The sequence below is a fragment of the Rosa rugosa genome, chromosome 2 (genome assembly GCF_958449725.1).
Source record: "Rosa rugosa chromosome 2, drRosRugo1.1, whole genome shotgun sequence".
Classification (NCBI taxonomy): Eukaryota; Viridiplantae; Streptophyta; class Magnoliopsida; order Rosales; family Rosaceae; genus Rosa; species Rosa rugosa.
Window position 1 is genome coordinate 13,626,100 of NC_084821.1, and position 121,204 is coordinate 13,747,303.

Here is a 121,204-nt window from a genome sequence, read left to right on the forward strand (position 1 = left end):
GTCAGCCAAAAGCCCTTAAATTCAGCCATCGAAACCAAACTACCTATGGGAACCAACCCGCTTGAAAGGAAAACCTACCCGTCCGGCTGCACTCGCCGCACACAGAAGAGGCCGGAGGCCAGCGTCGGCGTGGGGGCGTTGTCGGACTCAGACGAATGTTTGAGGGAAAACTAGGTTTTTCTCTGCATTTTTTGGATCGTTTTTCTTTGGTGGAATGATTTCTTATTATTTTATATATATATATATATATATATATATATATATATATATATATATATATATATTTCTTTAGTTCAAAGAAATTTCATTAATGAAGGGCCATGATGGCACATACAAACGGTCCTTAAAGACAGCCGGTACTATTTACTGTTACAATTTATGCTCAATTATTCAAAGAGCCTATATGACTATGTAAAGCCGTTCCACATAAAGTAAAATAGCTTGAATTCTCCTTCGCCAATGCACTATAATTGTGGTACTCCAGAAAATCTATTTACTTAGTGTAAAATCAACCCAATAATATACAAGCTCGAAACACCTATGTTAAACATAAGCGTAGTTATCCGGATTAATCCTCTAGTATCCCAAATACAAAACCCTAGAGAACTAGATGCCATCAGTTGGGTCCACACTTAGGTCATAATCCTCATATCATTCCCAATTGTTTTGGACAACCAAAACACTCCAAGTATGCCAAGATATTTTGGTACCTAGCCTGATTTGGGCACCTGTTCTGTTTTGGGCTTCCAATTAGAATTGGGTCGGGCCACCAGTTTGATTTGGCCGCCCCACCATGAATGGGCAACCCCTCACTGGTGACTATCATGATTGCTGCCGTCACCCTACTCGTCGCTGCACTTCCTCCACGAGGTGCAGAGCCTCTTGCCGTCTCATCATTCGACTAGAATTCAAAAACCCTCGCCTTGCTTTGATCACTTAAAACATGGTTATGCCACGAGCACAATCCAGTCGCCACACTCAGCCACGAAGCAGTATCTGTCCCAAACTAGAACCGCAAGTCTTGCATTACTCATTGATTTTCAAGGGCTTTTAGGCACCCCCTATGCGGTCGAACCCAACCCACTTCCTTATGCGATAGCCTCCTCGAAGTATCGGCGGCTGCAAAACCACCATCCATTCCGACATCAATGCTGTGAGACGCAATGGATTGCAGGTTATGAATGTGGTCACCGCGTATCTCTATGGGGATCTAGATACAGAATATACATGAAGGTTCCTGGTGAACTTCATTCACCCAAGTCAAGTGGCTCTAGACCACGGAGCGCTTTTGCAATGAGGTTGAAACGCTCACTAAGTGACCACTTGATTGGGAAAGGATATGTAAATGCCCACGTGTTTTCTATGACAAGTTCCGGATTCTATCGCGGTTTATATTGGTGACATGATCTTCATTGGAAGTCCTTAAAGAGTTAAGGGAAACCGCTGAACACTTGAAGTCCGAGTTTGAGATGAAGGATCTTGGGAGAACACGATTATGTCTCGATTTGAAACTTGAGCACCGTGTTGATGGATGCTTAGGGATTTTGACAAGGTCAAGCCTTCAAGCACGCCCATGATTGTCCGTAGTCTTTTTCGTCCGAAGTATGATGACGAATATGTGTGAGAGGCAAAGGTGCCCTACTTAAGTACAATAGGCGTATTATTGTACTTAGCTCAATGCACAAGACCGGACATCTAATTTGCAGTGAACTTGTTAGCTATACATAGTTCTATGCTAATGCGACGCCATTGGATTAGTGATATGGGCTTGTTCTATCCCTACAGAGAGATGATGGATTCAGACCCATCGCATATCAGGGATGCCATTAACGTTAGCATGTGTTCCCTATCCCCATCCCAAAATGACATTAGTGTTTTGGAATGTTTTACTGATGCTGGATATTTTTTTGACCCACACAAATGTCATTCCCAAACTGGTTATGTGTTCACTATGAGTAAGACCGCGATATATTGGAGGTCTATAAAGTAGACCCTAGTCGCTATATCTTCGAACCATGTAGAGATTATTGCTCTTCACGAAGTATTTCATGAATGTATATGGATTGGATCCATAATTACGCATGTTAGAAGCAATTGTGGTTTGAAGTCTACCATAGATGAGCCTACGAGCATTTATGAGGATAATGCCACTTGCACTAAACAGGTGTAGCAAGGCTACATCAAAGACGACAATACCAAGCATAATCAGCAACAACAGATTCTCCTCAAGATCAAAGTGAACTAGGTTCAATCTGAGGACAGTGTGGCAGACTTTCTCACTAAGTCATTACCTAAATTCCACTTTTGAGAAACATGTTGGTAGCATCGTTTGCGGAAGTTATCCGAACTCCCATTACTGTCGTCATTAGGGGGGAGATGTCTACATGTATGGTCTCGAAATGTGAAGGGTGTGTTGTACTCTTTTTCTCCTTCAACCGAGGTTATTTTTGTCCCACTGGATTTTTGTTACTTGGCAAGGTTTTTGACGAGGCAACAAGAGGAGAACCATGTTTGGGCCACACAAAGGGGATTGTTTAATGACACCTAGTTTGTGTGTCTGGCCTAAACTCTGATTACTTGTCTGAGTTGTAATAGGGTTAGTTTTACCGATATCTACGGAGATATTCCAATCATTGTATGATTCAGTTACCTTGTAGGACTTTGATTCTTTGCTTGTAATCCTCTATATAAAGAAGCCCATATTATCAATAAAAACAAAATTCATTCTCCTAATTCTCTCTGCTGTTCTCTCTACATCCCTTTTCCTAAAATAGTGTACATATTATTTATTTTTCCAAAGCCCAACTGGAAGCCCAGTCAAATTAGTAACAGATAAACATGGCCTAAGTGGCCCGCAAATTCTTTCTGTCTGTTTTGATCGTTCAAATTAAAATTTGGATATATTTTCTTACTATAAGTAAGAATGGAGAACTCTTACAACTCTGTAGACAAGTGCGCCATGTCTTGTTAGTTAGCTGTTCTAATTAATACCATGGAAGTTACAGGTTTGAATATCACTACCATCAAGGATGAGCGGAGTGAAGATAAAAAAGCATTCAAAGAATAAATTGGAAAAAGAAAATTTAAGAAGAAAAAAAAAAGACCAGTTCATTGTCTCATGCTTCCACGTAGCGAGTTCCTAGAGGCTTTGCCAGTTGGAAGTTGGGGGACGTTTTATATGAGAATTGCCAGCTTCTTCTTTCTCTCATTGAGTCTTTCATATTGACTCATCCTTAGGTTTGCTGGCTAACACCTTGATTAGTAAGACCAGCTTCCAGTTACTTGTCGGACTCTGCCGTACTCACTCAAAAATGGCCAAACGTTTCCTCGTTATAGTTAAAAGCCTTTGACCAAGCTAGGGAGCTAGAAATTTTAGGATATGAAGCTGTCAAATGGCATTATTATATGTAATACAACGTACTTTGGGTCTTGGCTGCAGCAATCAGGTCGGCCAAGAATAATCTAGTATTAAATAAACGTTGAATTGGAATGTTGAAATCAATCAAACATTAATCGAACTGGTATCCTGGTTATCATGTTCAGATTTTGCCATGAAATGCTTACTAGTGTCATTTTATTGTACATTTAAGTGTTGATACTATTAATTAGTTAACAAATAGATAAGCATCGATCGATGGATCTACATTTCCCGATTTGTATTAACTCATTGAGGTTCATGGTGGAGGGAGACTCTATCTATATATTTTCTATATGTCTCTCTCAATGTTTAGAATGAAGATTTATGTGTGAAGCGAAAATATTAACCTGATATATATTGTTGACATATTTTTTAGCTAATAGCTTAATTCAGTAAATTTGATATGATTATTTGATCGTGTTATTACACTTATCGGATTATAATTTCCTTGATTTAAGCATAACTCTCAAAGCTCAATGCCTGACCTTGAGCTATCTCATGCAAAGAGCAATTTCGATTAGTAGTTGAACTTCGTGCTTGATGAACAAGAAAGAAACAGACTTAAGTCATCACATCAAACTAAAATAGTTTATATATATCTACAGAGAAATAACAGTTGTTATCATTTCATCCCAAAAGGAAAGTGTAAAGAAAAGAGAGAGTATTTCTTCAATTAAGTACTGATATTTTTTATTAAAAAAAACTATTGAGTATTTAGGTAAAAACGTTGGATTCTGTTGTCTACTAATGTTTTTTAATGTTGGCTTTAGATTCTGTCTAGTGTATCTAAAGCACATATAATTAACTCATCCATGAAACACCAAAAAACCTAAACAAGTTGGGAAATAAATATAAAAGAAAACATACAAAACTATTTTGTTTCTTTAGTTAGTTTCATTTACACGTATCCAAGCATATGTTATCCCACCATAATACACCAAAAAAAAAAAAACAATTTAAATATATTAAGTGAAAATATACTAAACTATATAATTGGTGTAACAAAATTCTAGCTAGTTTAAAATGATTGAGTTTTGGAAATATTTTTGTCCTTTGGTACAAATTAAACTGTATTAGCATGCTTAGCTATCGATCGAACAAATATAAATTGTATGTCTTTCTCGCTATTAAGAAACAATAATAAAGTATATAGCATGCATTGCTGGGTAATTAACAGATCAACAGTATCTAGAAGAGCAGGCCTTCCCTCTCTCTTTCTCTGTTTCTCTCTCTCTCCCTAAATAAATATAATTGTTCACTACCAGCCAGTTGACCTATCTCTCTCTGTACCTCTTTCTCTTTCTCTTTTTCTCTCGGACAAATTGCTTGGTTGGTGATGGAGTCTGGTGATCAACAAACTCCAGAAAATTCAGGTGATCAGCAAGTTACAAGCCAAGTAGCTGCTGCAAAGTCCTATGAGTGTACTTTTTGCAAAAGGGGGTTCTCTAATGCACAAGCTCTAGGAGGGCACATGAATATTCACAGAAAAGATAAAGCAAAGCTCAAGCAAGTCTCCTCATCAACAAATGTTGTTGAAACCAAACAACAACAAAGATTGCCTTTGGAGATCCCAAAGATGCCACCCTCTTACTCTCCAGTACTTCCCAAGATTAATCCCAGCATCACTTCTTTGGAAGCCATTAACATGCCTCATGCTGATCATATCGAAAGAAGTGCTACAACAATAAGGGGATCATCATGGCCGGCTGATTGGTTTCTCAATGCTAAAGAAGGTGATAATCAATTAAACCAAGTCCAACAACTTCCACTGTTTTCTCAAGCACCATCAGATCAAGATCATCAATATCAAGGTGGACAACAACAACAACCAGAAGTTCAAGGGGATCAAAGTGAAAAGGGTTCAGATTTAGACCTTGAGCTTAGACTAGGGCCCGAGCCTCAAGATTCCTCATCAACGTCGGCAAAAGCTACTACGAGAAAGTTCTTTTGATTTTGGATCTACTCTTTCAGCCCTGGTATTGTTTCTCTCTTTTAATACGAACTGATTAATTTCATTTATCATGTTGTAGATCCATTCTTTAACTTTTTGATACAAGTGCACGTGTATAGAATTTTCCATGTGAAGGTTTAATTGTTAGTTCTTTGGATCTTCGTATAAGTTGTAACTTACATCTTCGCCGAATTTTGTTTCTGGGTTTCTAGAATTGAACCTCATACATCCTGACAGAGAACTAATTTGAACATGGTATGGCATGCAATTAATTAGTACAAACTTATATCCTACCCTGTTAATTTATACATTTAACTAAGATGAATTGCTTGCATCTCTAGTGATTTATTGACCCTGTTTATATATCAAAATATAAATTAGCAGAGAAACCCTAGTTCTCCATTTACAGATATTGGATATAGTGTTAAACCCCAGATGCATGTGTGAAACCATGGCTTCGATTTATACACAATTGCATGGTACTTTGATCAACTTGATCAATTTATATACCCTCCACGTGATCTAGGATGAGATTATCAATCATTAATTAATATGCCTTGGCTGATCACTACTCTCTCTCTCTCTCTCTCTCTCTGTAATTGAGCATTAAGAAGCACAAAAGAAGAAAGAGCGATAGAGGATGAAAGCATAGAGTAATTCTCACTTCATTTCACAATTTCAATTCCCATTAGAAGACTTGAGTTAGTAAGCGTAGGATACTAACTAATTAAACTATACACACTCATATGGTCATATATCGGGAATTCTACGGTACCGACATGCTACATGTATGTAATATAGACATTTACATATATGACAACAAATTTGTTTATTGTGGTAAGGAGAGTCCATTTTTGCGTAATCTTAATTCTATAAGAGGTAATTACTCCACCTATGACTTGTAAAAAGTTTATGAACAAATTGTTATCAGTGGGGTTTGGTTCAATTATATGTAAGTAGTTTAAAACGAATGTGGTAACTTTGTTGTCAATGTCGTAAATTTGGTTTCATTAAGTTGTAATTTTTGTTCAATTATATGTAAAATGAGTGTATGATAAACATCCCGGTACCATAGACAACCCGTCATATATCAATGATTTTAACCATTTCATAATACTTTCACTATAGCTTAGTACTTCTTCTTTTTTTCTTTTTCTTTTTGTTTACAGAAAATAATTAACTAACAACAGCAGCAGAACTAGCTTGCAGCCGATCCTCATTGCGTGGGAACAATACCAACGATCAAGTTAGAAGTTTAATTTAACTTTTAATTGATAGAAGTTCATTAATTAATTTATTTATTTTGCATAAAATAGCAAGAGTAAGAGGGGTTATGTATTAATGGAAAGAGCTGATTCGGACTTTGGGTCTCTTCCAGTAAACATAGGAGGGAAAAGGGTTATATTTGCTTGATTTGTTTCTGCAAAATAAGTAGTTTATTCATTGATTGATTGAATTATGTTTTATTGGACTTGGAAAGTGTACTATTTTTTTTGTTCTCAATTAACACCTTGAATTCTGAAGAGGGATATTGAGCTATATATGTTCCACAAACTAGATTTTGCATCAATTACAGCGTGCCTAGTTGAACCTTACTTGTGCAAAATCCTTTTTATTTCTTCATCGAAATGAGTTTAGGGTTTCCGCGTAATAAATCATCTATATTCATTTTCGTGCAGTTTAGGTAATTGTTGCTAAGTTCATATATTTGGGTACAACGTACTTGGAGGTAAACTAGATGTTTCAATTTTATTTGCTTTATTAAAAGGATCAGTGGTGTTCAGTTGATTATCAACTTTCCAAGAAAATTATGCTCAATCACTTTTTGATGTAGATTTAAGGATGGAAGATAAAACAACTCAACATAAAAGTATCTATTTCCACCATTGGGCTTGGATGTAAATCCAATGATGGTTGAGCATAACTTTTTTAGTCAGTTATTGACCAGTGAACATTATTGACCACTGAATGAGAGAGCAATTCAGTATTTCACTCAATTACTTCTCTGCCATTTTTGTTTTTTGTTCAAGTACTACTATTGTGTCTTAGAAGGACTTAACTTTCTGAATTCTTGATGCATGTTACTTAATAGCTCAAGTGATTGAAGTAAAACAATTATTCTTTACTTTCAAAATAAATAAATAAAAAATTATTCTTACATATAGAAGTAGTACTACTTTTGCGTATACGGAAAATGAATCCCAAAGTGTGGAGCTAAGGCGGCTTTTTTATATAGCAGATATCTGGCCATATTGGTCATAAGTAGGTGGAACCAAATATAAATATGTAAAATCAGTTTATATTAAGAACTCAAGGTATTTCTGAATATTGTTGTCTCTACGATTCATGTACAAGAGGTTTTTACATCTCTAGTTATTTTCTTCATAAGGAAGAAATAATATTAGAAATTATCCCATACCCCTTAATATTATTTGATCGACAGCAAGCTTTGGTAAGACTGTCATCCCAACTCTTTTCGTTAATGTCCAAGACTCTAAGCTGACAACAGACGGCAAGAGTCAGAAACTGTGTAGCAATTTGCCATGCCAGCACTAGTATACCAAAATTAAGTACTCTACCTTTGACATTTTCAATCAGAATTTAATTTTGTTTAATTTAGGACCGCATACAAGTGGCAAAGATTTAGAAGAACAGGAAATAAGTAACTAAATAGATTTAGATGATAACAAACAGATAGTTATTTTAACTTCATTCCGTGTCGATCAGAAGTTCAATGCTCATTGTTCTTTAGAAGAGTTTGTAAAGGAAAAAATATATATTTTAAAATTACCACACTGCATGAAAGTCTCTCCTAGCTAATTTGGAACAAGAAGTCAGCTGAATGATAAGTACGTACTACGTAGTACCATTTAACCAACAGGTTGGCCATAAGAAAAATACACAGATGGTTAATAGTAAAAAAACAAAAAAAAGATTCATCTAGGATTTTATATGGATCGGCCTGCTCTAAATTGAGTAAGGTGTAAATTTACCTCAATTTCATAAAATCTAGACTCTCAGTCTAATCTAATGGTCTTGACAATTGACATATCATTTTCCCCACAATTTTTGGTTTTTCATCCAAACCCTAATTAATTTGCCGTTAACTCTAGAAAAAAAAAAAAAAATTGGGGGATTTCTCATCGTCAGTGTTTCTCCTCTGAGACAAGTTCCTTCTTTTTACTTCCTTTTCCATTTCTCTTTACTTCCATGGCTGCGCACTAACCATAGAATGACTTCAGTAAATTTTTTGCAGTCCGATTCTTTCCGGCCTCATCATTAATTGCATCTTCATTAATTAAAATCACCAATCAATTTGAAAATAATAAATTAATGTAATCTAGAGCTAGCTCCTTCTTCTTTTTTTCTGAACAGGAAATCTGGAGTTCCTTAAGTTCTTCAAAACCACATGAATAAATAAACTAATGTTAATTACATAGTTCTTTTCGTGTCGATCTCATCCTATTCTTTGCTTTTAGTCGTGTTTGGTCCTGTAGGCCTATGCCCTTTGGTTAATGACTTCAGTCCTTTATTTGTTTGGAATCTGCTCGCTTCATCTTCTCTATTTAATATTCTAGCTTGAATTATTTGGCCATGGGATCTCTTCATCCTCATGATGAATTTACTTCGTGGGAGTTGAAAATCTGAGATTATGAACACCTGTTTGTTTTACTGTTTTGTAGAGGCAGTTAGTTTGAAATATTATCTCTCACCCTATACTTGGGTCTCAATCTCAACAAAAAACAAAACAAAACAAAACAAAAAAACGTCAAAAAGTCATTCTATGGTTAGTGCACAGCCATGGAAGAAAACAGAAATAGAAAATGAAGTAAAAAGAAGGAACTTGACGCAGAGGAGAAACACTGACGATCAGATTTTCTAGGGTTTAGATGAAAAATAAAAAAATTGGTGGAAAAGTAATGTGTCAATTGTCAATACCATTAGATTAGACAGAGAGTCCAGATTTTATAAAATTAAAGTAAATTCACATCCTCCTCAATCTTCACTTTAGAGGAGCCAGCCGGATCCTGGCCGTCTTGTGAACTGAAGAATCATCTGATGACTCAATGACATGTTGTCTGCATAGGTACGTATAATCACGACTTTTACTTTATCACCTGAATCCATCGTGCAATATCATGACTTTTACATCGGCCATCATCTGATGAGCATATACAGATTCTGAAATCTCTTTCAACGAATCCTGAATCCGGACTATATATATATATATATATAGGATTCTGTTCAAAACTACATCATGCATGCATTTACAGTACTGATTGGTTAGCTGCAGTGTTGACTGTGTTGGTTACTGAGGTCAGTAAGATCGATTATACAAGCTAGTCTTAAGCTTGTAATCTCAGACCTTGTACAACACACGTACACTAGTCTCTTTTCATTCTTCCTCTCTATAGCTTTTTCTTGCTTTTAATTTGCCTCCCTGGCCTGTTAGAATTGGATAGCAGACTATACCACCATTCTCTGTCGTTGGTTATCATTTGCACAAGAATTTAGCCCAAAGTCCCAAACGCACTGTCAAACTATTCCCCATTGACCATTGGCATTTCACTTCCAGTCCTTTTTCTAATGCCAAAAAAAAAAAAAAAGGAAGAAGAAGAAGCAAGTTCCAGGGTCCTGATTCCTGGAAATTATGTGTATAAGCCTACATAAAATTAATACCCTGCAGCCCCCACTTGATCGATTTTTCTCCTACAAAATACAGTTAAGAAGTTTGTGTTGGAATGCAGCTTTACGTTAAGAGATCACCGTACTGCCGCGCTGTAGGAAGATCAAGGTGGATGAGGCCAACTCTAACAATGAAGTGCCATATGGATCCGAAGAACTTACTTTCAGTTGTAAGTCATCCATTCTGCTCATGTGTTAAACTCATTTTGGCACCTCATTGGAGCACTATATGAATAGTTTCATTTCAATCTCCAACAATGAAGTGCTATAAAAGGATGCTATTTTCACTATTCTCATTTTTCCTTTCTTATCGTTAATAATAAGTATTATGTTGTAGAGAAACTGAAATTGAGAGAAATTTGCTGTGTCTTCTCATTGATAATAGGGACCTCTTTATATAGAGGATTACAATGCATAGAATCTCAATCATACAAGGAAAGTAATCTTACATTGAATAGGAATCTAGATCCTTCTAATTTAACCCTATTAGCACTAGGTCAAGTAACCTAGAGTTTGGGCTAAACACAAATTAGGTTTTACTTGAACACTCCCCCTTGTGTTGCCCAAACGCGGTGCTTCTCTCGTTGCCTCATTAAAAACCTTGCTGAGTAACAAAAACCCAGTGGAACAAAAATAACCTCGGTCGAAGGGGAAAAAGAGCACAACACACCCTTCACGTTTCGAGACCATACATGTAGACATCTCCCCCTGATGACTACGGTCATGTGAGTTTGGATAACTTCCGCAAATGATGCTACCAACATGTTTCTCGAAAGTGGAATTTAGGCAATGACTTAGTGAGCAAGTCTGCCACACTGTCCTCATATCAAACCTAATTCATTTTGATCTTGAGGAGAGTCTGTTGTTGCTGATTATCCTTGGTGTTGTCGCTTTTGTTGTAGCCTTGCTTCATTTGTGTAGGCTCATTTGTGGTAGACTTCAAACCACAACTTTTCGAACATGCGTAATTATGGATCCAATCCATATACATTCACGAACCACTTCGTGAAGAGCAATGATCTCTGCATTGTTCGAAGATATAGCGACTAGGGTCTATTTCTGTAGGCCTCCAAGATATCACTGTCTTTACCCATGGTGAACAATTAACCAGTTTGGGAATGACCTTTGTATGAGTCAGAGAGATACCCAATATCAGCAAAACCTTCCAAAACACATGTCGTTTTGGGATGGGGATAATGGACGCAGGCCAGTGTTGGCGGCGTTCCTGGTGTGTGATGAGTTTGAATCCATCGTCTCTCTATAGGGATAGAACAAGCCCATATCAATCGTACATCTCAAGTACTGAAGGATATCTTTTACACCAATCTAATGGCGTCGCGTTGGCGCAGAGCTATATCTTAGCTAACAAGTTCATGGTAAATGAGATGTCCGGTCTTGTGCATTAAGCTAGGTACAATAATGCGCCTATTGTACTTAACTAGGGCATTTCTGCCCCTAGCGCATCTTCGTCATCATCCTTCGAACGAAGAGGATCATTTTCAGGATCAAGACTATGGATGATCATGGGGGTGCTTGAAGGTTTGACCTTGTCAAAATGCCTAAGCATCTATCAACACGATGCTCAAGTTCCAAACCGAGACATAATCGTGTTCTCTCATAATCCTTCATCTCAAAATCGGATTTCAAGTGTTCAGCGGTTTCCCTTAACTCTTTAAGGGCTTCTAATGAAGATCATGTCCAACATGAACCGCGATAGAATCCGAAACTTGTTATGGAAACGCTTGGGCATATCCCTTCCCAATCAAGTAGTCACTTTAGTGAGCGTTTCAACCTCTTTGTAAACGCGCTCCGTGGTCTTAGAGCTACTTGACTTGGGTAAATGAAGTTCACCATGAACCTTCATGTATATTCTGTATCTAGATCCCTATACAGATACGTAGTGACCACATTTGTAAGCTGCATGTTCAGTTATTCGGAAACTACCAAACTGACAGGGTAGTGGAGTGCAATAACATCCATTACGAGAGAATATGTCTCATCGTAGTCAATTCCAGGGCGTTTTATGAGAAGCCTTGCGCCATAAGGCGAGATTACCATATCTTTTTCTCACTACACTTTCTAACGAAGACCCATTAGTCAATAAGTTTTATGTCAGGAGGTGTTGGCATCACTGGCTCAAAAACCTTCATCTTCATTAGAGAATCCAACTTAACCTGGATCGCATCTTTCCATTTAGGCCAGATTTCTCTACGTTGGCATTCATTCATCAATGGAGCGTGGTTCGATATCATCTGACTCAACAAACTCATGCGCAACGAAATGCGCAACTACATCATCAATTATGATGGAGTTTATATCCCACGTCTCATGTACACTAGTGTAAGTTTCATAGAGCTCTATATTCTCAGGAATAGGTTCTGACGTTGAGGCGTCCCCCAACGATAACTATCTGGGCTGGGCACGGGCTGGGACGGGCCAGATTTGGGGTAAACCCGATCCCGGGCCAGGAATTATAAATCTAGACTGGCCGGGACGGTAAGGGGCTTTTTGAGATTTGATACCGACAGTACCGAACACGATAGGTTTCGGGCCGGGCTTGGGCCCATTACGGGACTGACCCGGAAAAAAAAAAAAACAAACAAAAAAAAAAAACAAAAGTTGCAAAGTTGCAAACTGCACTTCGGGAGTTCTGGGTTTTGTCCTCCTGCAATCAAAAGCATTCCTTTTCTTTCTTTGTTTTGCCTCAAAACAAAAACACAAATTAATAAAATTCAGTGCAACAGAGAGAGGGAGTTTAAAAAAGATTCAAACCTAAACCCATAAACAAACACAAAACTTTAATCCACCCTGCAAATTCTGCAAATTCTATTTTCCTCATTGAACATGCACAATTTGACAAACCCAGATCTTAAAAAAGATCATCAAGATTGATGGGGACAGATCTGAGCAACGTTTCTTGTGGGTGGTGCGATGATGGTTGTGCTACCTGTGTCGACCGAAGATGGTGAGGTGGTGATGTCTAGAGTGCTGATATAAATTCGAAATAGAGGCTGAATAAAGGATGAGAACAAGAGAGAGGACAGTGAACAGATAGGGAGGGAGAGGAAAAACAGAGAGAGAGAGAGGAGCGTGAACAGAGAGAGAGAGAGAGAGTTTGTTTATGACAAGAGAGAGAGAGTTGCGAAAGTGGGAGGCATGTGTGGTCTGATGGTCCCATACTCCCATAAAAGAAGAAAAGGAAGACAAGATATTGTACACATATATGTATATAATATATAAATAAAATATATATATATATATATATATATATATATATAAATCGGTACGGGCCGGGCCTGTTCGGTATTTAAAACACTAATATCGATCCCGTCCCGTTTTTATTAGGCCGGGCTGAATAGTGATTTTCATATTTTTGATACCATCCCGTCCCGCCTATTTTCGGTACGGATTTGGGACGGGTTCGGTACTTCGGTTTAACCTGCCCAGCCCTAATAACTATAACCTGGAAGATACTCATGAGACGGATTTTGAGTGTCGATTATCAAAGGATTGCAATGTGCCAAAGTATCCTTCGAAACCCACGGGCCTCCCATGCATCCTAGCTGAGGCCATGGCCTGTAACGCCAGAGTGCCTCTCTCTTTGGCGTTGGGGCCATGCCTACCTCCGTGTAGGGTGGCGCTACATCCTCTCGTAGGGACGTCCTTCCTTGCAAGCATGTTTGCAGCATATTTGTGTGATCTCGTCACTTTAGTAGGGATCGAGATGAGACATAATGGGGACAGACCACGACAATTCCTGTCGTTCCTGCTGAACATTTGTGTTCTTATCTCCCCCTAACGATGGGAAGACTGTCTCATCAAAGTGACATCCGCAAATCTAGCGGTAAGGAGATCGCCTAGCAAGGGCATGAAGTGGCGGACAATTGTTGGAGTCTCAAATCCAACGTAGTTGCCCATTCGTCTGTGAGGACCCATCATAGAGCGCTGTGGCGGAGCAATTGGCATATAAATGGCACACTCAAAGATGCGTAAGTACGATACTTGTACCCAGTTACTAGCTGTAACGCAGAGGTAGATTGAGTGGCGGTGGGTTGTAGACGAATTAGCATAGCTGCATGCGATATTGCATCACCCTAAGCAGATATAAGGAGGTTGGTGCGCATTACCAATGTTCGGACTACCATCGTAGTCGTTTCCGCGAGACCATTTGGGTGTGCTCATGGGAATATGATGTCTAACATCAGTCCCAAATGCAATAACCATCGAAAGTCTTCGATGTAAACTCACTAGCATAGTCAAATCCAATTGACTGAATAGGATGATTCGGGGAGTGAGCCTGTTGTCATTTGATGTGTGCTAGGAGTGTTTCATAAGCAGCATTACAAGTGGACAATGGCACAACACGTGACCAGCGTGTTTGCGTGTCAACCAACATCATGAGATATTTAAACGTCCGCAAGTTGGTTGAATCAATCCAGAGAATCCCTACGGATTCTATGTAAGAACATAAAGAGTATTTTCATATCCTTTGCATAGGACGGTCTTAGTCTTAGTTTCCCTAAGGAATGGGCTTTGTAAAACGAGCGAGAGGCTTAAGAAGCAACCAATGAGAATTTTGGTTAGGCCTGAGCGTCTGAAACGTTATTCTGAAGCAAGTTGGTGATTGCAGCATCACCTGGGGCGCCATCACCATGATGGACGCCATCCATGGCGTCATGGATAGGGACTACGCCAGCCCTAGGCTGATGGTGGACGGAGGTGGTGCCCTAGGCAGTAGCGTTGGTCACACTTAGTCTAGGAATCAACTTTTGATTCATGCTTCATTTCGCTCGAGAGAAAAGATGTCCGTGTGAAGTCTTGTGTAGACGGATCATCATATCATGACTAGGATGATCTATCCTGTCGTGACAAAGCCAATATGTGTCTAAATCCAAGAGATCTTCTCTCATAACTTTTATTGGATTAATAGCTCAAATGGTGACATAGAGTCTACTAGAGAGACACATAAACTTCTCTAAGATTCGCCTTTGTTCGCAATCATTAAAGGTATTGCAAAGGAACTCATTTCCGTTCTCTACATGCATTTTTGCATGGAATTCGTTGGCTATTCATAGGGTACGATTTGCCCTAAGAGCGTAGAGAGTTTCTGTAACAGCTGTAATCAAGGTGCCATTTGGCAAGTGGAACTTGGGCTATTCCATGTCCTTGAATTAATACTGATGGCCCAGCCATCGTAGTCACAAAGTCATATGCTCAGAATCAAAATGGAGTCATAATGGAAAGAACTCGAAATTTTATTCATAAGCCAACAGAGTACATCATTGTCTCTTAACCATTAGGAAAATCTAATCCAAATGCTAGCTAATGCAAAACAATGGTAGTCGTCTAACTTCTTTCGGTAATTCCAAAATAAATGTGACTAGGTGAGTAGAGAGATGTCGGTAGAGCAAGGCTCGCTTAAGTACCACTAATCTCATAACCTTCCTAGACATCACACTTACTTTGGGTGAGCCTACTTTGAAGAAAGACTAAACCATTGGCATTTACTACAAAGTATATGGCAATTGCCTATTACATTTCTTGGAAAAATAAAGACTTAAACAGAATTGGCGATCTATTGATCCCAGCCAGATTTGTAGTCTTCAACCCTTCACTCTAGATTATCTTCTTGATCTTCTTGTTCCACATAGTGAGCTTCTCTTGCTTCACAATATGCTTTGTAGGCGGTGACAAGTTCTTCACGAGCTCTACAAATGTGTGCCCAATGATCAGACACTCCACATCGAGAACATACATCTCTTTGCTCGAACTCCATTGATTGAGGCGCTTTGAAAGCGTCATTTAGATGGCTCTTAGTGTTGGTGGCGCCACCAACATGGCCAGAGGCGTTGCCTCCCTCTCTCTTTCCACGTTTACCTCTTCGGTTCCGTGTTCGCCTATTTTGGCGGTTACCTTCCCAAGTAGAGTGATTATATGGACCAGAATGTCCAGAAGTATCCCTAAGATTAGGGTTTCGCTCTTGGCGCCCTCTCTTAGAGGTGCGACTATAATTGGATTCCGGAATATGCTCTGTTTCCACGGATCTCGAATTATAGTTCTTCACAAGGATATTGTCATGCTTTTCAGCGACATTCATAGCTCCAATGAGCTCATGAAACCTTGTGATCCGTCTTGCATTAACATCGATTCGATAGTTCTTAGCAATCATCAATGCAGAGACGGGGAAGGTAGAGAGAGTTTTCTCAATCAACATCACATCTGTGATCCCTTTACCACAGAATTCCATTAAGGATTTAATGTGAAGTCCTTCTGAGTTATAGTCAAGAACTAACTTGAAATCACAGAAGCAGAGGCTATGCCATCTCACTTCTAGGTCAGGAAGCAAGGAGTCACGGACGTTGCCAAATCTTTCTTCGAGTGAGACCCACAGCCTTCTGGGGTCTTCTTCATTCATACACTCGTACTGGAGCGAATCATCCATATGACGATTCATTAGGATGATGGCTTTCGCCTTATTTGCCTCTAAGGCTGCTCTATTTGCTTCCAAAGCTTGAGCTTGCTCAACAGTTAGCACGTCCTGGCTAGGCTCGAGAATCATATCCAGGATTCCATCAGCCTTGAGATGTTGGCGGATATCATGAACTCACTTGTGATATCCAGAGCCAGTTGTTCCCAATGGAGCAAAGTCCAATTTGTTCAGGTTACTCATCCTGAAAGAGAACAAGAAATTAGGGTTAGTTTCGGAGCGAAATAGGCTACCACGAAAACATATGAAATTTCTGAGCGTAATCGCTTCCAAGAAATTAGGAATTTCATAGCGTAGTTGCTTCCAAGAAATTCCAAGGTTCTAAAAATCGGCGCCTAGCTCCGCCTAGGCGCAGCAACACCGTTCCGATTCTCCCCTAATCGAGCGAGCTGGGCGCTGGGAATAAAGTCGGCCTCCTAGGCGGCCTAGGCGGGGCTGGGCGGCTCTGGGCGTTGGGCGCTGGGCGTTGGATGACTAGGCGCTTCCTTTTTTTTTTTTTTTTTTTTCTTTTAATCCTTGTCAAAACTCAACAATGAAGATTCATTCTCTCAACTAAAAACCCAATCCTCTGACTTGATCAAAGCAACGAAGATCGATGGGTTGTGCTTTGGAAGAGTAGACTTTCGCTTTTGGCTTCGCTGTTGACGGGATCGGGGAAAGAGAACTTTAGGAGACGAGGAGGAGGAGGGCGAGAGGAACGTCATTAGGAGCGTTGCAGCAGAATTGAAGAACGTTGATGGGGCTATACGTGGATGAATTTTCAGATCAGTGGCAAAGCTCATTTGGAAGATCGGACCGGGGAGGAGGGGGAAAAGAGAGAGAGAGAGCACCGCAACACATATTTCCTTACTTTTCTAGATTAGCTGATATGTCCCAGCTGCCCAGCAAATATAAAGTCATTATCTTTTCAAAAACAACATTATAAAATCATTATATTGTTTAAAGAAATTATATAAAAGTAGTTGGTGTTCAAATTGGTGAGTCATGCACGTGGATATCTATTAATCTCAACACATGTTTATCATTAATTCCTTGGATACTAATTTATTTATACAATTATATGTTATAAAAGTAAAAGTAAATTAAAAAATAAAAAAACCGCCTAGTCCCCGCCTAAGCCTCTGGGCGCTAGGCTCCGGGCTACCGCCCGACTAGCGCCTAGCGTTTTTTAGAACCTTGAGAAATTCGATTCCAAGAGATATTGGATTAGATCGAAACAATGACGTAAGTGGTCGATCATAAATTCTCTACAAACTCTAAGTTTGGAGATCTCAACAAGCTCTAAGCTTGGAGTGAGCACGAACCCCCACAGTTCGGCTTAATTTGGTCTCCCCTATAATGAAGAAAAGGGGGTAGAAGAAGGGAGGTTGCAAGTCCCCGAAAAAGAAGAGAAATTGAATTAAAAAACTCTAAAAAAACGGGAACGTTTAGTAAAAAATACCTTGAAATAGGTCGTCGGAAAATTTGGCAGGAAAAAGACTCCGAAAAAAGTGCCCAGAAATGGCCGGAAAAGTCGCCGGAAAAGTGGCCGGCGGTCGTTGACTGGCGTTGACCTGTTGACCGGCATTGACCAGGGGCTGACCGAGCTGACGTGGCAGTGGTCCAGTGCTGACGTGGCGGATGCTGACGTGACAGAGGGTCCTAGGGCTGACGTCAGCGGCTTCTGGGCTTGGGTCAGTGGGCTTCTGGGCCTTCTTTCTTCTTTTGGGCTGGGCCTTCCTTTCTTCTCTCTTTCTTCTTCTTTTCTTCTTTTCTTCTTCTGCCCGATGATTCAGTCGGCCGGTTCAGTGAGTTTTAGACCGGTTTTCAGTGTTTTTCTTTCGGTTCTTGAAACTTCAGATCAAGAGGCTTCTGCTATCAAAATTTGGTGGGAATTGGATGTCCGGAAGATGGTGAACAGGTGGCATATGTGATGCGGGTTGTATGGAGCTTCCGGTGGCCGGTTCGGTAGATTTTCGGCTGGTTCTTGGGGTGGCGCAGCCGGTTCTAGACTCTTGGGATCGAGTTCTTCAAGGTGTGAGGTGAAGGCAGAAAAGGATTCAACGTTTTGTATTCGGATTCAAGGTTTTTAGCTTCTTGAATCAGGGTTTGGCTATTTGTTTCAGGGTTAGGGCTTCGTGCTGATAACGTGTTGTAGAGAAACTGAAATTGAGAGAAATTCGCTGTGTCTTCTCATTGATAATAGGGACCTCTTTATATAGAAGATTACAATGCATAGAATCTCAATCATACAAGGAAAGTAATCTTACATTGAATAGGAATCTAGATCCTTCTAATTTAACCCTATTACCATTAGGTCAAGTAACCTAGAGTTTGGGCTAAACACAAATTAGGTTTTACTTGAACATATTAATCATTTTTATTTTTATTATTATTTGATAAACTTTAGAAGAGATAGAAGATGTTTTTTTTTTTAGGGGAAAGGAAAATATATTCCTGTGATCGAAAAGATCATACGACCGTACAAGGTCATTCGAGGAGATCCGAAGATCATCCATTACATTCACTGCTCCACTGACCGTAGTCAGGCACACTTCCCAAAGGAAGATGCGAAACTAAAATTCTAAAAAAGGAAAATGCGAAACACTAAAATCCAAAAGGAAAATGCAAAAAACAACTAACAACTAAATTTATTCCTACACAACCCTAATTCTCCGCATCTGCCTTGACTGGCTTAGGGCCTAAGACCTCTTGGTGTACCCTTCCACCAGACCCTGCAGTGAATAGCTTCAAAATAGGATTGTGTTGAGTCCAGCCCCAAACGGGCTCGCCAGGGCCCAACAGTGAAACTAGCCCAAGTCAGAGAGAGGAGGGAAAGTGGGCTTGACCCAACAGGCCCAACCCACTCCCACTGCCCTCATCCCTACACCCAGACCAGTTCTCGTCGGAACCCTAGCAAGACCGCCAGAGGTGTTGCCGCCCCTGGTTCAGTCCGGCGACCTCCTTAGATACGGACCCACGACAGCCATCCCGTCCGCCCAAAGCTTGCCTATGTCGACGCTACAACCGCCCGATCCACTCACGATCCAATCATCTCCTTCGGTTACCCAATCAGCCGGCGTCAAGCCTCACCGCTCAATCAGCAGAAAATTAGAGACCTCCGCCGCCCTGTGACTCGAAGCCCAAATCCACAACCAGCACCGCAAATCCAGACCCGACTCGCCTTGCCTTTAAACCCGACACCGGAAGAACCCCTGCCGCTACACACGCCCGACGGACACCAGACGAGATCGACACCGGAAGACGTCCTCTGGCAGGCAGTGAACGAAACCGACACCGCCGCACTGCTACACGAAACCCTAGGTTTCAGTATTCAAAATCTGCTCACTTGACCTCGAGATAGAAGATGTTTGGTGTGAAGAATTAGGAAAAATTGAGTTTAATTCTTCAAAACTTACTCTTCGCACGAGTATACATTTTTCTATAATTTGAGTTAATAAGGCTTGGTTTAATGTATGCCGTTCAATTTTGATTTCAATAAAATCTCAGCCGTCAGATTTCAAATATAACTCTAGGAGACCCAGCCACTTTCTGTGGGGCTGACGGTTTCATTTTGAGATTGCTCTTGGATTTGGAACAAATTGGCACCAAGATTAGCACTGGTTCTCAAATTTATGAGACCAACTCCCCCTCAAATTAGAGAGTGCAGGTGCTATTTTGGTCTCAAAATAATACCAGTCCCACCTTTGTTGAGATGAAAACGACTCCAGCCAAAAAGAGGAGTCATTTCTACACTTGTGATACAAAACCGAATGTGTCGTTTAAAAATAATGAATTCTGCATCAAATGGCGGGGTGTTTGTTTGAACTTGTCCATAAATATTTCAGCATGTATAGTAGAAGTAGGACTAGAACAAATGTTCCCATCGGAATGCAACATAAAATTGTGGGTTCCAAAGTGTATATGTTTCGGCTTTTCATCTCAAACCACCGTGCTGGCAACCCGATCCTCTCTTCATATGTTGAGGCTGCGGAATATTATCATTTTAGTGGTGATAGTGATGATACTGATCAAAAAAATATCCAAAGATGTCCTCGGCTTTCGTCATGCCCCATCGTCTGAATGATCATGAGATTGGGGGTAAGAAAAGACTACGGACATATTTTACCACATTGTGCTTGATGATATGATGTGCATTTTTCCTAGGAAGATATTTAAGGTGTAATAATCAGAGAGGTTAAATGAAATTTACTCTTTTAACTTTTTCTGAAATTAATATTACTTGCATGTCATCGCTTGATTACTTACGTAGGTGTCGACTGCCATGCTTGATTCTCATCATGATATGAAAAAATAATTGTACAATAAATCATAATTGAAATGTTTAAATTCTATGCTGATTTCCAAATTTGCAGTAAGCAGTCCAAATGCTCAATTTCCTTATCCACTGAGAAAAGACTTGAACCAGTGCATAAAATTATTACTTGGTAGAACTCATAAAACCATCTTTTAATAACAACAAAAAACACAAATAATACTTTGATAGTCATTCTTCAATCATCATCAACATACACAGTCTCTTGTGTGAACAAGCCACCAAATACCTTCCTCACTTCAGTCTTCGCCTCTGTTTGTTTGGATTTAGGCTTTGCCTCCTCCTTTGGTTTCGGAGTTGCAACTTTCTTAGCAACTGCTTTCAGCGGAGGCAGTGTCTTAGCCTTGGCCTGTCCCCTTACAGTAGCAATCTGAACTTTTGGTGTCTCCATGGATTTTGAAACTGTGTCTGCTAGTTGTGAGCTAAACTTATCCCAAGACAGCCCTGAGCCAAAGTCTTTTGCTTTGCTTACGAGGCCATCAAATGAGGCCCCTGCAGCCTCAGCCTTTACTTGAGCTTCTTCTGCTAAACTTGAGGCTTGAACTTCTTGTTCGGATAGCTTCTTTACTTCTTCTTCAAGTAACTTTGCTGCCTCGGCTGCTTTGCGAGCTCTCTCAGCAGCTATTATTGCCTCTTCTTCTGCCTTTGCCTTTGCAATCGCTTCTGCATAAGCTTTCCTTCTTCCATCCTCAGGGATTGTACTAAAGGCAAATAAAATATGCACAAAAGTTAAGATAATTAATTTCAATCAAACTAAACAGCTAGCTAACAAGGATAAAGAAACAATTCTATATATAGATTCATAACTTTGGTTGTACCTGAAAAGTTGATCTACAGGCCTCAAGGGCGCTGATGGATCAGTATATACCTCCACAACCTGGAGTCACAAATAAACATCCAATTCGTAGTTAAGCCAACCGCAAAAACAAGATATTGGAAACCGGAAAATACATGAAGCTTTCGACTTCCCACGAAAAAGGAAAAATACCCAATACACTAGGGCGGTCAAATTGTTGATCACATCTTTGGCCAAGGCGAAACCCCCCGGATTTCATATCGGTTATAAATTGTCAAATCCGATCATAAAATGTAGTAGAAAGCGGTCCATTTTTTATAGGCAAAAACTTTGAACTTAGCAGGAGCAAGAACGATGTACCTTATTTTCTGCCACAGAAGTGTTTGAGAAAACATCTGCCACCAAGGAAGCAATCTGAGACTTGGCTACCTAATAGTGTAATGTTGATTATCATCAGCAAACACTGAAACTTCAATGACCAAAAATAGGAAAGTAAAATGAAGAGAATGAAAGCATTACATATTACTGCATACATTACATTACTTTGTAGTCGTTAGCACCTCCGTTTCCTTCAGCTGACACAACAACATTATACGAGCTCTCGGGCGAAAAATCATCCGTCAAACTTGTCTTTATGAAAGTGTAGCTAACGTCTGTTTGAATGACTTTTTGCAACAATTCAGTGATGCTCAACGGCTGAGATCCCGAGAAGATGTTGCTAAAGAATGAAGATATGCCATCTATTACATTGTAAGTCGATGCACCTGCTATGTTCCCATCATAGACGATGGCCACATGACCGACACCGGCGAGCTGAGCAGCTTGGATTACTTGTAAGGCGTCTGATGGTGTGACTTCAGTCGTTGGACCATTCTCGAAGGGGCCAATTGTGACAACAACTTTGCTGGCATTTCCGATGGCTTTGGCGATAGTTTCAGCATCTTCGAAGGTAGACCCGACAGCATTGAGGCGTTTTGATTCCTCATTTGATAGGATCTACAGTGTTGAGGGAAATTGGAGTTGAAGTATAAGGCTTTGTGCTGCAAAACGATCATGTAATAGGATGTACCCGTTTTGGATAATTTTTCTATGACAGTGTACTTAAAAAATCAATCCTACTAGTTGCATGAGGTTACATAATACAGTAAATCATCAAAATTTCCCAAAGAAAAAAACCTCTTAATAAGTGAACAAATTGTGGGGAATGTTATATCGCTATTTTTACTAGGTGAAAGAGTGGGAATGGTTGTAATACAGTCGATAAGTATGATGCAAAGAGTTTGAATAATAACTTGGTCCAATTAGATAAATTGGGGTAATTTCCTTATTTCTTCATGTTTCATATGATTTTCATTTTCTTCTATGCACAAAGTAGGCTAATCCCACCATCAATATTCGTTACCAGATTCACATTGTTCATTAGTTTGGTTTGAGAAGCTAACCTTGTATTTAGAAGCAACACGAGCCAATTCTTGGGCATCACCCAGTTCAGGCACACCAGCCCTCACACTAAAACCTTCACGCAGAAGGGTCTGTGCTATTCGAACCCCAGCCTGCCCTGTTGCACCAGCAACAAACACAGTCCCAGGGTCCTTGCTTCTGAAGGTCCCAAATGAAAGAGAAGGCCTACTCGCAACGGGGATCAAAGACTTGACATCGGGTAATTTCCCGAAATTAAACCTGAATGGACTTGAATTGGAGTCATCGGCTTCGCCTTCGTCGGAGGACGATGAACCAACATCCCCTGATGACTTGCCAAGCCGAAATGTAGAGAAGGGTCCAGCCTTCTTGGCAAAGACGGTGAACCTTCGGGGGTTCCTGAGAGTGGTTGTTGCTCTTGAATTGGGTGAGGAAGTTAAAACGAATGAATTGGAAGTGAGAGTTGCAGCCATTGAAACTGCCCGCTCAGAATCTCTCTCCCTTCACAACTCAGTTTTTGTGCATATTCATGAATCGTGACTGCTGTACTTCTCGACTGGGTGAGTGGCATTCTGGATGGGAAGGTATGGGAGCAGGCAAATGAAATGGTGCCACGTGGCACACTCTATCTACTGCGGATAAATTGGACACCAGAGAAATTTAATGGGGGCGTTGAACCACCAGAAAATGACGTACGAAGATATTTGAGCATTACCAAAATCTATATGTTCAACAAAATTTTATCCACTCATGCAACCACATAAATAATCCGATAGGCATGGCCCATATTGGCTCCTGTCGATAATATTGCCAAGCTAACTGAAGCCCGCACCATACCACGGTTTGAAATTTCTAAACATGGACACAGTAAATAGTAAAAACGAGTAAAATCCACTCTTCATTTTATAATCCACACTTTTATTTTTCTTTTTTTAGTTTATTAACATCACATGTTTTACAATCCACGTTACAAACAAACAAAATTTAAGATACTAAAAAAAAAAAAAAAACATAATGTGCATTATAAAATGAAGAGAGTGAATTTCACTGTATTTAGTACGGGGTGCATACAAAACCTCACTAGACATATAGCAATATCAGAAAACTTGTAAACAAAGCACAAAAAATTGCGGACAACCATAGTAATGCAAGTACATGGATCCCGGGAGAATTTATAAACAAGGCAAAATGAAAGCTAGTCTTCACTTTCATCTCTCATGGAAAGTAAAGGTCCCCAGGCTGAATGGCGGATACAAATGAACCAGATTATCAGCAAGCCTTGAAAGGCATGTCCGCGTAAGATTCAGGAAACTCTTTTAACAATTCCAAACAAAAAGAGGGGGCGAAACCGGCCCATACCAAGCAATTTCATGCTGATAGTAACTAAAAATGTATCACTAATGTTATTCCTATTGAAACCAATTGTGAGAACCTGCTATTACAACAGAACTCGAGTTTGTCACTGAGAAGTTTCCAAAGATAGCCACAACATAACCAGGACGGAAATATAGAAGAAGGAGAATTTGAAGTTAATACAAGAGATTGCACATCACAACATGTGGAAGTAAGCTTTGCTAGAGCAAACCCATCTAATGAAGGAAAAACAGGTGAGGATAGGAGTAATTTATGATGCCAAAATTTTTTTTTGAATTAGGAGTGACATAAGATACAAAATCTAGAGTCTAAACACACCAAATATAGCAGGCAAAATAAAGAATAGATCAACCCTCACTTCTCAAGAAATAGATCGATCCTCGAGTCAACAAAACGGGAAGCTGATGCCTATCTAAATTCAATTTCTCTGCCCATCTCTTCATTGAGAAATTGATCAAGGAACCAGCATCAAAGTCAGCAAGCCTAACTTGCATACTTTAGCCATGTCAAACAGATTATGATCATGTTTCACATCTTTAACAAAACTCTCAGAGAATCATTTGCTACATGCAAATGCCTAAGCATATGCAGAAACATCCAGCCAACATTCAGAGGAAGAATTACTATCACTAGCAGCCTAAACTTACTAACCTTAAAGTCGAGGCATATAGAGCACAAAAGTTTTTATCTAAAACCAGGTGATAACTCCTCAAATTGGATGTAATTTTCAAGTACGGAAAATGAAAAGAAATACATTGCAAGGTTATTCATGCAAGGTACACCATCTACATCTAAACAGTAGATTGAAATCAAAATATTCATCAATACTGCAAGAGGATGAAGTAAATAAGGTTATAAATGATCCAACCAACAAACTCTCTCTATCAAAGTTGAATGCTTCACAAAAGATGTGGAGCCCGGTAAGAAAGCAAGCTCCATCGTCACACGGCATTAATATTTCATATACATACATGATATACTATCCATGTTAACCTTACAGCTGATATCAACATCAGGACCAGAAAAATCCATGAACCAATCACCATGGAGAATTTTAGAAAATTAAGTCCCAGGAAGAACTCTCAAGCTGCCAACCTTAAAATTTAAACAAAAATAAAGTAAGAAAGCAGCAACAAAATACAGATTGAGAGAGACAGAAAGACATGGAGAGAAAGACAGAGACAGAGACATAGACAGAGACATGGGGAAAGGATCCACCTAGGACACTGAGTTGTTCCGCTAAAAGAGCCTGTAAAAGCATAGAAGACTTTACCTGAATCAATGGTCAAAATGCGAATCTGCATATGATCTGCTCAAGTAGTTGACATAAATTTCATCTATCAATTAACCAGAAAGCTAAATTTAGTTAATCCGCATCAATGAAACACACAAGACCTTTAGGTTCTTTTTGGCGTAAGAAACAAAGAATATGAGCCATTCATAAAGAACGTCTACCTAATCAATTTAAACTAAAGCCCAATTCAGAAATCCCAATCAGACAACATACATATTGATATATATAAAGGCAAATTAAGAGCTTCACACCCATGTGATCAATGAAACAACAAATCAAATTCACAGATTATTACCAGAAAATCTAGGAGCAAGGTCTGCTTAAAGTTGAACTCAAGAGAATAGCTCAGGAAATCCTCATTTATCCACTTAAGCTGCCAGCAGTAAACACAGACTACATCAAACAGTAACCAAAACATAGAAACACTATTCATAGAAAATATATTCCTAACAAATCTGAAATGTTACTACTTGATAAGATTAAAAAGATTAAATGACATCAGCATATTTAAACAAAGTAACAAATTTATTGACTGATGCCCTTTTTTGCTTTGAGTGATTCGAGAGCCTTCTTGCGCAATTCAATCTCAAGTTTCTTCTGAACAGCCTCTTCTTCATTGTCACTTGAATGAAACCCCCTTCCGGTGACATGTTCACCATCTGAACCAGAAGCATCACTGGAGTTCTTCAATTTCTGCTTCTCTGCACGACGTTCTTCCCTTCTGCGACGTCGCTCCTCACGTCTTCGGCGCTTCTTCTCCTTCCGCAACCTCTTTTCCTCTTTCCTCCTCCTTTTAGCCTCCTTTCTGTCCTCAATTGCAGAATCATAACTGTAATCATCATCTGAAGTCACTTCTTGCCTCTCTAATCTCTTATTCTTTCTCTTTTCCTTGTCTTCGCTTCTGCCTTTGTCACTGTCCTCAGAACCAGAATCCAAACCGCCACTCTGATTACTATGATCAATCATTTCAACAGATGAGCGTAAAGATCCAGGTTTACGATGTTCGCTGTCCTTGGTATTCTTTAAATGAGAGCGGTTCTTATCATCAGCTTTTTTACCTTCACCAGGATTTGATGCCCGTTGTGTCTCACCTGGCTGAGAGTCTTTATAGAGAATTGGAACATTTGACCCCCTCCCAGAGGATTTTCCACTGTCAGAAATGTTATAATATCAGACCCTCAAACTGTATCATGCAAATAATCATAATTCATAAATGTGATAATAAATCGTGTCACAGGCTATGTTTACCTCTTCATTTCCTGCTCTTTGTTTCTGCTTTCAGTATTATCCAAATAGCTTTTAGATTCAGTAAACCTTTGACCAGATGCTACTCTTTCAGGAGAGTACTCTTCCTTATTAGGAATCTTAGCAGGAGAAATTATCTGCTTACTGATCCGTGATGTGTCTCTTGATCTTCTCTCTAAGGACTTGGGTCTGTGACCCGCATCCTCCCTACAACAAAACATCCAGATTACTTGGGAACACTTTTAAAAGTATCAAATAAATTCAAACAAAATTTCAAATGATGAAACTAGTATAATTTATTCCCTACTCTTCTTCACTTTCTTTGGGACTGTCACGACGAAGTTTTTGTTCTCTTGGTTTCCTTGAAGGACTTGAGCTACCATAACGAGCAATTTGCCCCCTTGGTCGTTTCACAGGACTTTCATATGGACTGGACAATCTTTTAGAGGCAAAAATAAATAAATAAATAAATAAATAGTAAGCATAGACTAAAATAACAAAATCATCAGAAGACTAGCAAATAATATTATATGAAAGAGTAATGCAGCAAAGATGAATACCTCCTCTTTTCCCTCACACTCCTTGCACCTGGTGGAGATTCTGACATTGGAGGAGACTTCTCTGGTGATGGCGACAAAGCTGCAACTCTTTTGCGGTAATCATTTCCATTCTTCGATTCCCTCTGCAGTGACCCCTCAGAACCAGAAGATTGTTGTGGCGCTGGAGACAGGTTCTCAATGGACCTGTAAATGATTATTTATATTAGGAATTATAATATTGTCCAAAAGTCTTACTTAAAAAAAACAAATAAAACAATCTAGATAAGTTGCTGAGAACTAAATGACACCACAACAGGGACGCTGCACGGAGAGCTTGTCATATAACATGTCACTTACACAATCTCCTTTTTTCAAGCAGCCAAAAACATGAAAAACCTGCTGGAGAAGAAAAATAAAGAAAAGTCTAACAGCTAATACAAAATCAAGTGAAAAAATAAACCTTGTTCTTTCTTGGTGGGATTGCAGGGGAGATCTCTGCTGCTTTGTTGTTCTCCTGATTGGTGAAGGGGAATCACGCCGAATAGGAGATGAAGAACTTCGATCAGAAGGCGAAGGAGACCTACGTCGAAGAGGTGGGGACCTTCTGCCACCACGAACTGGTGACCTCCGTTGCACTGGAGATGCATACCTGTTCCGTGGAGATCTTCGATATGATGATCGAACAGGAGAGGGTGATCTGCGACGTGCAGGTGAGGGGGACCTGCGACGCCGTACAAGAGGTGACATCCGTCGCCGCAGAGGGGAAGGTGATCTGCGACGCCGGATAGGTGATGGTGATCTGCGATTACGAATAGGTGAGGGTAATCTGCGGCGGCGGGGAGGCGAGGGTGATCTTCGGCGCCGATAGGGTGATCTACGGCCTCGAAAAGGTGAAGGTGATCTGCGGCTTCGGAAAGGAGGAGGTGACCTGCGACGTCCAGGAGATCGTGACCTACGATGATAGGGAGAACGAGCTCGACGCACTATAGGAGAGCGCGATCTGCGTGGTGATTTTGATCTTGATCCTCGCCTGGAATAAGGTGATCTTCCTCTTGGGGAGAGTGATCCCTCAGGTGAACGCCTCCTAGGCGTAATCGGTCGTCTTTGTGGAGAGCGATAACCCCTTCCCCTTTCAGAAGAAATGGACCGTCCTCGTGCTTTTGGTGAAATGGATACACTTCTTGACCTGTCTCGTTCACCAAACCTGTATAATTATAGTGAGACAACAATTTAGGATCCGAACTCAAATGATTGGTGTATAGAAAAGAAACTCATTATAAATGCATCTTGTTAAGTCTTTACTTAACAAACCGACTCCTTTTCCAAAAGAACATTTATGATAATAAAATAAAATAAACTGAATAAAAAAATCAAAAGTGTAATTTTTCATCTAACGAGTAACAAAGCATGCTCAGCATTACTTCAGGTACCACTAAAATATGACTACCCAGAAGCTGGACCTAAAATAGAAAATGAAACCGAGCAGTATATTTAAGATTTAAGGCACCAAAGGGTTCGAGATAGTACCGAGGGGACAAAGATGAATCTGAATCTGCTGAATCTGGAGATCTAGAAACACTGCAGAAGGTTAAACATAAAACATTTAGGGAAAAAATATCACCTCTAAAATAATAAAAGAAAAGGCTATAGAACTTTCACACCTTCTGGTGTACAAATTTAAAATATGACCTTCTGGTGTACAAATTTAAAATATACTTGTGGGTACACTATCTCAATATGAATGACATCCCACACATACCGACAGAGTGTTAACACAGATAGACAGTCATAGACTGCAGACTTGCAGTAATACTACTGAATTGTAAAACAAATTCCAATGGCTTACTTGTTACTTGGCTTCACACCATTCCTCTTGCCATTCCCTCTTTCATCATCAGGATGATCACTTGAAGCCCTTGGTGACACACGATTTGAGTTTGGCTCCAAAGCAGCATTGCTTGATTTCTTATCAGCCCCTCCTTCCTACAGTAGTTTGAGGAAAAGGCATGAACCCAAATAATTGCAGAAGCTAGCTGAATGCATGAAAACACAAACGGAAGTTAAAACCAAAAACCCTGGTCTAGAGAATGCAACTCCAGCATGAATAAAATGCTATTACCATCTTCTTCAATCTCTCTAGTTCAAGCGTCTCCTTATCTTTCTTTCTCTGAGTTTCAATTGCATCTGCCTCCTCCTGGAAATCCATTGCACAACTTCTTTAATAAAGCTGTATTATCTCAACAGACTAGGACCACAATGCAACAATAAATACTGACCTTCTTTTTTCGTGCTTCCTCTTGTTTGGCATCCAAGAACTGTTGAGGGACACCACTGGCATTGTTTTGCGCACTGAGAAGAAGCGTCCAAAGCTCTCTCATAAACTTCACCGTATTTTTCTCCATAAATCCAGTCAGTGAAATTTGAATCTCCTTTCCATTCACTTCCTGCAAATTGAAAAAACCATGTACCATTCATAAAAATTTAACAACACGAATTCATGGCCCCTCATACCAAGAAATCTTAACAATATATCATCAAAAATAAGCTTTAGTTTGGCCGACAACTGAGTGACGTTTGGATAAGTCACTAACACATGTATAGAACGAGCAGATCAAATTTGCCCACTCAAAACAAAACAGAAATATTTGTAAGAAGAAGTCATGAACAAAAAACGATTCAGATTATGCATCACACTACCTTCACATCCAAAAGACCATAAATGAAGTTGATAAGAACTTCATCTTCGAACCCGAGAAGCTCAGTTACCCTATTAGCAATCCATGGACGGAGCACATCCATATTCACCTTCCTCATGTCCACCTAAAACACATAATTCATACACAATTAATCACACTAACCGCGCATACCCGATTCTGTCAGTTAACCAATACCCCAATTCTCACCCATTAATTAACATATAAGGGGACAAAAATGTAAACTAAATTGGAGAACAAATAGGGATCGAAAACAAACCAAATGTTCCAATTCAGGTGCAAATTTTTGCGATTTCAGCAGCTTGGCTTGCTTATTAGAAAACCTCGTGTCCTGATCAGCCGAAGTACCCTGATGAACACAATTCAGAAGAAAACATCACCTAATCAGATACTAAACCAAACGAAATTAAGAATTTCGGAGAAGATCTGAGTAACAACAGATATTAAATCCAATCCAAAAACAAGGAATCAAAAGCAATTCAGAATTATCAAACAAACTAACCCTAAAAAACCCGCCCGACATGATCTAGGATTTGCGATGGAAGCTGAGATTGATTTCGGCGATCAATAAGAAGAAGAAGGTTTGAGACGATTGAGAGAAACACCGAGGCGTGTAGTTTTGAGTTTCAGAGCATGTATGAGGGCATTGGGTTACCGTGAAGCTTTGGAAAGACTCAAAAGAGGGGGTCGAATCTGAAATTGTGGCTCAAATCCAGACCTGATTAGTACGAGTATCCAGTACCCTCTCACAAAGCCTGCGACTCTGAAACTGTGCGTGCCTACTTTATTGCTATTCGGCTAGCCCCTGCCCTAATTGTGAGACGGGAATTACGACTTTACCCGTGACCTGTAATTTACTCGAAATATCTGTTTTTTTTTTTTTTTTCGAAATAACTAAATATCTGTCTTTTAAACGTATAGATATTTTTTTTTATTTTCTTTGAAGAAAAGAAAAAAAAATGGAGGATGGTATTCTTTTTTAAAAACAAAAACTTTTAGTCCACCTCACCTTTACATAAATTAGTAAGAATCAAATCCATGACTTTTACAGTGTTAAAATTATAACTTACCAACAGATCACAGTTCACAGGCAAAATGGAAAATAGTCCGTAAACAAACGAAATAAGAAATTTTATAAATAATTTTTTTTCTTAATGAAAGAGATAATATATTAATGGTATTAGATGTGATAACTTAATATAGCGTAAGATAAATAGACATTACAAGCACACATGAATTGAAGTTTATTCAAAGCTTAGTATTGATTGTGTCAATAACTATTGTAAAGTCATGTGGTGTCTTCTTAAAATACTATCAGAGATATTAAGCACTTAGCAAGACTATTTGAAGTAATTTTCTTGTTCTTTATTCCCGAACTCCAGCAGCTTCTCTATAATTTCTACATTATAGGGAAGCAAAAGTCAAAGCATTAGCATTTTTCTCTTCTCCAACTCTAACAGATTCCTAATTGTACAGTAATCTATAGAATCTCCATAATTCTTCCTTAAATTTTAGAGATTTGCTGTAAATTTAGGGAATTTGGTTTTCTCTTTCCTCATTATCTCTAAAATAAAGATAATTATAGGGAATCTATTAGAGCGAAAAATGCTCATTTTTCTCTAAAATAAGGAAAAATCAAAATATGGGGAAGCTATTAGAGTTACTCTACCAATTTTAGTGCAGACACTATTGCTTTCTTGGGTCATAATCTTCAAGCCTCCAGAGTTTGCCAACATGGCCTATCTCAATCGACTTCTTCGGTGTATAATTTTGATAGTTTGATGTTGCTATCAAGACTTTATGTTGTAATCTCTCTTTCTTTCTTTTTTTTTTTTGATCAGAGTAATCTCTCTTTCTTGATATAAAAAAAATAATAAAATAAAATAAAATCTTGAACTCACAATATGATGATTTTGTCATCGATCCAGCTTTCCACATAATATAAACTAAAATAGCATCTCCTTTCGATTTAGGTTCAAATCGACAATTTGACTATTCAAGTCAGGCATACTATAAAGACAAACTTGAAAGGTAGAAGTACAAATCTCTATGGCCACATTTGGTTCGCGAAAAATAAGCATCAGGAAAGGAAACTTGTTCATTTCCTGCGTTTGGAATGCAAAAGGAAAGGAAATTATTTCTTGAAGGAAGAGAAAATAAAGAGGAAAGTGGTTCCTTCCAAACCCCAAATGAATCACTTTCCCTCATTCTTTCCTTGCATTTATTACTCACAACATATTATTTTATTACATTATTTACAAACTTTTTAACAACTTTCCTGATAATTTTCCTTACGTTACCAAACATCGGAATGGAAAATTGTTGGGAAATCTCATTTCCATCCCCATGAGAAAGATAAATGAATTACTTTCCTTTCCGTGAACCAAACGAGGCCTATACTCTAATATGAATGGTTTGATTCATAACAGGGCATATCAAGGGGAATCAATGGATTGAGCTAAAGCCTATAGGGACACCCTTACTCAAATTAAACCATGTGGATATCGTAATACCACACTCAAACTAAGATTTACAAGGTAGTCTTCTTTGTTGCTGTAAGTGATGATACTTTTCTTTCAAGAGATATCTTAGGTTTCAACTTAAAGAAGTTTTTGACTGGAAGACCCCTCTTCTTCATATATGAGAATTCAGTCGAGATTGATATGGCTTCAAGGTACCTGCTACGATTTTAAGGGTTTGACATACATTATATAGATGGTTCAATATACATTATAGATGTGATTATTGCCATTCCAACCTCCCATTTTCGCTAAGGGAATGTTGGGTGATAGACATACCTTTTTGCAAGTTAAGGATGGTTGATGATCAGTTGAACAATGGGAGACCAAAATACATGTTATAATGTGTATGCGCGAGGCTCACGGTCACCCACTGAAACAAAAGAGGGGTCCAACCCTCCAAGAGGTATACATATGCATGTATCAAGCTTGAGGAGCATGCTTAAAAGTTAAAACTCATAATTGGGTCTCAAAAGAACCCCACATTAAAGCAAATGTAAATTTGGTGTGTGATACTAGGAGGCATATCCCTCTGCCTCGTGCCTTAGGCATTGACCAATCTTGCATATCCCGTTAAATTCCAACTTAAGAAAAACTGAATTAGAGAGAATTACATGTTATATAATGGGAGGGGTCAATCTACATCCAAGATGAGGTGAACACGAATGATATCTCATTTAAGGCGGTGCCAATCAATGTTGACGTAGCACTCAAAGGACGAACCATTCATTGTGATGTCCTTAGTTCAGTAAAGTTTGGGGCAGCCCATTGATCTAAACCCCATAGCAAGAAGATTAGAGGTCCAACATTTATCACCAATGCACTGTAATCCACTACGCTTCGGCATTATCGAAATCCATATCGAATTGTATTTCTCTCTAATGAATTTCAATACATTATTATTGTTATTTTTCATATTTTTTTTTCAATCTTATTGTTAATTTACGTAATTTTTAAGATAAAATATCAAAACCAACTTGCAACAAAAATAAAAAACCACACTATTTTTTTTGGACGAAAAAAAAAAACCACAATTTAATGGAAGAAAATAAGGCTCATTCAGCTAGCCCCCACTGTCCAAACAATCATGGAAGAACAAAAATCTACGCCTAGTACAAAATCCAGATATATAAATTTATAATCCGTCAGAATCGTGCAGATTTCGCCACGTGGCCCCACCCAAAAAGAAATATAAATATACTTTTTACCCACCGCCCAACCCACTCATATAATCGGATGCAAACCTATTTATATTCCACTCTTTATTCTGCACTTCTCGTCCGCCCTTCTCTCTCTCTCTCTCTCTCTGCGCTCCTATCCTCCGCCCTTCTCTTTCTCTCTCTCTCTCTTCTCTCACTCTCACACACCCCCCCACACCCAAACCCTAACTCTAATCGATTGGCTGGGCTCGATTTTACCTCTCAATTTTCCGGTCAAATCTCCGATTCGGTTACCTTGTTCTTGACGAGGGAATCTGGAGGCGGACGGGGGCTGAGGATCGGAGAATGGCGACGACGAGCGCTGTCTACATCAGTGTCATCGAGGACGTCATCAACAAGGTCAAAGAAGAGTTCGTCAATGGCGCCGGAGAAGAAGTTCTCAAGGAGCTTCAAGGAGTAATTTCAATTTCCCTTATCTTCATTTTTCTCATCATTTCTGTCTTGATTGTTCGAGTTTTTGGTATCGGAATCGGAAATTCTGTAGGTTAATTAATTGTGTCTGTAGATTTGGGGTTATATGACGGACTGGTTATTAGAGGCTCGATCTGGTTAATTTCTAGGGTTTTGGATTTTAAGGGGATTAATTGCTTTTATTGCAACGCTGTAAGTATGGTTTAGTTGATGTTTGTTCAAATTTTGGGGTAAATCTCAGACTTGGGAGGCGAAGATGATGCAAGCTGGTGTTGTAAATGCTCCGATTGAGAGGTCTGCGGCTGCAAAGCCCACACCTGGTGTTACTCCAGTTCATGATCTCAACGTACCGTATGAGGGGACTGAGGAGTATGAAACTCCTACTGCTGATTTACTCTTCCCTCCAGTGAGTTCTTTTTCGTGTGATTTTCTGTATTTGCGATGAAAATCTCTGCTTGGTTTGTCACATCATGTTGATGTTGTGGGTGCTTTGGAATGTCAGACCCCGTTACAAACTCCAATGCCGCAAACTCCTATTCCAACTCCCATCCCACAAACTCCAAGTCAAACACCAGGAACTGCAGAGAATTATAATATTCCTACTGGAGCTAGTGACGATTCTGGTGGCGGCAACGCAGGTGGAAATACAGAGTTGAAACCAGGAAGACCTAGCCCATACATGGTAAACACTTCATTATGCGTGTTTAAGTTGTATGCATGGGATGAAATAAAAATCCGTAGAATAAGCCACTCCACTGATATTGGGTGGAATGATAATAAATATGTCATTGAGAATGGATTACTGTTAATCATCAAGACTCAAGAAATTATCTACGGAGTATCTTTGGTATGAAAACTTTTAAGAATAAAATCTCACTATATAATGTACAGTTGGAATATCTGCCATGTTCTGCATAGTAGAATTCAAATTTCAATGACATGTGCCAGGGAGTGAGAGTAGCACAGACTGGATTCATCCTAGATTGTACGAGTTTATGAAACATACTTGTTCAATTCATGCAATATTAATTTGCGTAAAATTTCAAGTTCTTAAAAATTGCTGCAAAATTCCCTAAAATAGGCCTATATGATTTTTACACGTATATTTTCGTAATATGAATGCTGATGTTTCCCCAAATATGAATACTGATATTTCTGTAAATATGACTACCAATTTGAATGATATTCCATGGATATCAATAATTTTATTAGTGGTATATAAATGCAAAGGTGAAGAGGACATTGCGTATATAGTTACCATAAAAGTAGATTTAAATTTAGTTCTTTGGGTTGTTTGATAAGTATAAGAAAACCCAACTATTCTTTGTTTTGCCTGCAGCAACCTCCTTCTCCTTGGATGACTCAGCGGCCCCCACTTGATGTTAATATTGGTAAGTTGAATACTATTTAGGATATAGTTTTTTCCCTCCTTGGTTGGGTATTGATTCACAATTTATTTGTGTAGCTTACGTGGAAGGGCGGGATGAGGTGGACAGAGGAACCTCTCATCAACCCCCGACACAGGTAATGCTGTTAATAACTACTACATTGAAATTGCGGAAAGAAAAACTGGGTATGAAGAAAAACTTATGATTAAACATCTTCTGAATGGATTTGGTTTGTATACCTTCTTTTTTATTGCTTCTTTTACTTCATCCTTGTCAAGGACACGCAATCTGTTTTATGATGATATAATTTTGTTACTAGTATAGCTAACTAATGATATTATGTTGGAGAAATTTCAGGACTTTTTCACAATGTCTGCTGGAAAGCGAAAACGTGAAGAAATCCCCCCACAATATCAAGCTGGTGGGTTTATACCCCAGCAAGATGGAGCCGGAGATGCTATACCTGAGCTTTTTGAGATTGAGGTTTGTTCCTTTTGTTCTTTTTTATGGCCCAAGTGCCATACTTCATCAAGTTTTAAGTGGAAAGATGAAAGGTGGAAAGATCAGAGATATACTTGTGGGAATGTGCTGAAAGATGGATAGATTTAAAGTCAGTGTGTCCTTTAAGGCATATTTGTTAAGCAGTTAGGGAAGGAATGTTCCTTCAGTGCAATACATCTTAACTGATCTGGAGCTCTGTACAGAGTGTTTTGTTTGCTTCATTTGGTTTGGTCCAAAGAGTCTTGTACTGATTGTATCTTGTTTTCTTCTCTCCATAACATTCTTAGAGTGAAGTATTGTTTCTGCTCATATAGGCCTTCTTTTTTTGGCATCTTTTGGCTGTTGCCATATGCCAACAGTCATTGGTGGTGGACCAGTTGTTTTCTCCGATGTTAAGTATATGTGTGTTTTGTTTGTACTAATTCATTGGAAGTGGGGCAGTTCTTTCTATAACCTACTTAGGATGTACTAGGAGTTTATAGTTTCTGTTCATGTTGGCCTTTGTTTATTGGTATCTTTGTAGAAAGCTCTCCATTAATTGGAAGCGGACCAGTTGTTTTCTTTGATGTTAACTTTCTGTATTTTTTTGCTTCTTCTCTAGTTCAAGCAGTAAGCTTGCTGATCTCTTCTAGACCAGCATGAGTCCTTGATATGCCACATTATCTTTATTGATTTCAGACAAATCTCTGAATCACATTATGTTACTGATCTTTCAGATTTGTGGAGGGAGCACTTCTATTGGTGGTGGTGGACGTGCGTATGGTAAGATGTCTGCTTGTGCACCCAAGATTCCTCAACTCGATGGGCCCATCCCTGATCCCTATGAAGAGCTTTCTACTCCCAATGTAAAGACAGTTCTTAAAATTCTGCATGTAGCACATAATTATGCTTCTTTTTATTGTGTGTCAGCAATAATGCCTGGACTTGATGATGTCTGACACATACACATGTATATTGGTATTTACTTTGGGTAAATGAGGTTCAGAGTGGTATCAAATTTGTTAGGTTAAGCAGCTTGTTCAGATATTGAATTCTGACCGGTTAAAGCTTTTAGTTTTTGAACAATTATCTTGATGATCTAACTTCTTTGAAGTATGAACTCCGGATCTTTAAAGAACATACTTATCCTGCTTGGAATCTAAAGACTGAGTGTTCCTGTCTCTCCTTTTCTCTCTCCCTAAAGTGAAAATATTTGTTGACCCACTAAATGATGCTTATACAGATATACAATTATCAAGGAGTTTTCAATGAAGACTACAACATTGCCAACACACCAGCTCCCAATGGTAATTGTGAATCATTGTGATACAGTTTTGAACATCATGATTATGTTAGAATATTTTCTACAAGGATAACTTTTGTTTGTTAAAATTTGTCTCTGCTTCTTCTCATATGATTTATTTATACTCCAGATGTACCAGTCAGCACTCCAGCTCCTGTTGTTCAGAATGATGTTGGAGATGATGATGAGGACGATGAGCCCCCATTGAATGAAAATGACGATGATGATCTGGATGATGTGGACCAAGGAGAGGAATTGAACACACAGCATTTGGTATTGGCTCAGTTTGACAAGGTCTCTTTCTCTCCCCCCCCCCCCCCAATTGATATTTTCCTTTTCTGATGTATAATGGAAAATACTTAAATTTCTTTACATGTATCTGGTTTGTATTCTCAAATCAGATCACATCTGGTGTGCTGCTGCAATATGTTTATTCTTCTCATGTTTTTGGTTTGATAGGTGACACGCACCAAGAGCAGGTGGAAGTGCACACTGAAGGATGGCATTATGCACATAAACAACAAGGATGTCCTTTTTAATAAGGTGAAGTGTTCGCTTTAAAGAATTGATGTTCTTGCATGCTTTTTGCTCCTTTTCTAACGCTCATGAGTTCACTTTTAAATACTCATTGCAGGCGACCGGAGAATTCGACTTCTGATTAGTTGGAGAAATGTCTATTCTGGCAATCAGCGGCTGTTGCATTAGCAGAGCAAGTCCACAGTTACCATTGGCCCATTGGTGTTTTGTAATTTTTCTTTATGAACTTAATTATGAAAGCTATGAGGGGAAGAGAAACATTCTAGATATCTTTTTAAGATTGGGACCGATGATGTTGGCCTTTGTACATAAAGGATGAATTTTTTTTCGGCCTTTACAATGGGAGGGCTACTGAGGCGCGTTTCTGAAGTTTAAATATTCTGCAATGGAATGTGATTCCATTGACTTTGTATACTTGGATTTATTGGTTTAATTTAAGAATTGCATTGTTTAGTAACTAGGCATTCTAGATAATGATAGTTTGTATCGGTGATGTAGCTGTGGTTTATGGAGTTTCCAAACCTACTGAAACCATATATTCTGAAATGTCGTGGTTAGTTTAATAAATTTCTATATATATTTACTGATTTCTGAAATGTTCAGATTTATTAGATAGTCCATGGACGTGCACATTTGAAGTTTTGGACCAAGACATACTTTTCATCTTATAAATGTTTAGATAACAGTTGAGGTGAAGCAGATTAGGTACTATGAAGTCTGGTATGTGTAATGAAACTAAAATTAGAGTGATTAGCTCTCCCTTTTATGCTTCAATACTTGAATTACCTTATATTGTAGTTATCTGGAGTGGTCTTTAGATTCAAAAAAGTTCACCGATACACGATATATATTGAAGACAGGCCTTCATACATTTGCCAATTTAAGGTCGTAGCATCAAAAAACAAGCACAAACAAAAATCGATCAACACAGATCATTACAGACCGAAGCTAGTATATGTATCAGAAAGTCAGAAACCTTAGAGAAGCATTGATGCTTGATGTGTACGTATTCTGTACTATACAATGAAGTAGGCCTCTCTACATCAAAAATGAAACCGGCCTATTCATAAACTCAAAACGGAAGTCCGACGCTTAAACCTCACTCTGCGTGGTTTGTGATCATGCATTGAGATTGAAAGACAGTAAGCAACGACGAGGAATCAGCGAAAGCAGACACAGCCGGATGCTGCCATCCAGCTCCACTCTGAAAGGGTGATTCTGGTGCAGTATTCCTTCTTCTACTCATGCCTTGGTCACAATCTTTCTCCATTTTCTCTGCCATTGACTCCGGGGATCGAATGACTACTGGAGAAAGTAATGGGATTGCACTGGGAGTATCCGAAAAAGGGTTTGCTGGGGCAGTGCTTGTAATTTGATCAAGATGAAGAGATGCCGGCGCTCGCTCTTGTAGCCTACTTGAGAGCCTCCCTTCTTTCGCTTTGATGTTGCATGCATTGTGAACCTCCATTGTTAAATAAACTTGGTATGATTTCAATGGAAATGGCTCTTCAAAATTTTGTTCAGTTTTCGATCCCTCACTTGGCTTGCTTGTAGAGGTTTTGAAAGGGTATATATGCAAGTTAACCAAAAGGGTATACATAGAAATGGTGCTAATTATTATGACTAATTATTTTTTGGCTCTAAAATTAAGGGGTTGGTTATAGAGGTGAATGGTCAGAAAACGCAAAAGTTACTTAAATGGGACTACGACAGTTTGAATAAACGGTCATTTGCTCTGTTCCAGCTATCAGTTTGTTTCAGATGTTGCCTTGTACCCCTACTTAATTAGTGGAGGAAATTAACCACGAAGAGATGATCTCATGGAGATAAGGATGAGAATAGGCCGTGCCAAGATTATGTTTAGTACTACAAACTCATATCATCCATCCCCTTATTATATATATATATTTTTTCTAAATTACTTATATTATTTAATATTTTATTTGTCACATATATCGCCATTCAAAATTATTTTATTTGACACATGTTTCACGATTTAAAATTTTTAAGACCTTTACTTGATAAAATAAATTTTTTTTTAGTGTATATTTTACCCAACTCTTTTGCTAACTAATACGTTATGTCATGTCACCGTTCTTTTATAAAAAATATTGACATATTGTGAGTCAAGATGTGTGTTTGGCAGTACGTGGCTTACTTGAAACAGAAGCAATCTGGCCGGAGTCCAACTATACTCATCTTTGCCTAATTCCAAAGATAAAAGATCCAAAGGAGGCTGCCCATTTTCGACCAATTGCACTATGCAATGTCATATGTCGAATTGGCTCCAAAGTGGTAGCTAATAGACTCAAGAGGTGCTTGTCTGATATTATCTCTCCCCTGCAAAGTGCTTATGTTCCGGGAAGGCTAATCTCGGATAACACTCTAGTGGCTACAGAGGTGGCACATTTTATGCATCAATTAAAACAGCAAGAAACAAGTTTCTTTTCTTTGAAACTTGACATTAGTAAAGCCTATGATCGTCTTGAATGGAATTTCTTGCAGACTATTCTATCCAAGTTGGGCTTCTCTCCAGAGTGGATTCAGATGGTTATGAGGTGTGTCACTTCTGTCAGGTACTCTATTCTTATTCAGGGTAATCCATCTCCGCAAAATTACTCCTACTAGGGGTATTAGGCAAGGAGATCCCTTGTCACCCTATTTATTTATCCTATGTGTTGAAGGATTGTCAGCATTGATAAGCAAAGCTGTGACAGAAAATGTTGTTATCGGTTTGAAAATTGCTCCTCAAGCTCCAACTCTACACCATTTACTCTTTGCAGACGATAGCTTTCTTTTTGGAACTGCAAATGCTGAAGAGTGTTATCAGTATATGCATATTCTGGATGTGTATGAGCAAGCTTCTGGGCAAAAAGTTAACTTCCAAAAAAGCAGTGTTGTTTTTAGTAACAATGTACCACAAGAACAAAGGCAATTGGCTGCTATTCTTGAAGTTAAGGGTGTCAAGGAACATGATCGATATTTGGGGCTGCCCTTGAGAGTGGGTAGATCAAAAACTGAAATATTTGCTTATATCAAAGAGAAGCTCTCAAAGAAACTCATCAGTTGGAAGTCAAAAATTCTCAGTAGTGCGGGCAAGGAAATTCTCATTAAGACAGTGGCACAAACCATGCCCCTATACGCTATGAATTGTTACCTTTTACCCAAAGGTTTATGTGATGATATTCTCCAGCTTTGTGCTTCTTTCTTTTGGGGTGACACGGAGGAAAAGAAAAAGATGTTAACCATATAGCATGATTACCACAGCTCATTAGTCCTCTTTTGTGTGTTTTCTGTTAATTAGGGTTAATTAGGATTAGTCACGTGTGTTTCTACTAATTAAGTTTCTGTTAGTAATTAGCTCAGGATGTGTTATGAGCTGACACGTGCCCTCTATCCCTCTTATCCTTCAGCTACTATATAAACCCTGTAACGATCTCAACAACTCAATTCTGCACAATATAGTTAGAGAGTTTTCTCTCTTTTCTCTCTATTTTGCTTCATCTTCAAGCTTAGCTTTTCAACTTTCATGGTATCAAAAGCTCAGGCTGCGACCTTGGAGCATCAAATCTCACTACTCTATGCTCGAATTGAGCTTGTTCTTGTTTCAGATAAGTTCGTTCTTTGATTCTGAAGATTTTCTAGTCCAAATTTTTGATGAAGTTTATGTGATCCTGCTGCAACTCATACTTGTTCTTGATTCGAAGCTTTGGTTTTTCATACTGAGCATGTTGATATATGCAATCTTGATAACAGTTGATAGATTCGTTCAAATCCACAATTTTCCTTGAGATTGAAACCCTAACTTTGCAATTTAAGCTGTAATTTTGCTAATACACTTGCCTACACTTAGATCCATACATTGAAACCTTAGCGTGTACAACCTACTGCCATGACTACATCTACTCTTCCAAATCAGATTCATACCACTCAATCAACCACAGTTTTCCTACCAAACATTCTTCTTGATGAAACAAACTATCCTACCTGGTTGTTTCGGATGGAGTCATTTCTCAGGGGCCAAAATCTGTTTGGCTTTGTTGATGACACAAATCCATGTCCACCTCAGTTTATTCGTGCCTCTGATGGGAGTTCAAGCACCATTTCTGTTGAGTTTATCTCTTGGAAGACACAGGATCAAAGCATTGTGAATATGATTTGTCAAACCCTGAGTCCAGTAGCTATGACATGTGCTGTTGGTAGTAAATCAGCTCAGGACTTATGGACTAGACTCAAGCTGAAATTTGCTGATGCAAACAAGCAGAATATTTTACAGCTCAAGTCAAATCTTCAGAATGTAAAGAAAGGATCTGATGACATTGAAACCTACCTTGACAAAATTAAGACTGCAAAGGATGCACTAGAAACTGTAGGAGTTGCTATAGATGATGATGATATTGTTGTTACAGTGCTTAATGGTCTACCATCTGAATTTGCTGCAATTAAGACTGTGATTAGAGCTCAATTCACCAGCTGTTCCTTGAGTCAACTGAAAACATTGCTTAAAGCAGCAGAGATGGATATTGGAAATGAAGCTCAGGGTATTCAGGGCATACTCACTGCAATGCTTGCCAAGATCAATACTCCAACTCAAGCTTCCCCTACTCAGTCTTCGTGCACTACATCCTCTCCTCCATCTGTACCAGTTACTACTCAAGTTCAGTCACAAATGCAGACCTCCTCATATGCATCATCCTCACAGCCACAAATGCAGTCTCCTTCATATGCAGCTTCTACTATTCCACCTGGCTTCTCTACACCAAGCCTGCCTGCTTATCCCATCTCAGCTCAAACACCCTACATGCCTATACCTGCCATGCCTTATGGCTTCACACCATTTCCAACATATCCTGTGTTCAATCCACCTACTGGTGTTGCTGGCTTTTATGCTGGCAGAGGCATTGGGAGACCTAATAATAATGTTGGCAGAGGATACAACAATTTTGCTGGTGGCAGAGGCACTCCAATGAATGGCAATGCTGGTGGTTTTAGACCTACTGGAAATGCAGGCAACAATCTCACTTGTCAATGGTGCAACAAGGTTGGTCATGGGGCCAAAACCTGCAGATCTCTCCCTAATGCTCAGAGTGCTAACAACTTAAACACTCAAGGTGGATGTCAATACTGTGGAAGGCATGGACATACAGCAGACAGATGCTACTTCATTATTGGATTCCCTGGTCAACAAAGTGAACCTGAAGAAGCAACTGCAATGCTTGCTGCCACCAATCTTGCTCCTCAATACTGGCTTGCTGATACTGGAGCCACTAATCATATGACTCACAATCCTCAAGTGCTTAACAATGTGATTCCTTATCCTACAACTGATGGAGTGCAGATTGGTAATGGTAACCAACTTGCCATTACTCATATTGGCAATGCCATGTTGGGGATACTTAAACTAGACAATATCTTGCTTATTCCTGATCTTGCTGCACATTTGCTTTCCATTTATCAACTGTGCAAACAAAATAACTGCAGTGTGTGGTTTGATGAATTTATGTGTGTGATTCAGGACAAGGTACAGGGCAAAATTTTGTACCAGGGGCTGAGTAAGCAAGGCCTATACCCCATACCATTTGATCTACCCATATTCAATAAAGCTTCTGCAACAACAAGTAGAAATAATAAAGATTCTGTGCAAGCATCTACAACTCCTCAGCAATCTGCATTTCTTGGACAACAAGTGAAGCATAGTCTTTGGCATCAAAGACTTGGTCATCCTGCAAATGAAATTGTCAAACTCATGTTGCAGAAATGCAAGATAGAACACCCTGTAGATTGTATGAAGACAGTGTGTGAGCCATGTCTGCTAGGAAAATTTCATAAGCTACCCTTTTCTGCCTTTCAAACTAGGTGTGCTTCACCCTTTGAACTTGTACACTCTGATGTTTGGGGTCCTTCTCCACATCTCTCCATAGATGGTTATAGGTACTTTGTCCTATTCATTGATGATTGTACAAGGTTTACTTGGATGTTCCCAATGAAAAATAAAAATGAAGTTCTTGGTTACTTCAAATCAGTGTGTGCTATTATCTCTACTCAATTCTCTTCTGCTGTCAAAATTCTTAGAAGTGATGGAGGTGGTGAATACATTAACAACATGTTTAGAGATTTTCTCAGCTCCAAGGGAATCATTCATCAATGTTCATGTCCCTACACTCCTGAACAAAATGGGGTTTCAGAAAGGAAAAATAGACATATTCGAGAGACTGCTGTGACTTTACTGCAGAATGCTTCACTTCCTAACCAATTTTGGTTTCATGCTTGTGCTACTGCTACTTACTTGATCAACAGGATGCCTACTGCAGCACTCTCTATGAAATCACCCTTTGAGATGCTATATCATGTTGTACCAAATGTTGACATGCTTAGAGTTTTTGGGTGCACTTGTTATCCACTCTTGACCTCTCCAATCAGAACAAGCAAACTGCAACCTAAAACTATCAGATGTGTGTTCCTTGGATTTGCTGCAGGCTATATTTGCTACAGTCCAACTAGTAAGAGGTACATTATTTCCAGGCATGTATTCTTTGAAGAAACAACTTTCCCTTATGCAGTTTGCAAGGTCATGCCTCCTCCAGCTACATCAGTTCCATCCAAAAAGGATTCATCTTTGCTCACTCAGACCTCCTCTCAGGTTACACCTTTCTTCACCCTTACTCAGTCACACACTCAACCATCATTGAATGGACCTGCATCTGATAGTGCACCTATACAGTCTGTCTCTACATCAACACTTCAGTCATCTGATCAGGGTTCTCCTACTTCATCTAATAATGCTGTATCTGCTGCTCCTGCTATCACATCTTCAAATATTGAATCATTTGATAAAACACATGAGTATACAGAACATGCAGCTGTGATAAATGAATGCAATTTTATGGATAATGATCCTCATATAGTTGTTCCTGTCTCAACTTCTGCCACATCACAAAATCTTTTTGATTCTCAAGTTGATACAACTGTTCAATTTACTGAAACTGATGGCATGCTATCCATTTTTGCTCAACCTGGAAATGGCTCTATCTCTGTTGTTCTTCAAAGTGAAAATACTCATACTCCTTCCAGTCAGGTATCAGAAGCTAATGTTCTTCATCCAGTTGAAGGTGTTGCTGCATCTCACCAAAATGATCATCACATGTTAACTAGAGCCAAACGAGGAATTCAGAAAAAGAAGTGTTTTGTTTCCTTGCTCTCACATCTCAGCCTTGATCCTAAGGCCACTGAGCCACCCAACTACAAAGCTGCCCTTCAAATACCTGAATGGAAGGCTGCAATGGATGAGGAGTACAATGCCTTGATGCAACAGCACACATGGACTCTTGTACCATTACCAGCTAACAAAAACCTTGTCTCCTGCAAATGGCTCTTTAAGGTCAAGCGCCATGCTGATGGCACCATTGCACGACATAAAGCAAGATTAGTGGCTCGTGGTTTTAGTCAAGAATATGGTGTTGACTTTAATGAAACCTTCTCCCCAGTAGTAAGACATACCACTGTGCGCTTGATTCTGTGTCTTACTGCCTACCACAATTGGTCTCTTCATCAAATGGATGTTAAAAATGCCTTTCTACATGGTCTATTGAATGAGGAAGTATATATGACACAGCCAGGAGGTTTTGTTAGCTCTGTCACACCTCACTTTGTCTGCAAACTTAACAAGTCTCTCTATGGATTAAAACAGGCCCCCAGAGCATGGAATGAACGATTCACTAGTTTTCTACCCAAGATTGGCTTTGTCTCATCATATGCAGATCCAAGCTTGTTCATTAAACAATGTCAAGATAATAATGTGTTCTTGCTACTGTATGTGGATGATATAATCATCACAGGATCCTGTGCATCACTTATTAACTCTGTGAAGGTTGCTCTTCACAATGAGTTTGATATGAAGGATTTAGGCAAACTACACTTCTTCTTAGGACTTGAAATTCAGTATCTGCCTGATGGTCTCTTTGTTTCCCAGCTCAAATATGCCAAGGATCTCATTCATAAATCTGGCCTGGATGATTGTCATATTCATACTACCCCCTGCAAGTCTGGCCTCAAGCTTCTTCGAGACACTGGTGTTCCTTTACAGTCTCATGATGTTACTCAATTTAGAAGTATGGTTGGATGTCTTCAGTACCTGACGTTTACTCGACCTGACATCTCCTATGCTGTCAATTCAGTGTGCCAATTCTTGCACAACCCTACAGATTTACATCTGTATGCAGCTAGAAGGATATTAAAGTATGTCAAATGTGCTCATCCTGCCCCCAACAATCACTCTCTTTCTGCCCTTACTCTTCAGGCCTACTGTGATGCTGATTGGGCAGGTGATCCTAATGATAGAAAGTCTACTACTGGCTTTGTTCTCTTGTTACATGGATCTCCTATCTCCTGGTGTAGCAAGAAACAAACAGCTGTTTCTCGCTCTTCCACTGAGGCTGAATATAGGAGCATGGCTGATACTACATTAGAGATTATGTGGTTACTGCTTTTGCTTCATGATTTACATGTTTCCCTTACTGCAGTCCCAATCCTACACTGTGATAATATATCTGCCCTTGCCCTTGCCACTAATCCTGTGTATCACTCCAAGTTAAAACACATTGAGGTAGACGTGCATTTCACCAGAAATCAGGTCAAGGCTGGATCTCTCACGCTTCAATTTGTTACATCCAAGGACCAACTTGCAGATTTGTTCACCAAGGGCCTTTGCTCACCACAGCACACATATCTCTGTGACAGCTTGATGTTGCTTACCTCTCATCAAGCTGAGGAGGGGTGTTAACCATATAGCATGATTACCACAGCTCATTAGTCCTCTTTTGTGTGTTTTCTGTTAATTAGGGTTAATTAGGATTAGTCACGTGTGTTTCTACTAATTAAGTTTCTGTTAGTAATTAGCTCAGGATGTGTTATGAGCTGACACGTGCCCTCTATCCCTCTTATCCTTCAGCTACTATATAAACCCTGTAACGATCTCAACAACTCAATTCTGCACAATATAGTTAGAGAGTTTTCTCTCTTTTCTCTCTATTTTGCTTCATCTTCAAGCATAGCTTTTCAGCTTTCAAAAGATACATTGGAGGAGTTGGGAAAAGCTTTGTCTCACTAAACATGAAGGAGGAATGGGCTTCAAAAACATCTATGCATATAACCTTGCAATGCTAGCTAAGCAGGGGTGGAGACTCGTCTCCAATCCACAGTCACTTATTGCTCAAGTGTACAAGGCTAGATATCACCCCTACTGTTCCTTTTGGGAGGCCGAGCTTGGTGAAGCACCTAGCTTCTCTTGGAGAAGTATACTGCAAGGAAGGCCGGTGCTTAAAGCTGGAGTGCAATGCCGTGTGGGCGATGGAGCACAAGTGCACATTTGGAACGATAAATGGATTCCGGGATGCCAGCAATTTCAGGTCCAAAGACCACCAGGTTGTGAACTTGAGTTTGTTAATGAACTCCTTGACAATGACAGCAGAACGTGGAAAGTAGATCTTATTAATCAAATTTTTGTGCCAGCTGTTGCACAAAGTATTTTGTGTATACCGCTTAGTGGCCGACGAATGGAGGATATACTATTTTGGAGCCTAGAGAAAAGAGGATTCTACTCGGTAAAGACTGCATACTGGATTGCCAGAGCCTCGGTGCTTGGCAATGCCCTTGCATCCACTTCTAATGGAGATCCCTTTCAGGGTTTGTGGAAGAAGTTGTGGAAGGCACAGGTTCCAGGTAAAGTAAAAATTTGTCTATGGAGGGCATGTAATGATTTATTGCCCACTCGAATCAGGTTGACAACTAAGGGTTTTCAAGGAGAGACTACTTGTCCACTTTGTCCTCACAGATTTGAAGACATTACTCATATTCTCTGTCACTGTCCTACTGCTTCATCTATTCTTGCAATGCCCCCCTTTCAATTTGGGAGGTAGCTTGCTACCTCAGTTGCAATTCAAAGATTGGATGATAGATCATGCTTCACAATTTAAGCAGGAGCTGTTTGATCACCTTTTAATGGTTCTATGGGCCCTGTGGAGAAATCGGAACAATATATATGGTCTGGAATGGTACCTATCAATCGGCACATGCAGGATATCTTTTTTAGTGCAACAGCTTGGCTCGATGAGTTCAGACACGCACAACAAGTGTCTAAACCTGTAGGGAACAAATCCAGACAGAGCTGGCAACCGGATCAAGATGGAAGATCGAAGTTGAATGTGGATGGTAGTTATCTTCCAAACCAAGTAACTGGTGGACTTGGAGGTGTTCTCCGAGACGACCTGGGCAGATTTCGAGCTGCATTTGCAACTCCAGTGAATAATGTTAACACTGCCAAACACACTGAGCTGATGGCCATTAAAGATTCGGTCTATGCAGGTTGATAATGTGGTGCTTGAGACGGATTGCTTGGAGGCTACCTATGATATTTCCAATGCTACTCATAATGTAACTGTGCTAGGTGGCTTAATTGATGATATCAAAGCTATCTTGCAGTCATTTCGAAGGGTAACAATTAGTCATACTCCAAGAACCTGTAATGGAGTGGCACATAGGCTTGCTTGTATTGCATTTGAGGCTAGGGAAAGTTGTTTCTGGTATACCAGACCTCCAAACTGCATTGCAGATGTGCTGCAGTATGATTGTAACCATTCTGGCTAGTGCCTCTCAATAAAGTCATTTCCTTGATTCAAAAAAAAAAAAAAAAAACTAATAAGTTATGTCCATTTTCACATGTAATTATTAATTTTTCTTTTTTTTAGCCTCATTGAGTTTATTATCCGTTTATCACTACGTGTGACCCTCGTATTCACCATGCCCGGATGAGATATGAATAATTCTTTACTTTATTGGATAGTTGGATGCTTGGAACAACTCCCATTCTAAACAAATTACAAACGCACACGCATTGTTCAGAGGAACAGATGGATCAGAGATTGAAGAAGAAGCCAAGTGCTAAAAATCAATCATCAACGTCTAAAGTCAAACAAAATATCTCACTCACTCACAGAGTCACAGAGAGAGAGAGAGAGACAGTGAAGCGGGAAATATCAACGACTAATTAACAACCTTGTGGCAGATCAGTTCCCAAAAATGGCTTTCTCAACTCGGCCACTGATCAACCACACACTATACTCACCACCACTTCATCAACCCAAGAAGCAGAAACCTGTAATCCCACTTCTCTCTAATGCCCACTCTACCCCTCCTCCCCTTCGTTCTTCTGCTTGTTTCAGGGCCAAGTTTGGCACTTTCACAAACCCATCATCAAAACTCGGATTCAGTGTCAAGGCACACAAAACTGACCAGAACCCATTTCAGATTCTGCTTTTTTTTCTATCTGGGTTTTGAGTAATGGAATTCATTTTGCATTTGGTTTGTGTAGGTTGGGGCTCAGAATGACTATTCTTCAGGGGATGAGGCTCAGTCTCTTATTCCTGAGGCAACTCTACAAGAGGATTATTCTTGGGTTTCTGTGATTATTCCGTACGTTTCTACCCAGTTTAGTTGTTTATATGAGTTTTTCTCATGTTTTGAGTAATTGGGTGTTCTTTAAACCTCAATTCTAGAATGGGGGTAACAGTTTGTGAGCCAATGTAATGGAGGACATGAATTGGATCGTACTGGGGGTAAAGTTTCATGCTTTAGTTTTGGTACTGAAGCAAATAGAGTAATGTTTGAAGGATAGCAAACTATGCCTTGTGAGTGAATGTTTGTTTAAACTAAAGAAAGAAGCAGCTTTTTAGATGAACTAACATACTGCATTGTGCTTATGTTTATGCTTGAAAAGCTCTCTACTTTTTGGTACTTGTGATAAGGGTAACATGTTGGAAACCAATGTAATGGAGGATCTGAATTGGACCTTAATGGGGGTGAAGTGTCATGCTTTAGTTTTGGTACTGAAGCAAGTTGAGTGCTTTTCGAAGAGTAGCAAACTATGCCATGTAGTTTAATATAAAATTAAAGAACGAAGCAGCTTTTAGATGAATGTACAGACTGCAATCTGCTGAAATTTGTGCTTGAATAGTTCTCTATTTTCTGGTACTTGTAATTGTGTTAATAACCAACTTCTTGGAATTCTAGTTTTGTGTTTCCGGCATTGGGTGGTCTGTTATTTGGGTACGACATTGGTGCCACTTCTGGTGCTACCATCTCATTAACGGTATACCTTCATTTTTAGTGGTTTGCTTTTGTGGTTTTGATGATTAAGTGTGACCAAGGTGTTTCTATGTTGATATGTCACAGTCCGCTGAGCTTAGTGGCACAACTTGGTTTAATCTGACAGCTGTTCAGCTTGGTCTTGTGGTATGGGTTATTGGATCTTAGTTAACTTGCTTATGTTATTTGAAATTCTTCTGCTCTTGTCTGCCAACAAACCAAAAGGACATCAGTAATCATAAAGTACATTGTTTTGATGCAGGTTAGTGGTTCCCTCTATGGAGCTCTTTTTGGTTCTCTCCTTGTCTACCCAATTGCTGATTTCCTTGGTATGTGCTTTGCTTTGCCCATTTACTTTACTCTGAGGTTTTCGAGCTTCATGATATATCTTTTCTATTTCAAAACTATTAAATGGACTATAAAGGAAGGAGGAGAGAACTCATCACAGCAGCTGCACTTTATCTCCTTGGGGGACTGATCACCGGATGTGCTCCGGGACTTGGTGTTCTCTTAGTAGGGCGTCTTTTATATGGCATTGGTATTGGAATGGTAAGCTTCTTTTCAGTTTTATGTGGCTACTAACAAAGCAAATGGAGAAAACCTTTAACGATTTGTTTTGACAGGCCATGCATGGGGCTCCACTCTATATTGCTGAAACATGTCCATCTCAAATTCGTGGAACTCTAGTGTCATTGAACGAGCTCTTCATAGTTTTGGGGATCCTGGTATTGTTCAAATAACCATTTTTTTTCATTTTGATGTTTAATTTTATTCACTTTCTAGACTAAAGTGAGATGTTCTGTATGCAGTTGGGTTATTTAGTAGGAAGCTTTCAGATTGATGCAGTTGGGGGGTGGCGTTACATGTATGGAATAAGTGCTCCCATGGCTTTATTTATGGGAATAGGCATGTGGATTCTCCCACCCTCTCCTCGCTGGTTGCTTCTCAGGGCAGCTCAAGGTAAAGGGTCTGTGAAAGAATACAAAGAAAGAGCCGTTCTTGCCTTGAGCAAGCTGAGAGGCCGGCCTCCTGGTGACAAAGTGTCTGAAAAGAAAATAGAAGAGACATTTGTTCCTTTGAAGTCAGCCTATGCAGATCAGGAATCAGAGGGGAGTTTGAAGGAGGTCTTTCAAGGCCCTAGTTTGAAGGCCTTCATAATTGCTGGGGGTTTGGTCCTTTTTCAACAAGTAATTTTTCCTCATCTCTGCAATGAAATGAATTTATCAGTTTCTTGTTTTTTATTTTTATTTATTTACAAAAATATGTATCGGAGAGAATATAAAGAATTAGTAAGCAAATCTGCTACCTGATTTGACAGATAACAGGGCAACCAAGTGTCCTATATTATGCAGGTCCAATTCTTCAGGTATCAAATCATCAAATCATTGTAACTTTTTCTGGGTGTGTAAAGTTTGCTTTCTTTCATGTCAGTTTGCCTTAACTATGTGATACTCTTTGTCATCTTGTTAATCAAGAGCGCAGGATTCTCCGGTGCCGCTGATGCTGCCAAAGTATCGGTTATAATTGGGTTGTTCAAGGTGCATATGATATTCATTTCATAGATAATTTTGATTTACGAGGGAATGCTGTAGGAAGCTCCACTTTCGGGTCTGACTATTGTCGGTTTCTGACTGTTTCTGCAGTTCGTGATGACAGGGATAGCTGTCCTGAAAGTTGATGATCTAGGAAGAAGACCTTTGCTGATAGGAGGAGTCAGTGGACTTGTATGCTTCCTAGCTATTCAATATTTTAGTTCATCATTTTTTTGTTCATTTGACTACTCCGTGACGTGTTAGCTGGTAATGATGATGATGCAAGGTTTATTTCTTCTTTCTTCTCTTTACCTCAGGCTCTTTCCTTGTTTCTCCTCTCTGCTTACTACAAATTTCTTGGAGGGTTCCCACTTGTTGCTGTAGCTTCTCTTCTTCTCTATGTTGGTTGCTACCAGGTATTTTTTTTCTTTGGCTCTTCGTATTTGTTAGTCAATCTTCTTATAATGTTTTATTTAAATGGAATAGTCTACTAGCACCACAACTTTGTTTTTGTCGTACGGAAAAGTCACACCTGTAAACCAGAATCTTAAAACTTGACATAAACTGCCCGCCCCCCCCCCCCCCCGCCTGCACCACAGCTCTCTTTCCAACTTCCCCGAAAAGAATGGATGTAGTTTGCTATCTTAACTGTTATATTTTTTGCCTTTGATATTAAGACAGAGATTTTGACACTATTGAATATTTGTGCTCAAATGCCTTTTCAGATATCTTTTGGTCCTATAAGTTGGCTTATGATGTCGGAAATATTCCCGCTTCAGACAAGAGGAAAAGGGATTAGTCTTGCAGTTCTTACTAACTTCGGTTCAAATGCTCTTGTGACATTTGCATTCTCACCATTGAAGGTATATACTGTCATCTATTAGCATAATTAGTTTCACACTTCATGATTGAGCTTTCAGAGGACTGGTACAGAAGTGGTGCACTAAGATTTGATAATTCTGCAGGAGGCACTTGGAGCAGACAACCTTTTCCTCCTTTTTGGGGCTATCGCCTTGATATCTCTTCTGTTCGTTGTACTAATTGTCCCAGAAACCAAAGGTTTGAGTTTGGAAGAAATAGAATCCAAAATCTTGAAATAGCTGCTAACCCATGTCCAGAGCCTATCATTGTAAGTTTTCCCACTTGACATGTATTCACAAATCTGTAACCGTGTTTGTTACTAATATTATATTCACAGAATCATGTAAAATTTGTTCCACAACTATGTAAATCACTATATGATACAATTTCACGACACTTCAGTGACATTTCATTCTAAAGAGTAATTAGTTTACTCGAAGCAAAATTAGCTGCACACTAAACACTTGAACTTGAATCGGGTTATCAGTAAAGCTGTGCTCAACTAATCGTGATATGGACATGAAACTTTTCAGGTGTTTTCTTCAACTTATGAACTGAAACTTGTAATTCATTTGGTGTTTTAGTGAATGACAGTATAATCTTGCAACGTTTGGTCACTTGGTGGTGACCAAAGAGGGACTAGGAAATTCATGGTCACTCACAAATGAATCGCAAGCCAGCACCAGAGAATAACAACTAGAAGAAAAAAAAAACGGAAATCCGTGAAGTAAAGACTTCTAAGTAGACCTGTAAATGGAGCGGATTTTGATCCAGATCCGTGGTTATTTAACGAGTTTAGATTGAAAAATTAGATCCGTTAATATTTTCCTCTTCTGATGTATAATGGAAAATACTTAAATTTCTTTACATGTATCTGGTTTGTTTTCTCAAATCAGATCACATCTGGTGTACTGCTGCAATATGTTTATTCTTCTCATGTTTTTGGTTTGATAGGTGACACGGTGGCCTCCTGCCCCTAAGTCCCCATTGCGTGCTTGGTTGCCTTCTGCTTCCAACACTTGGTTGCCACGCACCAAGAGCAGGTGGAAGTGCACACTGAAGGATGGCATTATGCACATAAACAACAAGGATGTCCTTTTTAATAAGGTGAAGTGTTCGCTTTAAAGAATTGATGTTCTTGCATGCTTTTTGCTCCTTTTCTAACGCTCATGAGTTCACTTTTAAATACTCATTGCAGGCGACCGGAGAATTCGACTTCTGATTAGTTGGAGAAATGTCTATTCTGGCAATCAGCGGCTGTTGCATTAGCAGAGCAAGTCCACAGTTACCATTGGCCCATTGGTGTTTTGTAATTTTTCTTTATGAACTTAATTATGAAAGCTATGAGGGGAAGAGAAACATTCTAGATATCTTTTTAAGATTGGGACCGATGATGTTGGCCTTTGTACATAAAGGATGAATTTTTTTTCGGCCTTTACAATGGGAGGGCTACTGAGGCGCGTTTCTGAAGTTTAAATATTCTGCAATGGAATGTGATTCCATTGACTTTGTATACTTGGATTTATTGGTTTAATTTAAGAATTGCATTGTTTAGTAACTAGGCATTCTAGATAATGATAGTTTGTATCGGTGATGTAGCTGTGGTTTATGGAGTTTCCAAACCTACTGAAACCATATATTCTGAAATGTCGTGGTTAGTTTAATAAATTTCTATATATATTTACTGATTTCTGAAATGTTCAGATTTATTAGATAGTCCATGGACGTGCACATTTGAAGTTTTGGACCAAGACATACTTTTCATCTTATAAATGTTTAGATAACAGTTGAGGTGAAGCAGATTAGGTACTATGAAGTCTGGTATGTGTAATGAAACTAAAATTAGAGTGATTAGCTCTCCCTTTTATGCTTCAATACTTGAATTACCTTATATTGTAGTTATCTGGAGTGGTCTTTAGATTCAAAAAAGTTCACCGATACACGATATATATTGAAGACAGGCCTTCATACATTTGCCAATTTAAGGTCGTAGCATCAAAAAACAAGCACAAACAAAAATCGATCAACACAGATCATTACAGACCGAAGCTAGTATATGTATCAGAAAGTCAGAAACCTTAGAGAAGCATTGATGCTTGATGTGTACGTATTCTGTACTATACAATGAAGTAGGCCTTTCTCTACATCAAAAATGAAACCGGCCTATTCATAAACTCAAAACGGAAGTCCGACGCTTAAACCTCACTCTGCGTGGTTTGTGATCATGCATTGAGATTGAAAGACAGTAAGCAACGACGAGGGATCCGCGAAAGCAGACACAGCCGGATGCTGCCATCCAGCTCCACTCTGAAAGGGTGATTCTGGTGCAGTATTCCTTCTTCTACTCATGCCTTGGTCACAACCTTTCTCCATTTTCTCTGCCATTGACTCCGGGGATCGAATGACTACTAGAGAAAGTAATGGGATTGCACTGGGAGTATCCGAAAAAGGGTTTGCTGGGCTAGTGCTTGTAATTTGATCAAGATGAAGAGATGCCGGCGCTCGCTCTTGTAGCCTACTTGAGAGCCTCCCTTCTTTCTCTTTGATGTTGCATGCATTGTGAACCTCCATTGTTAAATAAACTTGGTATGATTTCAATGGAAATGGCTCTTCAAAATTTTGTTCAGTTTTCGATCCCTCACTTGGCTTGCTTGTGGAGGTTTGGAAAGGGTATATATGCAAGTTAACCAAAAGGGTTTGGAAAGGGTATATATGCAAGTTAACCAAAAGGGTATGCATAGAAATGGTGCTAATTATTATGACTTGTTTTAGGGAAACGATATTTGAGAGAGAATTGCTGTGTGTTCTCATTGATAATAGGGGCCTCTTTATATAGAGGATTACAATGCATAGAATCTGAATCGTACGTATAAGGAAAGATAATCATACAATGAATGGATATCTCTAAGATATTCTCCGAGAATATCTCTAATTAAAACCCTATTACCACTAGGTCAAGTAACCTAGAGTTTGGGCTAGACACAATTCAGATTTACTTAAACACTCCCCCTTGTGTCACCCAAACGCGGTGCTTCTCTCGTTGCCTCGTTAAAAAAACCTTGCCGAGTAACAAAAACCCAGTGGGACAAAAATAACCTCGGTCGAAGGGGAAAAAGAGCACAACACACCCTTCACGTTTCGAGACCATACGTGTAGACATCTCCCCCTGATGTTTGCATCTCCCCCTGATGACTACGGTCATGGGAGTTCGGATAACTTCCGCAAACGATGCTACCAACACGTTTCTCGAAAGTAGAATTTAGGCAATGACTTAGTGAGCAAGCCTGTCACACTGTCCTCAGATTAAACCTAGTTCACTTTGATCTTGAGGAGGGTCTGTTGTTGCTGATTATCCTTGGTGTTGTCGCTTTTGATATAGTCTTGCTTCATTTGTTCAAAATAAGCAGCATTATCCTAAATGCTCGTAGGCTCATCTGTGGTAGACTTCAAACCACAATTGTTCGAACATGCGTAATTATGGATCCAATCCATATTCATTTACGAATCACTTCGTGAAGAGCAATGATCTCTGCATTGTTCGAAGGTATAGCGACTAGGGTCTGTTCTGTAGACCTCCAAGATATCACGGTCTTTACCCATGGTGAACACTTAACCATTTTGGGAATGACCTTTGTGTGGGTTAGAGAGATACCCAGTATCAGCAAAACCTTCCAAAACACATGTCGTTTTGGGATGGGGATAGCGGACGCAAGCCAGTGTTGGCGGCGTTCCAGGTGTGTGATGGGTCTGAATCCATCGTCTCTCTGTAGGGATAGAACAAGCCCATATCAATCATACATCTCAAGTATCGAAAGATATCTTTTACACTAATCCAATGGCGTCGCGTTGGCGCAAAGCTATATCTAGCTAATAAGTTCATGACAAATGAGATGTCCGGTCTTGTGCATTGAGCTAAGTACAATAATGCGCCTATTGTACTCAAGTAAGGCACTTCTGCCCCTAGCACATCTTCGTCATCATCCTTCAGACAAAGAGGATCATTTTCAGGATCAAGACTACGGACGATCATGAGGGTGCTTGAAGGTTTGACCTTGTCAAAATGCCTAAGCATCTATCAACATGATGCTCAAGTTTCAAACTGAGACATAATCGTGTTCTCCCAAAATCCTTCATCTCAAACTCGGACTTCAAGTGTTCAGCGGTTTCCCTTAACTCTTTAAGAGTTTCCAATGAAGATCATGTCCAATATGAACCGCGATAGAATCTGAAACTTGTTATGGAAACGCGCTTATTGTAAACGCGCTTATTGTAAACGCACTTAGCATATCCCTTCCCAATCAAGTAGTCATCTTAGTGAGCGTTTCAACCTTATTGTAAACGCGCTCCGTGGTCTAGAGCCACTTGACTTGGGTAAATGAAGTTCATCATGAACCTTCATATATATTCCGTATCTAGATCCCTATAGAGATACGTAGTGACCACATTCGGAAGCTGCATGTTCAGTTATTCGGAAACTACCAAACTGACAGGGTAGTGGAGTGCAATGACATCCATTACGAGAGAATATGACTCATTGTAGTCGATTCTAGGGCGTTTTGTGAGAAGCCTTGCGCCATAAGGTGAGATTACTATCTCTTTTTCTCATCAAGCTTTCTAACGAAGACCCATTAGTCAACAGGTTTTATGTTAGGAGGTGTTGGCATCACTGGCTCAAAAAACCTTCCTCTTCGTTAGAGAATCCAACTTAACCTGGATCGCATCTTTCCATTTAGGCCAAATTTCTCTACGTTGGCATTAATTCATCAACGGACCGTGGTTCGATATCATCAGACTCAACAAACTCATGTGCAACAAAAAACACGATTACATCATCAACTATGATGGAGTTTCTATCCCACGTCTCATGTACACTAGTGTAATTTTCAAAGAGCTTTATATTCTCAGGAATAGGTTCTGACGTTGAGGCGTCCCCCAATGATAACCATAACCCAGAAGATTCTCATGAGACGGATTTTGAGTCTTGATGATCAAAGAATTGGAATGTGCCAAAGTATCATTCAAACTCACAGGCCTCCCACGCATACTAGCTGGGGCCATGGTCTGTAACGCTAGAGTGCCACTTTCTTTGGCGTTGGTGCCATGCCTACCTCCGTGTAGGGTGGCGCTACGTCCTCTCGTAGGGATGTCCTTCCTTGCAAGCATATTTGCAGCAGATGTGTGATCTCGTCACTTTAATAGTGATCGAGATGAGACATAGTGGGGACAGACCACGACAATTCCTGTCGTTCTTGTTGAACATCCGTGTTCTTATCTCCCCCTAACGACGGGAAGACTGTCTCATCAAAGTGACAATCAGCAAATCTAGTGGTAAGGAGATCGCCTAGCAAGGACATTAAGTGGCGGATGATTGTTGGAGTCTCAAATCCAACGTAGTTGCCCATTGGTTTATAAGAACCCATCATAGAGCATTGTGGCGGCACAATTGGCACATAAATGGATCACTCAAATGTGCGTAAGTACGATACTTGTACCCAGTCACTAGCTATAACGCAGAGGGGGATTGAGTGGCAATGAGTGGTAGACGAATTAGCATCGCTGCATGTGATATTGCATCACCCCAAGCGGATATAAGAAGATTGGTGCTCATTACCAATGTCCTGACTACCATCATAGTCATTTCCGCGAGACCATTTGGGTGTGTACATGGGAATATGATGTCCAACATCAGTCCCAATGCAATAACCATCGAAAGTCTTCGATGTGAACTCTCTAGCATTGTCAAGTCCAATTTGACGGAATAGGATGATCCGGGGAGTGAGCCTGTTGTCATATGATATGTGCTAGAAGTGTAGCATAAGCAGCATTACAAGTGGACAATGGCACAACACGTGACCAACGTGTTTGCGTGTCAACCAACATCAAGAAATATTTAAACGTCCGCAAGTTGGTTGAATCAGTCCACAGAATCCCTACGGATTCTATGTAAGAACAGAATGAGTATTGTCATATCCTTTGCATAGGACGGTCTCAGTCCTAATTTTCCTAAGGAACAGGCTTTGTAAAACGAGCGAGAGGCCTTAGAAGCAACCAATGAGGATTTTGGTTAGGCCTGAGCGTCTGAAACGCTATTGGAAGCAAAGTTGGTGATTGCAACATCACTTGGGGCGTCATCACCATGATGTACGCTATCCATGGCATCATGGATAAGGACTATGCCAGCCCTAGGCTGGTGGTGGTGGGTGGCTGCACCAGAGGCAGCGGTGGCGGTCACACTTAGTCCAGGAATCAACTTTTGATTCATGCCTAGTTTCGCTCGAAAGAAAGGATGTCCATGTGAAGTCTTTAGTAGACGGATCATCATATCATGACTAGGATGACCTATCCTATCGTGACAAAGCCAATATGTGTCTAAATCCAAGAGATCTTCTCTCATGATGTTATTGGATTTAATAGCTCGAATAATGGCATAGAGTCCACTAGAGAAACACATAAATTTCTCTAAGATGCGCCTTTGTTCGCAATCGTTAGAGGTATTGCAAAGGAACTCATTTACGTTCTCTATATGCATTTTCGCATGGAATCCGTTGGCTATTCATAGAGTTTGATTTGCCCTAAGAGCTTAGAGAGTTTCTGTGACAGTAATCAAGGTGCCATTTGGCAAGTGGAACTTGGGCTATTTCATGTCCTTCAATTAATACCGATGGCCCAACCATCGTATTCACAAAGTAATATGCACTAAATCAAAATGGAGTCATAATGAAAAGAACTCGAAATTTTATTCATAAGCCAACGGAGTTACATCATTGTCTCTTTGACCAAAGAAAATCTAATCCAAAAAGCTAGCTAATGCAAAACAATGGTAGTCGTCTAACTTCTTTCGGTAATTCCAAAATAAATGTGACCAGGTGAGTAAAGAGATGTCGGTGGAGCAAGGCTCGCTTAAGTTCCACTAATCTTAGAACCTTCCTAGACATCACACTTACTTTAGATGAGCCTACTTTGAAGAAAGACTAAACCATTGGCATCTACTACAAAAATATATGGCAATTGCCTATTACATCTCTTGGAAAATAAAAAGACTTAATCAAAATCGCCAGTCTCTGGATCTTGGCCTTTGAACTCTTTAACCCTTAGAGTGAGATCGTCATCTTGATCTTCTTGCTCCATGTAATTTGCTTCCCTTGCTTCATGATACGTCTTGTACGCGTTAGCAACGTTCTGGGGTGCATTACAAGCTTTAGCCCAATGTCCGCACGCTCCACACCGTAGACAAGCATCATCATGGTCAGGTTCCCTTGATCGAGGCGTGCCTAGAGCGCGTTGGGGACGACTATGCTCCTTGGTGGCGCCACCACCATAGCCGGAGGCTCTGCCTCTCTCTCTCTCTTCACACGTTGACCTCTACGGTTCCGTGCACGCCTATCTTGGCGATTTCCTTCCTCTTTAGGGCGAGAATATGGACCAAAACGTCCAGAATAATTCCTTTCCTTAGGGTTTCGCTCCTGGCGCCCTCCCTTAGGGGCGTGACTATAATTAGACTCTGGAATTGGCTTTTCTCCCACAGATCTAGAGTTATAGTTCTTCACAAGTATGTTGTCTTGCTTTTCAGCCACGTTCATGGCTCCAATAAGCTCATGAAATCTTGTGATGCGTCCAACATTGACATTAATTCGATAGTTCTTGGTTATCATCAATGCAGAGATGGGGAAGGTAGAAAGAGTTTTCTCGATCAACATCGTATCAATGATTTTCTGCCCACAGAATTCCATCAAAGACTTGATACGAAGTGCTTCTGAATTGTAGTCAAGTACAGACTTGAAATCACATAAGCGGAGGCTATGTCATCTCACTTCTAAATCAGGAAGCAGGGAGTCACGAATGTTGCCAAAACGCTGCTCGAGTTCTACCCATAGTTTTTTGGGGTCTTCCTCATTGAGGTATTCATTCTGGAGCGCGTCATTCATGTGCCTTGTCATGAGAATTATGGCTTTAGCTTCATTGACCTATCTCGTAGCTCTATTTGCTTCAAAAGCGGCAGCTTGTTGAGGAGTAAGCACGTTCTGACTTGGCTCTTGGATAGTACTCAAGATCCCATCAACCTTAAGATGCTGGCGCACATCACAGACCCACTTGTGGTATCCTGTGCCTGTTGGCTCTAGTGGAGCGAAGCTCAACTTGTTCAGGTTACTCATTCTGAAAAACAACAAGAAAATAGGGTTAGTTTAGGAGCGAAAAAAGGCTACCACGAAAATTATAAAATTTCTGAGCGTAGTCGCTTCCAAGAAATTAGGAATTTCCGAGCGTAGTCGCTTCCAAGAAATTTGATTCCAAGAGGGGTTGGATTAGATCAAAACAATGAAGTTTATGGTCGATCGTTTTATCTCAACAAACTCTAAGTTTGGAGGACTCTACAAGCTCCAAGCTTGGAGTGAGCACGAACCCCCACAGTTTGGCTTAATTTGGTCTCCCCTATGATGAAGAAAGGGGGGTAGAAGAAGGGAGGTTGCAAGTCCCAAATAAAAGAAGAGAAATTGAATTAAAAAAACTCTAAAAAAAACAAAAACTTTTAGAAAAAAATACCTCGAAATAGGTCGCCGGAAAAAGTGGTCGGAAAAAGTCGCCGGCGGTCGTTGATTGCTGACCGGTGTTGACCAGTGAGCTGACGTGGCAGTGGGGTCCAGTGCTGATGTGGTAGTGGGTCCGTGCTGACATGGCAGTGGGTCGGGATTTGACTTTTTCTGGGCTTGACTTCTTCTGGGCTTTTCCTTCTTCTTTCGCTTTGATGTTGCATGCATTGTGAACCTCCATTGTTAAATATACTTAGTATGATTTCAATGGAAATGGCTCTTCAAAATTTTGTTCAGTTTTCGATCTTGCTTGTAGAGGTTTTGAAAGGGTATATATGCAAGTTAACCAAACGGGTATACATAGAAATGGTGCTAATTATTATGACTAATTATTTTTTGGCTCTAAAATTAAGGGGTTGGTTATAGAGGTGAATGGTCAGAAAATGCAAAAGTTACTTAAAGGGGACTACGACAATTTGAATAAGGGTTTTGATCCAAAGCACCAAAATGAGACAAAATTATCCCACTTATCCCGTAACAAATTTTTGCTCCCACCTACACAATTTAAAGGCAAGTGACAATTTTACCCTTTCCTCTCTCTCTCTCCCTCTCTCTCTCTCTCCGACGATTCTTTTTCTTTTCTATCTTACCAGTTTATCAGCAACGAGCTGGCCTAGTCTAAGATTGAAATTGAGATCCGCCTCGCCGGAGTCGAACTCAGGCCTGTGCGTCCGCCTTACCGGAGGACGGATCTGGGAATCAACGAGATGAAGCTCCAACCTTTGGCCCGGGATCGGAGTCAGAACCTACTACCCGCAAGTCACCGGCATCTCAGCCCCCATCATCGTGTCCTCATTGCCTGACTCTGTGTCGACGTCGTTGTTGGTGGCAGAGGTGGGGGAGGGATTCGAGATTATTGCTCAGTCCAAAGGAAAAGGAGGACCCAGAATGAAAAAGATAAAAGAGAGGAATAGAACTAGTTTTTCTGGCCGGAACGAAATGACAAGTAGTGGTCTGTTTGTATTAAAGCAGATGCTGGTTTTGACTCAGAGACCAAATGAAGAGACCAAGCATTCATGAGCTAGTACGTATCAGTGATTAAATTGGTATGCATGCATGAGCCATGCACATGGCGTATGTGATGTAAGAATTTACTTAGCTCACATTTTGTGAAGGCCTTTGGAACTGATTTAACCTTCTTCTTTTTTTTCAAATGTGATTTAACTACTTTTAAATGGGGGCAGAATGAAAGAAAAAAGAAGGGAAAAAAAAGAAAAACGAAGGTCTATTGGGGTAATAAAGGTCTCTATTGGGGGGCAATAGGCAATAGACGTTTTGAATTGATGTAATCTCCTTGTTATTTTTTCTGTAATCAATATTTTATTTGTCTAAATTTAGGGAGATTAGTTCCCATTCTGGCGACTGAAGTCCTATTGGGGGCAATAGACGTCTATTGGGGAGCAATAGAGGTCTATTGCCCCTCTATTGGGGGGCAATAGATGTCTATTGGGGGCAATAAACCTTTCCGGTGAGGTTTTCAGAAAAGTCCGGTGGGCGGCGGCCGGTGATAGGGCTCCGGCGAAGTCTCCTATGGTTTCTCTCTCTTCCATTTTTGATACGCCCAAAATAGACTCTCAACTTAACCCTGCAAAATATAGTCGTCAGTATAGAATAAGTAGGGATCGTTCTAGCCGGGGATTGAGGGTAACTTTATAATTCACACAAAAGAAAACAAAACTAAACTAACTAAAGCACAAAACAAATAACAAAACTAAGAAAAAGAAAAGCGTCAAAGAGGAAAAAGAAAAGATGGCAGGACAAGATGGGGATAGAAGGGTGCGTTGCAATCCTAAGTTAAACAAATTTGGGGTTTTTAAGTTTCAACGAAAATAAAAGGAAAATAAGAAAGCAAAAACAATTTTAGAGTTTGAAAAACAATATGGAGAAGACGTTAGAGACTCGGAAATCCACCACCAATTACTTTCGAACAATGTTAAGTTAACCTAGTTTCAATTACTAAGGTGTGAAACAGAAACCAACCAAGAAACAAGTCGGAGCAGATCATGTCCCTTATTAATGTTTCCCTAATTACTTAGTCTACGTGAACGCACAATAGCTAAGCCTATCAAATATGCAATCAAGGTATAGAACGCTATCCTATCAACAACACATATAGTGTCAACATATTTGAAGCATTAAGATCTCATGGAAATGATTGATTATAGAGTTGTAGTCTAGTGTGGAACGCCTACCTAGCATGCTCTTCTAGTTGTTTTGTAATAACCTAGTTTTTTTTAATCAAAGCAAATTTTGGTGGCAGACACTTTTGATCAAAGTTGGGTGTGTTCCGTGATTTAAGGGTAGTGGTCAATCACATAATTAGAAGACCGGTGCTTTATTATCTTACATGATTATGCATAATTGGAAGAACCATACAAACAAGCTAGCAGACAAATTCTCTCTCTCTCTCTCTCTCTCTCTCTCTCTCTCTCTCTCTCTCTCTCTCTCTCTCTCTCTCTCTCTCTCTCTCTCTCTCTCTCTCTCTCTCGTCTGAAACCATCCAAGAAACAGAGCAATTATTCTCCAAGCTTGTTCTCGCTCCACAGGCCATCGATCGACCCCAGACCACGTTCCATAGCTTCACCTCGATCTTGCTCAGCTGCAGGTGGCAGCCTTGCGCCGCATAACGGTCGGAAACGGCGGTGGAAGCCCGGTTAGTTTTAAGCCCGTTTTAGTTCCAAGCTTGATAACTCGTGTTTCCGGTCACCGATCCTTGCCAAACTTCATCCTCGTGCTCGCCTCAACTTACTGAAGCTCCCAGAAGCAGCCTTACACAGAGGCGCGGCCCGTAGCAGCGGCTGCAAGTCAACCCCGATCTAGATCGAACGGAACTTTCTATCCGGATATCTCGAGCTGTAGAGCTTCGTTTTGAGTGATTATTGAACTGGGGAGATCGCCTTGAGTTGCTGAACAAATATCCAGAAGGAATCGAAGCGAGTAGTGGAAGTTTTTACGTCGAACTCAAGCTCGCCGGATTCTGGGAATTTTTCGGCCACCGTGACTATTCTAGTAATTTTTCAACCTCTTCCCGTTATTTTCTGATCTTGAGCTAGTTATGAGAATCGATCAGAATGTTAAGATAAAGAAGTGCAGCCCAGCCCCGACACCATTGGCGGTGGTCGGCGGTGGCTCTGCCACTAACTCCGGCGGCACTTTCCGGCCACCTCCGGGGGTCAAAAATATGGTTTCTGTACATTTTTAGATTCTACATTTCAATAAGATCTTGTAGATATATTATACGCAATTTTTGGATATCATATGATTAAGTTATGAATATTTACGTTTCAATCGATTTCGATCGTTCGATTCATGATCTGTGAAGATTGGACCGTCCGATGGACTAGTAGTTTTGATATGATGATAGTATGACTGTCCCGATGACTTTGTGTGGTCACGGGCAAAGATCCGACCGTTGGATTTTCATATAATTGTAAAACAGTGATTCGAGAGGTGATTCGTGAGAATCCGTCCGTCGGATTTTCATATAATTTTGTTAGGATGTTTCCAAGGGAGATCCGTGAGGATCTGATCATTGGATCATCGTTTAAATTCGATCCAACCGTTGGATCGTCTTTATTTTAGAATCCGACCGTTGGATTGTCATTTGAGGTTATTTCGTGTTTAGTTTGCTAAATAAAGATGGTACTTGATTAGGTACTTTACGGTGGGACTTTGTTGAGAGGAGTGAGGACGTGACTGCCATGTCTTGGGAGGAATTCGAGAGCCGCTTCAAGGAAAAGTACTTTCCTAGGTCTGTTGTGGAACACTTGGAGAAAGAGTTTCTAGGGTTGACTCATGGGAATATGACCGTTCGGGATTACGAGGCAGAGTTCTCTCGGATGTATCGCTTCGTACGACCATGGGATGCCGAAAGGTTGGCTATGCACTTTCTGCGAGGGCTGAATGAGAACCTTCGGGTTACAGTAGCATCGTTTGAGTTGGCGACTGTGGCACAAATGGCGGCAAAGGAAATGGTACTAGAAGAGGCGAACCCACCTCCTCTGAATGACCAGACAGCTGTGAGAGACTTTCGGGACAGAGGGAAGGCTATAACAGGGAGCAATGGTTTGACGAGGCATCAGGGTGGGCCCTGGAAGAGGCAACGAACCCGCTTTCACCAACAAGCTCCAACTAAGGCACCCTATCATCACCAGGCTCCGGCTAGGGCAGTCTATCATCACTAGGCTCCAGCCAGGGCAGCACCAGCCACGCCAGTGGTATGTTATAACTGTGGAGAGGCAGGCCATATCTCCAAAGGATGCACTAAACCGAAGAGTAGGGCATGCTACAAATGTGGGTTGGAAGGGCACTTAGCTAGAGAGTGTACCCAACCTCAGAATAGGGTGCAGGGAAACCAGCAGAGGCAACTCCCACCTGCACCTGCGAGAGTCTTCGCCATTGGCCAGAGAGGCACCGGGGTGGAAGGTACTCTATCTGTTTATAATTATCTAGCTAGAGTATTGTTTGATACAGGAGCCTCCCACTCCTTCATATCTAGTTCTGTGGTAGATGTTTTGGGTTTGACTGCTACACCACTTACTAGATCTTTGTGTGTTACATCGCCTCTTGGCATCTCTCTTGAGCTTGGTGTGTTTTGTGATTATTGCCCTATTGGGATTTGTGATAGAGAGTTTACTGCATCTTTGATTGTGCTTCCGGATCACACATATGATGTGATTTTGGGTATGGATTGGTTGAGCCCGAACCATGCATTGATTGATTGCTTTAGGATGATTGTGTCCTTCCTTATTCCTGGACAACCAGTGTTTCATTACCTTTGTCTGAGGTCCGACATCGTCGTGAGGGCAGAGATTTTGGCTCATATTGAGTCAGGGAGTACTATTTCTGAGATTACAGGGATTCCTGTAGTTTCAGAGTATGCTGATGTGTTTAAGGAGATACCAGGGTTGCCTCCAAAAAGGGTAATGGACTTCTCCATTGATGTGATACCAAGTACTGCCCCTGTATCGAAAGCACCCTATTGGATGGCTCCAGCTGAACTTCAGGAGTTGAAGGTTCAGATTGATGGATTACTGGCTCAAGGGTTCATACAGGCTAGTGTATCTCCTTGGGGTGCACCAGTGTTGTTTGTGAAGAAGAAGGATAATTCACTTCGATTATGTGTGGATTATCGGCAACTGAACAAGGTGACCATCAAGAACAGGTACCCTTTACCTAGGATTGATGACTTGTTCGATCAGCTTAGAGAGGCTACTGTGTTCTCAAAGATTGATTTGAGATCTGGATATCACCAGTTAAGGGTGAAGGATGAGGATATTCCAAAGACGGCGTTCAGGACCAGGTATGGACATTTTGAGTTCCTTGTCATGCCTTTTGGTCTAACTAATGCACCAGCAGCATTCATGGACTTGATGAACCGCATATTCAGTCCTTACTTGGATCAATTTGTTGTAGTGTTCGTGGACGACATCTTGATTTATTCAAGGTCGTCTGATGAGCATGAGGAGCATTTGTGGATTGTACTACAGACGCTGAGAGAGAAGAAATTATTTGCCAAGTTTGAGAAGTGCGACTTTTGGTAGAAGGAAGTCAAGTTCCTTGGTCATGTAGTTTCGAAGGATGGAGTTTCGGTGGATCCTTCGAAGGTTGAAGCGGTGATGAGTTGGAGTCGCCCTACCACTGTTACAGAAATCCGTAGCTTCCTTGGATTGGCTGGGTATTACAGGCGTTTCATTGAGGGGTTTTCTGGTATTGCTTCAGCTTTGACCAAATTGACAAGGAAGGACACTCAATTTTTATGGACGGATGAGTGTGAGAAGGCTTTCAACGAGCTGAAGACCAGGTTGACTACAGCACCAGTGTTGACTATTCCTACTAGCAGTGGTGGTTTAGTTATCTACAGTGATGCATCTCATCAGGGTTTGGGGTGTGTGTTGATGTAGAATGGTGGTGTTGTTGCTTATGGCTCTAGACAACTGAAGGTTCATGAGCTGAATTACCCCACTCATGATCTAGAGCTAGCTGCAATGGTGTTTGCATTGAAGATTTGGAGACACTATCTGTATGGTGAGAAGTTCGAACTCTTTTCTGATCATAAGAGTCTGAAATATCTATTCTCCCAAAAGGAGTTGAACATGAGGCAGAGGAGATGGATGGAGCTCATCAAAGACTATGATTTCACTTTGGAGTATCATCCTGGAAAGGCCAACGTAATGGCAGATGCTTTGAGTAGGAAGCCCCGAGTAATCATGGCATTACTCATGGTGCAGGAGTGGCTCATGTTGGAAGCTGCATCTGAGTTTGATCTTATGCCCGCAGGAGTTGGACATGAAATGTTTCTCGGAAGTATCACCTTACAGTCCACCTTGAATTCTAGGATCATTCAGGGTCAGACACTTGATGAGTTTGCTCAGGCGAAGATTGTTGAGATGAATGTTGATCCGAATGTGGAGGGCCCTTCTGAGTGGGCTATTGGGACAGATGGAGGGTTGAGATTTCGTGGAAGATTGTATGTCCCAAGTGTTGATAACCTCAAGGAGGAGATCATGGGGGAAGCACATAGATCTAGATACACTGTACATCCAGGGGGTACCAAAATGTATATGGATCTACGAAGACAGTTTTGGTGGTATGGAATGAAGAGAGATGTGGCAGAACATGTGTCGAAGTGTCTTACATGTCAGCAAGTGAAGGCTGAGCATCAGAGGCCCGCGGGGATGCTGAAACCCTTATCGATTCCTGTTTGGAAATGGGAAGATATCTCCATGGCCTTTGTGACTGGATTGCCTAGGTCTAAGCAAGGTTATGACTCGATTTGGGTGATTGTGGACTGATTGACGAAGTCTGCACACTTTCTTCCTGTGGCTAAAACTTACTCAGGTGATACATTGTGCAAGTTGTACCTGAATGAGATAGTGAAGCTTCATGGTGTGCCGGTCACGATTGTTTCTGATCGAGATGCTCGTTTCACTTCAGAATTTTGGCGTAGATTCCATAAGGCATTTGGCACATCTTTAGCTATGAGCACCGCATTTCATCCACAGACAGATGGGCAGACTGAGAGAGTGAATCAGGTAATGGAGGATATGCTTAGAGCTTGTATTCTGGACTTTAAGGGAAGTTGGGCGGATCATCTGCCATTGGTAGAGTTTGCCTATAATAACAGTTATCACGCCAGCATCGACATGGCCCCATATGAGGCTCTTTATGGTAGGCCATGTAGGACTCCTATCTGTTGGGCAGAAGTAGGAGAGAAGGGACTCTTGGGTCTTGCACTTGTTCAGGAGACTACTGGGAAGATCACTATTATTCGGGATAGGATCCGAACAGCACATAGTAGACAGAAGAGTTATGCAGACTTGAAGAGAAGACCAGTTGAGTTTGATGTGGGTGACCATGTGTTCTTGAAAGTCTCACCTATGAAAGGTGTAGTGAGATTTGGCAAGAAGGGAAAACTCGCACCAAGGTATGTTGGACCCTTTGAGATTCTGGAAAGGGTTGGGAACTTGGCATATCGTCTTGCTTTACCTATTAGCATGTCTGGTGTACACAATGTTTTTCATGTGTCTATGCTCAGGAAGTATGTCCGAGATGAGTCCCATGTGATTGATCATGGTACGATCGAGGTAAACACGGATGTAACCTTTGTGGTTGAACCTGTTCGTATCTTGGATAGGTCTACGAAGAAGCTTTGTAGGAAGGAGGTTGATCTTGTGAAGGTGCTGTGGAGTCATCATGACGAGGGTGATGCATCATGGGAGTTAGAGTCTGACATAAGAGTGAAGTATCCTCAGCACTTTGGGGAGTTGAGTGCTTGAATTTCGGGACGAAATTCCTTTAAGGGGGGTAGATTGTAATAACCTAGTTTTTTTTAATCAAAGCAAATTTTGGTGGCAGACACTTTTGATCAAAGTTGGGTGTGTTCCATGATTTAAGGGTAGTGGTCAATCACATAATTAGAAGACCGGTGCTTTATTATCTTACATGATTATGCATAATTGGAAGAACCATACAAACAAGCTAGCAGACAAATTCTCTCTCTCTCTCTCTCTCTCTCTCTCTCTCTCTCTCTCTCTCTCTCTCTCTCTCTCTCTCTCTCTCTCTCTCTCTCTCTCTCGTCCGAAACCATCCAAGAAACAGAGCAATTATTCTCCAAGCTTGTTCTCGCTCCACAGGCGATTGATCGACCCCAGACCACGTTCCACAGCTTCACCTCGATCTTGCTCAGCTGCAGGTGGCAGCCTTGCGCCGCATAATGGTTGGAAACGGCGGCGGAAGCCCGGTTAGTTTTAAGCCCGTTTTATTTCTAAGCTTGATAACTCGTGTTTCCGGCCACCGATCCTTGCCAAACTTCATCCTCTTGCTCGCCTCAACTTACTGAAGCTCCCAGAAGCAGCCTTACACGGAGGCGCGGCCCGTAGCAGCGGCTGCAAGTCAACCCCGATCTAGATCGAACAGAACTTTCGATCCGGATATCTCGAGCTGTAGAGCTTCGTTTTGAGTGATTATTGAACTGGGGAGATCGCCTTGAGTTGCTGAACAAATATCCAGAAGGGATCGAAGCGAGTAGTGGAAGTTTTTACGTCGAACTCAAGCTCGCCGTATTTTGGGAATTTTCCAGCCACCGTGACTATTCTGGTAATTTTTCGACCTCTTCCCGTTATTTTCTGATCTTGAGCTAGTTATGAGAATCGATCAGCATGTTAAGGTAAAGAAGTGCAGCCCGGCCCCGACACCATTGGCGGTGGTCAGCGGCGGCTCTGCCACTAACTCCGGCGGCACTTTCCGGCCACCTCCGGGGGTCAAAAATATGGTTTCTATACATTTTTAGATTCTACATTTCAATAAGATCTTGTCGATATATTATACGCAATTTTTGGATATCGTATGATTAAGTCATGAATTTTTACGTTTCAATCGATTTCGATCGTTCGATTCATGATCTGTGAAGATTGGACCGTCCGATGGACTTGTAGTTTTGATATGATGATAGTATGACTGTCCCGATGACTTTGTGTGGTCACGGGCGAAGATCCGACCGTTGGATTTTCATATAATTGTAAAACAGTGATTCGGGAGGTGATTTGTGAGAATCCGTCCGTCGGATTTTCATATAATTTTGTTAGGATGTTTCCAGGGAGATCCGTGAGGATCTGACCGTTGGATCATCGTTTAAATTCGATCCAACCGTTGGATCGTCTTTATTTTAGAATCCGACCGTTGGATCGTCATTTGAGGTTATTTCGTGTTTAGTTTGCTAAATAAAGACGGTACTTTACGGTTGGATTTGAAGAGCGATTGGATTATTGTGATTTTGCCTTTTTAGAAGACGCAATTGGATAAGAGGTGAGTAAATCTCACATGGTTCATGTTACGAACCAAATGTTATTAATTTCCTTATTTATATTGGTTGGTGTGACAGTAAATGAGTTCATTGATGATAATGATGATTTATGATCTTGAGTAATTACATTATGTCATGTTATTGTTGTTTTATTGTGAGAAAACATAAGTGAGTTGGAGTGTAACATTTGAGTCAGATAGGACAACTTTTAAATGTTTTGATCTACGGATCTTGTCACAAGTGGTGACTGAGGCAAGGTTTTCGTAAGCGTGAACCTTGGTCAAGGTGACACATTACGATTCAGTTAGAGCTCTAGTCTGTCTGCCATAATATGACATGAAAGCAGCAAGTTGAATTACTCGTGATCATGAATACAGTATGACATGAAAGCAACGAGTTGAATTACTCGTGATCATGAATACACTTTTTGAAAATTGACGTATGACATGAAAGCAGCGAGTTGAATTACTCGTGATCATGAATACATATTTGTTATATAAGATGGGTCGAGTGGTGAGTGTTGAGATTGTTGGTTGTTTACTTGAGTTAAAGGAATTGTGATTTAATAAATCAATTGTTCATTCTTGTTTACTCATACGGGCTTTCAGAAAGCTTACCGGGTTTTGTGTTGTTGCAATCCCGGTACACTATTCAAACGGTGTAGCGGATAATCCTGCAGGTCAGGATAATCGTGACGGAGGTCAAGCTGGTTAAGAGTTGCAGCATTTACTTTATTTCCTTCTATTGTGAGGTTTGTTATGCTCATTTAGAGCTTTACAATTTTATGTTGTAAGAGTGAGATGTATTAATGAACTCGAGGATTTCGAGATTTTATATTCGAGTGGCGAGTGGTGTGTTTGTTCTGAGAAAAAAATTCAGAACGTTATTTTGTAATTGTTATTATTCATGTTTCGGATTTGAATTGTTTAATTCAAAATTCGGGGCGTGACATGTTTAAAACATCAGCTTTTGTCCAAAGCCTTGCATACTTGTGGATTAGAAAACAAGACGATTAGGTGAATTATTTTCTAAACCTAGCTCCAATTACATGCATATATCCTAAGTGTCGACCCAAAGAACATAAACACATAAAAGTTTTCAATCAAGCAGAAATAAACAACCAATTCACACCAAAGATCAAGAAACTAGATTTAAACAAACATATGTTCTACATAATTGGGGCTTCAAACCTCGCCCCTAACAACAAGAATGTTAGTTACACATTATTTTGAAAACCAAAATAAAACAAATAGAGAAAAAGAAGAAAAAGATGATGGCAGATGAATAAGAAAGAGAGATAGAAGAGAATGTGAAAGGCGTGGTTGTCCTCTGCAGCGTGTGCAGAAGCTCAATATATATAGGAGCTAGAAGTGCAGCCCTAGTTTCCTTCTTCAACAATGCATTGAAAACCTTCCCTAGTTGCTTGAGGATTCCTTTAATTGGTGCTCAATTAAATGATTTTCCAGGCTTGGTAATCTTGTCATAATCTTGAGGAATCATTCTAGGACTTTCCTTAGTATTTACAGCATCAATAACCTCCCAAAAATGTCCAAGAAATCCGTCCAAAGATGAGTCTCGGCCAAAATACCCTGTTTTGACTAGGATTCAATTTCTGTCTCTGAAGCTTCCTTCTTGGACAAGGAACGACTTTTTCTTGACAAGTTTCTGGATGGTTCTTGACTCCCACGTGTTTTATGAAATCATATCTTCTAGAATGATCAACAATATTCTGGAAAAAATCCAAGAAAGTCGCCGGAAAAGATCTCCCAAAAAGCTTCGTGAAAAGCTGACAATTTCTGCCTTATTGGGAAGCCTGCTTTGACTTTGATTTTCTGCTGCCTCGTTGATGGTTCTGACCAGTTCTTTGGCTCTTGTTAAAGTATAACATCATGGATTGAAGGATCACTGGCCCTTTGTGCAAAGTTACAGCTGGAATGATGCAAGAATTTCTCCTCAAAACCGTTCCCAGAAAGCTGATTCTGAAACTGCAGTTTTCTGCTTTGCAGCAACTGTTTTGCACAACGATTTCCGTGGACTTCCCTTGTAATTTCTGGATAAAAGGTTGATCAAAATTAGTCCTCTGCATCAGTACTTCATGTTCCATGGCTTCTTTGCTCCCTTTAAGCTCTTATTTCTCTTGAACTGCTTCACGAACTACCTAAAAAGAAAATAGAGTTAAAACTGACTTTTTAAAGGAAATAACTAAGAAAAGTGTAAAGGATTTCATGCTATATTTGTCGCATTTATGCTCCTATCAAATTCCCCCACACTTAGCTTTTGCTAGTCCTTTAGCAAAATCAAAACCAAGAAAATAAAACAAGGACTCAAAACAAACTATGGCTTCAACATTGTTGTCTTAGAAATCTCTTACTTTCATAGCATCAAGATTAGCACGCAACCAAGAGTCAATCATGAGTAATTCGAGAGTTAATTAAAACATATATTCCACATATAAACATGTAAGACACGGGAGTTACAATGGTGATGAGTGGAGTTCAGCATGTATCCAACAAGTATGATTCAACCTCACAGGATTCACCACTCTTTCTTCTCTCAGATCAAGGTTAATGCTTAAAAGCTTTTTCACTCAAATATATGTGAGAGATGATAATATTTTCGACAAACAAAAAGCTCACATATATAAACAAAGAAAAAGCAATGTCGAAATTTATATTTTTTTTCTTTTTCTTTTTCGATCTCATGAAGGATACCAACTACTTGCCGAACAGACCGAACCATATGCTCAACTCTTGTAGCCAATCTCCACAGATCAAAGGCTGCCCATCTTAAGGATCAAAGAGGTCTTAATTCAAGGTTGTAATGGGGCCAAGGTTTAGGGGTTTAAAGAATCGAAAGGGTAAGGAAAAATCACAAAGTGTTCTAAAAACCTAGCGGAGCCTTCATTGAAGTATTGAGACGTCTTGTTTTAGCTACCAATGCATCTTGCAACATTGAGCTTCTTGTGTGTCTTTATTGAGGGCCGGATGTCATTGTGTTGGACCCTTGCTTCATTCTAACACTCCTTCGAACACTTGTGAAATAGGACAAAGACCAAATTCATCGTACTTAGGCCTTCACTTCAAAACAAAACTCCTTATCCACAATGGAGGGACTAAAATCCATAAATACTTTCATTTTTTTGTTTTCATTGCCGTACACTTTTTTTTTCATTCTCTTTTTTTCTGTTTTTTTTTTTTTCCGGCATACATATTTTTTTCTTTCTTTCATGGACAAGTCTTTCCCCCACACTTATTCTTTCTCCTCATCTTCATCATCCTTGACGCCACCTTGATCTTGTATGTCTCAAAGTTAAAACTCCACTAAATCTTTAGAACAAGGGTAGGGATATAACTATACTAAGGTTCAAGGGTTAGGATTTTGAGAGTGATGAAAGAAAAAGGTTTAAATGTAGGCTCAAAGGGGTTAAACTAGGGGTTTGTACATCTTGTGTACACAAATGAGGACACAGGCTGTTTTGGCTATGGTGGTAGTTCCTAGGTGCCTTTATCCTTTCCAAAATCAGGGACATGTATTGATAAAAGTTTCGACCAGTGCAAGAGCAAGTTCTAGTAATCTCTAGAGTCCGTTAAACTTAATTTGTGGCAAACAGTCAATCAAAGAGAAAGATAATGAGATCACTAAGCATTGCCAAGAAAAATAAGAGTATAATTTTCAATGAACACTCACAAAGAATGGCAAATAGAGTCAAATTCTCACAAGGGTTATTATGAATCAAAACTCATCATCAACATGCTCATAATTCTGTATCAAGGTCAACGAAAACCATATCTACTACACAATCATATGCTTTATATACATTGTATTTAACCAAAGAATTCTTTTAACATCATCTCAATATTTTGATCCTCTTTTATCTATAATTTCAGAGATTAAGTTCATCCTAGACAGTTGAAAGCAACCTAAGACTCGAAAAACAAAACAAAACAAAAACTGAAAACAAGAACTAAAAACGCTAAAAACAAAAAATAACTAACAATTTTTTTTTTTTTTTCACATAAGACTCAAATTCCCTTACCCCACACTTGAATTACACATTGCCCTCAATGTCTGGCAAATTAAATCAAACAATGCATAATAGAAGCGTAAAGAAGGGAAATCAAAAAGAAGAAAGGTGAGAAGGTTGATAGAAAATCTCCCCCTTGTAGACCTCTCAATGCTCGCGACCTTTGGAGATGACACAAAGACCCCAACCTCAAGACCATAAGGTCTTGACTTCCAGACATAAGCTCCATGCTATATGGACTCCAAAAGAAGTGATGATGGGTTGAAAAGGAGAGAATGAACGAAAAGTACACTTTCTAACTTCACAATGTTGCGTCATGAGGCCAACTTCTAGCCCTCATAACTTCTGGAGGGACTGCCTGCTGGATGAGCGGCTTCTGGGAGCTGAAAGTGGGTGTTATAAGCTGTCCGTGCATATGTGGCACGTCTCCTAACTCCATAAAGATTGAAAATGGCAGCGCTGCAAAGTTAGAGGAAAAACAGAAATTTGTACAGAAAGGCGGAGAAAAGGACCTTTACCCATTCAAACCTCAATTCCGACGGGTTACAGTGCTCCAATGGAGATGATGCTCTAGATCACTTTTGAAGTAGACATCTCAAGCTTTAAGTGCATATAAGGCTTGTCCTTATTAGACCCCCGGAAGTATTCCCTGTTTTGTCTTTTATCTGTCCGAACTACACAGATTCTGTTTTCCTGGGATGACCTTGCTGTACTCAAAGTGGAACTGGGAATGCATATAGACTCCGAATCCAGTTCTGTAAAAATCTACAAAAACTAGACTCAAATATATTTCGATTCATACATGGTACGTCTTGTGGTTCCATCTGAGCTAAAAACGACAGTCATCCAAAGTAGACTGACTGTATGGTCGGCACTCTGTTTTTACAGAAGTGACACTTTTCACACTTCTCTACAACCTTATGACCTGCACACAAACTAAAAACATAAAAGGGAAGAGAATATAAAAAGAAGAAAATAAAGAAAGAAACTTTTGGGTTGCCTCCCAAGAAGCGCTTGGTTTATTGTCTTCAGCCTGACATAGCAACTCTTCATCTAGAGTAATCAGGAGGTTTAGGCCGCGGCTCGATCAGATGCTTAAGCCTCTTCAAAGATGTTTCATGATCCCTTGATAGCAACTTGGGTAACTTAGGAGCAACGGAAAGATAGGATTTGATGCTGCTCTTTTTCTTTCTCTTCTTCCATTGTCTCATTCTTTTCTTAAGTTCAACAATCACAGCTAGAATGATCTCCTTATCTGATTTGAGATATTCACTTATCACCATCTCTACATGATCAACAAACTCAACTGTTGCTTGGATGGGGAGAACATGTGTAGAGCTTGAATGAGGCGTTGAAGGATCAGATGGTCTTCCATGTGCTAGAAATAAAGGCCCAAATGTAGGAGCTTTGATGGACTCCTCTTTTAAGCAATCCTCCCTCGTGGTCTCATAACCTTTTGGATCTTCATGTGATACCATGATTATTTCAGGCACTTGGGACATGTTTGCATGAAGCTCATCCTTACTTCCTTCGTTGTAGGGTTCCTCATCATCAAAGGGGTCTTCCATTTCCCACTTTTCAAGCTCGGTCATGTAGTGTACTTCATAATCCTCACAAGTCCCAACATTGAGTTGCTTTATATGACTTCTCAAAATCCATTACTTCATCCTCATCAACTGCTGATTCATGGACTGCCTCATGAGGTTGACACAAAGCCGTAGTTATCGGGAGCTTTCCTAAAGTTGCCATTGGTTTAGAAGGGTGCTCCTGAGATATAAAGGCCTCCCAACGCCTTCGAGTTTCTGCCCAAGCATCATCACCCTCACGAGCTTGCTGAATAGAAGCATTCAAAGCTTGCTGTCCCTGAATCACAACTTGAGTAGCAGCATTTAGTTCCTTAATAATCTCATCATAATTATTAGACATACCTGAGTTTTGAGGATGTGGGGCTTGTGGCCAATAGTCATGGTATGAATATGGAGAAGCTTCGAACTCATTGAAACATCCTTGTTGCATGTTTGGATCATTGTTCCACCCAAAATAAGAAGAGTTATTCCATACCGGATTGTATGGAGGTGAATAGTAATTATTCTAATGCCCTTGGTTGTCTTGAAATCCTCTAAGCATGGTATTTTCATCATAGTATCCTTGATCCAAAAATTGATATTGGATGCTTGGACATGTCTCCATTGAATGACCAACCATGGAGCATATGGAACACACCCCCGTAAGATTGATGCCACATTGAAAAACAAAACAAAAATTGAAGTTAGTAATATATACAAAAAAAATAAAAAAAAAAAAATAAAACCAAACAATGTGAAAAATAAGTATTTTTCAATCGCCGACAATGGCACCAAAAATTGATACGCTAAAAACAAGCTCGCAATTTAACCCTGCAAGATGTAGTCGTTAGCAATATAGAGTAACCAGGGATCGTTCAAGCCGGGGATTGAGGGTAACTTTATAATTCACACAAAAGAAAACTAAACTAAACTAAACTAACACATAAAAAAAAGAATAACAAAAATCTGAACTAAACTAAAGAAAACTTCAAACACTAGAAAAGAAGAAAGAAAGATGGAGGGTCAGAGAGGGGATAGAAGAGGGCACTGCAATCCTAAAAACGAAACTGATTTGGGGTTTTTTGGTTTTTAACGAAAAATAAACAGAAAACAAAGAAAGCAATTCGAGATTTTTGGGGTTTGAAAATATATGGATGAAGCTGTTAGGAACTCGGAAATCCACCACCAAAATATGCTTGAGACAAATTTATCATCCTCCTTCAATTACTAAGTCGTGAAAAATGTTTCAATCAAGAACAAACCATGAACGCATGCATAAGTTCTTACTACTTCCCTAGAATACTTAAGCAAGATGAACGCACCATTACTAAGCCTTTAGAATAAACAATCAAGGTATAGAACGCTATCCTATCAACAATTTATTCTAAGCATTAATCACGTGTGGAAGTTGGATTGAAACAAGTATGCAAAACTAGTGTGGAACGCCTACCTAGCATGCAATCCTTTTTATTTGGTTTCACCTATTGTCCTATAGGTTTTACTACCATTGAAACAAGCATTATTAACCGTTTAGGAGATTAAAATACCTATTTCTAGCCCCACTCACATGATCATAATATTTTATGTGCGCATTCATAAAACATAAATATGCAAGAGTTATCTGTAAACCAAAACCAAATAAACAATTTCACAACAAAGCAATCACAAAACTAGGAATCAAAATATTGTCAAAAACATATCGTAGGGGCTTCAAACCTCACCCCTACCAAAAGTAGATTAGCCACACATTGTCTTAAAATTCACAATTACAAACATATGAGTTTGAATTACAAGAAAGTAAAAACCGTAAAGGAGAGAAGATGAGAGCCACGAATACACTTTTAGGCAGCCTTGGACGCAAGAACTCCTTCAAGATGAAGAACACGGCAAAGCTTGATGAAGGTGGATGATGGTGTGCACGGTTTTTGCTCTTGGAGGACTTGGAAATTTCAAGACTTTGTGTGCTAGGGTTTAGGGCAGAAGATGGCGCTGTAGGGTGGTAGTTTGCAACGTGTTCTGCTGCTCTATATATATATGTGGAGCACCCCCAAGTTTCCTTTTCCAATTCTGCTTTGAAAACCTCCCCTAGTTGCTTGAGGATTACTCTAATTAGTGCACAATTAAATGATTTTCAAGCCTTAGTAATCTTCCCAAAATCCTGTGGAATTGTTCTAGGACTTTCCTTCATATTTGCAGCAGCAATAACCTTCCAAAAATGCACCCAAAATCCGTCCAAATAAGATTCCTGCCAAACTGTCCTGTTTCGACTAGGATTCAATTTCTCTCTCTGAAGCTTACTTCTTGGGCAAGGAACGACTTCGTCTTGACACAATTCTGGATGGTTATTGACTCTCACATGTTGTATGACATCATATCTTCTAGAATGATCAACAACCTTCTGGAAAAACTCCAAGAAAATGGCCGGAAAATAACTCCCAAAAAGCTTCGTTAAAAGCTGACAGTTTTTGCCTTATCTGGAAGCCTACTTTGACTTTGATTTTCTGCTGCCTCGTTGATGGTTCTGACCAGTTCTTTGGCACTTGTTAAAGTATAACATCATGTCTTGAAGTATCGCTGGCCCTTTGTGCAAAGTTACAGCTGGAATGATGCAAGAATTTCTCCTCAAAACCGTTCCCAGAAAGCTGATTCTGAAACTGCAGTTTTCTGCTTTGCAGCAACTGTTTTGCACAACGATTTCCGTGGACTTCCCTTGTAATTTCTGGATAAAAGGTTGATCAAAATTAGTCCTCTGCATCAGTACTTCATGTTCCATGGCTTCGTTGCTCCCTTTAAGCTCGTATTTCTCTTGAACTGCTTCACAAACTACCTAAAAAGAAAATAGAGTTAAAACTGACTTTTTAAAGGAAATAATTAAGAAAAGTGTAAAGGATTTCACGCTATATTTGTCGCATTTATGCTCCTATCAATTTTTTTTTCTCTCTCTCTCTCTAAGTAACAAAGGTGAGGGTAAAATGGTATTAAAAAAATAAAAACAAAAAAAAAAATCTTAATGGGATATTAGGGAAAACCTCCTTAGAGTGTTTTGGGTAAGAGAGAATTAAAAAAACATAATGGGGTAAATGGGAAAAAAATATCTAGAAATTGGGTAAATGGACAAAAACCCTTTGAATAAACGGTCATTAATTTGCTATGTTCCAGCTATCAGTTTGTTTCAGATGTTGCCTTGTTATATATATCATCCATCCCCTTATTTTATATATATATATAAATTTTTTTTCTAAATTACTTATGTTATTTGACATTTTATTTGTCACATATCTCGCGATTCAAAATCATTTTATTTGACACATATTTCACGATTTAAAATTTTTAATACCTTTACTCGATAAAATTGATTTTTTTTTTGGTGTATATTTTACCCAACTCTTTTGCTAACGAATAAGTTATTGTTCAAGTGTATCTCTATTTTGTGTCTGGCCCAAACTCTAGGTTACTTGACCTAGTGGTAATAGGGTTTAATTAGAAGAATCTAGAGATTCCTATTCAATGTATGATTATCTTTCCTTGTATGATTCAGACTCTATGCATTGTAATAAAGAGGCCCCTATTATCAATGAGAACACACAACGATTTTCTCTCAATTTCTGATTCCCTAAAACACGTTATCAGCACGAAGCACTAACCCTGAAAACCCTAATTTCGTAACCCTCAAAATCCTGCAACCACCGCCTCACATATCGAAGCCCTACTCCCAAGGAGCCCAGAACCGACGGTGGAACCACCGGAACCGGCCAGAATCCACCTGAACCGGCCATCGGAAAAACTGAACCGGCCCTTGCCTATTGTGCCTGCCCTGAGCCAACCCCCTACAAATGCTGCCGAGCTCCTGCCGAGTCCTGCGCACCCTTGTGCCTGCATCTGCCGAGATCTACAGACAACCCCTGCCGAGTCCTGCCGAGAACCCCGCACAGGCCCCTGCCAACACTTGCCGAGATGTGTGCTTGCCTCAGCCGACACCTGCCGAGTCCCTGCGCAGCCCCTGCCGAGAGCCTGTCGACCCCTGCCGAGCACCTGCAGAGCACTTGCCGACAGCCCCTGCATAGCCTCCGCACACCTTAGCAGCAGCTCCGCACAGCCCCTGCAGCAGTTCCGCACAACCCTCGCAACTGCCTTGCATCGGCTTGCCTAGCTCCGGCCACCACCGACTGCCACCAATTTCCGGCCACTTTTCCGGCGACCTCCGACGACCTTTTTCCGGCCATCTTCATCAACTTTTCCAGTCAAGATTTCCGGCTACTTTTCAAGGTAAATTTTTCTATAAGTTCCCGTTTTTGAAGTTTTTCATTCTTTTCTTCTTTTCTCGGGGACTTGCAACCTCCCTTCTTCTACCCCCCTTTCTTCTTCATAGGGGAGACCAAAAGCCGAACTGTGGGGGTTCGTGCTCACTCCAAGCTTGGAGCTTGTAGAGTCCTCCAAACTTAGAGTCTGTTGAGAAGAAAACGATCGACCACATACATCGTTGTTTCGATCTAATCCAAAACCCCTCTTGGAATTGGATTTTCTTGGAAGCGACTACGCTTAGAAAATCCCTAATTTCTTGGAAGTGACTACGCTAAGAAATTTTATAGTTTTTCGTGGTAGCCTTTTTGCTCCGAAACTAACCCTAATCTTGTGTTGTTTTTCAGGATGAGTAACCTGAACAAGTTGAACTTTGTTCCACTGGAGACAACTGGAGCAGGATACCATATATGGGTCCGAGATGTGCGCCAACATCTTAAGGCTGATGGACTTCTGGAAACCATCCAAGAGCCTAGTTTGAACGTGCTCTCCATTGAGCAAGCTACTGCTTTTGAAGCAAATCAAGCTAAAGTCGTAATTCTCATGACAAGGCACATGAATGACGCGCTCCAAAGTGAAGACCTCAATGAGGAAGGCCCAAGAAAACTATGGGTGGAACTTGAGCAGGGATTTGGCAACGTTCGTGACTCCCTGCTTCCTAATTTAGAAGTGAGATGGCATAGCCTCCGCTTTTATGATTTCAAGTATGTGCTTGATTATAACTCGAAAGCCCTTCATATCAAGTTTTTGATGGAGTTCTGTGGCAAAACCATAACTAATACGATGTTGATCGAGAAGACTCTCTCTACCTTCCCCGTCTTTTCCCTGATGATTTCAAAGAATTATCGGATTGATGTGAATGCAGGACGTATCACAAGGTTTCATGAGCTCGTTGGTGCCATGAACGTGGCTGAGAAGCACGACAATATCCTTGTGAAGAACTATAATGCTAAACCCGTAGGAACCAAGTCTATTCCGGAGTCTAACTATAGTCGCGCCCCCCAAGGGAGGACACAAGGAGCGAAACCCTGAGAGTAGGGACAATTCTGGACATTCTGGTCCATATTCTCGCCCTAAAGAGGAAGGAAACCGCCAAGAGAGGCGTGCACGGAACCGTGGAGGTCAACGTGTGAAGAGAGAGAGAGGCGGAGCCTCTGGCCATGGTGGTGACGCCACCAAGAGCAATGGTCGTCCAAATCGCGCCCCAAAGGCGCCTCTATTAAGGGAGCCTGACCATAATGATGTTTGTCTTTGATGTGGAGCAACTGGACATTGGGCCAAAGCATGTAGAGTTTCCCATAATGTTGCAGACGCATACAAGGCGTATCGTGAAGCAAGGGAGGCGCACTACATGGAGCAAGAAGATCAAGAGGATGACGTTGCTCTTAGGGTGAACGACTTCAAGGGCCAAGAAACTGGCGATTTTGATTAAGTCCTTTTATTTCCAAGAGATGTAGGCAATTGCCATATTATTTTTGTAGTAGATGCCAATGGTATTAGTCTTCCTTCAAAGTAGGCGTACTCAATATAAGTGTGATGTCTAGGAAGATTTTGAGATTAGTGGTACTTAAGTGAGCCTCGCTCCACTGACATCTCTCTACTCACCTGGTCACATTTGCATTGGAATTACCGAACGAAGTTAGACGACTACCATTGTTTTGCATTAGCTAGTTTATTGGATTAGATTTTCTTTGGTGAAAGAAACAATGATGTAATTCCGTTTGGCTTATTAATAAAAGTTGAGTTCTTTTCTTTATGACTCCCTTTTAATTACGAGCTTTTCTTTTAGGAATGGATTCTGGAGAACTACAATGTCTTACGGATAGTGCGACTACGCATACCATTCTACGCCATAGGCAATTATTCTTAGAGATGTTGCCTACATATTCATCTGTGACTACTATGGCTAGGCCATCAGGTTTAGTTCAAGGACATGGAATGGCCCAATTCCTATTGCCAAATGGCACCTTGATTAAAGTCGCAAAAGCTCTCTACGCTCCTAAGGCAAATCGAACCTTATTGAGCTTTAAAGATATAAGAGCCAACGGATTCCATGCGGAAATGTATACTGAGAATGGAAAAGAGTTCCTTTGCATTACCTCTAATGATTGCGGACGGAAGCGCATCTTAGAGAAGCTTATGTTTCAGTCTAATGGACTTTATGTCACTACAATTCGACCAATTGAATCCAATAATGTCATAAGAGAAGATCTCTTGGATTCTGACACATACTGGCTTTGGCATGACCGACTAGGACATCCTGGTCGTGATATGATACTCCGTATACTAAAGACTTCACATGGACATCCATTCTTCAGAGTGAGAAGAAACAAGAATCGAAAATTGATTCCCGGACTTAGTAAGACAGCAGCCATTGCAGCATCTGGCGCTGCCTGCGGCTGTCATGGGACGCCATAAGGCCACCCAAGTCCCTTGTGACAACGCCATAAATGGCGTTGCCCATGGCCATGACGCCATGGATGTCCCTCCCCATGGTCATGATGCCATGGATGCTTCTCCCCATGGCCAAGACTCCGTGGATGCCACTTTCCATGGTTCCAACGCCATGATGGGTGATGTAGTCACATATTTTGCTTCTAATAGTACTACAGACGCTCAGGCCCAACCAAAATCCTCATTGGTTACTTCTAAGGCCCCTCGCTCATTTTGTAAAGACTGTTCCTTCGGGAAATTAGGACCGAGACTGTCCTACGCAAAGGATCCCAAAATACTCATTCTGTTCTTACAGAGAATCCAAGGGGATATCTGTGGACCAATTCAACCATCATGCGGACCTTTTAAATACTTTATGGTATTGGTTGATGTGACGACACGCTGGTCACATGTCGCGCTGTTGTCCACTCGAAATGCTGCTTATGCTAAACTCCTCGCCCAGATTATCAGTCTACGGGCTCACTACCCTGACCATCCTATTAAGTCAATTCGACTTGATAATGCTGGGGAGTTTACATCGAAAGCATTTGATGACTATTGCATATCACTGGGGATTGATGTAGAGCATCCAATTCCCCATGTTTATACCCAAAATGGTTTCGTGGAAGCCGCTATCAAACGACTACAGATGATAGCACGGACATTGGTTATGCTCACCAGTCTCCCTGTTTCTGCTTGGGGATATGCAATATTGCACGCAACGACGCTAATTAGTCTACGACCCACTGCAACCCAATCTTACTCTGCGTTACAGCTAGTGACTGGGTACGAGCATGATATCTCGCACTTACGCATTTTTGGGTGTGCCATTTATGTGCCTATTACGCCGCCACAGCGTACTAAGATGGGTCCACAACGACGAATGAGCATTTATGTTGGATATGAATCTCCAACTATCGTCCGCTATCTTGAACCCTTGACAGGCGATCTCTTTACCGCTAGATTTGCGGATTGTCACTTTGATGAGACAGTCTTCCCATCGTTAGGGGGAGATAAGAACACAGATGTTCAACAGGAACGACAGGAATTGTCGTGGTCTGTCCCCACTATGTCTCATCTCGATCCCCGTACCGCACAGTCCAAACTTGAAGTGCGGAGAATAATCGAGCTCCAGAACGTAGCAGACACTCCGCCTGATGCGTTTTTTGATGTTGCCAAAGTGACGAGATCACACATACCTGCTGCAAACGTGCCTGCAAGGATTGATGTCCCGAATACTGAACATAACGCCACTCCTGTGACACCAGGAGATGGCGCCATTGCCCAGAATGGCAATGATGTGGCGTTTATGGCGGCAGGTCCCGCAAGAAAGCACAGTAGACCAGTTGGTTCGAAGGATACTCGCCCTAGAAAGAGAGAGAATGGGGCACAAACAAATCCTTTGATCATCGATACTCAAAATCCGTCCCATGAGAATGTTCGTGATTATGGTTATGTCCAAGAGACATCATTGGGGGACGCCTCAATATCAGAACCTATCCCTGAGAACGTAGAGATCTCTATAAATTACACTAGTGTACATGAGACGTGGGAAATAAGCTCCATCATCATTGATGATGTATTTGCGTATTCAGTGGCGGGTGAGATTATTGAGACCGATGACATCGAACCACGCTCCGTTGATGAATGCCAACGTAGAGCCGATTGGCCAAAATGGAAAGATGCGATCCAGGCAAAACTTGATTCTCTAGCGAAAAGAAAGGTATTTGGCAAAGTTGTACCAATACCGCCCAACACCAAACCAGTTGGTCAAAAATGGGTATTCGTTAGAAAGCGTAATGAGAAAAACGAGATTGTAAGATACAAAGCTCGTCTTGTGGCGCAAGGCTTCTCACAACACCCTGGAATCGGCTATGAGGAGACATATTATCCGGTAATGGACATTATAACGTTCCACTACCTTGTCAGTTTGGTAGTTTCTGAAAAACTGAACATGTAGCTTATGGATGTGGTTACTGCGTATCTATATAGGGATCTAGATACGGAGATATACATGAAGGTTCTAGATGGACTTCAGTTACCCAAATCAAGTGGCTCTAAACCACGGAGCACGTTTGCTATAAGGTTGAAACACTCACTATATGGATTGAAACAATCCGGACGGATGTGGTATAACCGTCTAAGTGACTACTTGATTGGTAAGGGATATGTCAACAATGAACTATGCATATGTGTGTTCATAAAAGGACAAGTTCCGGATTTGCAATAGTAGCGGTTTATGTCGATGACATGAATATAATTGGCACCCTTAAAGAGTTAAGGGAAACCGCTGAACACTTGAAATCCGAGTTTGAGATGAAAGATCTTGGGAAAACACGGTTTTGCCTCGGTTTGGAACTTGAGCACCGTAGAGATGGTATCTTGATTCATCAATCAGCTTATACCTAAAAGATGCTTAGGCGTTTCAACACTTACAAGATTAAGCCTTCAAACACCCCAATGGTCGTTCGTAGTCTTGATCCAAAGAAGGATCCATTCCGTCCAAAAGATGACGACGAAGAAGTGCTAGAGGTAGAAGTGCCCTACCTAAGTGAAATAGGCGCATTATTGTACTTAGCACGATACAGGAGACCGAACATCTCATTCGCTGTGAACTTGCTAGCTAGATATAGCTCTGCGCCAACATGACGCCATTGGACTGGTGTTAAAGATATCTTTCGATACCTAAGTGGTACGATCGTTATGGGCTTGTTCTATCCCTACAGAGAGACGATGGATTTGGACCCATCAAATACCAGGGACGCCATACATAGTGTTTCACGTCCCCTATCCCCATCCCAAAACGATATAAGTGTTTTGGAAGGTTTTGCTCATGCTGGGTACCTCTCTGACCCGCACAAAGGTCGTTCCCAAACATGTTATGTTTTCACCATGGGTAAGACCGCTATATCTTGGAGGTCTACAAAGAAGACCTTAGTCGCTACCTCTTCGAATCATGTAGAGATTATTGCTCTTCACGAAGCAGTTCGTGAATGTATATGGCTTCGATCCATAGTTACCCATATTCGAAGCAATTGTGGTCTGAAGTCTACCACGGATGAGCCAACGAGCATTTATGAGGATAATGTTGCTTGCATTGAACAAATGAAGCAAGGTTACATCAAAGGCGACAACATGCACCAAGCATATATCGCCCAAATTCTTCTACAATCAGCAACAACAAAAGCTCCTCAAGATCAAAGTAAACCAAGTTCGATCTGAAGCTAATGTGGCAGACTTGTTTACTAAGTCATTGCCTAAATCCACGTTCGAGAAACATGTGGCAAGAATTGACTTGCGGAAATTATCTGAACTCCCATAATCGTAGTCATCAAGGGGAGGCACAGACATCAGGGGGAGATGTCTACATGTTCGTCTCGAAGCGTGAAGGGTGTGTTGTGCTCTTTTTCCCCTTCGACCGAGGTTATTTTTGTCCCACAAAGTTTTTGTTACTCGGCAAGGTTTTTAATGAGGCAATGAGAGGAGCACCACATTTGGACGACACAAGGGGGAGTGTTCAACTGTATCTCTATTTTGTGTCTGGCCCAAACTCTAGGTTACTTGACCATAAAGTTTAATTAGAAGAATCTAGAGATTCTTATTCAATGTATGATTATCTTTTCTTGTATGATTCAGACTCTATGCATTGTAATAAAGAGACCCCTATTATCAATGAGAACACACAGCGATTTTATCTCAATTTCTGATTCCCTAAAATAGTTATGTCCATTTTCACATGTAATTATTAATTTTTTTTTTAGCTTCATTGAGTTTATTATCAGTTTATCACTACGTGTGACCCTCGTATTCACTATGCCCGGATGAGATATGAACCATTCTGTACTTTATTGGATAGTTGGATGCTTGGAACAACTCCCATTCTGAACAAATTAGAGTAACTCCAACAGCTTCGCTATAATTTCGGTATCATGGGGAAACAAAAGTCAAAGTTTTAGCCTCTTTTTATTCTCCAACTCCAACAGATTCCCTATTTTACAGCAATCTCTAAAATCTCCATATTTTTCCTTAAAATTTTAGAGATTGCTGTAAATATAGGGAATTTAGTTTTCTCTTTCCTCACTTTACCTAAAATAGAGATAGTTATATAGAATCTGTTAGAGCAAAAGAGCCTCATTTTTTTTCTTAAATTATAGAAAAATCAAAATATGGAGAAGCTGTTGAAGTTGCTCTTACAAACGCACACGCATTGTTCAGATGAACAGATGGATCAGAGATTGAAGAAGAAGCCGAGTGCTAAAAATCATCAAACGTCAAAACTCAAACAAAATATCTCACTCACTCTCACTCACAGAGAGAGAGGGAGAGAGAGAGAGAGACAGTGAAGCGGGAAATATCAACGACCAATTAACAACCTTGTGGCAGATCAGTTCCCAAAAATGGCTTTCTCAACTCGGCCACTGTTCAACCACACACTATACTCACCACCACTTCATCAACCCAAGAAGCAGAAACCTGTAATCCCACTTCTCTCTAATGCCCACTCTACCCCTCCTCCCCTTCGTTCTTCTGCTTGTTTCAGGGCCAAGTTTGGCACTTTCACAAAGCCATCATCAAAACTCGGATTCAGTGTCAAGGCACACAAAACTGACCAGAACCCATTTCAGATTCTGCTTTTTTTTTTTTTTTTCTATCTGGGTTTTGAGTAATGGAATTCATTTTGCATTTGGTTTGTGTAGGTTGGATCTCAGAATGGCTATTCTTCAGGGGATGAGGCTCAGTCTCTTATTCCTGAGGCAACTCCACAAGAGGATTATTCTTGGGTTTCTGTGATTATTCCGTACGTTTCTACCCAGTTTAGTTGTTTATATGAGTTCTTCTCATGTTTTGAGTAATTGGGTGTTCTTTAAACCTCAATTCTAGAATGGGGGTAACAGTTTGTGAGCCAATGTAATGGAGGACATGAATTGGATCGTACTGGGGGTAAAGTTTCATGCTTTAGTTTTGGTACTGAAGCAAATTGAGTAATGTTTGAAGGATAGCAAACTATGCCTTGTGAGTGAATGTTTGTTTAAACTAAAGAAAGAAGCAGCTTTTTAGATGAACTAACATACTGCATTGTGCTTATGTTTATGCTTGAAAAGCTCTCTACTTTTTGGTACTTGTGATGAGGGTAACATGTTGGAAACCAATGTAATGGAGGATCTGAATTGGACCTTAATGGGGCTGAAGTGTCATGCTTTAGTTTTGGTACTGAAGCAAGTTGAGTGCTTTTCGAAGAGTAGCAAACTATGCAATGTAGTTTAATATAAAATTAAAGAAAGAAGCAGCTTTTAGATGAAAGTAGAGACTGCAATCTGCTGAAATTTGTGTTTGAATAGTTCTCTATTTTCTGGTACTTGTAATTGTGTTAATAACCAACTTCTTGGAATTCTAGTTTTGTGTTTCCGGCATTGGGTGGTCTGTTATTTGGGTACGACATTGGTGCCACTTCTGGTGCTACCATCTCATTAACGGTATACCTTCATTTTTAGTGGTTTGCTTTTGTGGTTTTGATGATTAAGTGTGACCAAGGTGTTTCTATGTTGATATGTCACAGTCCGCTGAGCTTAGTGGCACAACTTGGTTTAATCTGACAGCTGTTCAGCTCGGTCTTGTGGTATGAGTTATTGGATCTTAGTTAACTTGCATATGTTATTTGAAATTCTTCTGCTCTTGTCTGCCAACAAACCAAAAGGACATCAGTAATCATAAAGTACATTGTTTTGATGCAGGTTAGTGGTTCCCTCTATGGAGCTCTTTTTGGTTCTCTCCTTGTCTACCCAATTGCTGATTTCCTTGGTATGTGCTTTGCTTTGCCCATTTACTTTACTCTGAGGTTTTCGAGCTTCTTGATATATCTTTTCTAATTCAAAACTATTAAATGGACTATAAAGGAAGGAGGAGAGAACTCATCACAGCAGCTGCACTTTATCTCCTTGGGGGTCTGATCACCGGATGTGCTCCGGGACTTGGTGTTCTCCTAGTAGGGCGTCTTTTATATGGCATTGGTATTGGAATGGTAAGCTTCTTTTCAGTTTTATGTGGCTTCTAACAAAGCAAAAGGAGAAAACCTTTAACGATTTGTTTTGACAGGCCATGCATGGGGCTCCACTCTATATTGCTGAAACATGTCCATCTCAAATTCGTGGAACTCTAGTGTCATTGAAGGAGCTCTTCATAGTTTTGGGGATCCTGGTATTGTTTAAATAACCTTTTTTTTCATGTTGATGTTTAATTTTATTCACTTTCTAGACTAAAGTGAGACATTCTGTATGCAGTTGGGTTATTTAGTAGGAAGCTTTCAGATTGATGCAATTGGGGGGTGGCGTTACATGTATGGAATAAGTGCTCCCATTGCTTTACTTATGGGAATAGGCATGTGGATTCTCCCACCCTCTCCTCGCTGGTTGCTTCTCAGGGCAGCTCAAGGTAAAGGGTCTGTGAAAGAATACAAAGAAAGAGCCGTTCTTGCCTTGAGCAAGTTGAGAGGCCGTCCTCCTGGTGACAAAGTGTCTGAAAAGCAAATAGAAGAGACATTTGTTACTTTGAAGTCAGCCTATGCAGATCAGGAATCAGAGGGGAGTTTGATGGAGGTCTTTCAAGGCCCTAGTTTGAAGGCCTTCATAATTGCTGGGGGTTTGGTCCTTTTTCAACAAGTAATTTTTCCTCATCTCTGCAATGAAATGAATTTATCGCTTTCTTGTTTTTTATTTTTATTTATTTACAAAAATATGTATCGGAGAGAATATAAAGAATTAGTAAGCCAATCTGCTACTTGATTTGACAGATAACAGGGCAACCAAGTGTCCTATATTATGCAGGTCCAATTCTTCAGGTATCAAATCATCAAATCATTGTAACTTTTTCTGGGTGTGTAAAGTTCGTTTTCTTTCATGTCAGTTTGCCTTAACTATGTGATACTCTTTGTCATCTTGTTAATCAAGAGCGCAGGATTCTCCGCTGCCGCTGATGCTACCAAAGTATCGGTTATAATTGGGTTGTTCAAGGTGCATATGATATTCATTTCATAGATAATTTTGATTTACGAGGGAATGCTGTAGGAAGCTCCACTTTCGGGTCTGACTATTCTCTGTTTCTGCAGTTCGTGATGACAGGGATAGCTGTCCTGAAAGTTGATGATCTAGGAAGAAGACCTTTGCTTATAGGAGGAGTCAGTGGACTTGTATGCTTCCTAACTATTCAATATTTTAGTTCATCATTTTTTTGTTCATTCGACTACTCCGTGACGTGTTAGCTGGTAATGATGATGATGCAAGGTTTATTTCTTCTTTCTTCTCTTTACCTCAGGCTCTTTCCTTGTTTCTCCTCTCTGCTTACTACAAATTTCTTGGAGGGTTCCCACTTGTTGCTGTAGCTTCTCTTCTTCTCTATGTTGGTTGCTACCAGGTATTTTTTTTCTTTGGCTCTTGGCATTTGTTAGTCAATCTTCTTATAATGTTTTATTTAAATGGAATAGTCTAATAGCACCACAACTTTGTTTTTGTTGTACGGAAAAGTCACACCTGTAAACCAGAATCTTAAAACTTGACATAAACTCCTCCCCCGCCTGCACCACAGCTCTCTTTCCAACTTACCCGAAAAGAATGGATGGAGTTTGCTATCTGAACTGTCATATTTTTTGGCTTTGATATTAAGACAGAGGTTTTGACATTATTGAATATTTATGCTCAAATGCCTTTTCAGATATCTTTTGGTCCTATAAGTTGGCTTATGGTATCGGAAATATTCCCGCTTCAGACAAGAGGAAAAGGGATTAGTCTTGCAGTTCTTACTAACTTCGGTTCAAATGCTCTTGTGACATTTGCATTCTCACCATTGAAGGTATATACTGTCATCTATTAGCATGATTGAGCTTTTAGAGGACTGGTACAGAAGTGGTGCACTAAGATTTGATAATTCTGCAGGAGGCACTAGGAGCAGACAACCTTTTCCTCCTTTTTGGGGCTATCGCCTTGATATCTCTTCTGTTCGTTGTACTAATTGTCCCAGAAACCAAAGGTTTGAGTTTGGAAGAAATAGAATCCAAAATCTTGAAATAGCTGCTAACCCATGTCCAGAGCCTGTCATTGTAAGTTTTCCCACTTGACATGTATTCACAAATCTGTAACCGTGTTTGTTACTAATACTATATTCACAGAATCATGTAAAATTTGTTCCACAACTATGTAAATCACTATATGATTCAATTTCGCGACACTTCAGTGACATTTCATTCTAGAGTAATTAGTTTACTCGAAGCAAAATTAGCTGCACACTAAACACTTGAACTTGAATCGGTTATCAGTAAAACTGTGCTCAACTAATCGTGATATGGACATGAAACTTTTCAGGTGTTTTCTTCAACTTATGAACTGAAACTTGTAATTCATTTGGTGTTTTAGTGAATGACAGTAATCTTGCAACGTTTGGTCACTTGGTGGTGACCAAAGAGGGACTTCCTAATTCATGGTCTAGGGTTTAGGACAAATGAATCGAAAGCCAGCACCAGAGAATAACAACTAGAAGGAAAAAAAAACAATGGAAATCCATGAAGTCTTTAGTTTATTCCAACAAGTAGACCTACCTGTAAATGGAGTGGATTTTGATCTAGATCCGCTCCGGATCTGTGGTTATTGAACGCGTTTAGATTGAAAAATTTGATCCGTTAATCCGTTAATGATCCGGATCTGTTAATAAACGGGTGTAATGGATCAAACACGGATTTAGGTTGATCCAATCCATTAATTATCCGGTTTGTTTTCATAATAATAAAATATTATTTTTTATTTATATATATATTTTTTTAAATATAAAATATTAAGACTACTTTGGACATTTAGTATTTTAGTTACCTTAGTTTATTGTTCTAGGGAATATTTTAATAATATAGTTCATATTTTGGCGATACTCTTTATGTTGTTTTAATATTTTATTAATGTTTTATGATGTATTATTATAAAAATTTAATATTATTATTTAAAATTATAAAGTATTCGTAATTATAAACGGATCGGATTAGCGGATCGAGTATCCGTTAATCTGGCGGATACGGATTTGAATTGAGCTATCATCAATCCGCTGGGTTAACGGAGCGTATCGGGTTAAATTTTTTTATTATTAATAAACAGATTCTGATTTAGGTCGATCCGCTCCAAATCCGGTCCATTTATAGATCTACTTTCAAGACTCGGATATGACCATAAATTCATAAGCTACTATGTAATCAAGAGAACAACACTCTTCATTAGATTCAATACAGGACACCCAAGTGAAAACTGTGAAACAAACCCTATCCAGACCAAGTCTAACACATTCTGGACCAGAATCTAATAGTCTCTAGATATTTTTCCACACGATAAAAATCAGTTTGGAGACTAAATAGATAATTACAAAAATCTATTCTGTTTTTTTTTTTTTTTGAGAATACAAAAAAAAAAAAAAAAAATCTATTCTGTTCTAAAGCCTTGAAATGATCCTCAATAGTGTTTTTCCAATTTTGTCAAGTGGGGTGCATATCCTACACTGTTCAGAGAAAGCCATGTGTCACTCAGCCAATCTCATTTGTGTGGCTTTCAGGGACTTAATAACCACACCACAGATTTTTCAATCACTCCACGCACCCTTAAAGGCTCTTACTCATCTTAATATCCATCCCACTAACACTCCACCATCTTCAGCTTTATTGCATTACTCACACGCTCTCAGGAAATCAGCACCACTCTGATCCATGGCTTCCACAGTCTCAACTGTTGGAGCTGTTAACAGAACACCCGTACTTTCCCGCCAAATTATCTCTCAACTGTTTCCATTTTGTTTTCTTTTAATCTATAGCAGAATACCCAAAAGTGTTTTTCTATTATTATTTTTATGTGATTCTTAAAGTACAAGAGTTTTGATCGAATAAGTTATATATATATATATATATATATTTTTTTTTTTTTTTCAAGTGGTTTTTGCTCGATCAAAAGAGAAACCAAGTGAAAAGTTTGTGATGTTTTCTATTTGAATTATTGCCTTGTTTGTTGGTCTATATTTAATGCAGTTGAGCTTGAACAGCTCTGGTGCTGGAAGCTCATCAATCCCAAGCTCAGCTTTCTTGGGCAGCAGTTTGAAGAAGGTCAACAACACAAGACTTCCCTACCACAAATCTGTATCTGCAGGTAGCTTGAGAATCACAGCAGAAATCGATGAGGGAAAGCAGTCGAAATCAGACAAGTGGAAAGGCCTTGCTTATGACATTTCTGATGACCAACAAGACATTACAAGAGGAAAGGGAATGGTTGATTCTGTGTTCCAAGCTCCCACTGGGACTGGGACTCACAATGCCATCATGAGCTCATACGATTACGTCAGCACCGGACTTCGCACGTAAGCTAGAAAACATGTAGAATTAATTTGCGTGCTAATTTATTCGTTGATATGTGGATAACATAATCGTGTTGTTACAAGAGAACTGAGACTTTGGTCATGATCGATAAGAGGACTGCTGAATTGTGTGTGTGTTTCAGGTACAACTTGGATAACAACATGGATGGGTTTTACATAGCTCCAGCTTTCATGGACAAGCTTGTGGTTCATATCACCAAGAACTTCATGAGCCTGCCTAACATTAAGGTAAGAGACAATCCTACATACATGAAAATAAATCCCGAGTAGACTTTGGATCCCAACTGATGTGACAGTGTCTCATTTATTTATACCTTAGCCTATTTTGAACTGTTATTTGTTTCTAAGTAAGATATTGTCATTTCATATGCGAAATCTGTTGTTGCCTCTATTATTATTATCATTGACGTAAGTTTTTCCACAAAATACTGTTTGTGATTATCAATTTTTGATAGCTCGGATGATTTATTTATATTTGTATCTTGATTAGGTTCCCCTCATTCTTGGTATATGGGGAGGAAAAGGTCAGGGAAAATCATTCCAGTGTGAGCTTGTGTTTGCCAAGATGGGAATTACGTGAGTTTCGTTTGAATTTGCTGCTATTATTTCTTCATAAGATATGTTTCTTTTGTTTGTATTAATTACATGGTGATTAAATTTCAGCCCCATCATGATGAGTGCTGGAGAATTAGAAAGTGGGAATGCAGGAGAGCCAGCAAAGTTGATCAGACAAAGGTATCGGGAGGCTTCAGACATCATCCGAAAGGGAAAAATGTGTGCCCTCTTCATCAATGATCTCGATGCAGGTGCTGGTAGGATGGGTGGAACCACACAGTACACTGTGAACAACCAGATGGTCAACGCAACCCTCATGAACATTGCTGATAACCCAACAAATGTGCAGCTTCCCGGTATGTACAACAAGGAGGACAATGCTAGAGTACCGGTTATAGTCACTGGTAATGACTTCTCTACACTCTATGCGCCTCTTATCCGTGATGGTCGTATGGAGAAGTTTTACTGGGCTCCCACAAGGGAAGACCGGATTGGTGTTTGCATCGGAATCTTCAAGACTGACAATATTCCTGAGGAGGCTGTTGTTAAGATTGTAGACACATTCCCTGGTCAATCTATTGGTAAGCATAGATTAAATATTGAGACAAGTATGAAGCAAGAAATTAGAAATGCGTTGATTTGTGGAGAGTGTTTGCCATATCATATATATCGATTAACATTCACATGAAAATGAAGATGTGTGTAAATTAGGATCGTCATAACTTGTCATATGCCATTCTTGCAGATTTCTTTGGTGCCCTTCGAGCTCGTGTCTACGATGATGAAGTGAGGAAGTGGATATCCGGTGTTGGAGTAGACGGCATTGGGAAAAAGCTTGTGAACTCAAAAGAAGGTCTCCCAACTTTTGAGCAGCCTAGGATGACACTGGAGAAGCTTCTTGAGTATGGTAACATGCTTGTTCAAGAGCAGGACAATGTCAAGAGAGTTCAACTTGCTGACACTTACTTGAGTCAAGCAGCACTTGGAGATGCTAACCAGGATTCTATTAAAAGAGGAGATTTCTATGGTTAGCACGCTCTATCCTTACAGCCTTCAATGGGTGATTTTAATCAACGCTCTTCTCCTTGATTAATCATTATCAGTACGCATATATATTATCTTAAGTAGAGTAGTGATTTGGATCAAAGTTTGCAATGAATGATTAATCAGTACGTATATAGATGTTATCTTAAGTAGAGTAGTGATTTTGATCAATGTTTTCAATGAACTTATGTGATGCAGGCCAGGCAGCCCAGCAAGTTCATGTACCAGTTCCTGAAGGATGTACTGATCGAACAGCCTCAAACTTTGACCCAACAGCTAGGAGTGACGACGGTAGCTGTGAGTACCAACTCTAAGCTGTATAAACAGATTGATGGGGGTGGGAGATGAAGAAATGAAGATATTGCTTTCTTGGTCCTTTTATTATGGACTGACATTCCTAATTTTGTTGTAATTACCCTCAATTCTCATGGCATTTCGTGCTTTGCTTTCGTTCTCATGAATAAATTAGCTATTGATGTTGCTACCTTTTTCTCATACCAAGCGAGTTGAACCTAAAAATTCACCCTCACTTCACTTCACTTCTATATATCTTATGCATTGTTGTAGAGAATTGGAAAAATTGTATTGTATTCATCTCACCATGAGGTTTATATAGGGTTACATCATGTATACAAAAGACAATACATAATAGCTATACTAATCAATCGCATACATTACGAGTCTGTCAATCGCACATTACAAGTATGTCAATCGCATACATTACGAGTATGTCAATCGCATACATTAAGCAATACCTATTGCATGAATAGTCATTATCATTTACAACACTCCCCCTTGGATTCCATGTCACACTACAAGGAAAAACAAGAAATGTGACGAATGGAATTCCTCACAAAATGTCCAAATTCCTCGCTTAAACTAATGAGCGAGGAAACTCAGGCGTCAGAAATTTTCCTCGCTTATACCCCCTCACGGATTACTATATACGAGGATTTTCGATTTCCTCACAAATTATTAATTGCGAGGAATATGTCTTCCTCGTAAATTAAAAATCGCAAGGAATGATGATTCCTCACAGATTAATAATTGTAAGGAATGACGATTCCTCACAGATTAGTAATTGTAAGGAATGACGATTCCTCACAGATTTATAATTGTGAGGGACAAATATTCCCAGTAAATTAATAAATGTGAGGAACACATTTTCCTCATAGATTAGACATTGCAAGGAATGTGTATTCGTCATAGTTAAAATTATGCTTGTTCATTATAGAGACAAAGGGAAAATTCAAATGACTTATAAAACCTACAAAATTATATTAACTTTAGGCTTGCTAGTCACCAACATATTACTGTTCAGTAATTACAATTCCAAAAGGATTCCAAATAAAACCTAGGACCCATTGTTTAGGACTAAGTAGTTCCTTAACTACATATGAGAAAGATAATTCCAAAATATTTCATGAAACCCAAGGCATTCTAACCCTCCATATATACCAAAATATTTCATGAAACCCAAGCCATACCAAGCTAGTCATTAGAGAAGTCATCAGTTCCTTCAATACCATCAGTTTCTTGAGCAGAGCTATCATCAACATCACAATTAATGTCATCACTCCCATTCAATTTGCTAAATATTGCTCGCAACATAGATTTCAACTTTGCATTCTCAGATTCCAAGCAACTTACAGTGGATGTAAGCTTTTGTAGATTACCTTTCATCTCATTCCACTCAGAATTTATTAGCATTGAAGAAGAAGAAGAAGACGAGATATCCAAGCGAGGGAAAGCACCTAAACCTTGAACCTTGCCACCTTTTCTCCCACACTCCTCAACAATAATTGCAATCTCATCATTCAATGCCACTTCTATTGATTCAATAGGAGTACCTTCTGGTGCCTCTTCAATGAGCTTTGCCTTGACATCTTCCCTCTTCTGCTTCATTTTCTCCTGCAACAAAAAGAATGATATGATTAGACACACATGTACACACAGCCACCCACCCACCCTAGATATTAACAAAGTCAGACTAGATATAATGCACTATACCTGACATACATCACTTTCTAAAATAAAAATCTAGATATAAGATATTGTACATATAATTCAATCAGTGTGGAACTGTGTATACATACGGATACAAATCACAGACTTGAATTCTAAATCTTCTATTTCTATTTTATAAGACTTATATTTGAACTAGGATATTGATTGATAACTTACATGTCTCACTCGTTTAGCCTCACTAACCCACTTATGCTCTGCATCCTGATACATGTTTTCATAATTGTCTATAAATGATACAGGCTTACCACATTCCTGCACTTGAAAAAACATACAGTTCAATATATAAGAGTTTATCGTAATGGAATGTCACACGAGCGACTATTATTTAATTACCTTTGCTGCTTGCAAAGCATGCTGAATAAATGGCATTGCACCACCCCGATGGGTACTTTCCTGTTGATCTCGGTTTTGAGCATTAGTAGCACAGACCTCCTTTATTAATGAAACAATATAAGCATCAAATTTTCATCAGAATTCATTTTTTTCAATAATCGCAGCACAATCTATGAATATGTAATGAAGTATAACAGTACACACCATATATCCCTCATTGCTATAAAGATTATCGCACAACCAATGCCAATGCTCTAGAGGTCTACTATTCCAAAGGTCTGGGTCAGGCAACTTGGCTCGTGCCCGTTCATATGTTCTACTCTCCTTGTAGTGATTATGCAATCTCCATTTAAACTGAGTGTATGCTGTAGCCATTATTCCATCCACATATGCAAGAACTTTTGGATGATGGAGATCAACCTCAAAAAGGGTCTAATATCAAATAAATGAAGCGTTAACAATGCATTATAATCATTCAAAACTGAAACCAATAAACAAACAAACTTTCTACAGTTTGACAGTTTGAAGCTTACCTCCAACTTCTCCCGCAATTTCCTCTTAGTATCAGGCTTTATCTTAGACCACCCTCCATAACATACTGGAGCATAACCTCGAATAGTAATTCCAATTTCAGAAGTGAACTTTTTACTAACTGTCTTATCACTAGGAACCCAATGATCTGGATCCCAAACCACAATCAATTTCTTCCCTCCATTTGCTGACATCAAATCAAGGGTTCCTTTTCCAATTGACTTTCCACGCTTCCGTTTTGTGCACAAAAGTGTAGAATCAGAATCCCCTACAAATAAAATGCATGTTACAATTTTAAAATATGCATAGTTTCATACAAACTCATCTTGAATTTGAAGTTGGTATATTCATGAGAGTTGTAGCATACATCCTAAAGACTACTTCAGCATTGGAATCACCTAAAAATTATTTTTCTAGATTAAGTAATGAATTTTTGAAATCAGGGTTATGCTGCAGCAATTTATTGTAAAACCTAGTGCATTGTACCTGAGTATGTTTTTATTTGTTTTATTAGTCTGATATTAGAAGTCAGTTCTTCATGAAATTTGTAGTATTCATCTTAAAGGTAATTTCAGATTTGCAATCACCTAAAAATGATTTTTCTATATTAAGTTATGAATTTTTAAAGTCACAGTTATGCTGCAGCAATTTCTGTAAAACTTGCTGCACTGTACGTCAATATGTTTTTATTTGTTTTACTGGTCTGATATTTGACTGTAGTGTCTTCTTGAAAGTTGCAGTATACATCTTAAATATAATTTCAGATTTGGAATCACCTAAAAATGATTTTTCTATATTAAGTTATGAATTTTTGAAGTCAAAGTCCTGCTGCAGCAATTTCTGTAAAACCTGTTGCACTATCGTTATGTTTTTATTTGTTTCACCCTATTTCTTTGTTGAAAGATAGCTAGAGCTTCCAGAAACATAAACTAGACATAATAATGTTTCAAACAAAATAAATTACACTATTTTTGAAATTCATATGAAATAGTTATACCATTGCAAAATTCTTAAGTCTAGAAGAAAACTTTATGTTTAAAAAAAGAAGGGTAATGTACCTCCATTCTGAGTTGCTGATTGCTGAGGTGCTATCTCTTGATATGGTGGAGAAGCTTGAGATTGAGAAGCATCAGATGGCTCAGGAGTTATTGCTGCACCATTAACTATGATCAAATTGGTCAGTCATTTACATTAACCAAATAGATTATGGTATGCATCACATTCATCTTCCAGTAGTAAATGTATTGAATTATCAACTTTTTTTATAGTCTATATATACTTTTATAATCCAGAAACAATATTAGATATGAAAGTTCTAATATGAATATGGAAGTTCAACCTGAATTCAAACTTGTGGGGCATTGAGTTGCTCGCTTTTGAGGGGGTGTAGTCACAAATGCATGAGAAGGTGGAGATGGTTGTGGAGCTAGAACACGGTGATGTGCTAGTCTAATAGGTTGAGGAGTTGGTGTTAGTTGAGAAGCCGGTGTAGGCTGAGTTCTTGTCATAGGTTGAGAAGCTGGTGTGGACTGAGGTCTTGCTACTTGTTGAGAAGATGATGTGTTTTGAGGTGCCGCTGTTGGTTGCAGATTTGGTGTGAGTTGAGCTTTAGATGTTAGGTGAGGAGCTGCTATAACTTCTGGAGGTGGAGGGAGTTTGAACTTAAGCTTTCGTATTTTTTTCCCTCTTGTTTGTGGCAATTGTGATTCCATCTGCATATAAAAATTACAAACAAAAAAAATATTACAATTAGGTATCATAGCATTTATCACATATATCATCTAAAAAGCATAACATTTAACAGTAAGGAATAAGTGTAAACATTTAATCAACTAGTTAGAATTCAAATAAACTATAATTCAATTTTCTGCAACTTACCAATAGCGGTGATACTAATAATCACTATCATTCTCACTACTTATATTAACTTCACCTTCACCTGATGATATGCCATCTTCCATAAGAGCATCATCATCAATAAAATTATCATCAATGAAATCATTATCATCGACTACTGTTCTTTCAATACCAGCCCTGCTCAAAGTAATAGTTTCAGGTCCTACATCTTCTCTACATAACGAGTCACTAGTCTCTTCATCATCCACCTGAACTTCGAGATTAATCTCATCAACCTCTTCATCAGACTCTTCATCATTTTCCTCTTCTTCTAATGGTGCTTCATTATCATCCTCTTCTCTCTCAAGGACATCCCAAACATGTCTATACTGAATTTTCTGCACAACTTTCCAAGGATGACCCAACTTTGTGTCATCAAGATAAAAAACTTTATCTGCTTGTGTTGCATACACATAAGGATCATTGGTATACCATCGAGTATTCACATTAACAGACATGAGATGATAGTCCACCTTTCTCTTTCTGTCTAATGTGTTATACCAATGACATTGAAATAGAAACACATTGTAGCCACCTTGAAACTTTAGTTGAACAACACTGGTCAAGCTTCCATAAAAGTTGAAGGGTTCATCACCGTGTGAACCAAGAGTCACAACCCCACTATCTTGTGTGGTGTGAGATCTCTCCATCTGTTTGATCGCCCATCGAACTCCATTCACAGTACAACCAGAATATTGAAGAGTACGTCGATCTGGACCTTGTGCTAATACATACATCTCCTTACTAATCAATCCCGCGTCGTACAATGTTGTGACCCTCCATTTAAACCATTCCGGAAATGGCATCCTCAATCAGAAGTTTGCTAGAGTATTATATTATATACACTTTGAAGCAAATGCATTATCCATGCAGTCTCATATTTTACTAGAGTATAATGACATGTGGGAAACTTCTCTCTAGCTAGTTCTCATTACCTATCTAGCTAATCAATTAATAACCTCATTATCACTCAATTTGAAAGCCTTCTTTCATATTTCTATTCTTGATAATTAACTTATGCTATATTTATTAGGTGCATATTTCACTGGTGGGAAAAGATCACATGAAAGTTCAATGAGTTATAGATAGCAAACAATGGAAGAAATTACAGAAATTGCAGAAAAGTAAAGTCAAGAAAAAATTGAAAAATTTCAGCAGAGTAAAGTAGTTGATGATCAAAATGGATCTCCAAATGCACAAAAAGGAGAAATCATTAAACAACAGAACAAACAAATTGAACAAACACCAATTCAATATACAACAACGGCAAACAAAAACAATTTATACCCAAAAGCAACCCAAACACTAAGGCTGAGAGAAAATTAATAAATGCTAACCACTTGCCCCCCCCAAACTCATAATTCATATGTATGATATATATTTCATCAATTCAATCAACACGTGGCACTATCCATCTTTGGATTCATAAATTGGACCTATTTCAATCTGGTCAATTCAAGACAAATAAAAACCTAAAACCCCCAAATAGTATTGAAAATTAAACCTGAATGAGGAATTATTTTAATCAACAACCTGAAAAACCAACTAAAACACTCAAAACCCACATTCAAATCATAAAACAAAATCAAACTACGAGAAATAGCTAAACCATAATATAGTTAAAGCAACTGAGAATTAAGTTGAGATATATGGAAGAGAAAGATTGAACCATATACCTACGTTGGGTTATATTTGAAAAGATGAAAACGATTGAAATTGGATGATGACGATTGAGGAGGTACAGTGTAGTGGCCTGGGTCAGTTGTCGCAGATAATCGATGGTGGTCGCGGGCAATCGAAGGTGGTCGCTAGTGATAAGAGAAGGGGTTGGCGGTGGAGCGATCAAGATGGTGGGTGGTGATCGAAGAGTGTAGTATGTAAGAGAGAACTGGTGTAGAGAGTTCTATCGTGCAATTTGGGTTCCTTTTTTTTTTTTTTTTTTAAGTTATATAATTTTAGGGTTTTCAGCGAGGAATGCCTATCTTTCCTTGTAAAATATTTTTTAATTGGCGCCATTTTAAGCCGCCAAAGAGTTTGGCATAAAAAACAAAAAGCGCCAAAAATTTTGTGATGAACTTAAAATTAATTGTGAGGAATTTTTGGCGTAAAATTTTGGCGCCAATTCTTACTACATCATAACCAAGGAACAACAAAACTCCTCACTCAAAATGAGAATTTGCGAGGAATGTTTCCTCACACATTCTTAAACAAGCGACGACTATCTATTCCTCGCGAAATCCAACTTTCTGCGAGGAATTGTTAATCGTCGCAGATATTTTCCTCGCTTATGACATGATTTCTTGTAGTGTCAATAGTGTTGCCTCTGCTATGCGCTTCTAAGTTGTCTCGTCAAAAACCTTGCCAAGTAATTAAAACCCTGTGGGAAAAAACAACCTTGGTCGAAAGAGAAAAAGAGCACAACGCGCGTGAATGTGGAGTAGTCGACATCCTTCAACACTCCCCCTTGTGCTGCTCAAACTCGGTGATGACGCTTTGATCGTTGCCTCACTAAAAACCTTGCCAGGTAACAAAAACCCTGTGGGACAAAAATAACCTTGGTCAAAGGGCAAAAGGAGCACAACACGTCCTTCACTCTTCGAGATCGAACATGTAGACATCATACCTCCCCCTGATGTCAAGGTCTCCCCCTGATTTCTACAATTATGGGAGTTCGGATAACTTTATTAATCCGATGCTCTTCACATGTTTCTCGAAGGTGGATTTAGGTAACGACTTGGTAAACAAGTCCGCTACGTTATCCTCTGAACAGATTTGATTCACTTCAATATTTAGAAGTGTTTGTTGTTGCTGATTGTAAAAGAACTTAGGCGATATATGCTTGGTGTTGTCGCCCTTGATGAAACCTAACTTCATTTACTCAATACAAGCTGCATTATCTTCATAAATGCATGTAGGTTCATCTATGGTAGACTTCAAACCACAAGTTCCTCGAATGTGTCTAACTACAGACCTTAGCCATATGCATTCTCGCACGGCTTCATGTAGAGCGATAATCTCTGCATGATTTGAGGAAGTAGCAACAAGGGTCTGCTTTGTAGACCTCCAAGATATCGCAGTGCTTCCCATGATAAAGACATAACCCGTTTGGGAGCGACCTTTGTGAGGGTCAGAGAGATACCATGCATCAGCAAAACCCATCAAGACATCGTTGTCATTTTGATGGAGGGGAGGAGGAGCACGGAAGGTGGCGTTTTGCCTTGTGGAGTCCGATCCCACACTTCTGTTATTTCTTTTCTCTCTGTAGGGATAGAACAAGCCCATATCAATCGTACATCTCAAGTATCGAAAGATTGTCTTTATGCCAATCCAATGGCGCCGTGTTGGCGCAGAACTGTGTCGAGCTAACAAGTTTACTGCAAATGAGATGTCCGGTCTTGTGCATTGAGCTAAGTACAATAATGCGCCTATTGCACTTAGATAGGGCACTTCAGCCTCTAATAAGTCTTCGTCCTCATCCCTTGGACGAAACGGATCTTTTTCAGGCTCAAGACTACGACTGATCATGGGAGTAATCACAGGCTTTGCTTTATCTTCATTAAAGCACCTTAGTAATTTTTGAGTATATGCTGACTGATGAATCATAATCCCATCGTTACGGTGCTCGAGTTCTAGTCCAAGACAAAACCGTGTTTTCCCAAGATCTTTCATCTTAAATTCGGATTTCAAGTACTTAGCAGTTTCCTTTAACTCATCTAGAGTTCCAATTAGGTTCATGTCATCGACATCAACTGCTACAATTGCAAATCCGGAACTTGTCCTTTTTATAAACATGCATGGGCATATTTCATTGTTCTCATATCCCTTCCCAATCAAGTAGTCACTTAGATGGTTATACCACATCCGTCCGGATTGTTTCAATCCATATAGTGAGCGTCTCAATCTTATTGAAAATGCGCTCCGTGGTTTAGAGCCACTTGACTTGGGTAATTGAAGTCCATCTGGAACCTTCATATATATCTCTGAATCTAGATCCTCATAGAGATATGATGTAACCACATCCATAAGCTGCATGTCAAGTTTTTCAGAAACTACCAAACTGACAAGGTAGCGGAACATTATAACGTCCATTACGGAACAATATGTCTCCTCGTAGTCGATTCCAGGGCGTTGTGAGAAACCTTGCGCCACAAGGCGAGCTTTGTATCTAACAACCTCATTTTTCTCATTACGCTTTCTAACAAAGACCCATTTATGGCCAACAGGCTTTATACTTGGGGGTGTCAGCGTTATAGGCCCAAATACCTGTCTCTTTGTTAGTGAATCCAATTCAACCTGGATCGCATCTTTCCATTTAGGCCAGTCTGCTCTTCGTTGACATTCTTCAATGGAGCGAGGTTCGATATCATCGTGTTCTATAATTCCTTGAGCAATAGAATATGCGAACACATCATCAAGGATAATAGAATCTCAATTCAACGTCTCATGTACACTAGTGTAATTCATGGAGATCTCCCTATTCCCTGGAATTGGTTCTAACATTGGAGCGTCCCCCAATGATGTCTCTTGGACATAACCATAATCCGGAATATCTTCATGAGACAGGCTATTTATGTCGATGATTAATAGATCTTTCTGTGCCAAACTCGCTTTCTTTCTTGAGCGAGAATCCATCGAACCTTTGGGCCTCCCACGTTTCCTTGCTGGGAGCCCGGCCTGAGCCACATTACCATCACTATTAGTGGTGGCGGCGCCATGCCCAATACCCCTAGGGGTGGCGCCATGTCCATGATTTTTAGAGACATCAATCCTTGCAGGCACGTTTACAGCAGGTATATGTGATATTGTCACTTTAGCGATATTAGAAAACGCATCAGGCATAGAGTCTACTACATTCTAACAAGAATTCTCCGCACTTCAATTTCGGACTGTGCGGTTCGGGGATCAAGATGAGACAAAGTGGGGACAGACCATGACAATTCCTGTCGTTCTTGTTGAACATTATTGTTCCTATCTCCCCCTAACGACGGGAAGACTGTCTCATCAAAGTGACAATCCGCAAATCTAGCGGTAAATAAATTGCCTGTCAAAGGTTCTAAGTAGCGGATAATGGTTGGAGAGGCATATCCAACATAAATGCCTAATCGTCTTTGAGGAACTATTTTGGTGCGCTGTGGCGGCGCAATTGGCACATAAACTGCACACCCAAATATGCGTAAGTGTGAGACATCAGGCTCATATCCACTAACCATCTGGGACGCAGAAAAGGGTTGAGTGGCACTAGGCCTCAGACGAATGAGCACAGCTGCATGCAATATTGCATAGCCCCAAGCAGAAACAGGGAGATTGGTGCGCATAACCAATGCTCTAGCGACCATTTGAAGTCGTTTAATGGCAGCTTCTGCGAGACCATTTTGGGTGTGAACATAAGGAACAGGGTGTTCAACCTCAATCCCAATGGACATGTAATAGTCATCAAATGTTTTTGATGTAAACTCTCCAGCATTGTCAAGACGAATTGACTTAATGGGATGATCAGGGTGGTGAGCCCTTAATTTAATGATTTGTGCTAGGAGTTTAGCAAATGCAGCATTTCTTGTGGACAATAGCATGACATGTGACCATCGTGTCGATGCATCAACCAACACCATAAAATATCTAAATGGTCCGCAAGTTGGTTGAATAGTCCCACAAATATCACCTTGGATTCTTTGTAAGAATAGAATATTTTCCTTAGTGTCCTTTGCATAGGATGGTCTCGATCCTAATTTTGCTAAAGATCAGGCTTTGCAAAACGAAAGAGGGGCTTTAGAAGCAACCAGGGAAGTATCCGGTTGAGCCACGAAGTCACAATTGACTTTAGAAGTAGAAAAAAGGACCAAGGAGGTATTGGTGGCGTCAATAGCACCTTTGGGCCGCAGAAGGTAGGCGACGCTAGCCCTTCCTTGGACCAAATCTTGGTTCTGACTTCTTTTCATTTTGAAAAATGGATGTCCGTGTGAAGTCTATAATATACGGATCATCATATCACGACCTGGGTGTCCCAAACGGTCATGCCAAAGCCTATATATATGTGTAAGAATCCCATAAGTCACCTCTCATGATATGGTTGGATTCAAAAATTCGAATAGTGGTTGCATACAACCCACTAGAGCGACACATAAGTTTCTCTAATACTCGTTTATGTCCGTAGCCATTAGAGGTGATGCAAAGGAACTCTTGTCCATTCTCACAATGTGTTTCCACATGAAAACTATTAGCTCTTATATCTTTAAAACTCAATAGGGTCCTTCCAGCCCTAGGAGCATATAGAGCTTCGGTGACATTAATACTTGTGCCATTTGGCAACATAAATTGAGCTGGTCCTCGACCATGAATCAATTGTGATGGTCCAGTCATCGTAGTCACAGAATATCGACTAGGCGTCATCCATAGAAATAGTTGCGTATGTCGCAATATAGTATGTGTGGTGCCACTATCAACAAGGCATTCCAACTCTCCAGGAAACATACTAAAAAATAATAAAGTTCGGAATTAAAACATGTCCATGACATCGAATAATAATACGATACTTTATTAATAAAGATAGCCAATGATTACATCAAAGGTCCCAAAAAGTCTAATCCAAAATAAAATCAAACTAAGACACATTGTAGTCACTCTATCCGTTTGGTAACTCCAATCAAATATGACCAGGAAAGTAGAGAGAAATGTTGGTGGAGCGAGGCTCTCTTAAGTACCATTAATCTCAATGACTTTCCTAGACATCATATTTCATTGGGTGCACCACATAAGAAAGAGTTTAATACAATTGTCATTTAATGACTAAGGCATATTGCCATTACAAAAATTCTTGGCAAATAAGAGGACTAATCTAATCAAAGTCTGCGGCATCCTTGTGCACTTCATCGTCAGCTTTGAAGTCCTCTATGGTGAGATGGACGTCTCCACCATTTTCTTCTGCTTCTGCAAGGTACACTTCTTGCTCCCTCAGGTCCCTGTATGCCCTGTATCTTGCAGCTAGTTGCTCGCTTGCCTTGCATTGCTTGAACCAATGCTCACTTGATCCACATCAATGACACACATCATTGTGGTTGCCTCCCTTTAATTGAGGTGCATGTTGTGGGTGTTCCCTATGAGGGTTGGTGCCACCACCACGACCTATGGTGCCACCACCACGGGCCATGGTGCCACCACCACGGGCCATGGCGCCACCACAACAGCCAGGGTTGCCACGACCCCCTCTCCCACGTGTGGCACTGCCACCAAGTGTATCCACACCAAACTTGCGGTTTCCTTCCTGGTTAGGGCGGTTATATGGACCCATACATCCCTCATATCCCTTATTCTTAGGGTTCCGCTCCTTGCGCCCTTTTTTGGGTGCATTATAATTCGCCTCATGAACGCTCTTAGTTCCAATGGGCCTTGAATTATAATTCCTCACAAGTATGTTATCATGTTTCTCAGCTACAAATATGAGATTGATAAGTTGATGAAACCTCGTTGTACTTACATGTGCATTTGCAAGCATAATTAGCTATAATGAGCCACACTCATGGTACCGCCAGCGGTACCGACTCCCTCCAAAGGAGTGACCTACGGAAACACAGCCAGGCGGGCTACCGCCTGAGCCCCAGATTGGCCCCAGATCACCGCTGACGCGCCTCCACGAGCCGCGCCAAGATAGCATCAGAAGCTCCAGACGCTGGGAATTGAAGCACATCAATCCCACATCGAAAACAAAGAGAAGATCAGCTCTCTCCTCACCTATAAAAGGTTCTCTCATCTCTCCTCATTAAATACGCATTTACTACTCATTTATTGTTATGCTGTCTATATGCATTGACTGACTTAGGCATCGGAGAAGAGAAGACCGCCCAACGCGGTCTCCCTCTGACGCCCTGTCTTTCGTTTGACAGCTAGCGGAGATTACCAAGTCCTCAGAGTAGCGGTCCGCCCACCAGACCCGCGTTAAACGAAGGTTCGGCTACCGCCGAACTTTGAGCATTAACACTCGTGATCCATCCAGCATTGACTTCAGTGCGGTATTGCTTTGATACCACAATTGCTGAAACGGGGAAGGTGGAGAGAGTTTTCTCAATTAGCTCTTGCTCTGTGACAGGTTGTCCACAAAACCTCAACATGGACTGTAGGCGAAGAGCTTCTGAATTATATTCAGCAACAGACTTGAAATCAGCAAAGTGCAGATTGTTCCATTGAACCTTCAAGTCAGGGAGGAGGGAATCTTGGACATTGCCAAAACTCTCTTCCAGCGCTACCCATAGCTCTCTTGCATCCTTGATCGACATATACTCCAATCTGAGAGCCTTGTCCATATGGCGTCGCATCAAGATAACTGCTTGAGCATGCTTTGTAGGTGTTCGCACGAACACACGATCCGGGTTAGGTGCCTGGATTATAGGTAATATTCCCTTTGAAGTGAGGTGGTTCTCAACATCGGTTACCCAACTGTGGTAATCCGAGCCTGTTGAGTCAAGCATGGGAAAGTTGAGTCTAGGTTCATTCGACATCCTGAAAATAAGAAGAGAAGATATATTAGTTTCGGAGCTAAACTTCCACAAAAACTAAAATAATAAGATTTCCGAGCTATGCTACCAAGAAAACAATTTCCAAGAATCTCTTTTGGATTAGACCAAACAATAATGTTTTAATATGGTCACAATTTGATGCTTACGGACGCTCTTAGTCCGAGCATTATGAACACTCTTAGTTCATACGAACGCTCTTAGTTCGTTTAATTATGAACACTCTTAGTTCATACGAACACTCTTAGTTCGTTAAGCGTGAATCCCCACAATTCCGCTTTGTTAAATACTCAAAACCATTTGGCAACATATATTCCAATATTTTGCAAAAAATAAAAGGAATTTAAAATACAAGAAAGCAGCAACCTTAATTACAAAACTTACGTGTTGAAATTCGGAGCAAATTCTCTTCTGAACAGCTTTCACTTTGATTGTTGTACCGGTCTCAAAATAACTCTGATAAGGCTCAAATTCGGAGGTCAAATGGAACAGACAGAGACGAACAACTCTGATGAAGAAAGGATTTTGACCTGAGGTTCCGAACTAGATTTTTCGGAGCCTGCAAGCAGACGAACGTGCACAGGAAAGGAGAAGGATGCAGTCGGTGTGCGTTGGTGCTGCAGGGTCAGCAGGGATGCGTGCGCAGGGGCGCGTAGGTGCTGCAGGGGCAGGTGTGCAGGTGAGGCTAGCGTGGGCTAGGAGCTGCGGCAGTGAGGCTCGAAGGTGGCAGTGGCAGGTTTTGAAGAATTTTCTGGTTTGGTTTTTTTTCTTGTGGTTAGGGCTCGTGCTGATACGTGTTGTAGAGAATTGAAAAAATTGTATTGTATTCATCTCACCATGAGGTTTATATAGGGTTACATCATGTATACAAAAGGCAATACATAATAGCTATACTAATCAATCGCATACATTACGAGTCTGTCAATCGCACATTACAAGTATGTCAATCGCATACATTACGAGTATGTCAATCGCATACATTAAGCAATACCTATTGCATGAATAGTCATTATCATTTACAACATGCATGAAATAAAAAAAATAAAATAAAAAGAAGAAGAAGAAGAAGAAGAATTGGTCCTTAACAGTGCTTCTCAGTTCTCCATTCCATGTCTACTGTATTGGTGGCTGACTACAGTATGTGAGGTTTTCAGCGCAACATTAGACTAATGACCTTAATTAATGTGTAAAAAAAAAAAATTTAGTATCAAAGATTGCTCATAGGGATTCAGTTCAAATATTTGATGTACATGTTTAAACTTCCAGAGCTGGAAAAATGGTTTATTGTCCACAATACAAAGCTTACACAAACATTCTAAATGATGTTTGTTAACTACTTATTCATGTATAGAAACTTGTACAAAACTCTAGAGGATTAATTATCAACAGTTGCATTTCACCTTTCAATTAGCCTGAAGTATTCTTCCCTGCTTTTCTTCCTCAACGACTGCAATACATTGAAAAAGGACTATGAGAATGAATCATCACTTCAACAAAAGTTTAAGATACATTGTACCAAAAAAAAAAAAAAACAAAAGTTTAATACAGCTTGATACTCAGTGTCACGTAGAGAATCTATAGCTGAAGTTTAATTGTTAGACTATCAATCTGGACTATGGATCAATAAAATTTTTGATTTCAGATTAACTGACAGTGTAATATGCCAAATATTTAGCAAGTGAGCATTAGTTTTATAAAGGCCACTTTGCACTTTGTATGGTTGAATGAAGGAAAGAACATGGAGTTACCTTCATAAGCATTGGTAGAGATTGGAATGCGTGGTGATGAGGACAAGGCTGATTGTGATGGGGACAAGGCTGACTGCGATGGGGACAAGGCTGACTGTGAAGTAGTAGTTCTGGGGGATTCGTCGTTCCGAAGCAATGAAGTTATAGCCCCTTTCACCTTCTCCACCACACCGGCTTCACCAGGACTTTTCCTCGGACTCATTACATCAGATATCACTTGTGAAAGTGCTCTCTCATCTTCCCCGGGCTCAAACTTTTGAATCAAATACTCCTTTACAGATACACCCTTATCCCATCTTTGTTCGGCAGTAGTCTTTCCAGGAGCTGCTGGGGCTGACGAAGGTTGTGGATCCTCTAGAGCTCCACGAGTCGAAGACTTATGCTCGACTGCTGATGCTGACAAGGCTTGTGGAGCTTCCTGAGATGTAATGCTTTTGGAAGGTGGTGGGGCTGTAACAGTGAGACCATGTATTTTTGTGAGATCTGGGTGTGAAGAAATGAGATTTTCTCTCGTTGTGGTAACTGGTGGTGAAACAGTGAGACTCTCTATCTTCGAGGCAATTGCATGTGTTGCATCTGTAACTGTGGCATAAGCTGGTCCTAACTTCTCTGATGCTGCATTGTAGCCTGTTCCCAACTTTTCTGATGCTGTGTTGTAGCCTGTTCCCAACTTCTCCGATACGGTGGCATAGCCTGTCCCCAACTTCTCCGATACGGTGGCATAGCCTGCTCCCAACTTCTCAGTCACAGTCTCAGTTATTGTCTTCTTAGGACTAGGAGTGTTTGTGGCGCCAGTTTCGGTTACTGTCTTGCTGGGACTGTGAGGCTTGTTAGGCGAAGTATTGTGAGACTTGTTAGGCGAAGTTTCACTCGCTGTCTTGTTAGGACTATGAGGCTTTGTGGCTGTGGTGCCAGTTGCTGTCTCGTTACTACTAAGAGTTCTCGTGAGAACAATTCCTGTAAAAATCTCATTGGGAAGCTTCGTGATCGCGCTTTCGGCTACTATCTGGTTGGAACTAGGAGACTGCAGCTCCTTATTTTGTTCAGAGCTCTGACTAACACTGCTCGACAAAACACGCTTCTCAGAAACCACGGGAGTTGCTAACTTTGCGGTGTCCCTGTATCCTTCTGGTGCCATCTCTGATTTGTACACTGAAAATAACACAAAACTATTAGAAAGGAGAAACAATGGAGAATTCAGGAACAACAAAAGAAACTGATGCATTATACTTCTGAATAAGGGTGAACAAGCATAGGAAAATAATTAATAAAGTTTTGTATATATTGATTATATTACTTGGGGCTCCTAGGTATTCAGCATCTTCTTCTTCCTCTTCATTATCATTCAAGTTTGCACTCCATGAAGGGGTGATGTTATCGGTCTCATGGCTATCATTGTCATGATGTTTCTTCTTGTAGCTGAGTGAGTGCTTCAGTTTCTTAGCTTTCTCTTTCACCTTGGTGAGGACTGATTTCTTGGGATGGTGGTTATGATCTTCTTCTGCATCATGGCTTCCAACTGGAGATGATAAGGATGTTGGTGACGACCTTGAAAATTCAGTTCCTGGGCACAAAAAAAGAGTAAGAAGCACACAATTATCATAAACAACAATTATTTATTTATTTTATCAGGTGTAATGGACAAATGTTCATTCCTTAGGATCGTCTTCTAAGTACGATTCTATTGAGATTATGGCATGGGGATACCTCGAAGATAGTGTTCCATAGTAGGGTTGAGAGCAAGTTTTTTATGATCAGTAGTCATTGTAGTTTCAGAATCACCATGTCTTTGCGGACGTTCGAGTTGAGCCATTGTTCTCTAATTCACAAATGAGAAGGGTTTCTTGGACTGCCTCCGCTGTAGAAATAATTCAGGTCTCTGAATGTCCTCTACTTATTATGGGGTTCTGCCATTTTCTTCCGGGGTTCTTGCCTAGACGACCAACAAGATCCACAAGTCAATTAGCTGGTTTGTTTACGGGCTCCATTTTCACACGTGGCCTGAGAAGTCATTAAGTTTAGCTTGCTGCTACTTGCAACACAAGAATGGTTATTTCCTGGAATAGAAATTGACCAAGTCAGCTTTAACCATCTTCCTTTGCCTTTGCCTTATGCTTGGGAACACTTTGGATTGTAAGAGATGCATGAAACACACAATTGCTTTCCATTATAAATGGATTTTCTTCTTTTAGGATCCTCCTTCTAATACGCACAATTGGAAACCAAAAATAGAAAATGAAAATCCTGAGTCAGATACTGTTTGTGAAAAAAGTAGTTTCACTTCCCTGGTCCTAAGTAACATACCTCTGTGGCTCTCTCTATAAGAGAAGGTTAAAGAAAATACATCTTTTGTTGACTCAAATCCAACTATAACATATATACATGAGCTTCATAATCCTGCAGCATTATCGCACTCCCTCTTGTCAACACACATTTGATAGCAGTATGTAATTGCAGGATCATTTGGGCACAGTCGTTGAAAAACCAAGGGCAAGTTCCTACTCCACTCGACCATAACACTGCCCACCCAGTGATTAAAACCAAAAGGCAACAAAACTTTCGTAATTGGAAGGAACAAAACCGAGTAAGAAATAGAAAAATTGACTCCTTCGCGAATCCTAGATTTGTAATACAAGGTTAGAAACTTAGAGCTGATTAATCACGTTCAAGAATGGAATCTAGGTACAGGGACCAGGACATATACAAGTATATGAAGGACCAAGAATATGTCCACATCTGAATACAAGAGAAATTGTAATCATACGCTTCAATACAAGCCTAAACACTCTTGGAGGCAAAACACTAGTAATCTTACTCTACATAATGCCTTGATATGAAATTAAAGAATATTGTAAGTAATTTTATATTTTGACTTGAGAACCTTCTATCATTCGTCCAAGATTGAAAGGATTAGCTAAATCCTCTATCTCTACTTTTTCTTATCCTATTTTCTTCCCCTCCACCTTATCAAAATGTTTCCCTAAAGAATTGAAAAGCTGCATTTCTGTGCTACAATCCCAATTCCTTTTTCAACTGAGCAAGAGTAGCTTCTATCTCATCAATATTCTCTTCAATACTAGCCCCCATACTGGCTTCCTTTTTACTTGCATTTTCCGTTGTCTCTTTCCCAGAATTTCTGAATGGACCCTTCTCAGGCCCTTCATTGATGTTATCTGATCCAACCTCTGGATCCGTTATGTTGAGTTCTTTCTCGAGAAATTCTACAAATTCTTCTCCAATTTCCTGCAAAGCATAAATACAGAATATAAGTGAGGTTTTCCTGCTAACTTGGCATTTGCAAATATGTATCATAAATCTAAACAAGAAGGAGAAGGATTAACATAGTCATGTTTTCAAGTACAGCAAGAACTTAATAATATCGCACCGACAATTCCTCCCACAGACTCCTTGGCTTTCCTTGTGTAGAAGCACTTTCTTCCCAGTTCTGGAATTCTGCTTGAATATCTTTAAAGAAGTCCCCTGTAGCACCAAAAAGACTTGTCACGCTATAATCTTACTTACGATAAAAAGGATAAATGAAATTGATGCTTGCTGAGACAAGAGGCAATGCAAGCAAACATTAAGGCCTGTCTGATGTCTCACAGAGAGGACATATCTACCTATTGTTATTTGAACATCCCTCACAAAATTACCTGCACAATGAAGGGCTTAATAATAAGAACACACTAAAATTTACCTATATTATAGACTGGTCCAAGGTACAATATCTTGGTCTATCTAGACACGTTACTCCAGAGTCTCTAAAGAAGCCAGTTATTTGGATATCTAGTACAGATTTGAATGGCCATTAGCCCAAAAGATAGTTTAATGACTGATCCAATTATTAACATCTTCCCCCATGCTTATTCATCAAAATAATAAAGATAATTGCCAAGGTTGATACTTGAATAGTAGCATGTCATTTTTCACCGAAACATATTTAGTATTGAACTAGACTGATTCACAACGAAAATAGTTATGTAAAACAGCAGACAGGTTTTCATGTGCACTTAAGTTTACTAATCACTTACCGAATCCATAAAACTCTTCTTCATCTTGAGCCTTCTTACTTTGGCTTCTTTGAGAACCAGAATAGGAATAGTCAGATCCGTAATTAGAGTCATATTTCCCCCGAGATTTTGAATTCAGCAATGTATTATAGGCATGTTTAATCCTCATAAATTTCTCCTGCGCATTTGGCTGTACAGCAGAGAAAAGTTAGGAATGGTGAAACCATTACTAGAAGTTCGAATCACTACATATAGAAGACATGTGCTAAACCACAGAATCAGAAAACCAATTCATATCCACTACACTACCAGGCAATACAAATGCGGAGAATTGGAAATTGATGCCATAAACACAAAACTAGATTGGCGTAATTAGACCATCTGTTCGGGAAATCACATTAAGACACTTACCATCAATACAATCACTAATCAAGCATCCCTAAATGTACATCTTACTATTAGCCAGGTTATAGTCTTATAGCCTCAACAAGGTCACAAGGGTAATCACCCTCAGAATGTAATAGTTTTTCCTAATCAACACTAACATTCTCCTTCCTCCTCCTCAGTTTCTACAACTGGCTAACATTTTGCATGTATTTTATCACCAACACTCCAACAAAGACGAACTACTTTCATTTTTTCCAATAAATTCAGTTACAAAAGAGCTAACTAATTCAATCAAATTGTTTCTATTTTCAGTAAACTAAACAAGAAAACAAAGAACTACCCAGAAAATAAAAATTTGAACTTTAAACTCGAACCTCTTTATTAACATCTGGGTGATACTTGAGCGCAAGTTTCCGATACGCCTTCTTGATCTCCCCATCAGTAGCAGAAGGGGACACCCCCAGAACTTGGTACGGGGACTCTCTGCGACTCGCTCTCGTAACAAAGCGTCGTCGTTTGCTATTGAAATTCGAGCAACTCGAAGAGTGGGAGGAGAACACGAGGAGATTCAGGTTGGTTTTTGAGGGGTATCCCAAAATGGGAGTCGAAGATTTGGGTCTGATTTGCAGGTAAAGAAGAGATCTTGAAGGAGAAGAAGAGAGGTTGAAGAAATAGAGGTGTGGCCGTGGGTGTGGTGGTGTTAGAGGCAGTAGAGCCAGAAATCCATGCATGTTCTCTTGGAACTAGTTTCTGGAGTGGTTAATTACTTTCATGTCCCTTGGAGATTGCTGAGACCATGCTAGCTCTGTATATTGTGATTTGGTTGGTGGCTCTGTGTTTGAGCCTTGGTCTGGGAAATCGATGATGATATGGGTGTGTCCGGTGTCCGTATCTGTTAAGGCCAATGAACGACTAGATTTTATTAGGTGGAAAATAGTTTCTTTTCTGTTTTTCAAATCTCTCAATTTTCTTTTGTTGGATTATTTGGGAATTTTCACAAATTTTCTCTATTTCCTGACTTGAAATATAAATGTAAAAAAAAAAGTTATTTTCGCATGAACTACATATAATGGGTATTTGCAAAGATATTAGGTAGTTTCTTCTATGGGTGCGGCTATTGCCACCCTATCATTTTCTTAGTTCACCCTACAGACACATGAATTATTGAAAGACTATATTACCCAAATGTAAAATGACTAATAAGCACACTAGTTTTTAAAAATCCAAATATGTAAGAAAAAATAAATAGATAAGCAATTAATTAAATATAAAGACTACTTAATTTCTCATTGGATAACATTAATTTTTATCGTCTCCACTCAAATTTGAATTTATTACTTTTTTTGTCTTTTTGTTGTCTCCTCGTAGTTAATTTTAGTTATTCAATTAACAAAACTATTAGTGTTAACTTCATCAAAATCTTTGCAATACCTTTTGTGAACACCGCAAATAAAAAATTTAAAACATCGAAAAAATCAATCTCTTATTCATTGCTCATAGTTGTAAATTTACTAATATTTTTACATGGATTGAAATAGAGAACATTGAAATTGAAAGAAAAAAAAATTAAAAAAAAAGAAGTAAATCAGATTATGATTTTATTAGGAAACTTTAATATATTTTTTATTGATGTAAATTAAATTAGAGATTTTAGTTAAAAATATTTATTTTTTAATTGGATATGTCATATAAGGATATTCTTGGAAAGAGAAACTGGTTAGATAAGTAAATTTAATAATTGAAATTAAAATGTAGGGTGTAATGAGCAATTAGGGTGAACAAAGAAAATGGTAGGGTGGCAATAGCCGCACCCTTCTTCTATTCAGTGTGTTTTTTTTTATTATTATTTTGTTGATTGCATTTACACTACTCCTCATTTACTAGATGAAAAACCCTACAGGGAACGCACCTCACGCGGGCACCCAAATCTCCCATTCAGTTGTTCTTCCTTCCTCATCCGACGACCCTCCTCGTAGGCGCGGGCCTGCGGCCTCGTCGCCGTGCGGCAAGTGCTGCTGGGCGGGGCCTTTTCATTGTTGGTGCCATGGGTCTTTGATGGACAACGACGGGTTCTCTGGGAATAAACTAAATCAGAGTGGAGGATGTCGTGAGGTTAATAGTGCCAATTTTCTCTCGTCTAAGATGGTGGAGATTTGTGGAGAGTGAGGACGGAGGGTTAGAGGATGGTGGGAGGGACTGTGCGTCCTTGGATGGGCATGGGATCTTAGATTTCTTCTCTGTGCACCCTTGGATCTATTTGCAGATCGGAGTGAGGGGCTTTGGTGGAAGTAAGGATGGCATTTGTACCCATTGGGTATTACCCGCTGGGTATTACCCACCCAATTATAATTCGCGGGTAATACCCATCAAATAATTAGCGGGTGTGGGTATTTACCTATGATGCATGGAAACGTCAAATTGCCTCCGTATCCCGTATCGAAACGGGATACGGGTACGAAACGCGTCGGAAACGCGTATCCTGATTTGGATACGGTTTGGATACGTCTATATCCTATTCGGATACGTGAGAATGTAAATAAATCGGATACGTGGGGGTAATCCCGACTTTTTACCCCAAAATAGGGAAAAAAAAAAAACCTCAATTCAGATATAGAGAGAGACCTAATCTCAGATCGAGAGAGAGAAGAAAATCGCAGACCCAATCGCTTCGGAGTTCCTTGATTCTCGTCTGGTCTTCTTCCTCTTCGGAGTTCCTCGATCTGCTGCTCGTCTGGTCTTCTAGCTTCGTCAATCGCAGACCCAGATCGAGAGAGAGAAGAAAAATCGTAGACCCAGTCGCTTCGGAGTTCCTTGATTCTCGTCTCGTCTTCTTCCGCTTCGGAATTCCTCTGCTGCTCGTCTGGTCTTCTAGCTTCGTCTAGTCTTCTGCTTCGTCTATTCGCTGTGGGAGTGTGGAGGTGTGGGTCAATTATGTGTGATAACAGCTGCTGGGTCGGGTATGATTGGAAGAGCATATGTGATATATGTCAATTTACTCAATTATGATTGTGATAATGTATAAAGTATAAACTATTCTTATGGCATGAGTGAATTGTGAATTTGAGAGTGTGTAACTTTGTTTATGTTTCAATTTTTTTTTTCTTCTAATTATATATATATATATATATATATATATATATATATATATATATATATATATATATATTTAATTGACGTTTCCTTCACGTACCCGTTTCCAATTACAATTAAAATTTGCCGTTTCCACGTATCCGGGTACACGTACCCGTATCGGTGCTTCTTAGGTATTTACCCACCCATTTCTAAATGGGTAAAACCCATACCCACCCATTTACCCTTTTTTTTTTGTTTTGTTTTTTTTTTAAATACTTGCTACTATTTTTTTTTATTTCCATAAATTTTTTTTTTTAAATACTCGCCGTAGAGACCTATGGGTACATGTCAATCAAATATTTATTTCCGTAAAACAATTTTCACAACTTGGCGATTAAATGTAAAATAATAAAATTCGGATCGTAAATGAACCACCCTCACGGATCGCCTTTTGAATCGTCTTTTCACAATTATACGATGATCCAACGGTCAGATTCTTACGGATTGCCTTTTGGAATCGTCTTTTCACAATTATTCAATGATCCAACGGTCAGATTTTCACGGATCGCCTTTTGGAATCGTTTTTTCACAATTATACGATGATCCAACGGTCAGATTTTCACGGATCGCCTTTTGGAATCGTCTTTTCAAACTTATACGATGATCCAACGGTGAGATTTTCACGGATCGCCTTTTGGAATCGTCTTTTCACAATTATTCAATGATCCAACGGTCAGATTTTCACGGATCGCCTTTTGGAATCGTTTTTTCACAATTATACGATGATCCAACGGTCAGATCCTCACGGATCGCCCTTAAGATCATCCTCTCAAAATTATATGAAGATCCAACGGTCGGATCCCCACGGATCGCCTTTTGAATCATCTTTTCACAATTTACGATGATCCAACGGTCAGATCCTTACGGATCGCCCTTAGGATCATCCTCTCAAAATTATACGATGATCCAACGGTCGGATCCTGATAGATCGCCTTTTGAACCAACTTTTCACAATTATACGATGATTCAACGGTCAGATTCTCATCCGAGACCACACAAAGTCATCGGAACACCCGTATAGGTTTTCTGTTTTTTTTTTTTTGGAGAATAAGAAAATTATAAAAATGCCCCATATGTTGGTTGAAAAATAATAGTTCTCAATTAAAAAAAAAATTTGGGTGTGGTCTACAATTTTATATGGGTATTTGGGTAAAATTTGGGTACCCACGGGTATACCCATAACCCACCCATTTTTATACGGGTATTTTGTAATTACCCATACCCATACCCATACCCATAAACTATGGGTATTACCCATTAAAAGATACCCAAAAGGAATAATTACCCGCGGGTACCCGTACCCATGGGTTTTAATGCCATCCCTAGGTGGAAGAGATCTGAAGGTGACAGATTAGAGGTCTCTTATGGTTGGTCTGGACCTGAGCATGACCTATTAGTGGGCGGCCAGTTGACGGTGGACGTTGGCAGGTGTGCAAGCAGTGGAGTGGTAGCGGCAGGAACTCAGGCGAAGAGGTGGTGTTGGGCTCCTTACAGCACTCTGCTTGGGCTTGGGCTTGGGCCCTTGACCCATGTTATTTGTTTTTTTTTATTTATTGTTGTTTACTTTTAGTTAGACGTGGCTTTATGCCGGCAATAAGTCCCTCCAATTTTTTGGTAGGGCAACGTGTGCTTTGTCCCGGCCTGCATACTCAGTGTTCCTTGTCTGGCCTAGCGAGGTGGCGAGCCGTTTACTTGATCAAATGGACGCAACCTCCTAGTGATAGGATGAAATTGAGTGTCGCCGGATTTAATTCCGTGCGGCAACATAATAGGAAATCTATGCTATTTGTAATGATATTTCTTCATGATACAATTATCTTTCCGTTATGTCACCGCTTTGTTAAAACAAATAGAGTAGCCAGTCGAGCACTCTTTGCTAATTGGTGCATGCTAAAATACATAGATTTTGTGAAGACTTCTTGTATTATTTCAAGATGTTCTCTTAATGCTTCTTGTAATCTGGGGTTCAGGCTCTATGTCTCCGTATTATGTAGTTTCATTAATCAAGACTTGAGAGCAGCCGCACCAGTATATATATATATATATATATATATATATATATATATATATATATATATATATATATATACGGCCCTTCTTGGCTGTGGATATCCGCACCTAAGCAAAAGGTGCGGATTTCCAGTTTTTCCCCACTTTCCGATCATATTTTCACATCTTAACCGTTCAGTTTTTAGATCCTAATGTATAGATCACTTCTGCAAATTTTAAGCTAATTTGATAATCATTAAGGCATCCAAAACTGCAATTTACAATTATAAACACGAACGGTTCCGGTTCGACAGATTCGGTTCGTTCGTGTAAATTACAGTTTTGGATGCCTTAACGATCATCAAATTGGCTGAAATTTTGTAGAGATGATCTATACATTAGGATCTAAAAACCAAACGGTTAAGATGTGAAAATATGATCGGAAAGTGGGTAAAAATGGGAAATCCATACGTTTTGCTTAGGTGCTGATATCCGCACCTGAGCAAGGTTATATATATATATATATATATATATATATATATATATACACACACACATATATAGTGTAATGGTATTTTAGTATTTCACACCCACTTTGATTAACAAAGTCCATTCTTTTAAATATAGTACGTATAGATGAATAACCAACTTCACGCTTACAAATAAATTCTAAATTAATACCTTAAACATTAACTTAAGACATGGGGTGTGTGTGTTTTGTGGGGTGGTAAGGCTTTGGTCTCATATATAAGAGGTCAGGAGTTCGAGCCCCATCAAGGGTGGGAATGGGGTGGGGTTTTTTTTTTTTTTTTTTTTTTAAAAAAAGAAACTTAAGACATGGTATTATTTATTTAAAATACATCATGATACACAAGAGCGAGTAAAACTCATTTCATATCAAACTTCTTTCAGTTTCACTCTCTAATTATTTATGATCAATAAATGAAAAAAATACAGTTTTAGTCACTTAATTTTCGCTTGATCGACACTTTGATCACTCATATTTATAACATTTCACTTTAGTCACTCAACTTTAACTCTGACTACCACTTTAGTCCGTCGGTGTGTTCCGATAAAAACATCACATGTCATTTTTTTCAAGGTTATTCTCATCTCTTCACCTTTTACCCGCTATTTTCCTCTAACTCTTTACAACTCCCTCCAAAATCTATGGCTTCCCTCTAATTTTCCTGCCTTCCCTTTTTCTTCGACTTGCCATTGCCTCTCTCTTATTAAATTGTTTAAACACATCAAATGTTTTCTCTTTTGCTAGAACCTTCTCGTAGTTGTTTTCATTTCTGGGCTATTGGTTAATAGTCCCATATCATTACCTCTGTTTTGCAGTTCTCCAATTGTAGCAGGAGATCAATTTTAAGGGAAATGGAAAGGTCTCAATTCAATTATATCCTTAAACGTTTAATGTCCTTTATTTGAATCACAAAGCACAGAGGAAGGTACACTCTTGTAAGAGCCAGATCCATGATCGTTAAAAATAGCTTCATCTTCTTCATTGTTAAGAGCAAGATCCATCGTTATTAAAAACAAGAAAAATATAATCTATTCCTTACATTCATACAATTTTTGAAGAGACGTGAGACTTTTTGTTTAAAAATAAGTTGAAATTTTCATAAACAATGAAGAACGATAATAACCCTGAAAAAATGGCATGTGAGGTGTCATGTGACCTTTTTTATCGAAAAAATACACCGGCGGACTAGAGTGATAGTTAGAGTTAAAGTTGAGTGACTTAAGTGAAATTTATAAACATGAGTGACCAAAGTGTCGATCAAGCGAAAGTTAAGTGACTAAAATTATATTTTT

At 39.7% G+C, this 121,204-nt stretch overlaps 9 protein-coding genes across 17 annotated transcripts; 4 read left to right on the plus strand and 5 right to left on the minus strand.

The window, feature by feature from the left end:
* Positions 1-4,619: 4,619 nt before the first annotated feature.
* Positions 4,620-5,394, plus strand: LOC133734164 (protein LATE FLOWERING-like). Its single transcript, XM_062161803.1, has one exon. The coding sequence runs from the start codon at positions 4,755-4,757 to the stop codon at positions 5,367-5,369; it is 615 nt and encodes a 204-aa protein (XP_062017787.1). The 5' UTR covers positions 4,620-4,754; the 3' UTR covers positions 5,370-5,394.
* A 15,556-nt stretch (positions 5,395-20,950) lies between these two features.
* On the minus strand, positions 20,951-23,770 carry LOC133732350 (protein PLASTID TRANSCRIPTIONALLY ACTIVE 16, chloroplastic). The gene is made up of 5 exons (XM_062159888.1): positions 23,096-23,770; positions 22,197-22,649; positions 22,014-22,082; positions 21,676-21,734; positions 20,951-21,558 (listed from the first exon to the last, which is right to left on the minus strand). The coding sequence occupies exons 1-5, from the start codon at positions 23,543-23,545 to the stop codon at positions 21,036-21,038; spliced, it is 1,554 nt and encodes a 517-aa protein (XP_062015872.1). The 5' UTR covers positions 23,546-23,770; the 3' UTR covers positions 20,951-21,035.
* Positions 23,771-25,249: 1,479 nt separating this feature from the next.
* Positions 25,250-30,999, minus strand: LOC133732349 (uncharacterized). Of its 4 annotated transcripts, none has more exons than XM_062159887.1 (14): positions 30,741-30,999; positions 30,498-30,587; positions 30,222-30,344; positions 29,801-29,968; positions 29,644-29,718; positions 29,371-29,507; positions 29,052-29,102; positions 27,985-28,728; positions 27,546-27,728; positions 27,293-27,424; positions 26,989-27,192; positions 26,036-26,890; positions 25,720-25,755; positions 25,250-25,533 (listed from the first exon to the last, which is right to left on the minus strand). In XM_062159887.1, exons 1-12 carry the CDS (start codon positions 30,759-30,761, stop codon positions 26,266-26,268), a joined length of 2,553 nt encoding a protein of 850 aa, XP_062015871.1. In that variant the 5' UTR covers positions 30,762-30,999; the 3' UTR covers positions 25,250-25,533; positions 25,720-25,755; positions 26,036-26,265. The 4 variants fall into 4 exon arrangements, with proteins under 4 accessions (XP_062015871.1, XP_062015870.1, XP_062015869.1 ...); XM_062159886.1 differs by having other exon boundaries at positions 25,250-25,541; XM_062159885.1 differs by having other exon boundaries at positions 25,720-25,783.
* Positions 31,000-34,007: 3,008 nt separating this feature from the next.
* Positions 34,008-38,683, plus strand: LOC133732214 (transcription initiation factor IIA large subunit-like). The gene is made up of 11 exons (XM_062159712.1): positions 34,008-34,373; positions 34,630-34,794; positions 34,891-35,070; positions 35,728-35,779; positions 35,854-35,912; positions 36,134-36,259; positions 36,994-37,122; positions 37,500-37,563; positions 37,690-37,853; positions 38,019-38,102; positions 38,194-38,683. Exons 1-11 carry the CDS (start codon positions 34,263-34,265, stop codon positions 38,215-38,217), a joined length of 1,158 nt encoding a protein of 385 aa, XP_062015696.1. The 5' UTR covers positions 34,008-34,262; the 3' UTR covers positions 38,218-38,683.
* Positions 38,684-49,043: 10,360 nt separating this feature from the next.
* Positions 49,044-91,073, plus strand: LOC133731495 (D-xylose-proton symporter-like 3, chloroplastic). Of its 5 annotated transcripts, XR_009856687.1 has the most exons (16): positions 49,044-49,367; positions 49,462-49,562; positions 50,160-50,238; positions 50,322-50,381; positions 50,497-50,563; positions 50,659-50,783; positions 50,858-50,959; positions 51,044-51,421; positions 51,553-51,600; positions 51,710-51,772; positions 51,878-51,958; positions 52,084-52,182; positions 52,492-52,629; positions 52,732-52,895; positions 53,582-53,734; positions 53,826-54,315. XR_009856687.1 is itself a non-coding variant. In XM_062158865.1 (15 exons), the coding sequence occupies exons 1-14, from the start codon at positions 49,170-49,172 to the stop codon at positions 52,864-52,866; spliced, it is 1,674 nt and encodes a 557-aa protein (XP_062014849.1). In that variant the 5' UTR covers positions 49,044-49,169; the 3' UTR covers positions 52,867-52,895; positions 53,212-53,345. The 5 variants fall into 5 exon arrangements, 4 of the variants coding, with proteins under 4 accessions (XP_062014849.1, XP_062014848.1, XP_062014847.1 ...); XM_062158865.1 differs by lacking the exons at positions 53,582-53,734; positions 53,826-54,315 and adding an exon at positions 53,212-53,345; XM_062158864.1 differs by lacking the exons at positions 53,582-53,734; positions 53,826-54,315 and having other exon boundaries at positions 52,732-53,174.
* Positions 91,074-92,452: 1,379 nt separating this feature from the next.
* On the plus strand, positions 92,453-95,320 carry LOC133732686 (ribulose bisphosphate carboxylase/oxygenase activase, chloroplastic-like). Its single transcript, XM_062160267.1, has 7 exons — positions 92,453-92,612; positions 92,883-93,208; positions 93,349-93,454; positions 93,717-93,802; positions 93,890-94,362; positions 94,527-94,808; positions 95,024-95,320. Exons 1-7 carry the CDS (start codon positions 92,568-92,570, stop codon positions 95,137-95,139), a joined length of 1,434 nt encoding a protein of 477 aa, XP_062016251.1. The 5' UTR covers positions 92,453-92,567; the 3' UTR covers positions 95,140-95,320.
* A 992-nt stretch (positions 95,321-96,312) lies between these two features.
* LOC133728067 (uncharacterized) lies at positions 96,313-97,989 on the minus strand. The gene is made up of 5 exons (XM_062155484.1): positions 97,720-97,989; positions 97,391-97,618; positions 97,187-97,285; positions 97,010-97,105; positions 96,313-96,736 (listed from the first exon to the last, which is right to left on the minus strand). The coding sequence occupies exons 1-5, from the start codon at positions 97,909-97,911 to the stop codon at positions 96,317-96,319; spliced, it is 1,035 nt and encodes a 344-aa protein (XP_062011468.1). The 5' UTR covers positions 97,912-97,989; the 3' UTR covers positions 96,313-96,316.
* Positions 97,990-109,301: 11,312 nt separating this feature from the next.
* On the minus strand, positions 109,302-112,165 carry LOC133732563 (uncharacterized). The gene is made up of 4 exons (XM_062160140.1): positions 111,573-112,165; positions 111,163-111,429; positions 109,866-111,017; positions 109,302-109,564 (listed from the first exon to the last, which is right to left on the minus strand). The coding sequence occupies exons 1-4, from the start codon at positions 111,676-111,678 to the stop codon at positions 109,521-109,523; spliced, it is 1,569 nt and encodes a 522-aa protein (XP_062016124.1). The 5' UTR covers positions 111,679-112,165; the 3' UTR covers positions 109,302-109,520.
* A 290-nt stretch (positions 112,166-112,455) lies between these two features.
* Positions 112,456-115,122, minus strand: LOC133732562 (uncharacterized). Of its 2 annotated transcripts, XM_062160138.1 has the most exons (5): positions 114,637-115,122; positions 113,897-114,065; positions 113,486-113,518; positions 113,251-113,345; positions 112,456-113,108 (listed from the first exon to the last, which is right to left on the minus strand). In XM_062160138.1, the coding sequence occupies exons 1-5, from the start codon at positions 114,991-114,993 to the stop codon at positions 112,875-112,877; spliced, it is 888 nt and encodes a 295-aa protein (XP_062016122.1). In that variant the 5' UTR covers positions 114,994-115,122; the 3' UTR covers positions 112,456-112,874. The 2 variants fall into 2 exon arrangements, with proteins under 2 accessions (XP_062016122.1, XP_062016123.1); XM_062160139.1 differs by lacking the exon at positions 113,486-113,518.
* Positions 115,123-121,204: the final 6,082 nt, after the last annotated feature.

What these genes read in the sequence shown, in the direction of transcription:
- LOC133731495 (XM_062158865.1), top strand. Translation starts at nt 49,170, where the DNA reads ATGGCTTTCTCAACTCGGCCACTGATCAACCACACACTATACTCACCA. An exon ending in TGGGTTTCTGTGATTATTCC is followed by an intron (nt 49,563 to 50,159) that starts GTACGTTTCTAC and finishes TTGGAATTCTAG; the next exon opens with TTTTGTGTTTCCGGCATTGG. An exon ending in CCCAATTGCTGATTTCCTTG is followed by an intron (nt 50,564 to 50,658) that starts GTATGTGCTTTG and finishes TGGACTATAAAG; the next exon opens with GAAGGAGGAGAGAACTCATC.
- LOC133734164 (XM_062161803.1), top strand. Translation starts at nt 4,755, where the DNA reads ATGGAGTCTGGTGATCAACAAACTCCAGAAAATTCAGGTGATCAGCAA.
- LOC133732686 (XM_062160267.1), top strand. Translation starts at nt 92,568, where the DNA reads ATGGCTTCCACAGTCTCAACTGTTGGAGCTGTTAACAGAACACCC. An exon ending in GTCAGCACCGGACTTCGCAC is followed by an intron (nt 93,209 to 93,348) that starts GTAAGCTAGAAA and finishes TGTGTGTTTCAG; the next exon opens with GTACAACTTGGATAACAACA. An exon ending in TGAGCCTGCCTAACATTAAG is followed by an intron (nt 93,455 to 93,716) that starts GTAAGAGACAAT and finishes TATCTTGATTAG; the next exon opens with GTTCCCCTCATTCTTGGTAT.
- LOC133728067 (XM_062155484.1), bottom strand. Translation starts at nt 97,911, where the DNA reads ATGTCAGCAAATGGAGGGAAGAAATTGATTGTGGTTTGGGATCCAGAT. An exon ending in ATAGCAATGAGGGATATATG is followed by an intron (nt 97,286 to 97,390) that starts GTGTGTACTGTT and finishes TCATTAATAAAG; the next exon opens with GAGGTCTGTGCTACTAATGC. An exon ending in ATGCTTTGCAAGCAGCAAAG is followed by an intron (nt 97,106 to 97,186) that starts GTAATTAAATAA and finishes TTTCAAGTGCAG; the next exon opens with GAATGTGGTAAGCCTGTATC.
- LOC133732350 (XM_062159888.1), bottom strand. Translation starts at nt 23,545, where the DNA reads ATGGCTGCAACTCTCACTTCCAATTCATTCGTTTTAACTTCCTCACCC. An exon ending in CTTCTGTGGCAGAAAATAAG is followed by an intron (nt 21,735 to 22,013) that starts GTACATCGTTCT and finishes TTGTGACTCCAG; the next exon opens with GTTGTGGAGGTATATACTGA. An exon ending in CCTGTAGATCAACTTTTCAG is followed by an intron (nt 21,559 to 21,675) that starts GTACAACCAAAG and finishes ATTTGCCTTTAG; the next exon opens with TACAATCCCTGAGGATGGAA.
- LOC133732562 (XM_062160138.1), bottom strand. Translation starts at nt 114,993, where the DNA reads ATGCATGGATTTCTGGCTCTACTGCCTCTAACACCACCACACCCACGG. An exon ending in ACCCAGATGTTAATAAAGAG is followed by an intron (nt 114,066 to 114,636) that starts GTTCGAGTTTAA and finishes TCTGCTGTACAG; the next exon opens with CCAAATGCGCAGGAGAAATT. An exon ending in GGATGTTCAAATAACAATAG is followed by an intron (nt 113,346 to 113,485) that starts GTAGATATGTCC and finishes TTGGTGCTACAG; the next exon opens with GGGACTTCTTTAAAGATATT.
- LOC133732214 (XM_062159712.1), top strand. Translation starts at nt 34,263, where the DNA reads ATGGCGACGACGAGCGCTGTCTACATCAGTGTCATCGAGGACGTCATC. An exon ending in TTCTCAAGGAGCTTCAAGGA is followed by an intron (nt 34,374 to 34,629) that starts GTAATTTCAATT and finishes GGTAAATCTCAG; the next exon opens with ACTTGGGAGGCGAAGATGAT. An exon ending in GAAGACCTAGCCCATACATG is followed by an intron (nt 35,071 to 35,727) that starts GTAAACACTTCA and finishes TTTTGCCTGCAG; the next exon opens with CAACCTCCTTCTCCTTGGAT.
- LOC133732563 (XM_062160140.1), bottom strand. Translation starts at nt 111,678, where the DNA reads ATGGCTCAACTCGAACGTCCGCAAAGACATGGTGATTCTGAAACTACA. An exon ending in TATGGAACACTATCTTCGAG is followed by an intron (nt 111,430 to 111,572) that starts GTATCCCCATGC and finishes TTTTGTGCCCAG; the next exon opens with GAACTGAATTTTCAAGGTCG. An exon ending in TGAATACCTAGGAGCCCCAA is followed by an intron (nt 111,018 to 111,162) that starts GTAATATAATCA and finishes TGTTATTTTCAG; the next exon opens with TGTACAAATCAGAGATGGCA.
- LOC133732349 (XM_062159887.1), bottom strand. Translation starts at nt 30,761, where the DNA reads ATGTCGGGCGGGTTTTTTAGG. An exon ending in GATTCATCTTTGTCCCCTCG is followed by an intron (nt 28,729 to 29,051) that starts GTACTATCTCGA and finishes ATAATTATACAG; the next exon opens with GTTTGGTGAACGAGACAGGT. An exon ending in AAAGAGCAGGAAATGAAGAG is followed by an intron (nt 26,891 to 26,988) that starts GTAAACATAGCC and finishes CATTTCTGACAG; the next exon opens with TGGAAAATCCTCTGGGAGGG.